This window comes from Heterodontus francisci, chromosome 6, assembly GCF_036365525.1.
Source record: "Heterodontus francisci isolate sHetFra1 chromosome 6, sHetFra1.hap1, whole genome shotgun sequence".
In the NCBI taxonomy this organism is placed as follows: Eukaryota; Metazoa; Chordata; class Chondrichthyes; order Heterodontiformes; family Heterodontidae; genus Heterodontus; species Heterodontus francisci.
This window is the reverse complement of record NC_090376.1, coordinates 76,881,327-77,025,505: the sequence shown is the minus strand read 5'-3', so window position 1 is coordinate 77,025,505 and position 144,179 is coordinate 76,881,327. Positions and strand designations below refer to the sequence as shown.

Below are 144,179 nucleotides of genomic sequence, written 5' to 3'. Positions count from 1 at the left end.
AATCCCCTCTAAACCTCCTGCCCCTTACCTTAAATCTATGTCCCCCCCCCCCCCACCCAAAGTTATTGACACCTCCACCAAAGAAAAAAGTTTCTTCCCATCTATGCCCCTCATAATTTTGTATAACTCAATCAGGTCCCCCCTCAGCCTTCTCTGCTCTAAGGAAAACAACCCTAGCCTATCCAGTCTCTCTTCAGAGCGAAAATGCTCCAGCCCAGACATCCTGGTGAATCTCCTCTGCACCCTCTCCAGTGCAATCACATCCTCCCTATAGTGTGAAATGACCTTGCCTGGGAGTGCAAGCAGCCATCTTCAACAACACAGTCCACCTTGAACGGCGACCTGAAAACATTGGAGGAATATTTCTGGAAATGGAAGCTCAGCCAAACGTCCACAAAACAACAGGCATTGCATTCCATGTTGATAACAATAACACTAAGTGAACCCGAAAATGATCTTCTCTGCCAATATTGCGTGATATGACCCCATTCAAATCTATCACAGAGTGAAGCTGGACCATATACTAACCTTCCATAACCACCTGAAGATGGGAGCATCTAAGGCAAAGTCAAGGGTCAATCTGCTCCAGAAACTGGTAAGTGCCAGCTGAGGATCATCAGCATCAGTGCTTCAGACACCAGGCCCAGTACAATCTGTAACTGAGTACTGTGCACCAGTAGGGACTAGAAGTAGCCACAGTCAATTTATTTGTGCCCAACTACAATGGTGTATCACTGAAATCCTCAAGTTGACTCCAAAACCCTGGCTACTCAAGGTGCCACACATTGCTTGCCCATCCATTTGCCGTGATGCTAAACCCTTTGAGAAGTCCAGCAACTCAAGGAAAATGAACCTCTCCACATCCACCAGAACCTCAGCAATGTTCCTGAAGACCTTTCGGACCGATAGGCTGAAGCTTCAACATCAACCTTGAAGAAATTTTGAAAGCGGAATAAAATTGTTACAACCAAGTTGGGAGGAGTGCACAGTCTTTCTCGAATTCCACTTTTGCCACAGGTCACAACATATATTTAAATGTGTACCCAGTTACTCTATCTATTTTAGAGTCAGAATTAAATCCACCAACGAGGTTTCTTTAATAAACAACAAAAGTATTCATTTATTATAAAACAAGACTTAGTCAATAAAGATGCAAAGCTTTAACACACAGTTTGAAATATGACTGTAAATATATACATTCCCTTCTGTTACAAAGAAGGCAGGAGGAGTGCATTGTTAATTCAGTCCCACTTCTCTACAGGTCACAACATAACAATACATTTTCCCACTTACCGAAACAGCCAATTAGATACTCTATTTGTCCTCAGAATAAAGCACACCAACCAGGTTTCTTTAATAAACAACAAAATTATCTGATTATAAACCAAGTCTTAACCAATAATGAGGTAAATGTATATACACAGATTGAAATATTTAAGCCATGTATTTTTATCCTAGCCTTCACTCATGCACACATACATCCAAAAAACAGTTAATTGGATAAAAAGGGATTTTTGTTTACAGCTGTTACAAAGGAATAGAAGGAATTAAAAAAAAAATTTTAGACTGCAATCATCTGGAAGGAAGTCCTTTGGTTTGGCGAGGTGTCCCAAAGTCAAATAGTTGGCTGCCACTAGGGGTTTTTCCAGGCGAGGTTGATGAACAGTCTGTTTGGGGCAGGCAAAGAAGTTTAACTGCAGAAGCCTTCACATAGGTCGTACAGAAGGTGTGCAGCAACAGAGGTGTCAGTTCTCACACACATTCGATGCAAAGTTCATTTGGAGATGCAAGGTTTTTGCAAATATTCGGGGTTTCTTAAAAATGCAGGAGGCAAGAGTACCACTTCATACAGGCCTTTGCTTTTCAATAGCAGGGATTCTTCAAAGAGAGGCAATAGCTTTCTTCTGAACTCGTGGCAGGTCCATCTCAAAATTTGCCTGCTTTAGTCCAAACCCACTGGCTTTTAACAGCTGAAAATGGAACTACTTTTCCAAGCAGGTCTCATGCTAGTCATAAATTTTCTCTTATCACAACAAAGAATAGCTCTTAAGTCAACCCCCTGTGCTGTTTACTTGAAATAACCTAGTTTCCAGAATTTGTTTACTGGTCAAAACCAGGAACCTCTTGTTGACCTTCCTTTTTAAAAAAAAAAGGATCCATCAAGTTCAGCTATCACCAGGTGTTTCAATGTCCATAGTTTTTAAAAATATAGATTCCCAAGTTTTAACACAAAAAAACAGAACTTCCGTAACACTTCCAAATACCCATCACACATAAACACACACCATGGTTAAAGGAAAAATAAAGATGCTTTGGCCAAAGTACTTGCTAATTCTTGAAGAAAAAGGATAAGATATGTTATGTGCCAGATGGCATATGATCTGGCGTCTGAGACAGGTCATTGGGATCTTTTCAGAAGCAGTTCATTCAGGAGATGTCGAGAGGAAGCTTTCCAAATGCTTCTCAGGAGAAATACGGCATCAAGCATCACAGCTATCACACACTGGATTTTTTTTGCAGGGTTTCTCAGAAAGTGGAGAAAAGATGAGCTGGGTATTTCTTTCAGCAGACTACAAACCCAACTGACTCAAAACAATATTCAAAAATGAAACCCACTCTTGAGCACCATAAATCTTGACATGTCACTTCTCTTGTAAACTCCTATAGTCAGAAGGCACCTGTTGTTTACTTAGCTGAAAACATGTGACATCCAGTAAATTTTGTTTTTAAACAGAGTCCTTCCAGTGACCCTTTTAAAAAGTCCAGCATTTATGGAATCACTTCAGTCCTCCAATGGATCCATCTCCACAATTCTAAAACAGGAGTCCTCAAAAAAAAATTTAAAAATGGAAGCACTTTCATAACAAAATTCACAAGGAAGACACAAATAAGCACCTCCTCAAAGACCAAACACACAAGATCCCTGGCTTTGATCGTCCGCGAAGCTCATGGGCAACCCAAAACTGCATCGGCACAGTCATACCAGATGCAGATACTTGATGCACAAGTGAAACAATTTGTATTCATATAGTGCTTTTAATGAAAAACATCCCAGGGTTTTCACAAGAGGATTACAAAACAAAATATGACACTGAGCCACATAGAAATATATTAGGGCAGGTTAGGGAGCGTCTTAAAAGGAAGAAAGTGAGGTAAAGAGACGGAGAGGCTTAGGGAGGGATTTCCAGACCGTAGGGTTGAGGCAGTTGAAGGCACAGCAACCAGTAAACCAATTAAAATCTAGGATGCTCAAGAGGCCAAAATTAGAGGAGCACAAGTCCCTTGGAATGCTGTGAGGCTGGAGGAGATTACAGGGATAGGGAAGGGCGAGGCAATGGAGGAATTTGAAAACACGGCTGAGAATGTTAAAAATTGAGGCATTGCTTAACCAGGAGCTAGTATAGGTCAGTGCACACATGGGTAGCAGAGATTTGGATGTCCTCTAGTTTATGGAGGGTAGAACGTTGAAGGTGTCCAGGAGTACATTGGAATAGTCAAGTCTAACGGTAATAAAGGCATGGATGAGGGTTTCAGTAACAGGTAAGCTGAAACAGGGGCAGAGTTGGGCAGTATTATGGAGGTGGAAATAGGATCTTAGTAAATGTGCAGATATGTGGTCTGAAGTTCAGCTCAGGGTCAAATATGACAACAAGGTTGTGAACAATCTGGTTGAGTCTCAAGACAATTGTCAGGAAAAGGGATGTGGTTGGTGGCTAGGGAACAGGAGGCCGAAGACAATGACTTCAGTCTTCCCAACATTTAACAGGGGGAAATGTCTGCACATCCAGTACTGGATGTTAGACAATCAATCAGAGTTTAGAGACAGTGGAGGAGTCGAGCGAGGTGGTAGTCATAGTGTCATACAGCACAAAAACAGGCCCTTCAGCCCATCGTGTCTGTGCCAGCCATCGGGCACCTAACTATTCTAGTCCCATTTTCCAGCACTTGGCTCTTAGCCTTGTATGCTATGGCGTTTCAAATGCTCATCTAAATGGTGAGGTAGAGCTGGAAAATTAAAAAAAAAACTCTTCAGTGGGCGATGATGGTCACCCAGAACAGACCAGGAAACGACGATTGCCAGATTCATAAATATCAAGAAGTCACAGCAATACACACCGCTACTCCGGATGCGATTACCTGGCTTATCTACCATAAGACAAAGTTTGTACATTTCAATACTAGTTCGCACTCACTGTGATTCTTGTACATTGCTTTGGCCTCCAGTTTTTAATACGCCTTTTTCTGTAAATCTGAAAAACCCGCCGGAAGTGGTCTCGTCCAATGAGGTTGCACTTTTGTCCGTCGCCTTTTGGGTTCCCGAAATCTGGGCCTCGGTGCCGATAGTCTGGGCGGATTCTGTTCCGGGTCTCGCCCTTTGAATTTATAAAAGTGCCGACAGGAGTCGCAGGTTGAGTTTGAAGAAATGTTTCTGGAGGGTCAGGTGATCAGTTCGTGTTAACCTTCCAAGAGCTGCTTCCAGAGGATGTTTGGATCAGGGCTGCATGGGATCTTGAAGGAAGGGCCTGGGCCGCGGTTTCTGACCTCAGCCGAGCGCCTCATTCCTGCAGCGCCCGTGAGCATTCTGAGCTCCTTGGATGAACACTTTACTGTTAATCACTTTCAAACGCTTTTGACACTGTTTACAATGGGGAGATTAAAGGTGGAAGCAGTGGATACTCGCTTCGGGGAAATGATGTGGGTGAAGTGATCGGGGATCTTTGCTGCGTCCCTGTTCATTCTCATTTACATTAGGGATTAGACTTCAAAACCTAATGCAGATTGTAAGAGGTTAGGGCGGAGTGAAAGTAGTGGCGCTAACGGTACACATTACTAGTTTGATTAAAATATGTAAATATTTCTAACTCTAGGCGATTACATTTCATCTGAATAGATTGCACAGCAGAGGAAAATAGATAACCGTGAATGATGTAGGGAAGTTGAATGAGATCCTACCACATTCGTACACTTACTGCTTAACATTAAATTACTGAGGGGTACCAATCAACAAAGTAAATTGAATTGTGAACTATACAACCAAATACCTTACGTGACCGGTGGGCACCTGAGGGACTGGAGTGCATCACCACCAGGGTGAACGATATTTTGATTTATGTTTCCTTTTATAGTTTGTGTTTTGTTACTGCTTGGCACTTGTGCCCATTCATTAAGGTTATCTAGTCCCTTTGTTTGATTTGGTACTCCAAAAGAGGTAGACAACCAAATTGCAGAAGTTGCTGGTAGTTGTGCTTAATCAGCTCACTGCTTTTCTTGGAAGACACATTACCACGACACAAGGTAGGTATTCAATCCTGGTAGCAGTATGGAGAACATGCACAAAATTGATCCCAATTAAGTAAGAGTGGTGACCTGCACAAGGGCAGATCCTCTGCTCATTTCTCCATGTCTCACAGTCCTGCACTTTCCTTCATAACATTCCTCCTTCCCTTTTTCCTCTTTTTTTTCTCTGAAAGGTAGGTGAGTTGACCTTCAGTCTCCTCACTATTATTGGTGTATCTTTGAACTGCACAGAGGGGAGGAAGCCACCCTCCCATCCCAAGGGAGGGGTGTTTTTTTCCATTCTTAGCCTTCATCTGCACAGAAGGGAACTGTCATCAGGCCTGAGACTTGGTGTGGGTGTAGCTCACAAAACCTCAATGGTGACCCCATCTTCGCTGGTGGCGAGGATTGCGAGGACCTATGCGGGAGTGGCTGCCTTTGCTGCTCCTGTAGCCCTGTCACCATTCACTGTAATCACCAAAAAACATGGGGCTGGATTTTACCCTAGGCGGACGGGAATTCGCCACCGCGCAAAAGTCGGTGGCGAATCTGCTTCCGCCTAGCCTGGGGATCCGTCCCATATTTTACGGGTCCCCAGGCTTTAATTGTCCTGAGGCGGGATTTCCACCCACTTGAGGGAGGAAGTCCCACCTCAGTGAGTGGCCAGCCAATCAGCAGGCCGGCAGTTCTTAGTCTGGGAGCGGTGGCCACTGCTAGGACTGCAGCCCAGCCGATGCCATGGACCCCAGAGAGTGGGTGTAGGGGCATGCCTCACCAGGGAGATTGGTCGTGCCCTGGTGAGGCTAGGGTGGTCATTTGGGAGGAGTGGGCGTCTTGGGTCCCGGGGATGAGTTGGGAGGCAGAGGCGGCCCTCGACTGGGCACCCTGTGCTCAACAGCCATGGCCCCCCACCCTCGGGGCGCAGAAAGGCAGGCAGCTTTTGCTGGGCGGCCTTTCACGCCCCAGCACAACCGCTTGACACGGGAAAAATACCCGTGGAGGCGGGCGAAGGCCCATGAGTGGCCACTTAAGGGCCTTGATTGGCCTTGGGTGGGTGGGCCGTTTCCTCCCCCCGCCCGACTGCCGTATAGTTCACCAGAGGAGGGAACGGGAACGGAGCCTCCCGCTCAATTTTACGTTGCCCCCACGCCATCATTAGACCTGCTGGGGTGGCGTAAAATACAGCCCATGGGTAAAGAGCTACACTCACTCCAACATGACGATTGAGGTGTGCGTTAAAGCCGTGGCTGGGGTTGTCAGCTTTTCAACCATCATAGCCGTCTTCAAAATGCATGGGAAGACTGCGTTCTTTCTGATGATTGAGCGGGTGGCGTACCTGGCCCTTGAGAGGGGGCTCAGGATGGGCGGGACCTTCCTGCCGGTGAACCCTCTTGCAGAGGATCATCTCAAATTTCTTGCCCTTAATTTCGGGTGCGATCCTCCTCCGCCACCTACTCCAACTAGAGGAGGTGAGGTCGGTGATGGCGCCGATCCTGCTTGGCTTCAGAGAGACCAGCCTCTGGCAGGTCTACCAGTGCCAAGTCTTTGTGGAGATCGCAGGGGAGGAGGACCTAGAGGATAGTATCTGAATCCAGCATCAGGGGATTGCCTACCGCATCTTCTGGACATCAGTTGGTGTGCGATGCCACACCTTTAAGGAGGTGGGGTATGGACGAAAAAACTGCCCCACCATCCAGGTCGCCAAATCAGTGGCGCAGTGGTTAGCACCACAGCCTCACAGCTCCAGTGACCTGGGTTCGATTCTGAGTACTGCCTGTGTGGAGTTTGCAAGTTCTCCCTGTGACCGCGTGGGTTTTCGCCGGGTGCTCCGGTTTCCTCCCACAGCCAAAGACTTGCAGGTTGATAGGTAAATTGGCCATTATAAATTGCTCCTAGTATAGATAGGTGGTAGGGGAATTGAGGGAAGGTTGGGATGTGAGACAGTAATGGGATTAATGTAGGATTAGTATAAATGGGTGGTTGATGGTCGGCACAGACTCGGTGGGCTGAAGGGTCTGTTTCAGTGCTGTATCTCGAAATAAATAAATAAACCCAGGCGGCTGAGCCTGGCACCTGCAACTGGACCCTTGGGCGTGCAGTCAGCGTGGGTCGGTGACCAATGTCATCACGACCGCCAGCGGGGGGTTGGGGTGTGTCTGCATGGAAGGAAGGCGAAAAAAGTTACCCAAGGCAATTTCCCCAGAGCGCAAGCCAGCCCTTGAGTGATCCCATGCCCGCCTATGTGCAAGTGATCCTGATTTTCACTGCAACCGTAACCAAGTCTGAAACTATTCCCGTTTTGGCAGAACTTGTACACATCACGGCTGGGTTCAAATGCAAGAGGGAGGGTGCCGAGCCAGAGGCCTCAGCAGTCATGGAGGTCAACCTTCCTCTGAACCCTTCCCGGAAAAGGAGGAGTAGGCACCACTCCTTGGAAGCTGGGAGAGCCCAGAGAAGGATAGTTCCTCCATAGATGAAGAGTTGGTGCCCCTCACAGATCCTGTCCCCTGTTCCATCACCACATAATAATGCGAGTCCCTCATGGAGGGAGAGTTACTGCAAACGAGAAGCAGAAGTGTAATTGGTGGTGAATCCCTGGTACATGGTGCGGACTCCACCTGTCGGTGCTGATCTGGGTTAACTGCAGCTCGGTGTCTCTTGCTCCGGGTGTCGGTGCTCATTCCCCTCTCCAGTGTCTCTCGCTGTCAGCAGGGGTTGTCCATCTCTCAGGAGGGTGAGACAGGTCCCTCAGTCTGGCCTGTACCTACTGGGAATGTGGGAAGACCCCTGCCTGAGGGAGGGTCAGAGGATCTACTTAGTTTGGTTCAGTTGCTCATCGCCAGGTGAGTCGTCCTGGAGGCTGATGCGGGTGGGGTTAAAGAGGGCGAGCTCGCCCAGCGACATGATGACAATATGTAGAGGATCCAACAAGGGAGGGTGCAGTGGTGGACCTAATTCTGGGGAATGAAGCCGAACAGGTGGTTGATGTGTTGGTGGGGGAGCATTTTGGTGATAGTGGCCATAACATGGTACAATTTAAGCTTGTTATGGGGAAAGAAATAGACAAGTTGCAAAAAAAGGTTTTGGATTGGGGGAGAGCGAATTTTAGTAAAATAAGGCAGGATCTGGCCAAGGTAGACTGGAAAGAGTTACTTGTCGGGAAATCTACAGAAGAGCAGTTGGGGAGGGCATTCAAAAAGGAAATGGGGAGGGTACAGGCCCAACATGTTCCCTCTAGGGTAATAGGTAGGAGCAACAAGCCCAGAGAACCATGGATGACCAGAAACATTCAGGGTAATATGAGAAGGAAAAGAGAGGCTTTTAGCAAATACAAGGAGAGCAAATCAATGGAAGCATTAGTGGAATACAGAAAGTGTAGGATTGAGCTTAAGAAAGCAATTAGGAAAGCAAAGAGGGGATATGAGAAAGCTCTGGCTGGTAAAAGTAGGGAAAATCCCAAGATATTCTACAAGTATATCAATGGGAAGAGGATAACCAGGGAAAGAGTAGGACCCATTAGGGACCAAGGGGGAAATTTGTGGGTGGAGCCAGAGGACATTAGTAGGGTGTTGAATGAATACTTCACATCTGTCTTCACCCAAGAGAATGAGGATATAGATATGGAACTGAGAGAGAGAGACTGTGAGGTTCTTGAGCAAATTATCATAGGGAGTGACAAGGTATTGGAGGTTTTGGAAGGCTTAAAAGTGGACAAATCTCCAAGTCCGGACGATTTGTGTCCCAGGATGCTGTGGGAGGCGAGGGTGGAGATTGCAGGGGCTCTGACCCTAATTTTTAATTCCTCTCTGGCCACGGGGGAGATGCCAGAGGGCTGGAGAACAGCTAATGTGGTCCCACTATTTAAGAAAGGTTGCAGAGATAAGCCAGGGAACGACAGACCAGTGAGTCTCACGTCAGTGGTAGGGAAACTATTGGAGAAAGTTCTGAAGGAGAGAATCTATCTCCACTGGAGAGGCAAAATTCGATTAGGAATAGTCAGCATGGCTTTGTCAGAGGGAGGTCATGCCTAACAAATTTGATTGAATTTTTTGAGCATGTGTAGATGAGGGTAGTGCAGTTGATGTAGTTTACATGGACCTTTGACAAGGTCCCACATGGGAGACTTATCAAGAAAGCAAATACACATGGGATACAAGGTAACTTGATAAGGTGGATTCAAAATTGGCTTAGCTGTAGGAGACAGAGAGTGATGACAGACGGCTGTTTTAGTGACTGGAAGCCAGTGTCCAGTGGCGTACCACAGGGATCTGTGCTGGGTCCCCTAATGTTTGTCATTTATATAGATGACATAGATGACTATGTGGGGGGTAGGATCAGTAAGTCACGGATGACACAAAGATTGGCCGAGTGGTTAACAATGAGGTGGAGTGTCTTAGGTTACAGGAAGATATAGACGGGATAGTCAAATGGGCAGAAAAGTGGCAGATGGAATTTAACGCTGAAAAGTGTGAGGTGATACACTTTGGAAGGAGTAATGTGATACGGAAGTATTCAATGAATGGCCTGACACTGGGAAGTTCCGAGGAACAAAGGGACCTTGGCGTGTTTGTCCATAGATCTCTGAAGGCAGAAGGGCAGGTTAATAGGGTGGTGAAAAAGGCATATGGGACACTTGCCTTTATCAATCGAGGCATAGATTACAAAAGCAGGGAGGTCATGTTGGAGTTGTACAGAACCTTGGTAACGCCACAGCTGGAGTACTGTGTGCAATTCTGGTCACCACATTTTAGGAAGGATGTGATTGCACTGGAGGGGGTGCAGAGGCGATTCACCAGGATGTTGCCTGGGATGGAACATTTAAGCTATGAAGAGAGGTTGGATAGGCTTGGGTTGTTTTCGCTGGAGCAGAGAAGACTGAGGGGTGACCTGATCGAGGTGTACAAGATTATGAGGGGCATGGACAGGGTGGATAGGGAGCAGCTGTTCCTCTTAGTTGAAGGGTCAGTTACGAGGGGTCACAAGTTTAAGGTGAGGGGCGGGAGGTTTAAGGGGGACTTGAGGAAGAACATTTTTACCCAGAGGGTGGTGACGGTCTGGAATGCCCTGCCTGGGAGGGTGGTGGATGCAGGTTGCCTCACATCCTTTAAAATGTACCTGGATGAGCACTTGGCACGTCATAACATTCAAGGCTATGGGCCAAGTGCTGGCAAATGGGATTAGGTAGACAGGTCAGGTGTTTTAATGCATCAGTGCAGACTCGATGGGCCGAAGGACCTCTTCTGCACTAATATTCTGTGATTCTGTGACATCCCCCAGGACCTGCATGATATGGTCTAGGATTCGATTAAAAAAGGCCCCATGCTTTGGTCACTGGGTAGTGGTGGCAGAGGGGAAGGCTTCCTTTTGCCGTCTCTGCCTTTGGTGCTAGAGACACTGGTGCTGGTGATGAAGCTTTTCCTAGTATCCCTGTATGGCCTGTTACCTGAGGCAGAGCGGGGCCCTGACCCACTGCCGCCCTCTGGCCCAGCCCCCCGGAGGAACCCAGGGAAGATCCCTCTGCTATCAATCCTGGGGGGTGGGATGGTGTCAGAGGTAGGGCCACCCACTGCACCTTGTGTGGTTTCAAGGCTCAGTTGCTAAGAGTGATGATCCAGAGGAGGCCGGGAGCTTGGTAGACGGCACCGGGTGATGATTCGGAGCCCATAGCCTGTGAGGTGGTGGATGCCCCCCTACCGAGTCTCCCCTCATCTCCTTTGCGGAACTCTGAGAATTCCAAGCCAGTAACTTGTGTTGCCGTGACAAGGTCTAGCTGGTCCTCGACCAATGGCCAGAGCTGACGCTGTTTGTCAGGTCCATTTCCTCTGCCGTGAAGACTGCGGGTATGAGCAAGGACGTAAGCTTACTCGAGCTGCCCTGGCTCAAAGCATTCCTCACTGGACTGCTGAAGGAGTGGACGATCACAAGTTACTCTGCCCCTCCCCACAGTAGGGTTTAGCTGGTGGTTACACTAGACTCTTGCCATGAAGATAACCATAGCCAGCCTCAACAGCATCAACAGCAGAGAGGCATACCGTAGATAGCTCAACTTCTCCTTAAGCAGGGGAAGTATTGGGTGTGCTTCCTGCAGGAAACCACATCTTTCCAGGAGACAAGGCTATATGGCTCCTGAATTGGCAAGGAGGTGTACATGAGCCACTTCGCCTCCAATTCCGTTGGGGTTGTCTACCTTGCTGGGTGCAAATTTTCAGCCGAAGATCATGTTGGTTAAGAAGCCTGTGCCAGTCCGCTTGCTCCATCTCACTGGCTGGGGGACGTGCTGCTTCATCTAGTCAATGTGTGCATTTCCCAGGCCAGCACACAGCAAGCATGCTTCTTTGAAGAAGTGTCTGCTCATCTTGGCTCTATTGACGTTGGCAAGTGCATCATCCTTCGAGGAGGGGACTTTCAATTGTATCCTTGGGGCAAGCTACCCCTCCGGTACCCCAGGCCACCGGGCATCGACGGGGAAGTTGAGGGACCTGATTGGGTCCCATGACTTGGTGGACATCTCCATCCCGACTGCTGCATCCTCACTTTAGTGAGGTCTGGAGGAGGAGGATCCAGAATCGACTGCCTATACATCTGTTGGGTGTATGTCTCCTGTTTTCTGGTGGCTTCCATGTGGCCTGTTGTGGGTGAAGCTCTGCGCCAGGGTGGGGTTCATGTACCAGCATTTTAACAGCCTTTTGCTGGAGGACGAGCGGTTGAAGAACTTGTTCCGTCGGTTTTGGGCTGACTGGAGAAGGAAGCAGGGGGTCTTCCCCCTCCTTGAGGCGATGGTGGCTCACGTCCATGTTTTCTGTCAGGAGTACACGAGGAGGAGTAGGTAGTATGGAGTCCACTTTGATGGACTGCATGTCTACAGAGTACTTAACTCAGGAATTTGGTGAGTGAGTGAGGGGATTCTAGTGTTTTAAGGGTTAATCATGTTCTGAAATTTATTCAAGTTTTCATTGAGCATTTAACTTTAACCTTAACATTGTATCTTTCACTGTGTGAGTCAGTGGTAAACAAGCTGCCTGCTTGTGGCAGCTGCACAGTTCGTTAATTAGGTGCCTAGTTAGAACTGGTTACCTGGTCAGTAGGGCTGACGCAGGTCTTTAGAATTCTTGCCAATAAATACAGGAGGCTTTTACGAACGCACGGAGTCTACTTTGATGGAGAACATGTCTACAGAGTACTTAACTCGGGTATTTGGTGAGTGAGGGAATTCGGTGCCGTGGAGGGAAGAGGTGCTGTCCCGCACTTTTATAAAGCAAAGAGTGGCCCAAGAGAGGGAGCGAGTCCTCGTGGCTGAGATCTAGAGGCATTATTTAAGTGAGCAGGTAGGTGATTGGTTGGTGAGTTTTACATTTTTCCCCTCTAAACTGGGGAAGTAGTTTAAACTAGGACCAGGGAGATAGAAGTACTGTATTAAATTTATAGCCTAATTAGTTAAACTACTTACTATAACTACAAATAACTGTTGATTGACATTTCAAAACTTGAAACACGAATTAGTTAAAGAAAATACAATAGAGATGGCAGAGCAAGTGATGTGTGGTAGCTGGTGGACACCAGTGTGATCCACAGCAACCACACCTGCAGTAAATATCTGCAGCTCAAGGGACTTCAGCCCAGAGTTGATGAGCTGGAGTTTGAACTTCAGACACTGTGATGCGTCAGGGAGGGCAGAAAGTTACCTGGACACTTTGTTCCAGGAGGCAGTCATGCCCCTTAGGTTAAGTACTTCAGAATTGGTTCATGGTCAGAGATACGAGGGTGTGACTATGAGTGAGGCAGGTATGGGGATCCAGAAGATAGTAATGGAGGAGCCGCAACCCTTGCAACTCTCCAACTGGTTTGAGGTTCCTGCAGCCTGTGTGGATGAGAGCAGGGACCACAGGAAGGATGATCAAACTGACCACAGCACTGTGGTGCAGGCGGCCATTCAAGTTGGGGGAGTAAAAAGGAATGTAGTAGTAACAGGACAGTATAGTTAGGGGGATAGATACTTTTCTCTGCAGTCGAGAGCATGAGTCCCGAAGACTGTGTTGCCTGCCTAGTACCAGGGTTAAGGCCATCTCATTGGGGCTGGAGAGGAACTTAGAGTGGGAAGTGAAGGATTCAGTTGTCGTAGTCCACGTAGGTACCAACGAGAGAGGTTCTGTTAAGGGAGTATGAGCAACTTGGGGCTAAATTAAAAAGTGGAACTACAAAGGTAATGTCTGGATTACTTCCTTAACCTCGAGCAAATTGGCATAGGGTAAATAAGAGTTGAATGCGTGGCTCAAAGATTGGTGTCAGAGAAATGGGTTTTGATGCATGGGGCACTAGCACCATAACTAGGGAAAGAGGGAGCTGTTCCGTTGGGAAGGGCTTCATTTGAACCGAGCTGGGACCAGTGTCCTGGTGAATTGAATAACTAGGACTGTAGAGAGGGCTTTAAACTAAATAGTAGGGGGAGGTTTCAGGTGAGGGGAAATTTAGGAAAATTAGAAAAGACAAGGCAATAGTGCAGGGTAGTGATATGGATAATGATAACCAGAGTGTGACAGGAAGGGACAGAGCAGACAAACATAAGAATGCATCAGCAAAAACGGTCAGAGGAGGGAATAATGGTAAAAAGACAGAATTAAAGGCTCTTTATCTGAATGCATGCAGCATTTGCAATAAGATGGGTGAATTGATGGCATAAATAGAAGTAAATGGGTATGATATGATAGCCATTACAGAGACTTGGTTGTAAGGTGACCAAGGCTGGGACCTGAACATTCAAGGGTATTTGACATTTCAAAAGGATAGGAAAAAAGGAAAAGGAGGTGGGGTAGCTCTGTTAGTCAAAGATGAAATCAATACTTTAGTGAGAAATTATCTTGGCTGAGAAGATGTAGAATTGGTTTGGGTGGAGTTAAGAAATAGCAAGTAAAAGAAGTTACTGGTGGGAGTAAAAAGTGTGGGAATGCAGTAGTTGTCGGGGATTCAATTGTAAGGGGAATAGATAGGCATTTCTGTGGCCACAAAAGAGACTCCAGGATGGTGTGTTGCCTCCCTGATGCTGGGGTCAAGGATGTCTCAGAGCGGTTACAGGGCATTCTGAAGGGGGAGGGTGAACAACCAATGGTCGTGGTAGACATTGGTACAAATGACGTAGGTTTAAAAAAAAAGGATGCAGTCCTAAAAGCAGAATATAGGGAGTTAGGAAGTAAGTTGAAAACTAGTACCTCAAAGGTAGTGATCTCAGGATTACTACCAGTGCCACGTGCTAGTCAGAGTAGAAATAGCAGGATATATCGGATGAATACGTGGCTGAAGAGAAAGAGATGGTGTGGGGAGAGGGTTTTAGATTCCTGGGACATTGGGGAGGTGAGACCAGTACAAACTGGACAGGCTACACCTGGGCAGGACCAGGACTGATGTCCTCGGGGGACTATTTGCTAGAGTGGTTGGGGAGTGTTTAAACTGAAATGGCAGGGGGATGGGAACCTTTGCAAGGAGTCAGAGGAGGGGGGAATTAAAGACAAGAACAAAAGACAGTAAGGGGAATAAGAAAAGGGATAGGCAGAGAAATCAAGGGCCAGAATCAAACAGGGCCACAGTGAAAAATAGTAGGAAGGGGCCAAGTAATGTTAAAAAGACAAGCCTTAAGGCTTTGTGCCTTAACGTGCGGAGCATTCGCAATAAAGTGGATGAATTAATCGCGCAAATAGATGTAAACGCGTATGACATAGTCAGGATTACAGAGACATGGCTGCAAGGTGACCAGGGATGGGAAATGAACATCCAGGGATATTCAGTATTTATGAAGGACAGACAAAAAGCAAAAGGCGATGGAGTTGCATTGCTAGTTAAAGAGGAAGTTAATGCAATAGTGAGGAAAGATATTAGCTCTGACGATGTGGAATCTGTATGGGTAGAGCTGAGAAACGCTAAGGGGCAAAAAACGTTAGTGGGGGTTGGATATAGACCCCCAAACTGTAGTGATGATGTTGGGAATGGCATTAAACAGGAAATTAGAGATGCATGCGATAAAGGAACATCTGTAATTATGGGTGACTAATCTGCATACAGATTGGGCAAACCAAATTAGTCACAATACTGTAGAGGAAGAATTCTTGGAGTGTATGTGGGATGGTTTTCTGGACCAGTACGTTGAGGAACCAACTAGAGAACAGGCCATCCTAGACTGGGTATTGTGCAATGAGAGAGGAATAATTGACAATCTAGTTGTGCAAGACCCCTTGGGGATGAGTGACCATAATGTGATAGAATTCTTCATCAAGATGGAGAGTGACATAGTTGATCCTGAGACTAGAGTCCTGAATCTTAGTAAAGGAAACTACAAAGGTATGAGGCACGAGTTGGCTATGATGGATTGGGAAATGTTACTTAAAGGGACGACGGTGGAAAGGCAATGGCAAACATTTAAAGAGCGCATGGATGGACTGCAACAATTGCTTATTCCTGTCTGCCGCAAAAGTAAAACGGGAAAGGTAGCCAAACCATGGCTTACAAGGGAAATTAGAGATAGCATTAGATCCAAGGAAGAGACATATAATTTCACCAGAAAAAACAACAGACCTGAGGATTGGGAGCAGTTTAGAATTCAGCAAAGGAGGACCAAGGGATTGATTAAGGGGAAAATAGAGTACGAGAGCAAGCTTGCGGGGAACATAAAAACTGACTGTAAAAATTTCTATAGGTATGTGAAGAGAAAAAGATTAGTGAAGACAAATGTAGGTCCCTTACAGTCAGAACAGGGGAATTGATTATGGGGAACAAAGAAATGGCTGACCAACTAAGTGCATACTTTGGTGCTGTCTTCACAAAGGAGGACACAAATATCGTCCCAGAAATGTTGGGGAACACAGGGTTTAGTGAGAGAGGAGAACTGAAGGAAATCAGTATTAGTAGAGAAATGGTGTTGGGGAAATTGATGGGATTGAAGGCTGATAAATCCCCAGGGCCTGATGGTATGCATCCCAGAGTACTTAAGGAAGTGGCCCTAGAAATAGGGGATGCATTGGTGGTCATCATCCAAGATTCTATAGACTCTGGAACAGTTCCTACAGATTGAAAGGTAGCTAATGTTACCCCACTATTTAAAAAAGGGAGAGGGAGAGAAAGCAGGGAATTATATACCAGTCAGCCTGACGTCTGTAGTGGGGAAAATTCTACAGCCCATTATCAAAGATTTTAAAGCAGAGCACTTGGAGAACAGTGGTAGAATCGGACAGAGTCAGCATGGATTTGCGAAAGGGAAATCATGCTTGACAAATTTACTAGAATTCTTCGAGGATGTAACTAGTAGAGTTGATGAGGGGGAGCCAGTGGATGTGGTTTATTTGGACTTTCAGAAGGCTTTCGACAAAGTCCCACATAAGAGATTAGCATGCAAAATGAAAGCGCATGGGATTGGGGGTAGGGTATTGCGATGGATAAAAAATTGGTTGGCAGACAGGAAACAAAGAGTAGGGATAACTGGGTCCTTTTCCAAATGGCAGGCAGTGACTAGTGGGGTAGCGATCGGTTCTTGGACCCCAACTATTCACAATATACATTAATGATTTCGATGAGGGAACTAAATGTAATATCTCCAAATTTGCAGATGACACAAAACTGGGTGGGAGGGTGAGTTGTGAGGAGGATGCAAAGAGGCTTCAGGGTGGTTTGAACAAGTTGAGTGAGTGGGCAAATGCATGGCAGATGCAGTGTAATGTGGATAAATGTGAGGTTATCCACTTTGGTAGCAAAAACAGGAAGGCAGATTATTATCTGAACGGCTATAAACTGAGAGGGGAATATGCAGCGAGACCTGGGTGTTCTCATACACCAGTCGCTGAAGGTAAGCATGCAGGTCCAACAGGCGGTAAAAAAGACAAATGGTATTTTGGCCTTCACAGCGAGTGGATTCGAGTACAGGAGCCCGGATGTCTTGCTGCAATTATACAGGGCCTTGGTGAGGCCACACCTGGAATATTGTGTGCAGTTTTTATTTTATTTTATTTTTATATCGAGATACAGCACTGAAACAGGCCCTTCGGCCCACCGGGTCTGTGCCGACCAACAACCACCCATTTATACTGTAAACCGTGGCGCGGAGTCAACTCCTCCTTGTCCCCTTTATTCCCTGCACCCACTTGATCCTGGCCGTCACATGGGACTGAGGTCCTCTTAATTCAGGCTCAGGCTGAGTGTTTGGGATATCGGATTTCAAGAGAGCCACCCTCCAGCTTAATCCACAGCTACAGTTAATGGCTTAGTACAAAGAGGAGGAACTCAGTCCTTTCTTTAACTATAAATTTACTTTATTCACGTTGTTGTACAATGTAAGAATAAGGCTTATACACTTAGTTAGACAAAAGCATGCAACTCCAACTGAGTTATACAGTTAATAACAAAACTAGATAGAATTCATAAGCACACCCACGAGGTTCCTCTGACCTTTCCCTGACCTAGTCACAGAATACTTAAGGATATTACCCGAAAAAGGGAGAGTTAACGCTGGCCAGGCGTTCCGTTCTCTCTCTCTCTCTCTCTTCTACGTCGTCGCCGCGTCGCTCACGCAGTGTCTTCCGCTTCCACGATGGTTGATCTCTGGAGTTTTCGCTGGCTCTATGCCCAAAAAGCTCTATTCTTATCCTCCCTCTTATCTCTCCAAATCTGAGCTGTCTCTTTCTGGTTGGCTTAAGCTTGCTCACCTCGTTCACATCTTCTCTTAATTGGCCCAGGCCCAAAGACCCCGGTATCACACCGTGTCCAAATAAGGCCCTGTTCCTGTAATCGATCCTTTGTCTTGTCTCATAAAGTAATTAGTTCAAACTGGTTTTTACCAGCATAGGCCAGTGTCCGAGCTCCAGGTTACTACAGGTCAAACAATCCCAGCAGTTTGTAACTGATTCTGCATTTCTTACAGCCCCTGGCCAACATCTCCCCCCTCATGATCCAAAGATACTTATCTTAGGATCATCAAGTTTCCCTTCTCCGTGAACCATTCCCGAGAACGTCATTGTCCCCCAATGAGTGTGCAATACTGTTACATATAAAAAGATACGTTATAACACTTAGTATATACAGTTGTGTTTTTTAGTTTTTGTTTATATTGATATCCCTTCCTTCTGTTTCATTATAGTCCCATCATCCAGTCTTTGCAAAATTTCATTTTTCCACCTTCTAAGCTGATATCCATTGAATATAACAATTATTAGCGCACATAGAATCACTGTGACAGCAATATGTGATACAATTCTGACCAACGTTCGATCCCCAATTCCAAAACTTACTCCAAAACCCTGGGTCACGCAACAGTTCATTTGCCTTGTCGGCATGAGTTCTAATTGTTTTAGTGTGTTTATTCCATTGATGAATTATCCTTTTGCCTCTTCTGCTATTTGTGCCCAATCCGCTGTCAGGTGTGGGATGGGTGGTAATTCGGTGGCAATATATTCCCGTACCTCTTGATCTGTATCAGTACGCTGAACCGTAAGATTTTCCTTTATCACTATCCTCTTTATTGGCTTAGGCAGTACTTGTCCACCAACAACCAAGTCCGAGGTTACATTGTGAATGGCTACATTGTGTCCCTCCAGAGGGCACTGTTTCCATCCCTTGTTGTAATTCATAGCAGCCGTGGCCATGTAATACGTTTGCCCCACAAGGGCATATTGTAAAAAGGTCTGGTTATTAACAGGCAAAATGGACAAAGAACAATTTTCATAGGTGCTGAGCCCGCAATTTGTAAGTTTCTGTCTCGTTGTCTCTTCCGGACAGGGCCAGTGATTCCCCCCGTGATGACATTTTGACAAATCTACCCCTTTCTCAACACCATCCATTACAATGGCATGAGATGGTGGGTTACTTAAAGATATCCAAATACCCTCTTGGTACTTGCCCACATTATGGACTCTCTTTCAAGGGTAGGTCAAATTACTCCCGTGTCAGGGAATATGAAACACTGCCCCAACATAATATCTTCCTCTATCCTCTTCACAGGTACCTAACACTGTTAGTTAAGGTCAAACTTTTGTTCCCTCTAGAATACCCAGTGTTTTTCCCGTGCACGCCAACCCATCCACTCCCGCATAATACAAATTTAAATCTTCTCGCTGTCCTTTGTTGGTTCAAACTATCTTGATCTGCCGAGCAAAGTTGTTTCTGGCCATGGGGTAGTCTTCCCACGTCGCCACTGCTTCCGGCGCGTTCATTCGTCGCGATAGCTTCGATGCGGGTTCACCTATAGTCCCAAATATGGTCAATCTAATTGCAATGCAATGTATCACCCTCTTCATTGTGGGCTGGACTTGTAATATACAAGTGTAATTTCTGCTCTTATTTACAGTTTCTTTCTTATCCTATTTTAAGTCCAGTCTCTCCATACACTGAGCCAGACTGTCTATATCTTGTTCCCAATTTGTTACTGATTCTAACCGTCCATTTCTCCTAGTCCACTTACTTTCCCTGTTTTCTTTATTTTTCTTTTGTTTTTTCCCTCGATTTCCCTCTGTATCTGGATGTACAACATCAGGTTGTCTTTCAAACACTTCCGCTTGGATCCGCAGTTGATCCTGCTCTTGATCTCCCTGACCTTTGGTCGAAACATCGGTAGCATAAAGCATCACATGCCAACTGTGATTATCTTGTTTTTCTCCGACTAACTTTAACTGATTAATGTGATACCAGCCACTCTTATCTGGCGCCGTCAATACTTTGTATACAGATGGACTAGCTTTATCTACTATCTCATAGGGACCGGTGAACTTTGGACTTAAAAATGAGGTGGCTGGTATATTCTGATCATTACCCTTTGTCCGGGGCTCAACTCTATTGGGCTGGCTTTCGCATCGAAATAAGCCTTACTTTGCTGTCTCTTCTTTCCCTGTTTGTGAGCTGCCATGTAATTTGCTTCCCTCACTGTTTCTACTAATTGTTGTACCCATTTTTCTGATATAATACTGTCCACCTCGGGTTCGGACAAGTCCAAACCTACCAACCCCTCCGTTCCTCTCATGTCCCTTCCTGTCATGAGTTTATAGGGAGTATAACCTGTTGATGAAGCTACGGTATTCCTGATTACCATCAACACATAGGGCAAAGCGATCTGCCAGGTCGCCTTGTGCTGCTGTACCATTTTAGCTCTCATGTTTTTCAATGTCCGATTCATCCTTTCCACAATTCCACTAGACTGTGGTCTATAGGGTATGTGGAATTTCTGTTTAACCCCAAAGAGGGTCATTACATTTTGCATTACTTGGGCTGTAAAATGTGTTCCCTGATCTGATTCTATGCTTCGGGGTAAACCCCATCGAGTGAACACCCTTTCTAACAGAATTTTCACAGTGATTTTGGCTGTATTTGTTCTGGTTGGGAAAGCTTCACCCATTTGGTAAACGTATCTACTATTACTAGAATGTATTTAAACCCTCCTGGAGTGGGGGGTAAGGGTCCTACATAGTCTATCTGTAAATTAGTCCAAGGCCCTTCTACTGGTCTAGTATGTCGGAGGGCCCCTTTCTTGACATTCCTATAGGGGTTGTGTTGTGCACAGATCAAACAATTCTTGACGGAGTGTTCCACGTCACCTTTCATTCCAGGCCACCAGCACACCTCCTTTATCCTTTCCAGGGTACTCCCTGTCCCTTTATGTCCCCATAAGTCATGGTACCAGTGGATTATTTGGTTTCGTCCCCCCTCTGGCACTACAAATTTTCCTTCACATAAAACCACTCCGTCCTGAATATATATCCCCTTGTACTCTTTGTATGTATCTGACTCTACTCCTTCTATCAGTTTTTTCAATTCTCCATCTTTCTTCTGCTCCTCTGTTAAATCCATTACCTTAACCTGTTTTCCTTTCTGTTCCCCAATGTCCTCAATCGGTGGCTGCCATTCCTGCCCACTAACAGCACCTTGTTTGGCTAGCTCATCTGCTTTCCTGTTCCCTCCCGGAGTAAGTTTTGAATGAGCTTTTACCTTCGTGATCCCATATCCTTTCCCCTGTGCTCCTACAAAGATGTATCTTAATAATGGAGCCAATGGAAGGGGCTTCCCATCCGCTGAGACAAAACCTCTCGCCTCCCATAAGGGCAAATGTTCCGTGAGGCTATTACAGACATACATGCTATCAGAATATATAACTGATCCGGGCAGGAAGTATTCTGGGTGGCCAACCACATATGCGACGGCTGCTAATTCTGCTGCCTGCGCGCTCATGGTTTTAGGCAATTTTAAGACCCCTTTCCTATCCTGAGTGGCGTGAAACAGGGCTGTGTTCTCGCACCCACACTGGCGGAGGATCCTCGGGTAGAGGGTCTCCGTCATCATGGCCGTATCTAGCCGCTTCGTCTGCTAACTCATTCCAATCTATGCCCCCTTCACCATTCTCCTCACTTCCTTTGGGTGCAAAAGCACAGATTATACCTCTCTGCGTGGTTAACTGCTCTTGCAGTCTCGCTGTGTATTTTTGACACTTTGTGTGATCACCTGAATTACTTCTCTTTTCCTGAGCTGCTCTCTGAATCACATTTATGGCAGTTTTAAAATCATTACATCCTTCCACCTCAGCATTAGCTGCTTGGGCTTCTCCCTCTCGCCTACTTTTTTCCATAACGAGTTATTGTGACCGGCATATTCTCCGTATTGTGGCCACTTCGCTATTACGTATTTTTGGAGGAATCCCTTCCAATCAAAACAATCCGAGTCTGCAAGGTTTGGAGATTCCCGTTGTTTCGTCATCTTATGTTAGTAGCTACAAATTAACCCCTAAGTTCCTGTTCTCTCTGTACTTAGCCAATTCGGTTCGGCTCGAGTCTCCCGCTGATTCAACTGAGAGATTTATCCTCGAGCCAACCCAGGGACGCCAATTATGTAAACCGTGGCGCGGAGTCAACTCCCCCTTGTCCCCTTTATTCCCTGCGCCCACTTGATCCTGGCCGTCACGTGGGACTGAAGTCTTCTTAATTCAGGCTCAGGCTGAGTATTTGGGATATCCGATTTCAAGAGAGCCACCCTCCAGCTTAATCCACAGCTACAGTTAATGGCTTAGTACAAAGAGGAGGAACTCAGTCCTTTCTTTAACTATAAATTTACTTTATTCACGTTGTTGTACAATGTAAGAATAAGGCTTATACACTTAGTTAGACAAAAGCATGCAACTCCAACTGAGTTATACAGTTAATAACAAAACTAGATAGAATTCATAAGCACACCCACTAGGTTCCTCTGACCTTTCCCTGACCTAGTCACAGAATACTTAAGGATATTACCCGAAAAAGGGAGAGTTAGCGCTGGCCAGGCGTTCCGTTCTCTCTCTCTCTCTCTTCTATGTTGTCGCCGCGTCGCTCATGCAGGGTCTTCCGCTTCCACGATGGTTGATCTCTGGAGTTTTCGCTGGCTCTATGCCCAAAAAGCTCTATTCTTATCCTCCCTCTTACTCTCCAAATCTGAGCTGTCTCTTTCTGGTTGGCTTAAGCTTGCTCACCTCGTTCACATCTCTTAATTGGCCCAGGCCCAAAGACCACCGGTATCACACCGTGTCCAAGTAAGGCCCTGTTCCTGTAATCGATCCTTTGTCTTGTCTCATAAAGTAATTAGTTCAAACTGGTTTTTACCAGCACAGGCCAGTGTCTGAGCTCCAGGTTACTACAGGTCAAACAATCCCAGCAGTTTGTAACTGATTCTGCATTTCTTACAGCCCCTGGCCAACAATACTAACCCTGCACTAATCCCATATTCCCTACCACCTACCTACACTAGGGGCAATTTACAATGGCCAATTTACCGATCAACCTGCAAGTGTTTGGCTGTGGGAGGAAACAGGAGCACCCGGTGAAAATTCACGCAGTCACAGGGAGAACTTGCAAACTCCGCACAGGCAGTACCCGGAATTGAACCCGGGTCCCTGGAGCTGTGAGGCTGCGGTGCTAACCACTGCACCGCCCCTTATCCGAGGAAGGATGTTCTTGCTATAGAGGGAGTGCAGCGAAGGTTTACCAGACTGATTCCTGGGATGGCGGGACTGACGCATGAGGAGACATTGAGTTGGTTAGGATTATATTTGCTGGAGTTCAGAAGAGTGAGGGGGAACCTCATAGAAACCTATAAAATTCTAACAGAACTTGACATGGTAGATGCAGGAAGGATGTTCCGGATGGTGGGGGAGTCCAGAACCAGGGGTCATAGTCTCAGGATACGGGGTAAACCATTCAGGATTGAGATGAGGAGAAATTGTGAACCTGTGAAAGCAGAAACTACCACAGAAAGCAGTTGAGGCCAAAACATTGTATGTCTTCAAGAAGGAGTTAGGTATAGCTCTTGGGTTTAAATGGATCAAAGGATATGGGACGAAAGCGGGAACAGGTTACTGAGTTGGATGATCATAATGAATGGCAGAGCAGGCTCGAAGGGCCGAATGGCCTACTCCTGCTCCTATTTTCTATGTTTCTATGTGTCATTTATAGGTCATCTAAGAGTAGCTACATTGTAGGAAAGAGTACACATCAAAAAATAATGGGGGACTTGTAAGAAAGGTACTTTAATAAAAGTGAGCGATTTTAATCTTCATAGCGATTGGACAAATCAAATTTGCAAAGGTAGCCTTGAGGATGAGTTCAGAGAGTGTATTTGGGCCAATTTCTTAGAACAATACATTGTAGATTCAACCAGGGAACAGGCATGGTATTGTGTGATGAGAGAGGATTAATTAATTATCTCATAGTAAGGGATCTGTTTGGGAAGAGCCATCATAACATGATAGAATTTCACATTTAGTTTGAAGCTGAAAAACTTGGGTCTGAAACTAGTGCCTTATACTTAAATAAAGGTAATTACAAAGATATAAGGACAGAGTTGACTAAAGTGGACTGGGAAAACAGGTTAAAAGACAAGATGGTAGAGAGCAGTGGCAGTCATTTAAGGAGATACTTCATAACTGTCAACAGAGATATGTTCTGTTGCGAAAGAAAGACTCTACAAGAAGCATGGACAATCCGTGCCTGGCTAAGGAAGTTAAGGATGGCATCAAATTGAAAGAAAAGGCATAGAATTCTACAAAGATCAGTGGTAGGCCAGGAGATTTGGAAAATTTTAGAAACCAGCAGATAACAAAAAAAAGGGAGAAATTAGAATGAGAGAAAACTAGCAAGAGCTATAAAAAGAGTAAGAGCTTCTACAAATATATAAAAAGGAAAAGAATAGCTAAAGTAAATGTTGGTCCCTTAGAGGATGAAACTGGGGAATTAATAAGGGGAAACAAAGAAATGGCAGAGACTTTGAACATATATTTTCTACCTGTCTTCACAGTTGACGACACTAAAAGCATCCCAGTATTAGTAGAAAATCAGGGGGCAAAAGGGAGGAACTTAAAACAATCACTATCACCAGAGAAAAAGTGCTAGGAAAACTAATGGAACTAAAGGCCGACAAGTCCCCTGGACCTGATGGTCTGAAAAAAGAAATGGCTGCAGAGATAGTGGAGGCATTGGTTGTAATCTTTCAAAATTCCCTAGATTCTGGAAAGATCCCAGCAATTGGAAAACTGCAAATGTAATGCCCCTATTGAAGAAAGGAGAGAGAGAGAAAGCAGGAAACTAGGCCAGTTAGTCTAACTTCTGTCATTGGGGAAAATGCTTGAATCCATTATTAAAGAAGTAGTAGCAGGACATTTAGAAAATCATAATGCGATCAGGCAGAGTCAGCATGGTTTATGGAAGAGAAATCATGTTTGACAAATTTATTAGAGTTCCTTGAGAATTTAATGAAAAGACATTTGATTTCCAAAAGGCATTCGATAAGGTGTTCTATAAAAGGTTACCACACAAGATCAGAGCGCATGGTGTTGGGGGGATAATATGTTAGCATTGAGATAGAGGATTGGCTAACAGGAAACAGAGTCAGGATAAATGGGGCTTTTTAGGTTGGCAAACAGTAACTAGTAGAGTGCCACAGGGATCAATGCTAGGGCCTCCACTATTTCCAATCTATAATAATTACTTGGATGAAGGGACAGTGGATACTGTAGCCACATTTGCTGACGATGCACAGATAGGTGGGAAAGCAAGTTGTGAGGACACCGAATCTGTATCCCTTTGCAGACAGGTTAAGTGAGTGGCCTAACATTTGGCAGATGGAGTATAATGTGGGAAAATGTGAGGTTGTCCATTTTGGCAGGAAGAATAGAAAATCAGAATATTATTTACCTGGAGAGAGACTACAGAATGTTGCAGTACAGATGAATCTAGGTGCCTTTGTATATGTAACAAAAAGTTAGTATGCAGGTACAGCAAGCAATTAAGGCAATTGGAATGTTGGCCTTTATTGCAAGGGGGAGGGAGTATAAAAGTAGGGAAGTCTTGCTGCAGCTGTACAGGGCATTGGTAAGACCAGACCTAGAGTACTGCATACAGTTTTGGTCTCCTTATTTAAGTATTGGAGGCAGCTCAGAGAAGGTTTACTAGGTTGATTCCTGGGATGAAGGGGTTGTCTTATGAGGAAAGGTTGAGCAGGTTGGGCCTATACTCATTGGAGCTTAGAAGAATGAGAGGTGATCTTATTGAAATATTTTGGATTCTGAGGGGGCTTGACAGGGTAGATGCTGACAGAATGTTTCTCCTTGAGGGGGAAATCTAGAACTAGGAGGCACAGTTTCAGAATAAGGAGTCTCCAATTTAAGGTGGAGATGAGGAATTTCTTCTCTGAGGATCAATAATCTTTGGAATTCTCTTCCCCAGAGGACAGTGGAGGCTGGGTCATTGATGAGTTAGGCAGAGTTTTGATCTACAAGGGAGTTGAGGGTTATGGGGGGGGCAGGCAGGAAAGTGGAGTTAAAGCAATAATCAGATCAGCTGTGATCTTATTGAATGGCGCAGCGGGCTCGAGGGGCCAAATGGCCCACTCCTCCTCCTATTTCTTATGTTCTTTTGACCAGGAGTCAGAAGGCCAGAGTTGGGTGGTTGGAACAGGAGGTGCTCGACCTGAAGTCCCATCTCAGTCAGGTTGTCGAAGAGCTGGCCCTGCGCTAGACGTACAAAGAGAAGAAAGGCGCACTGATGGACGTGCAGCTTGTCAGGTCCCAAGCTCTGTTTGTGAGGTCGTGGATCCAGTTCCTCCAGGACCAGGTCTGTGGCTCCCCCTTCTACTCACTGGAAAAAAGGCAATGGGTCCGTAAGTAGCTGTTGGGGCAACTGGCCAATGACGAATTCCTGGACTCGAATCCAGAGGGCATCATTGTCCAGGCTTGACCCTATTATGGTGCTCTGCCCTCTTCTGATCTGACAAGTGAGTCGCTCACAGAGTTTTGTGGGAGGACCTGCTGAAGGTTGGCCTAGAGGGTGCCAAGTGGCTCGATACTCCGCTCAGCCTGGCGGAGCTGATGGTGGCCTCAGCCGGCTCTCCGGCTCTCGAGGGGAAAGTCCTCAGGGCTGAATGGGCTGACCGTGGAGTTCCACAGGGCATTGTGGAATGTCTGGGGGTGGGTGACTATGTGCAGGTCCTAGGGGAAAGTCTAGCGACTGAGGAGATGCCCTTCCCTTGGCACAGGGCTGTCATTGTCCTGCTGTCCAAGGGGGTGATCTCCATCTGCTTAAGAACTGGTGCCTGGCCTCCCTCCTTAGCACGGACTAAAAGATTTTTGCCCAGTTCATGTCTGCTCACCTTGGTGCTGTGCTGGCCCACATGATCCACCCTGACCAGTCCTACACAGTCCCAGGCCGGACAATCCACAACAACATCCATTTTTCTGGGACCTGGTCCACCATTCCCAGAGGGCTGGTTTGTCAGTCACCTTCCTTTCCCTGGATCAGGAGGAGACATTTGATAGGGTGGATCACAAATATTTAGTCGTGCCTCTGTGAGCATTTGGATTCAGGTTGCAGTTCATCGCCCGGATCCGACTTCTGTACTCTGCCATGGAGTGTCCGATTAAGGTTAACAGGTTCTCGATGTCGCCTCTTTGCTTTGGGAGAGCAGTGCATCAGGGCTGCCCCATGTCTAGCCAGTTATATGCTATCTACGTGGAGTCCTTCCTGCACCTCTTGTGAAGGAGGTTGACAGGACTGGCTCTGCGGGGGCTGGGCATGAGGTCGTCCTCTTGGCTTATGCTGTGATCTGCTTCTCATAGTCATGGATCCCATTGATCTGCGAGATATGCGTAAGTGCCAGCAGGTCTGCTCGGGAGCGTCCTCTACCAGGATCAACTGGAAGAAATGTTCTGGACTCCTGGTGGATCAGTGGTGGCTGGAATCCCTGCCGGAGGAAATCAGGCCTTTTGCCTGCAGCACCACCCACCTCCTCTACCTGGGAGTCCATCTTAGCCCTGCCGAGGATAACTGGTCAGTGAACTGGCAAGAGCTGGAGGCCAATGTCACCACTCGACTAGGGCATTGGACAGGACTGCTCTGTCCTATAGGGGTCGAGTGCTGGTCATAAACCAACAGGTGGCCGCTATACTGTGGTACTGGTTGGCCACTTTGATCTTTCCCTCTGAGTTTGTCACCAAGAAACAGAAGAAACAAGTTGATTTTTGGGACAAAAGGGCGCATTGGGTCTCTGCCTCAGTGCCAAATCTTCCACTTACAGAGGGCGGTCAGGCGCTTTCACACCCGGGCAGTGGCTTTTGGCCTTCAGACTCAGAGATACGTACATCGAGCCTCCTCCTAGATGTTTTGCGCTGGAAAAATATTTCTCAATTGCGACATGCAGCTCCTGTTTTTATAAACCTGGAGGGTTCTCCGTGCTAGCTTGCAGGAACTGCTAGTCTTCTGCAAGGAACTGATCAGGATCTGGAACTTGGTCAACTCCAGCTGAAGCGCTCTCTCTTCAGGAGTAGTGACTATCCTCCGGGATCCGCTGCTCAGGAATCCGCACTTTGATCAGTACGGGTTCATGTGGCTGGCGGATGAATGGGCTTTGGCTGCTGAGGTAACCGGAGTCTGGGATGCACTGGTTGGTGCGGAAGCAGGCTTGATGTCACTGGAAGAGCTGGCACAACATGCATCCTTGAGTAGTGTACAGCTCACGGCCAAAGCCATCAAGAATCTTAAAAACAATTTTGCTTGGCCCCAACTGCATGCGAGGTGTCAAGGTGGTTCGAGCATGTGGAGCACTCCTGACCGAGCTGACCCCCGTTTGGACGGATCTTCTTGTCAATTCCCTGAAAACCCCCTCGGCTGCTTCAGCCCCACAACCTGAGTGTCTCTCGGAAATCCCCTCTGTGTCATTCCACTCTGCACAGAGGAGTTTCCTGTAGAGGCTGCTCTTACATACCCTCTACTTGCTTGCCCTCGTTGGTCATCCGGACATGCCGTGGTGTTCTGTCCTGCCATCCGAAGCAGGCTGGGACCCCTAGTGGGCAGCTCTCTCCGGTTGCACTTCAGTCCCATACTCCTGATCTTTGGCGATCTGGTGCAGAGGGGAGTGGGCAGATCAGATGCCCTTGACTTGCGACTGCTCCTGGGCCTGGCGAAGGTGGACATCAACACATCCAGGTAATGTGTGGTCAAGGGGTTCGTTTAGAACAAAGAACAATGAAAATTACAGCACAGGAGCAGGCCCTTCGGCCCTCCAAGCCTGCGCCGATCCAGATCCTCTATCTAAACATGTCGCCTATTTTCTAAGGGTCTGTATCTCTTTGCTTCCTGCCCATTCATGTATCTGTCCAGATACATCTTAAAAGACGCTATCGTGCCCGCGTCTACCACCTCCGCTGGCAACGCGTTCCAGGCACCCACCACCCTCTGCCTAAAGAACTTTCCACGCATATCCCCCCTAAACTTTTCCCCTCTCACTTTGAACTCGTGACCCCTAGTAATTGAATCCCCCACTCTGGGAAAAAGCTTCTTGCTATCCACCCTGTCTATACCTCTCATGATCTTGTACACCTCAATCAGGTCCCCCCTCAACCTCCGCCTTTCTAATGAAAATAATCCTAATCTACTCAACCTCTCTTCATAGCTAGCGCCCTCCATACCAGGCAACATCCTGGTGAACCTCCTCTGCACCCTCTCCAAAGCATCCACATCCTTTTGGTAATGTGGCCTGACTATCTGCCTCTCTTTCGTGCCTGTGTGTCCCTAGAGAGGGAGCATGCAGTGTTTGCTGGTACGTTTCAGGCTTTTTGTGACCAGTGGGCACCATTAGTGGTGCCATTTTCAGAAGGGGTACTTCGTTCCTCTTTACTAACAACCGCCCAGTTGATCCAAAAGAGGGAAAATACACAGAGACTTAAAATGTGGTTGGGTTTGGAGGTGCACGTTTGAATTCTGTACCTGCGTGGATGAAAGCTTATTAAAACTGTGTAAAGATTAGGCTTCAGTTATAAATTTAACCATCTGGCTTTCTGGAGTGGAAAACCATTGTTGGGTGGTGAAGACAGGTATTGCTGCTGCTGCTGCCTGGAGTCTGGGGCCGAGAGGGAAGAGAGAGTGAAGGAACCTGGAGGGGAGGAGCTTTCAAATAACTTTGATTCTGACTCTCATATTGGAACGGGGGGTGGGGAGAGAGGAGGAGACAACAGCCAGCATTACCATCACATGGTTTGGAGGAGGGAGAGAGAGACACCAATTTTTACAGTGAGGTGGGTGCTTGGTGCACTTTTTATTAAAGACCGTTGCTTGTAAAGGTGGGGGGAAAGAAAGAAGACGGAGACTAGAAGATCACGAGGGTGTGTGCGTTTACTCATGAAAGTTGTCTGGGCCGTGCACACTAATAAACCCCTCTCCTTCATTGCCTAGCCTGGGATAGCTGGAGCTGCCTGTGTGAAGTTTTCTTCAATCCCATCAGTAAGACCTGGTGGAGGACTCTGCCAGGGCAGTTCTGGCTGTTCTGGGTGAAGACATCTCCTCCCGCTACCAGGAAGGTCACTAGCTTTGATAATTCCCAGAAGGTGTACCCCTGCAGCACCCACTCATTCACCGAACCTGACTTTTAAGTGGCGACCTTGTTGTATAACCATCATCCTTCACTCCCTTTTTCCTCTCTGTCTGTCTATCTTTCTCTGAGAGGTAAACGACATGATCTTCTGTTTCCTCACTATTGTATCTTTGAACTGCACAGAGGGGAGAAAGCCACCCTCCCATCCCAAGGGAAGGGTATTTTTTCCATTCTCCGCCTCCATCTGCACAGAAGGGAACTGTCATCAGACCTGAGATTTGGAGCTGGATTTTGAGGTGGGGTTCCTGGTACGGGGCTGAAAAGGTGGGGGGAACCCTGCCTCTGCCTTTTCTTTTCCCCCCACCCCCTCCCCGCCAAACGGAATGATCTTCCAGTCTTTTTTTGTATCAAAGTTTTAGGAGGCGGATCCTTTAAAGGGGCAGGGATCCTGCATCCAAGAGCTGCTGGCCAATTAGAGGGCCAGCAGCTTACACAGTATCAGCAGTGCCACTGGGAGCAGTGGCTACTGCCAGTACTGCAGAGGCCTTAGACCCAGCCCCAGTGCTGGAACCCCGGACCAGAGGTAGGTGAGGTGGTGTCACCGGGGCCAGTCCGGAAGGTCCCGGCGAGAGGAGATGTGGGGTGGTCATTCAATCCGGTGGGGTGGGGGTGGTGGTCCCAGGGGGTTAAAGTTGCTCCTTGTGGGGGGTCCTCTGTTGATAGAAAATAGCCCACAGAGGGGGGACCGCCTGCCTCCCCCAAAGCCTGCAGGGAGGGCCCCTCATTTTACAAGGCATCCTCCCCACATAGCGGAGGTTCCTACCCCGCCCCCACCGCTAGTAAGATCCCAAAGATCCCAGCGGCGGCAGCAAGATGCCCTTAATTGGTTGTTAATCGGCCACTTAACGACCTCAATTGGCCTTTGGGTGGGAAGTCCATCGTCGGTCCCTCACCACCCGTCGCCAATCTCCGTGCCCCCGCCTCTGTTCCCGACTCGTGGGGGGGATCTGTAAAATCCCGGCCTTGGTGTGGGTGTAAATCACAAAGCCTCAATGGTAACTCCATCTTTGCTGGTGGCGGGGACCGTGAGAACCTACACAGGAGTGGCTGTCTCTGCTGCTCCCACTGTTCCTGTCACTATTCACTAATCACCAAAAAGACATTGGGTAAAGAGCTACACTCACCCCAACATGACAATTGAAGCGTACGTTAAAGTCATGGCTGGGGTTGTCAGTCCTTCAGCCATCGTAGCTGCCTGGAAAATGTACGGAAAGGATGTGTTCTTTCTGAAAACTGAGTGTGTGGTACACCTGGCCCTTGAGAGGGAGGCTCAGAGTGGGCGGGACCTTCCTGCCAGTGGAATCTTGCAGCCATCTTGCAGCAGGTTGTCATCTCAAACGTGTTGCCCTTGATTTCGGGTGAGCTCCTCCTCCATCATCCTCACCAACTGGGGGAGGTCTGGTTGGGGATAGCGCTGATCCCACTCGGCTTCAGAGGGACAGTATGGCTGTATGGTCTGGTGCCTGAGATGGAGCGGGGCCCTGAATTGCCACCTTGGCCCAGAGCCCAGGGAGGACCCCTCTGCCTTCACCCCTTGGGATGGAAAAGGTAGGGCCAGCTGATGAGGATGGGTTACCTGCTACACCTGGTGTGGTGGGAGGATCAGTCGCTAACGGTGATGACCAGAAGGAGGATGGGGGCTCGATGGACAGCACGAGGGCTGATTTGGAATCCATTGCCAGTGAGGTGGTGGATGCCTTCGTGCCCCCTACCGAGTCTCCCCTCATCCCCTTTGCAGAACTGTGGGAATTCCTAGCCGGTAGCTTGCGTTGCCGTGGTAAGGTCCAGCTGGTCCTCGACAGGTGGTCGGAGCTGGCGCTGCTTTGAGGTCTGTCCTCTCTGTTGTAAAGACTACGGGTATGAGAAAGGACATGAGCCAACTCAAGTTGTGCCAGCTCAAGCTGTTGCTCACTGGAGTGCTGAGAGAGAGGAGGATCATGATTGTCTCTGCCCCTCTCCATAGTAGGAGGTAGGTGGTGGATACACTAGACTCTTGCCATGAAGCCAACCATAGCGAGCCTCAACATCAATGGCAGCAGAGAGGCATACTGTAGATTTTTCAACTTCTTGCTCCTTGAGGGGGTGATATGTGGTGTGCTTCCTGCAGGAAACCCACACCGTTCCGGGAGACAAGGCTATGTGGCTCCTGGTGTGGCAAGGAGTGACCGACTCAGAACAATGTCCAAAACAAAACCAACTCTTGAGCATAAATCTTGAAATGTCACTTCCCTGTAAACTACTCCCCTAGTCACCAAGGCTCTTGCTGTTTACTTAGCTGAAGACATGTGACTTCCAGTAAGTGTTTTTAAACCAAGTTCCAAAGACCTTCCAGTGACCTTTTTTAAAAAAAAAAATCCAACATCTATGGAATCTCTTCAGTCCTCCAAATGAATCCATTTTCACAATTCTAAAACAAGAGTCTTCAAAAAATATTAAAAATGGAAGCACTTTCATAACACCTCTATCCTTGGCGGAATGAAAAGCCATTTTAAATGTGTTTCATTACAAAGATTGGGGAAAAAAAGATGGAAAAAATATTAAAATATTTATAGACTCATTCTCATTCACTCTTTATCTGTAAATAATACATAGAGTCATAGAATTATACAGCACAGAAACAGGCCCTTCGGCCCATCGTGTCTGTGCCGGCCATCAAGGGCCTATCTATTCTAATCCCATTTTCCAGCACTTGGCCCGTAGTCTTGTATGCTATGGCGTTTCAAGTGCTCATCTAAATACTAATACAGTTCTGCTTTGTACCATCTTTGTACTCGGATAACTCAAAGCAAAGTTAAATTCGAGACAAAGCATCAGCAATTACATTATTTTTCCGTGCAATTTGGATAATCAAAGAACAAAGAACAAAGATAATTACATCACAGGAACAGGCCCTTCGGCCCTCCAAGCCTGCGCCGATCCAGATCCTCTCTCTAAATATGTCGCCTATTTTCTAAGGTTCTGTATCTCTTTTCTTCCTGCCCATTCATGTATCTGTCTAGATACATCTTAAAAGAATCCATCGTGCCCGCATCTACCACCTCCGCTGGCAATGCGTTCCAGGTGCCCACCACCCTCTGCGTAAAGAACTTTCCACGCATATCCCCCCTAAACTTTTCCCCTTTCACTTTGAACTCGTGTCCTCTAGTAATTGAAACCCCCACTCTGGGAAAAAGCCTCTTGCAATCCACCCTGTCTATACCTCTCATGATTTTGTACACCTCAATCAGGTCCCCCCTCAACCTCCGTCTTTCTAATGAAAATAATCCTAATCTGCTCAACCTCTCTTCATAGCTAGCGCCCTCCATACCAGGCAACATCCTTGTGAACCTCCTCTGCACCCTCTCCAAAGCATCCACATCCTTTTGATAATGTGGCGACCAGAACTGTACGCAGTATTCCAAATGTGGCCGAACCAAAGTCCTATACAACTGTAACATGACCTGCCAACTCTTGTACTCAATGCCCCGTCCGATGAAGGAAAGCATGCCGTATGCCTTCTTGACCACTCTATTTACCTGCGTTGCCACCTTCAGGGAACAGTGGACCTGAACACCCAAATCTCTCTGGACATCAATTTTCCCCAGGACTTTTCCATTTACTGTATAGTTCACTCTTGAATTGGATCTTCCAAAATGCATCACCTCGCATTTGCCCTGATTGAACTCCATCTGCCATTTCTCTGCCCAACTCTCCAATCTATCTATATTCTGCTGTATTCTCTGACAGTCCCCTTCACTATCTGCTACTCCACCAATCTTAGTGTCGTCTGCAAATTTGCTAATCAGTCCACCTATACTTTCCTCCAAATCATTAATGTATATCACAAACAACAGTGGTCCCAGCACGGATCCCTGTGGAACACCACTGGTCACACGTCTCCATTTTGAGAAACTCCCTTCTACTGCTACTCTCTGTCTCCTGTTGCCCAGCCAGTTCTTTATCCATCGAGCTAGTACACCTTGGACCCCAAGCGCCTTCACTTTCTCCATCAGCCTGCCATGGGGAACCTTATCAAACGCCTTACTGAAGTCCATGTATATGACATCGACAGCCCTTCCCTCATCAATCAACTTTGTCACTTCCTCAAAGAATTCTATTAAGTTGGTAAGACATGACCTTCCCTGCACAAAACCATGTTGCCTATCACTGATGAGCCCATTTTCTTCCAAATGGGAATAGATCCTATCCCTCAGTATCTTCTCCAGCAGCTTCCCTACCACTGACGTCAGGCTCACCGGTCTATAATTACCTGGATTATCCCTGCTACCCTTCTTAAACAAGGGGACAACATTAGCAATTCTCCAGTCCTCCGGGACCTCACCCGTGTTTAAGGATGCTGCAAAGATATCTGTTAAGGCCCCAGCTATTTCCTCTCTCGCTTCCCTCAGTAACCTGGGATAGATCCCATCCGGACCTGGGGACTTGTCCACCTTAATGCCCTTTAGAATACCCAACACTTCCTCCCTCCTTATGCCGACTTGACCTAGAGTAATCAAACATCTGTTCCTAACCTCAACATCCGTCATGTCCCTCTCCTCGGTGAATACCGATGCAAAGTACTCGTTTAGAATCTCACCCATTTTCTCTGAGTCCAAGCATAACATTCCTCCTTTGTCCTTTAGTGGGCCAATCCTTTCTCTAGTTACCCTCTTTCTCCTTATATATGAATAAAAGGCTTTAAGTGATCTTTAAGTGATAGGGCTGCAATAGTAAACTCCATCGAAATAGTCTGGCGTTCTGATTTTTGAATTTTTCCACAAAGGCTCGAGGGTTATGATCAGTAAATACTAGTGTCTCTCTGTAGTTGTGACAGACATATACTTCAAAATGCTTGAAAACTAGCAGTAAGCCCAGGTTTCCTTTTCCACTGTTGAGTATCTCTTTTGGTGTCAATTTAGCTTTTTGGAAAAGTATCCCACTGGCCTTTCTATGCCCGATTCATCATCTTGTAATAGGACTGCACCGACCCCCAGGTCACTAGCATCAATTGCTACCTGAAGGGCTTAGTGAAATTTGGGGCAGCCAACACGGATTCATTAATCAAAATGGCTTTCAGTCTCTCAAAAATGCTTGGCATTCTCCTGACCACACTAGCTTTGCTTTTTTTTTGTAGCAAATCCGTTAAGTGGGGCAGCTATTGTGCTAAAATTTGGTACAAACTTGCAGTAGAAACCACGCATCCCTAAAACATCATGATTGCTTGTTTAGTCTTATGGTCAGGGAACTCAATCAATGCTTGTTTTTTTGCTGTTCTTGGCAACACGTCCTTGCCCTATTATATGCCTTAGGTAGGTTACCCGCACTTTTGCAAATTCACTTTTGGCAAGGTTTACCACCAAATCAGCCAACTGTAATTTTCTAAATAGAGCTTCTAGTTGTTCCAAGCGGTCCTTCCAAGTGTCACTGTGTACACGCACATCATCAAGGTAAATGACGGTGTTAAGAACACTAGCGGTCACTTGGTTCATTAATCTCTGAAAAGTTGCAGGGGCATATTTTAGCCCGAATGGCATCACTCAGCATTGGAAAAGACTGTCAGGTGTGATAAAGGCTGATATTTCTTTAGCTCAGGGTGCGAAAAGAACTTGCCAGTGTCCCTTTAACAAATCTGTTTTTGTAAGAAATGCACTGCCAGCTCTGTCAATACAGTCTTACAAGTGAGGAATTGGGTAGGCGTCTGCCTTTATTACTGCATTAACCTTTCTGTAGTCCATGCAAAATATAGTTGAACTGTCGGGCTTGGGCACTAACATGACTGGGGAACTCCAGCTGGTTTGTTTGGGTTCAATTAGGCGGTTTTCCAACCTGATTTCTGCTTTCACCTGTGCCTGTTTCTCTGGACCTAAGCGGTAAGGATGCGGCTTTCTAGGAGAGGATTCTCCTACATCCACATGTATGGCTAAGGTTGTACATCTAGGTAAGACCCAACACACTCCTTTAAATGCTGTGAGTAGACGTCTTAGTTCTTCTGCATCTAAATACAAAAGCATAGTGTCTAATCTCCCTAACAATTCAGTATTAGCTAGCTGGATAGTAGGAGGTTCGATTTGAGAATGCCTCGGCCTCCTGCCTCATCCTCGCTATCCCTTTCATCATTCACTGTCCCTACTACTTGACGTGCCTGTGCTTGTTTATCTTCCTCCTGATGGTGATATTGTTCCAACATATTGATGTGACATAGCCGATCCTTTTTCCAGTGTTCTTGGGCGGGTGGGGGTGTCAATCAAATAATTCACTTCACCAATCATTTTGACTACTCTATATGATCCACTGAACCGTGCTTTCAGTGGTTCACCCTGTAAAGGCAGTATTACTAACATCTCATCCCCTGGTTGAAATGTTTGGGTCTTGGCATGCTTATCTGCCCATTTCTTGATGGTTGTTTGGGAAGCTTTCAGGTGTTACTGAGCCACTTTGCAGGCTCTTGTGAGCTGTTCCCAGAACATGGATACATAATCCAACATGGAAGATTCCTCCCTCTGTTCTAAAAAACTTTGATTAGTTTTGGAGGACCTCTTGCCTCTTGTCCAAAAACTGATTCAAAACGACTAAAATCGGTAGACTCATTAGGTGAATCCCAAGCAGCAAACAAAAGAACTTCCAGCCCTTTATCCCAATCATGGGGATATTCAGGACAATATGCCTGATCATCGCTTTGAGGGTCTGATGGTACCGTTCTAAGGCCCCTTGTGTCTGTGGGTGGTATGCTGAAGACTTTAACTGTATTATCCCCAGATTACTTATAACTTCCTGGAAAATTTTAGACATAAAATTGGAACCTTGATCCGGCTGAATCTCAATCGGTAATCCATATCAAGTGAAGATCTGGGTTAACTTCTCTACCACTGCCTTAGCAGAAATTGTTCTTAAGGGAATGGTCCATGGGAACGGAGTAGTTATATCCTTGATGATGAATATATATTGATGTTCCGCTTCTGTTTTTGGTAAAGGTGCCACACAGTCTATGAACACCCTCCTAAATGGTTCCCCAAAAACTGATATGGGAATTAGAGGTGCCGTTTTTAAGGCAGGTTGTGGTTTTCCTGCAATCTGGCACATATGGCACATTTTACAAATCTACACCACATCCTGGTAAAGACCATGCCAGTAAAAATGTTGACTTATATGTGATTGGGTCTTCTGGATTGCTACATGTCCCGCCATAGGAATTTCATGGGCTATCCTTAACATTTCCCGGCGTTACCACTATCTGGTGAACTACTGTCCATGTCTCGTCTGCAAGTCTGTGAGACATCTCCACTTCCTAATTAGAATCCCATTTTTAATATAGTAGCCTTCTGGAACTCCCTTTGCTTCAGTTACAGCTGATTGTGCCACTTTTCTTAACTCTGGATCGGCTTGCTGAGCCTTGATCAGAGAAGACTTACTGAACAGTTCCTTCGGATTATCCAAATCCCCAAAGAAAGTTTCAGATATTAGGCTATGTGTGGTGCCAATTTGACCTCCGGCAATGGAACTTGTTTAGCCATTGCTCGGTTCATTACACATGTAGGAAAAATTCCTGGAACCTTTCCCTGCAACTGCTCTGTCTCTTTGACTTCACTTGGTCTTTCCGTGATTACTGGAGAAGCTTGTACCTTTGCTCCGGCCAAATCATTCCGCAGGAGTAGGTCAGCTCCATCTCCAGTGTTACGACTAAAGTGGGAGTATTAATTCAGTCCCACTACTCCACAGGTTTTAGCATATCAAATAAAGTTTCCCACCTACTGAAGAATAGCCAAATTAAACACGATCAACCACACCCCCCCCAAAAAAAAACACAACAAACCAAGTCTCTTTAAACAAGAACATTAACTATTTAATAGAAAATAAATAACAGATTTTAACTACTAATGAGATAAATCTATATATATAAAAACTCCTTAATTTCTTAACCCTCATGCATGCACACACCTTCAAAAAATAAATCAGTTAACCGGGGAAAAGGATTTTTGGTTTACAGCTGTTTCTTAGGAATAGAAGGAATAATAAAAATAACTGAGGTTCACGTTCTGGTAGGATGTTTTCGGTACGTGGAGGTGTCCCAGAGTCGACTAGTTGGATGCCACACGAAGTCTCGCCACGCGAGGTTGATGAACAGTCTGTGATGGGTAGGTGTTCAAGGCAATTTAACTGCAGCAGGCGTCACATAGATCTTCCATCGGGGTGTAGCAACAGGTCTGCTTTGGTTTTAAAGCAGCAGTCTAACAGTAGAAGAATTCTTCAGGATTTCTTGATACACAGGAGGCAGCAGGAATCTCACTGGATGCAGGAATTCTTCAGAGACCGGAGACAACAGGAATCTACCACCTTTCAAATGCAGGATTCCTTTTCAAGGGATGCATGTCTCCTTTACAGAGAGAGGTAACACTTTCTGGGTCATTTCTCTCTTGCTCCAGGCAGGTCAAAACAAAGATTTCACTACTTGCCCTTTGTCCCATTCACTTGCTTTTTAAAGGGCCCAAGTTGAGAAAACCCTCCTGAACATGGTCACATGTCCAGACACAGTGTCTTTTGTCCTTCAAAAAAAAGCTGCTCTGAAGAAAAGTCAAACCCGTGTGGTTTTCTTGAAAATGCTGGCCTTCTTGCCCTTGTACAAGTTCAACTTCCTTTCAAACACCCATAAAGTTTAACTCTGGTTATGACCTTCCTTTCAAAACTTTGCAGGAATTCCAACTATTTACAGGTATCTTTCACTGAGTAAAAAAAATCCTTTTCTCAGCTTTTAAAACACAGGCTGTTTCTGGAGGTTCAGAAATTTCTGCCTCTAAGCTTCAGGGACTAATTCATAAGCAGTGAGAATAACCTTTATTGCCATCTTATAATCTGCAGAAGCCTCATCAGAAAGCATAGCAAAAACTTCATGAGCTCTGCCAATCAAGCTGCTTTGCATGAGCAATGTCCAGTTTTCTTTCGGCCACCTCATCTGTTTAGCTAGCTTTGCAAAAGAAATAAATCAAATGCTCTATATCCTTTTCCTCAAACTTCAGCAGGGCTTGCACAAATTTAAATGGCTCCCCAATGGGTCCTAGGTTGAAGTCAGAATCTTCCTTCTCAGAAGTTTCACTGGGGTCAATGCCACCCTTTTGTTTTAGTTCCAGCTTTTAAAATTCAAATTCTCTTTCCTGCTCCCTTTCTCTCTCCTGCCTCTCTTCCCTTTCCTTTTGAAATGCTGTTTTTCCATTTCCATCCATTCTTCCTTTCCCCTTTTTCTCTTTCAAGTTCAAGCTGCTTCCTCTGCAACTGACTTCTAGCTAATTCAACTGAACTACCATCTGGGTTGTCTTTTCCTCCTTCCAATTTCAAATGCTGTGCTATTACCTCAGTTATGTCTGCTTTTTTGGCTCCTGGTATTAACTCTAACTCCAACTTTTCTACCAGTTCTTTTAGCTTGGTTAAGATTTTCAAAGGACCCCGGGATAAGTCCTCTCTCTCCAGAAAGAACGTAGTAACTGACAAAGCCATTCCGGTGGTGTAAACTTTACTCTAATGCACAAGAAACCTGGTGTTTTACTTTTCCCCTTTTCAATTATTATTACCCCACTTACAATTGCACGTTGTCGGCTTTGGGTTATCCTACACAGAGCCCCTAATTACATATTATGACCGAGTCTGGAGGAGTGCACTGTCTTTCTCTAGTTCCACTTCTCCATGGGTCACAACATATATTTAAATGTTTACCCACTTACCAATTAGATACATTTTTATTTCAGAATAACATCCAACCTGGTTTCTTTAAAATAAATTATTACCTTATTATAAAATAAGACTTATTCAAAGATGCAAAGCATTAACACAGATTGAAATATAAAAGTTCCCTTCTAAAATTAGCCCAACACACACAAACACCAGTGAATGGAAAAATAGAGGTTTTCTGTGCTGAGATCTCTTTACAAAAAAAGACAAAAAAAATACTTTGGTCAAATACTTATTAATTCTTGAAGGAAAAGGAGAAGATATGGAATGATATCAGTTGTCCATTTATTCTGGTATCCCAAACATGCATAGATGACTGTCACTGGGATCTTTTGGGAGCAGATTTCTTCAGGCGATGTTGAGGTTAAGTCTGACAGGCTTTCCAGGAGAAATACGGCATCAGGGGTTTCTGCTGTCACTCTGGATTATTGGTGTTTCTCAGAGAGGTGGAGAAAGGCTGAACTGGTGTCATCTTAGCACTTAGAGAACAGTGGTAGAATCGGGCAGAGTCAGCATGGATTTACGAAAGGGAAATCATGCTTGACAAATCTATAGAATTCTTCGAGGATGTAACTAGTAGAGTTGATGAGGGGGAGCCAGTGGATGGGTCTTTTTCCAAATGGCAGGCAGTGACTAGTGGGGTACCACAGGGATCGGTGCTAGGACTCCAGCTATTCACAATATACATTAATGATTTAGATGAGGGAGCTAAATGTAATATCTCCAAATTTGCAGATGACACAAAACTGGGTGAGAGGGTGAGTTGTGAGGAGGATGCAGAGAGGCTTCAGGGTGATTTGGACAAGTTGAGTGAGTGGGCAAATGCATGGCAGATGCAGAATAATGTGGATAAATGTGAGGTTATCCACTATGGTAGCAAAAACAGGAAGGCAGATTATATGAACGGCTATAAACTGAGAGAGGGGAATATGCAGCGAGACCTGGGTGTTCTTGTACACCAGTCGCTGAAGGTAAGCATGCAGGTGCAACAGGCGGTAAAAAAGGCAAATGGTACGCTGGCCTTCATAGCGAGCGGATTCGAGTACAGGAGCAGGGATGTCTTGCTGCAATTATACACGGCCCTGGTGAGGCCACACCTGGAACATTGTGAGCAGTTTTGGTCTCCTTATCTGAGGAAGGATGTTCTTGCTCTAGACGGAGTGCAGCGAAGGTTTACCAGACTGATTTCTGGGATGGCGGGACTGACGTATGAGGAGAGATTGAGTCGGTTAGGATTATATTCACTGGAGTTCAGAAGAGTGAGGGGGGAATCTCATAGAAACCTATAAAATTCTAACAGGACTTGACAGGGTAGATGTAGGAAGGATGTTCCCGATGGTGGGAGAGTCCAGAACCAGGGGTCCAAGGATATGGGGTAAACCTTTCAGGACTGAGATGAGGAGAAATTTCTTCACCCAGAGAGTGGTGAGCCTGTGAAATTCGCTACCACAGAAAGCAGTTGAGGCCTAAACATTGTATGTTTTCAAGAAGGAGTTAGATATAGCTCTTGGGACGAAAGGGATCAAAAGGTGTGGGGCAAAAGCTGGAACAGACTACTGAGTTGGATGATCAGCCATGATCATACTGAATGGCGGAGCAGGCTCGAAGGGCTGAATGGCCTACTCCTGCTCCTATTTTCTATGTTTCTCTCTTAGCAGGTTGATCCCCAACTGACTCAAAACAATATCCAAAACAAAACCAACCCTTTACCACCATAAATCTTGACGTCATTTCTCTGTAAACAACTCCCCCTTCATCACCAAGGTTCTTGCTGTTTACTTGGCTGAAATTATGTGACTTGCAGTATGTGTATTTTTAAACCAAGTCCCAAAGTCCTTCCGGTGATCTTTTGTTTTGAAGGTACTTTTGGTTTTGTTAAAAATATTTTTAAAGTAATTTTTAGTTAAACTGAATAAATGTTGGACCAGGTTTTTTAAAAAAAAACAAAGCCATCAAGGGGGTGCTGAAGGAACTGGATTGGCAACAATGTTACTAGTTGTCACATGGCTCAGGTTAAAGATAGAACAGAAACCCTGATAACAGGGGCAGAGAAATGACAAGTGCCCCTTTGATTGGACAAGGCCAGTAGCAGCAGAGCATCGTGTTTTACCTTTTGGAGTGAGCGGAGATAAAGTCAAGTCTGTTGAACAAGAGTAAAAAGGAGAGAAGGCCACAACCCAGCTTTATTTTCCAGCAATTCCATAAAAGACCCTTTGAAGTCCACTGTGTTGATTCATCTCATCTCCTGTCTCTGAAGAAAGCCTGCTAAAATTAATTTTCAACACTGCCTGAAAAGAACTGTTCTGGAAACTCCTAGTGACCTGTTTATGTTTACTCAGAAGTTAAGACTGTATGCCAGTTTTGGAACAACATATCTGATCTGTTTTCTTCACAAACAAGCAAGTAATCAACCCAAGTGCTTTTTGACTGTAACAAAGCTCTGATCGAAAAATCCCATTTTTATTTTTTCAGTTAAACGGTGTATATATGTGTGTTTGTGAGTGAGTGTGAGATGCTAAGGTAAAAAAAGGGGACTTTTAAAAATTTAATGTTGGAACTTCAAAAATTTTAATCTGTGTGTTCATGTTTTACATCATTACTAGTTAAGACTTGTTTTTATAATAAACTGATAATTTTGTTGTTCGTTAAAGAGACCTGGTTAGTGTGTTCTATTCTGGGAAAATAGAGTATATGATTGGCCTTATCGATAAGTGGGAAAATGTAAAATAATACGTTGTGACCTGTGGACAAGTGGGACTAGAATGAACAGTGTACTCCTCCTGCCTTGGTTGTAACATCTTTTTTTTAAAAAAAAGTCCGACATTTATGGAATCTCTTCAGTCCTCCAAATGAATCCATTTCCACAATTCTAAAACATGAGCCCTCAAAAAAAAAATGTAAAAATGGAAGCACTTGCAAAACACAGTGTTCCTCCAGGAGCTGTTGCTCAGGAAACCGCACCTGCAGCAGATTGGGCTCATGTGGCTGGTGGAAGAGAGGGCTCTGGCTGCCAAGGTGACCAGAGTCGGGATGCACTGGATAGTGGAGGAGCAGGCTGGATGTCACTGGAGGAGCTGACATGATGCAGTACTTTGGGTGGCATCCAGCATGCGACCAAAGCTGTCGAGAATCTTAGTGGTGCTCAACCCTAACTGCATTTGAGGTAATGGGGAAAAAAGAACCCAACCGAACTGCCGCAGACCCGAGCCCGACCCGGCCCAAGTTCCTCCAATTTTGTCCCGAGCCCGGCTCGACCCGACCCGACCCGAACTTGACCCCACTTTACCCGACCCGAGCCCGACCTGACCATCCCTTTACTTACCTTCCGACTGGGAAGCTCCACGAAGCTGCAGCGCATGCGCAATGATGTCATAGTGACGTCGTTGCTCACAGCGCAGACTCAGTTTTGTTGTGGACTTCCAGCTCAGGTAAATTTTTTAAAATTTTAATACTTACCAGCAGAGCACTTACCATGTGCATCCGGCCTGACTCAACCTGACCCAAGCCCGAACGCCGTACCCTGAAGTTGGGCCCGACCCGACCCGACCCATACCTAAATCCGACACATGTCGTCGGGTTCGGGTCGGGTAGCAGGCCTCTAATTTGAGGTGTCCAGGTGGCTTAGGCGTGTGGAGCTGACCCCTGTTCGGATGGAATTTCTCATCAGGGCTAGCCACTGAAACCTCCCTCAGGAGCCTCAGCCCCACAACTTGAGCTGTCTCTTGCGAATCCCCTCTGTGCCATTCCACTCTGCAGGGAGGGGTTTCCTTAATGGGCTGCTGAGGGCAAAGAGATCAGAGTGGGAGTGGGGCAAAGAATTAAAATGACAGAGTTGTTGAAGCTTGTGATCCTTGACACCGGAAAGGAAGAAAAGTTAATTTTCTATCTCCGTCCCACTCTGACTTTGGTCTCCTAAACTATTCCAATGAAGTTCAACATAAGCTAGAGGAATAGTTACTAATTTTTCAATTGTAGGCATTTTACAGACTTCCAGACTCAACATTGAGTTCAACAATTTCAGATCATAATCTCAGCCCTCCCCCCACCCCCCACCCTTTTTTTATTTTTCTTGTGGCTTTTTTGTTTTTGGACGGCAGCTGTTGGTGATGGTTCTGCTTTTCCCATTTTCACCTCGTCTAGACACATCCTTTGTTTCTTTACTTGTCGCGTTACCGTATTCTGTGCCTTGCACCATCATCCCTTTTGTCATTTTACCCCTCCTGCCCTCCACCCTATCACAGAACTTCCCTTTGGTTCTCTTTGCCCTCCCCCCACCCTTTCCCCTGCCTCTGAACTTGCTTAAAACCTATCACAGCTCTAACTTGTTTCCAGTTCCGACAAAAGGTCATGGACCTGAAAAGTTAACTCTTTCTCTCTCCACAGGTGCTGTCATGAACTGTTGAGTATTTCCAGAATTTTCTGTTTTTACTTCTAATTCCTTGACTCAGTTCTGTCGCATTTGCCTTTGATTAGAAAGACATGTGTTCGAGCTGCACTCCAGGACTTGAGCACATAAAATAGGTGACACTTTAAGTAGCACTTGGAGAACTGAAGGAGTACTACATAGTTGGAGGTACACTGTTTTGACTGAGATATTGAACTAACGCCTTGATTGCCTCCTCGGGTGCACATCAAAAAACAGTGGCATTATTAAAAGAAGAACAGGGAAGTTTTCCTGGTGACCTGGCGAACATTCATCCCTCAAACACTATCAAAAGAGATTAATTGATTCTTGATCTCAGTGCTGTTTGTGGAAGGTTCCTGTGCAAAATTGGCTGCTGCATTTGCTTACGACAGTGAGCAAATTATGATTTATGACAGTGACTAAACTTCAAAGTACTTCATTGTGTGAAGTGCTTTGAGATGTCCTGTGGATATTGAAGGTATTGTATTAATACAAGTTCTTCCTTTCTTCTTTATTCCAAATTTAAAAGAGGATGATATTGTTAGTTTTCTCTGGGCATTTGAATTGTGAGATGTGGGACAAGTGAGACAAATATGAATAGACAGCTGACTGACAGTCACTGAGCGGAAAAATGCTTATGTTGATTTCTCATCAATTTTGCATAGTTTGGACTGTTACTGTAAAGTGTGCTATTTCTGAAGAGAATGATTGAATGCCTGAGGTGTATGGGACAAATTGAAGAAACTGAGAGAATCAAGAGGTCCTTACACCTCCAAGTCACCTGGCAGATGATGTTTCTAAACAGACTATGAAGATCTATCTTTATCATTGAGAGACAGATTTTTGGACATCATTCCAGATGATTTAAAGATATGGTTACTTGATCAGCAGCAATGAGACATACATCGTAATCATTTCATGGCCTCATGCGTACAGGCTATCACATTAATGAGAGGCCAGACATGGTCTGATGGAGGAACCACTCAGTAAGCCAGTGTGCCCTGGTTGAGGCAGTCAAGCATGCGTCAGAAATTTCAGGATGAGATCAGTTGTTTTAGATGTGGCGAGTTAGGCCACAAAACAAACCACTGCTCATCTCTTAGAAATCTTGTGATGCAAATAGGGCTGCTGCGGGAGTTTGCACAGTACAAGATGGCCAATTCTGCAATGACTGGGATATGTGTAAGGGAGTTGTGATCATTTGCGATGGTGCCTGGTGAATAACTGTATTATGTAAAACGCAACACTGTTTACGTTTAGTGGTCGTGGATGATCATAGAAGTGCCTGAGCTTGGCCAAAATATTTTGTTCACATGGGGTCATAGAAGTGGGAGTTTACTTGTCTGCACCATCCAATGATTTAATAGGAAATGACATAGATACCAAGGGGATTATCGACCAGCAGCTCAAAGAAGAGGTTATCAGGGCATTTCAGTGCAGCACCAGACTTTGTTAGTCTGGTGCAGGCGGCTGTAGAAGTTTTTGACCAAGTTGCACCATGTCTGGCACTCCTCCCCGGGTCAATGTGACTTCTCCCCTGGTTAGGATCTTCCCCCTGTTAGTCGCATTCCTTCCCCTGTCAGTAGGACATCTCCCCAGGTCATGTGGGACTTCTCCCCCCGGTCAGACACCTACCCCTGTCAGTTGGACCCCTCCCCCTGGTCAGTCGCCTCTCCCTGTCAGACTCCTCTCCAGGTCGGACACCTCTCCCTGTCAGTCGGGCTCCTCCCCCTGTCAGTTTCCTTTTGCTGTCAGACTCCTCCCCCCCGTCAGTTTCCTCCCCCTGTCAGTGGGACTTCGCTGTCAGACTCCTCCCCTTGTCAGTGGGACTCCCACCCCCCACCACCCAAGTCGTCCCCCCCCCCCCAGTAGTTTTCTCCCCTGTCAGAGGGACTCTCTATTACTTTCAGGGCTGCAGATGGCGGTCGAGCTGAAGCTGCCGTTTGTGGTGGTCACCATAGTGACTGCGGCCTTGTCCCTGGCGACCGCGGGCTCGGCGCTTGTCTGCCGCCCTCACCCCGGAGCCCTGGCCGCCCAGTCAGCGGCCACGAAGCAATTCGATTATGAAACTCGGTATTTCGAGCAGAAGGTGAGTGGGTGAATAGGGGTTTAAGCCATGGCTCGCGGATTTGTCATGAGTAAAATCTTGAATGTTCAGATTGCCGGAGCGGCAATTTAATTAGAAATATCTGCACCGAGCTTGCGTCGGAGAAACATTAGCCGGCCGGTCAGCATCTTCAATTGTCATTTTGAAAGTTGTACATCCTCCTGGTTTCGCAGTACAAGATTCATCTCTGGGTTCGCCCTTTACCACAGAAAGCTTTGGTGTAGAAATTAACCGTGTCTGCTGTAGAGTCGGAGCTGCCTTCCTGCTTTCGTCTTTATTGATTTCAAATTCATAATTGCCTTTGGGTCTTTGACGGAGTCTAATTCTCTTTTTTCTGCATAATTTCCTTCCTCAGTTTATATTTAATCTACAAATAAGTAGCAACCTATTTCAACGTTTAACATTTAAATGAGTGAACTTGCTTCAATCACGCTGATTAAAAAGGCTGCATTCAATAATCAACAAATTGATTTTTTTTCTGACTTCAGCCTTATTGAAATCTCAACTTCAAAAAGCCAGTATTTAGGTTAAAACGTTTGCCAGATCATGCTCTTGTAGTCATAAGGAAACACAGAAGAGATATGATGATGATGTATACTTCCTCTTTCCTCTCCTGAGGGGGGTCCTGACTACTTCCCTCCTCTACAATAGCCAAACTTAGATTTGTCAACTCAGGAGAGATGAAACCTTGACTCTTTGCCCTGTGGCATTGTATGTTAACAACCCAGTATGCTAAATTGTGATTTAAGTCTGTTGACCTAAAGAGGGTAGCAGCATGTCTGACTTTGAATGACATTGGAATAGCAGGATGTGGGTTTCATCTTGTGACTTCTCCACCTAATGAGTTTCAGATTTAGGATTCATTCCTCGGATGTGATTTCATTTTCCACTTTGTGCTTATGGATTTTTTAAAGCATCACACCGCTGCAGTATTTACTCATCAATGTCTCAGAGATATCCCGCTTCAAGACTCCACTGTTTTGCCTAAGATTTGTTTTCTCTTCGAGAGATAGCTTCTGTGATGCTCTGAAAGAGTCTGTGGGGAAGGCAGGGGCGAATTACAAATTAACAAATGAAACTAATATTTTCTATTCAAAAGGCTGGTTCAAGAGGCAATTGGATTTTTTTTGTAGAGTATGTGAGCTGGGATAAATAAACAAAAAATACAGGCTTGTATGCCTCAGGTCCTTGTGTGTTTATTTATTTATTTAGACTGCGCCACTACCTTGGTAGCTTACTTCCTGCAGCCTCATCAATAAACCTGTGTACCTCCTTTCACAATCTGGATATGGGCAGCTGGCAGTGGGTTTTCATTGTGGCCTTCTAGATTGCCCTTTAATTCAGAAGCCTTACTCTGACCAGCCACAACAAATAGTGCACAGCGGTCACCAGACTGGCACCCAACACTGATATGGCGAAGTGGCTCCTCATCGCCTGTTCAGCCTCAGCCAGCACAAAGCAGATCTGAGTATCTTTGTACATGAGTCACAAAAATTTAGCTTGCAAATAAAGCAGGTAATTAGGCAAATGAAATGTTGGCATTTATTGCAAAGGGAATGGAGTCTAAAAGTAGGGAGGTCTTGCTACAACTGTACAGGGCATTGGTGAGACCACACCCAGAGTACTGCATATGGTTTTGGTCTCCTTTATTTTAGGAGAGATAATCTTGCATTGGAGGCAGTTCAGAGAAGGTTCAGTAGGTTGATTCCTGGGAAGAAGGGGTTGTCTTATGAGGAAAGGTTGAGCAGGTTGGGCCTTTACTCATTGGAGTTTAGAAGATTGAGAGGTGATTTTATTGAAACGTAAGATTCTTAGTTTTTAATTTTAGAGATACAGCACTGAAACAGGCCCTTCGGCCCACCGAGTCCGTGCCGACCATCAGCTACCCATTTATACTAATCCTACACTAATTCCATATTCCTACCACATCCCCACCTGTCCCTATATTCTCCTACCATCTACCTATACTAGGGGCAATTTATAATGACCAATTAACCTATCAACCTGCAAGTCTTTTGGCATGTGGGAGGAAACCGGAGCACCCGGAGGAAGCCCACGCAGACACAGGGAGAACTTGCAAACTCCACACAGGCAGTACCCAGAATTGAACCCGGGTCGCTGGAGCTGTGAGGCTGCGGTGCTAACCACTGCGCCACTGTGCCTTGACAGGGTAGATGCTGAGAGGATGTTTCCCCTCATGGGGAGAATCTAGAACTAGGGGGCACAGTTTCAGAATAAGGGGTCTCCCATTTAAGATGCAGCTGTGGAGGAATCTGAGGGTCATTAATCTTTGGAATTCTCTACCCTCGAGAGCAGTGGAGGCTGGGCCATTGAATATATTCAAGGTTGCGTTAGACAGATTTTTGAACTACAAGCAAGTCGAGGGTTATGGGGGCAGGCAGGAAAGTGGAGTTAAGGCCACGATCAGACCTTCCATGATATTATTGAATAGCGGAGCATGCTTGAAGGGCTGTCTACTCCTGCTACTATTTTTTATGTTCTTGTATTCCTGGGCCAAGGGAAAGACATTGAAATCCCAATCCCTGGTCTCAAATAGAAAGTAAACTTGCCTGGATTTTATGAGGCTTATGCTGGAAGACCTGATTTAAAAACCTGAAGTGAATCTCTGTGAAATTACTCTTGGTTTGCTGTGTAATGCATCAGGTGTGGGTGCCACTATCAGGAAAAGTGTGTCATGCAGTATAAAAGTAGGTTTATGTTTAAATTTGAGTCTTTTTGTTCCCATTTCAAAGGAGCAGCCTCCATGCACCTTTTAAGGATCCTTCCTCAGTATCATCACGCATTTCTCTTAGTGTTGATTTGGAGACACAATGTTCCAACCGGGGAGGAGCACGACTTAGGAAAGGCATATTTTTGAACATCTATAAAAAATCCTGAGATTTTAGAGCCCTCTGGCAAGATTGCAAGTCATGCTTAATTTTAGCATGGAATTGTGCATCTCAGGATAAAGACGTGAGAGTTGGCATGTCTGATAGAGATGTGAACTGGAGAAATTAAAGCTGATGGTGACTTTTATTTAAATTAGTTGTCTTTGTAGCCTTAACAGTAATCACTGGATCTAAACGACATATCTTGGCAGGACAATGAATGCCATTAAAGCCCAATGACTCCCGAGGCTACCTTGACTACATTTCCTCACACCCTGTATCTTGTTAGGACTCCATCCCATTCTCCCAGTTTCTCTGTCTCTGACGCATTTGTTATGATGAAGTAACCTTCCACAACAGCAGCTCTGACATGTCTTCCTTTTTTGTCAGCCGAGGACTAACCCCCACCACCCCCCCTCCCCCGCAACCATCTATGGTTGACAGGGCCCTCAAACCTGTCTGACCTATTTCCCACACTCTGCTCTCACTCCTTCCCCTCCCTCCCAGAACCGCAACAGGATTCCCCTTGTCCTCGCTTTCCACCCCATCAGCTTCCATATCCAACAGATCATCCTATGCCATTTCTGTCACCTTTAATGTGATGCCACCACCAAACACCTCTTCCCTTCTCCTTTCATTTCAGCATTCTGAACAGATCGTTCCCTCTGCAACACCACATGGTCCACTCCTCCACCCGCGACACCTTGTCCCCTTCCACAGCACCTTCCAATGCTTTCGCAGGAGGTGTAATACCTACCCTTTTACTTCCTCTCTCCTCATCATCCAAGGCCCCAAACCTTCCTTCCTGGTGAAGCAGCGATTTACTTGTACTTCGTTCAATTTAGTATACTGTATTCGTGCTCACAATGCGGTCACCTCTAGGCTGGGGAGACCAAATGCAGATTGGGTGACTGCTTTGCGGAACACCTCCACTCGGTCCGAAAGCAAGACCCCAAGCTTCCGGTTGCTTTCCATTTTGACACTTCCTCCCCCCACTCCCCCTCCCCCTCGTCCTCCTCCTCCCCCCTCCCTGCTCTCATGCCCACATTTCTGTCCTTGGCCTGCTGCAGTGTTCCAGTGAACATCAAGGCAAGCTCGAGGAGCAGCACCTGTTCTTTTCAATTAGGCATTCTACAGCTTTCCGGATTCAACCTTGAGTTCAACAATTTCAGAGCATGACTGGCCTTTTATATTTTTCTATTTTTTATTATTTTTTTTTAACCATATGCTTGTTTTTTCCTTTGTCCGATGACAGCTTCGTTATTTAATCTCTCCTCACATTAAATTTTATTTAGTTTTCCTAAAACACATCAGTGGGACAAAAATAGTGATAGTTTCAACTAATTACCCAATTGCTAAGTTACAAATCAAATATCTGTGTCTAATTATGAGTTAATTCAAGTAACAAATATACCAATGTTAGAATTTGGGGGTCTGTTAATTAACCCTTTAACCCCTTCGCTCTCATGTTCCAAAATGATTTGTGGTGATATCCTTATTAGCGATGGTGGTTATATTTTATTCAGTGGAAGGAAGATTTGCTAAATAAAAGCAAAATACTGCGGATGCTGGAAATCTGAAACAAAAACAAGAAATGCTGGATTCACTCAGCAGGTCTGGCAGCATCTGTGGAAAGAGAAGCAGAGTTAACGTTTCGGGTCAGTGACCCTTCTTCGGAACTGACAAATATTAGAAAAGTCACAGATTATAAACAAGTGAGGTGGGGGTTGGGCAAGAGATAACAAAGGAGAAGGTGCAGATTGGACCAGGCCACATAGCTGACCAAAAGGTCACAGAGCAAAGGCAAACAATATGTTAATGGTGTGTTGAAAGACAAAGCATTAGTACAGATTAGGTGTGAATATACTGAATATTGAACAGCAGCAAGTGCAAACCTGAAGAAAAACAACCTGAAAAAAACAGTGGGTAAGCAAACTGAACAAACTAAGATGAAATGAAATAAATGCAAAAAAAGATTGTAAAAAATGTAAAAAGGAATGTAAAAAAAAAGGAAGAAAAAATAACTAAAAATGCCTAAAAATGAAAGTAAAGTGGGGGGCTGTCATGCTCTGAAATTATTGAACTCAATGTTCAGTCCGGCAGGCTGTAGTGTGCCTAATCGGTAGATGAGATGCTGTTCCTCGAGCTTGCGTTGATGTTCACTGGAACACTGCAGCAATCCCAGGACAGAGATGTGAGCATGAGAGCAGGGGGGAGTGTTGAAATGGCAAGCAACCGGAAGCTCAGTGTCCTGCTTGCGCACTGAGCGGAGATGTTCCGCAAAGCGGTCACCCAGTCTGCGCTTGGTCTCCCCAATGTAGAGGAGACCACACTGTGAGCAGCGAATACAGTATACTACATTGAAAGAAGTACAAGTAAATCGCTGCTTCACCTGAAAGGAGTGTTTGGGGCCTGGGATAGTGAGGAGAGAGGAGGTAAATGGGCAGGTATTACACCTCCTGCGATTGCAAGGGAAGGTGCCCTGGGACGGGGATGAGGTGGTGGGGGTAATGGAGGAGTGGACCAGGGTGTCGCGGAGGGAACGATCCCTTCGGAATGCTGACAGGGGAAGGGAGGGGGAGATGCGACTGGTAGTGGCATCACGCTGGAGGTGGCGAAAATGGCGGAGGATGATCCTTTGGATATGGAGGCTGGTGGGATGAAAAGTGAGGACAAGGGGAACCCTGTCACGGTTCTGGGAGGGAGCGGAAGGGGTGAGGGTAGAGGTGCGGGGAATGGGTCGGACACGGTTGAGGGCCCTGTCAACCACAGTGGGGGGAAATCCTCGGTTGAGGAAAAAGGAGGTCATATCAGAAGTGCTGTCACGGAAGGTAGCATCATCAGAGCAGATGCGTCGGAGACGGAGAAACTGGGAGAATGGAATGGAGTCCTTACAGGAGGTAGGGTGTGAAGAAGTGTAGTCGAGGTAGCTGTGGGAGTCAGTGGGCTTATAATGGATATTGGTAGACAACCTATCCCCAGAGATGGAGACAGAGAAGTCGAGGAAGGGAAGGGAAGTGTCAGAGATGGACCATGTAAAGGTGAGAGAAGGGTGGAAATTGGAAGCAAAGTTGATAAAATTTTCTAGTTCGGGGCGGGAGCAGGAAACGGCACCGATACAGTCATCAATATACCGGAAAAAGAGTTGGGGGAGGGGGCCTGAGTAGGACTGGAACAAAGAATGCTCGACATATCCCACAAAAAGACAGGCATAACTAGGACCCATGCGGGTACCCGTAGCGACACCTTTTACTTGAAGGAAATGCATGGAGTTGAAGGAGAAGTTGTTCAATGTGAGAACAAGTTCAGCCAGGCGGAGGAGGGTGTTGGTGGATGGGGACTGGTTGGGCCTCTGTTCCAGGAAGAAGCGGAGAGCCCTCAAACCATCCTGGTGGGGGATGGAGGTGTAGAGCGATTGGACGTCCATAGTGAAGAGGAGGCGGTTGGGACCAGGAAACTGGAAATTGTCAAAATGACGTAGGGCGTCAGAAGAGTCACGGATGTAGGTGGGAAGAGACTGGACCAGCGGAGAAAAGATAGAGTCTAGATAGGAAGAAATAAGTTCAGTGGGGCAGGAGCAGGCTGACACAATGGGTCTGCCGGGACAGTCCCGTTTGTGGATTTTGGGAAGGAGGTAGAAGCGTGCTGTCTGGGGTTGCGGGACTATGAGGTTGGAAGCTGTAGAGGGAAGATCTCCAGAGGAGATGAGGTCAGTGACAGTCCTTTGGACGGTGGCTTGATGTTCGGTGGTGGGGTCGTGGTCCAGAGGGAGGTAGGAAGAGGTGTCTGTGAGTTGGCGTTGAGCTTCTGCAAGGTAGAGGTCGGTACGCCATACGACAACAGCACCACCCTTGTCTGCAGGTTTGATGACCATGTCGGGGTTAGACCTGAGAGAACGGAGTGCCTCAAGTTCAGAGGGGGACAGGTTAGAGTGAGTGAGGGGGGCAGAGAAATTGAGACGACCAATGTCTCGCCGACAGTTTTCAATGAAGAGATCAAGAGCGGGTAAGAGGCCAGGGGGAGGGGTCCAGGTAGAGGGAGAATGCTGGAGGCGGGTGAATGGGTCTGCTGGTCGGGGGGAGGACTCCTGGTCGAAGAAGTGAGCCCGGAGGCGGAGGCGACGGAAGAAGAGCTCATCGTCATGCCGAGCGCGAAATTCATTGAGGTGGGGGCGTAAGATTTCCTAAATGTCTGACCACTAGTATCAAAGCGCAACAGCATCACTGTTATGTTCTGGGTAGAAGTTTGATCTTCACACGACTACTCCCAATGGTTGTGTCCTAGGCACCATCACGTCATTCAATGCCACACGTCCATATGTGGTCTTTCCAGCAGCCATCCTTTCACAAGGTTTCATCTGCAGGATGGTCCCAAACCTCTGGCCAAATACCTCTACACTTTAAGTGCTTAGGGCACACTTTCTTATACTCTTGCTACACAGCAAAGCCTGTGGAGAGTGATTTAACCCAATCATTGCCTTGCTTTGATTTTAGCTGCCCGATTGCAATTGATGTCGTGTGCCCACCTGCCTTCCCATGCCAGTGTCTCATGATCCCTAACGTCAACTGTTTTTCTCACTTGGACCCTTATCAGCATGTTACTGTTTCAATGCCAGTGCCTGGCCAAAACAAGTTAAATATGGTAGCCTTGGTATCCAGCTATCTTGTATAGGATTCAAGGCAATATTGTTTTCTCTGCCCTCTATCTGGGTCTCTGGAATTCTACCAAGGTGTTATCTTTTGGTTCTGACACACATACTCTGCTTGAATTTTTGCTAAAGTTTACCTTTTTACTATTTAGGGTCAGTAAAACATTTGGTCAATGAAACCCCCAGGCCCCAGCTTCCCACCAAGTCACTTCTCAACCACTTCTAACCAGGGCATAACACAAGCACGGTTAAGTATATAGTTCAATGTAAGCATTATCCTATCACAGGGCGACACAGTGGCGCAAAGGTTAGCACCGCAGCCTCACAGCTCCAGTGACCCGGGTTCAGTTCTGGGTACTGCCTGTGCGGAGTTTGCAAGTTCTCCCTGTGACCGCGTGGGTTTCTGCCGGGTGCTCCGGTTTCCTCCCACAGCCAAAGACTTGCAAGTTGATATGTAAATTGGCCATTGTAAATTGCCCCTAGTATAGGTAGGTGGTAGGAGAATTGAGGGAAGGTGGGGATGTGGTAGGGAATATGGGATTAATATAGGATTAGTTTAAATGGGTGGCTGATGGTCGGCACAGACTCGGTGGGCCGAAGGGCCTGTTTCAGTGCTGTATCTCTCTATGACAACTTGTGAAAAAATCTAATTTACAATCCATCAGTTATAGTATCTAAGTTAGATATTGTTAACCAGCAAGAAAATCCGAATTAAGGATTTCCCAGGATTCCACAAAAAGTACCAAGTTAATAATGTGATACCAAGCTATTAAATCCTTCAATCATTTTACTGAGCTGCTCTTCATAACTCAAAGTACTACAACACCAACCAACCAGCCAATCAATTAAATAATTGCTTCACTTTTTTCAAAGACATTTTCCTCTACTCTGCTGATTTATATTCAACTAGTAGTAGCATTTACAACATAAAACACACACACACATTATGCAATTCTGAAAAAGACCTCACTACAATATTGATGTAAAATTGGTCATTTAATATTTGAAATGTCTGCAGGAAGTTTCCCCAACAAGGCCTGTGTTTCTGTCTGGGCCCTAAGCCTGACTTGGAAATTTCATGTGGGCATTCGAACGCTGGGGATTTCCAGCTGCTGTGAAGCATTTAGTTTAGTTTAGAGATACAGCACTGAAACAGGCCCTTCGGCCCACCGAGTCTGTGCCGACCATCAACCACCCATATATACTAATCCTACACTAATCCCATATTCCTACCACATCCCCACCTATCTCTATATTTCCCTACCACCTACCTATACTAGGGGCAATTTATAATGGCCAATTTACCTACCAACCTGCAAGTCTTTTGGTTTGTGGGAGGAAACCGGAGCACCCGGAGAAAACCCACGCAGACACAGGGAGAACTTGCAAACTCCACACAGGCAGTACCCAGAATTGAACCCGGGTCGCTGGAGCCGTGAGGCTGCGGTGCTAACCACTGCGCCACTGTGTGTATGTGAATGTATGTGTGAGGGAGTTCGGGTAATTTTAATTTTGGGTGACTGTGTACAACAACCTGATTTTAAAGCAGAGGAAAATTGGGTGAGGTGTATAATGGGTGGTCAATTTGGTGTAAAATGGATCATAAAGTTAAAAGTACACCTGAGAGGGAGGGAGAATGCAGTATGGGAGTTGTAGTTTGCTGAGAGTGTAATGAAAACTACAATATTCAGAATGTCCGTGACAGCTTGTATCATGTCACCAAAGTAATGATACCGTGGACAACTTTGGGGATGTGGGAGTTCAGAGGATCATAATTATAATAGCACAGAAAGAGACCATTTGGCCCACAAAGCAAAACTGATACAAATTGTTCAACTGGAACAAGTTAATCTTTATCTCTGCATCTTTTATATTTATCCTTTTTCAGTAGTTCTCCAGTTCTCTACTGAATTATTTTGTCCTGCTTCCCTCAACAGCCGCTTGTAGTAAAGTGTTCCATGTCCTAATAATGATTTGAGAAACATTTTGCTAACTTCCCCCTTCATTCTGATGGTGATAATCCTGAGCTTGTGTTATAGTTTTAATTTTACTCCTGTAGACAATCGTATGTAATGTGTTTTTTTTACTTTGTGTCAGCCATGTGATTTTTTTTTTTTTAGTAAATTTGCTATAATACAATGATGGATGAATTGCTGTTGCATTTAGGCTACAAGAGGACCAAAGTAACCTTCAGAATCTGCACACAAGGTTCCAAACTTCCCATGAGCAACACCATGGGAAATCTATTAGACCTAACAAATGTTTGATGCTATTATTCTACTGCATTAGTGTCAGACAAACAAATCAATTAAATGTTCATGTATAGCTAGCCAAATTATATCTGAAACTAAACGTGAAAATTGTATTTACCACAGATTGATCACTTTGGATTTGTTGAAGATGCTACGTTCGAACAAAGGTACCTGATAGCAGACAGATACTGGAATCAGAATGGAGGTCCCATTCTTTTCTATACAGGAAATGAGGGAGACATCACATGGTTCTGTAACAATACGGTAAGAGCATTTACTTTGTAAGTTTTCTTTCCTTTTCTCTTCCTCTTCTGAAATTTAACTTCTGTTGCCATTTTTTTTGTGTGATGTTTCCCTTCCCCTGCCCTGAAATGGGCATTCTTTAGGTGTGAGCTTAGAGAGTGTTAGCCTGAGGGGAGGGGTTGGGTGGGAATCTCAGTTTAGCCCAATCCTGTCTTCACCAGAGATTCATTTGCATACTTCCCAGGAGAGATTACTGCATAGCAATCAGGAAACGGGGCAAATTTTTGTCACCCCAGCAGTTTTAACTTACTATAGATTTGATTCTATTGTATAATGAAAATGGAACTATTAAAGTGCTAAAGTATTGTTGGCAGTGCTGAGTTTATTGCATATTTTTTCCAGCGTAAAATAAGTAGACAATTTTATGCATTATTTAAAAGCAAAATACTGCAGATGTTGGAAATCTGAAATAAAAACAAGAAATGCTGGAAATTCTCAGCAGGTCTGGCAGCATCTGTGGAGAGAGAAGCAGAGTTAACGTTTCAGGTCAGTGACCCTTCATCAGAACTGGTGAAGGGTCACTGAGCTGAAACATTAACTCTGCTTCTCTCTCCACAGATGCTGCCAGACATGCTGAGTATTTCCAGCATTTCTTGTTTTTATTTATGCATTAGTTGCTTATTTTATGAGCTAGAAGGGGTGTTATGTCTGGGCCGGCATCCAGCTGCACTAATTGCATGGACACAGTGAGTATTGGAAAATCGAGTAGTTTCTTTGACAGGCGTGCATACCGTTCCAATATTCACTGAGCTCAGGTGATTCAGTTTTCATGGGTGCAGACCCAGGAAAGTCACCCCTATAACTACTTTCTTGTATGCAGTGATGATGCTGTAAATTGATTTTACTACTTTCCTGATTTTACCACTTTATAATTCTGCTAAAGAATTTTCAAGTCATAGAATGTCAATCTTTTGAATATAACAGCATACTGGGAAGATTACAGCAGTTTCCAAACTATTTTAAGTTTAGATATATATGTTTACAGAGTTGCTAATTTACTATTGAGCTGTGTTAACAAAAACACTCGATTTTGTACAGTTGAATCTGCTAAACTTAACATAGAAACATAGAAAATAGGAGCAGGAGTAGGCCATTCGGCCTTTCGAGCCTGCTCTGCCATTCATTATGATCATGGCTGATCATCCAACTCGGCTGTTCCCACTTTCGCCCCATACCCTTTGATCCCTTTCGACCCAAGAGGGGTCTCTTCTTGAAAACATACAATGTTTTGACCTCAACTGCTTTCTGTGGTAGCGAATTCCACAGGCTCACCACTCTCTGGGTGAAGAAATTTCTCCTCATCTCAGTCCTGAAAGGTTTACCCCGTATCCTTAGACTATGACCCCTGGTTCTGGACTCCCCCCACCATCGGGAACATCCTTCCTGCATCTACCCTGTCAAGTCCTGTTAGAATTTTATAGTTTCCTATGAGATCCCCGCTCGCTGAACTCCAGCGAATATAATCCTAACCAACTCAATCTCTCCTCAGATGTCAGTCCCACCATCCCAGGAATCAGTCTGGTAAACCTTCGCTGCACTCTCTCTATAGCAAGAGCATCCTTCCTCAGATAAGGAGACCAAAACTGCACACAATATTCCAGGTGTGGCCTCACCTAGGCCCTGTATAATTGCAGCAAGACATCCCTGCTCCTGTACTCGAATCCTCTCGCTATGAAGGCCAACGTACCATTTTCTTTTTTTACAGCCTGTTGCACCTGCATGCTTACCTTCAGCGACTGGTGTACAAAACCACCCAGGTTTCGTTGCATATTACCCTCTCAGTTTATAGCCATTCAGATGATAATCTGCCTTCCTGTTTTTGCTACCACAGTGGATAACCTCACATTTATCCACATTATACTGCATCTGCCATGCATTAGCCCACTCACTCAACTTGTCCAAATCACCCTGGAGCCTCTCTGCATCCTCCTCACAACTCACCCTCCCATCCAGTTTTGTGTCATCTGCAAATTTGGAGATATTACATTTAGTTCCCTCATCTAAATCATTAATGTATATTGTGAATAGTTGGGGTCCTAGCACCAATCCCTGCGCTACCCCACTAGTCACTGCCTGCCATTTGGAGAAAGACCCATTTATCCCTACTCTTTGTTTCCTGTCCGCCAACCAATTTTCTATCCATCGCAATACACTACCCCCCAATCCCATGCGCTTTAATTTTACACGCTAATCTCTTATGTGGGACTTTGTCGAACGCCTTCTGAAAGTCCAAATAAACCACATCCACTGGCTCCCCCTCATCAACTCTACTAGTTACATCCTCGAAGAATTCTAGTAGATTTGTCAAGCATGATTTCCTTTTTGTAAACCATGCTGACTCTGTTAGATTCTACCACTGTTCTCCAAGTGCTCTGCTACAATAATGATCATTTGATAATTTGATAATGGACTGTAGAATTTTCCCCACTACAGACTGGTCTATAATTCCCTGCTTTCTCTCTCCCTCCCTTTTTAAATAGTGGGGTTACATTAGCTACCCTCCAATCTGTAGGAACTGTTCGAGTCTATGGAATCTTGGAAGATGACCACCAAATGCATCCACTATTTCTAGGGCCACTTCCTTAAGTACTCTGGGATGCATACCATCAGGCCCTGGGGATTTATCAGCCTTCTAACCCATCAATTTCCCCAACACCATTTCTCTACTAATACTGATTTCTTTCAGTTCCTCTCTCACTAAGCCCTGTGTTCCCCAACATTTCTGGTATGATATTTGTAACATCCTTTGTGAAGAAAGAACCAAAGTATGCATTCAGTTGGTCAGCCATTTCTTTATTCCCCATAATAAATTGCCCTGTTTCTGACTGTAAGGGACCTACATTTGTCTTCACCAATCTTTTTCTCTTCACGTACCTAGAGAAACTTTTACAGTCAGTTTTTATGTTCCCCACAAGCTTGCTCTCATACTCTATTTTCCCCTTCTTAATCAATCCCTTGGTCCTCCTTTGCTGAATTCTAAACTGCTCCCAATCCTCAGGTCTGTTGTTTTTCCTGGCAAATTTATATGCTTGTTCCTTGGATCTAATGCTATCTTTAATTTCCCTTGTAAGCCATGGGTTGGCTACCTTTCCCATTTTACTTTTGCACCAGACAGAGATAAACAATCGTTGCAGTTCATCCATGCGCTCTTTAAATGTTTGCCGTTGCCTATCCACCGTCATGCCTTTAAGTAACGTTTCCCAATCCATCTTGGCCAATTCGCGCCTCATACCTTCGTAGTTTTCTTTACTAAGATTCAGGACCCTAGTCTCAGAATCAACTACTCACTCTCCATCATGATGAAGAATTCTATCATATTTATGGTCGTTCGTCCCCAAGGGATCTCGCACCACTAGATTGTCAATTATTCTTTCTCATTACACAACTTAATTCTTTCAATAAGGTGAAAATGTTTTCAACAAGTAATGTTGAAACAAGTTTACAACTACTAAATTGCTTGTGTGCAGGAATCTTAGAATGTTATAACATTAAAGGTGTATTTATCAGTACATGGGATGCATATTTGTTTTTAAAATTGCTCAACTAAGCTGTGATTTTTCATTTCATCCTTTTAGTTTTTAGTTTCCTGCAATTGTTCTCCTCAGCTTCCTCCTGTGCTTTTACTTCCTTATCTGGATTATGATCTTCCTTGCTATGCTAGTCATCTTGTTTTATGATTACTCTGTTTTGTGCTTTCACTGTTACTTTTGTTACATTTTATCAATTTTTCACTTGCTAATTTCTCAGTGATCAGAGATATGGCAGATGCATAATGACACACATGGAGGACTATGCAGAGTCAAGGCTGAGCAGAAAAAGGATCAGGCTTTGCTCAAAAGCTATAAATATTTCCCCTTTCCCAGTACATCAATCTATTCCAGCAACAGCAGTAAGATGATGTACTGTGTTTCCAAAGTGTAATTTGGCAATAATGACAAGTTATTGTAATTGTACAACACTAACTAGAAACCTCACAGATTTAGGTGTAGGGGGTATAAACTCATTTGCTGAATTGGATTCAGACAAAAAAGTTTTAACCATTTCAACTCAAAATCAACCAACATAGCCTTTTTTTACAATGATAGATCATATAGTTATAAATAACAAAGTAATAATTTCAGGTAGGAGCAGAACAGTCTATTTAGCCTACCCATCTAAATTCCCACAGGACTTGCCTGAAATTGTGAGGGTTCAAGTGTTGGGAAGAGAAAGATTGGGGAATGGGGTCTCTGGGGAGAGATGGAGGCTGGAGGCTTTTTGACTGTATACCCCTCCTTGCCTGCTCATCGGTACCCTCCTAGTTCTTGGAACTTCTCACACAACAGCTGCTGGTGCAAAACCACAAGTAAAGATTCTCAACTACAGGGGATGCAACTTACATAAAGTAAATCCAGTAAGATGAGTAAAAGTCATAAGATCTGAAGTCGGGTGATCTGATGCCACATGATCCAATATCATATGGCCAGACATCATGTAATCAGAACATCAGGAGATCAAACCTCTAAGAATGCCTCCAACCAGAGTTTGGAACCCTACATCTGGTACTGATGAACTGCTGACAGCCCTCTACCCACCCCCAGCACTTCAAACATTAGCAGCTGCAGCACATGGAAGAAGTGGGTCCTGGGCAGGAGTCTGGAGGACATTAACCTCCCCTCAATTTGGCTGAGATCTGCCAGGATCCATCCCTACAGCAGCCACCTCCCCATTTGCAGGCTGCCAATGTAACAGATCCCAGGGTCAGAACGTCCGTCTCTCAATGGAAAAGGACCCTGGGATGGCAATGAACTGGGAAACCCATTTACCAGAAAATGAACTGAAATTACATCCCCCTGGCAGGGCTCCAGAATCAGGCACAATCTCGGGTGAGAGTATAAAACAAAATGCTGCAGGAAATACAGCCAATCCTGGTCAATCCTGGGACATTTGGCTGGTTTACAATTATCATTTTGAAATTGAGAACACCTGCAAATGAAGAACAGCGAATGCAAGTTCCTTCAGTACTGAATTTACAGTTTCCACTGTACTTCATTCTGGCTGGAATGTAAATGGCTTTCCGCTCTTATCAATAGAAGATAAGGTAACTTTGCCTGATTATTGCCATTCATCCTTGCTCAGAATATCAGTAATTTAACCCAGACATTATTAGGTCACAATTCTTTACACAGATATTTTCATAAATTCTGCCATTTAAATTGCCCTAAACGCTGCATGACCACATCCTGCCTTGTTTGGTTTGCAGAATTCTAATGACCTAATCTCAACAATGTTAGCCTCTATTAGATAGAATAAGTTTTCATAATACACAGATATTCATACTGATTTCTATATTAAGCTTTTTTTTCCACTAGATGTTTTTCATACTAGATGTTCTGAGTGTTCTGAATTGTGGCCTCTGTACCCTTGCAGTTTCTACACTTCCTCCTTTACTGTAGTTCACTGTGCTAATAATCCCACAATGCTCCTTGCCTATGCCCGGCTGTTAACCTATTGTATTTTACATTATCCTATGAAACCTATTTGTCCTGAGAAGGTAGTGGTGGTGCTGCCATGGTGATGTTAAGTAGGAAGTTTCTACCAGTCAATTCCCAATCCGGTCTAATATATTGTCTTCTAATCCATGTCAGAATTTATTCAGTAGTCTATAATGTAGGACAGTGTCAAATGCCGTTTTAAAATCCAGCAAGACTATATTCACTGTTTCCCTTCAACCCATTAGGTCCATAATCTCAAATAAATCCAATAAATTAAGCAAGACCTACCATTCCTAAAGCCATGCTGGCTATTTCTAATTTAGCTCTGTCACTCAAGGTGATTACTTATACTTGCTCACATTATGGTTTTGAATAATCTTCCCATCATCAAAGCAAGGGTTGTAGGTCTGTAGTTTATTGTTTGGCTTTAGTCCCTTATTTAAAATGGAAGCGACTTGCTATTTTTAAAAATTTATTCATGGGATGTGGGCATTGCTGGCTAGGCCAGCATTTATTGCCCATCTCTAATTGCCCTGTAGAAGGTGGTGCTGAGCTGCCTTCTTGAACCGTTGCAGTCCATGTGAGTAGGTACATGCACAGTGCTGTTAGGTAGGGAGTTCCAGGATTTTGACCCAGCGACAGTGACTTATTTGGGATATGACCTGAGCCCGGTGAGCTCTGGAAAATGTTGGTGAGAGGATTAAAAATCTCCTGAGTTAATTCCTTCGGAACCTTGAGGTAGACTTTGTCAAAGCCCTGGGCTTTATCTACTTGAGTTTCTGTAACTCCCCAACATCTTGTCCCTTGCAAATTTAAAGATTTCTAGTCACATCACCCTTAGTTTCTGAGCATTTCTTTCCCTCTTTCCTTGTGAATATTGTTGCGTAGTGGTTTAGTATTTCAGTAACTTCTCTGTTCTCAGACAACACATCCCCATTGTTACTTTTTTGTAATCCAAGATTTCTCTGCAATCTGCTCACGTCTGCCATATTTGAAAAAGGCTTTGTCATTCACATTTTATATTTTGCTTATGTTCTGTCATAAATTTTTGACATTTCTCAGTTTGTCTTTACAGATCTGCCTCTCTTGAATGTTTTATCATTTTGTATCATCTACTCCTCATCCCCTGTGCCTTCCATAACTTTCTTGGTTATCAGTACTATTGCTGGAATGTTGTCAGGCCCCACAGTCTTTGCAGTAACCAGTGCCTTCAACCGTTTTTTGATATCACATGGAGTGAATTCGATTGGCTGAAGACTGACATCTGTAATGCTGGGGACCTCTGGAGGAGGCTCATATGGATTATCCACTCCGTACTTCTGGCTGAAGGATGCAAATACCTCAAGCTTGTCTTTTGCACTGATGGGCTGGGCTCCCCCCATCGTTGAGGATGGGGATAGAAACATAGAAAATAGGAGCAGAAGTAGGCCATTTGGCCCTTCGAGCCTGCTCTGCCATTCATTATGATCATGTCTGATCATCCAACTCAGTAGCCTGTTCCGACATTCGCCCCATACCCTTTGATCCCTTTAGACCCAAGAGCTATATCTAACTCCTTTTTGAAAACACACAATATTTTGGCCTCAACTGCTTTCTGTGGTAGCGAATTCCACAGGCTCCCCACTCTCTGGGTGAAGAAATTTCTCCTCATCTCAGTCCTGAAAGGTTTATCCCATATCCTTATACTATGACCCCTGGTTCTGGACTCCCCCACCATCGGGAACATTCTTCCTGCATCTACCCTGTCAAGTCCCTGTCAAGGGCGGCACAGTGGCGTAGTGGTTAGCACCGCAGCCTCACAGCTCCAGCGACTCGGGTTCAATTCTGGGTACTGCCTGTGTGGAGTTTGCAAGTTCTCCCTGTGTCTGCGTGGGTTTCCTCCGGCTGCTGCGGTTTCCTCCCACAGCCAAAAGACTTGCAGGTTGATATGTTAATTGGCCATTATAAATTGCCCCTAGTATAGGTAGGTGGCAGGGGAATATAGGGACAGGTGGGGATGTGGTAGGAATATGGGATTAGTGTAGGATTAGTTTAAATGGGTGGTTAATGGTCGGCACAGACTCGGTGGGCCGAAGGGCCTGTTTCAGTGCTGTATCTCTAAATCTAAAATCTAAAAAAATCCTGTTAGAATTTTATAGGTTTCTATGAGATCCCCCCTCACTCTTCTGAACGCCAGCGAATATGATCCTAACCGACTCAATCTCCCCTCATACGTCAGTCCCGCCATCCCTGGAATCAGTCTGGTAAACCTTCGCTGCACTCCCTTGATAGCAAGAACATCCTTCCTCAGATAAGGAGACCAAAACTGCACACAGTATTCCAGGTGTGGCTTCAGCAAGGGAACTGTATAATTGCAGCAAGACATCCCTGCTCCTGTACTCGAATCCTCTCGCTATGAAGGCCAACATATCATTTGGCTTATTTACCAGCTGTTGCACCTGCATGCTTACCATCAGCGATCGGTGTACGAGAACACCCAGGTCTCGTTGCATATTCCCCTCTCTCAGTTTAAAGTCATTCAGATAATCTGCCTTCCTGTTTTTGCTACCAAAGTGGATAACCTCACATTTATCCATATTATACTGCATCTGCCATGCATTAGCCCACTCACTCAACTTGTCCAAATCACCCTGAAGCCTCTCTGCATCCTCCTTACAACTCACCCTCCCACCCAGTTTTGTGTCATCTGCAAATTTGGAGATATTACATTTAGCTCCCTCATCTAAATCATTAATGTATATTGTGAATAGCTGGGGTCCAAGCACCGATCCCTGCGCTACCCCACTAGTCACTGCCTGCCATTCGGAAAAGGACCCATTTATCCCTACTCTTTGTTTCCTGTCCGCCAACCAATTTTCTGTCCATCGCAATACACTACCCCCAATCCTATGTGCTTTAATTTTACATGCTAATCTCTTATGTGGGACTTTGTCGAAAGCCTTCTGAAAGTCCAAATAAACCACATCCACTGGCTTCCCCCTCATCAACTCTACTAGCTACATCCTCGAAGAATTCTAGTAGATTTGTCAAGCATAATTTCCCTTTTGTAAATCCATGCTGACTCTGTTTGATTCTACCACTGTTCTCCAAGTGCTTTGCTATAAAATCTCTGATAATGGACTCTGGAATTTTCCCCACTTCCGACGTCAGGCTGACTGGTCTATAATTTCCTGCTTTCTCTCTCCCTCCCTTTTTAAATAGTGGGGTTACATTAGCTACCCTTCAATGTGTAGGAACTGTTCGAGTCTATGGAATCTTGGACGATGACCACCAAATGCATCCACTATTTCTAGGGCCACTTCCTTAAGTACTCTGGGATGCGTACCATCAGGCCCTGGGGATTTATCGGCCTTCAATCCCATCAATTTCCCCAACTCCATTTCTCTACTAATACTGATTTTTAAGTTCGTCTCTCTCACTAAGCCTTGTGTTCCCCAACATTTCTGGTATGATATTTGTGTCCTTTGTGAGGAAAGAACCAAAGTCTGCATTTAGTTGGTCAGCCATTTCTTTATTCCCCATAATAAATTCCCCTGTTTCTGATTGTAAGGGACCTATATTTGTCTTCACCAATCTTTTTCACTTCACATACCTATAGAAACTTTTACAGTCAGTTTTTATGTTCCCCGCAAGCTTGCTCTCGTACTCTATTTTTCCCTTAATCAATCCCTTGGTCCTCCTTTGCTGAATTCTAAACTGCTCCCAATCCTCAGGTCTGTTGTTTTTCCTGGCAAATTTATATGCTTGTTCCTTGGATCTAATGCTATCTTTAATTTCCCTTGTAAACCATGGTTGGCTACCTTTCCCATTTTACTTTTGCACCAGACAGGGATAAACAATCGTTGCAGTTCATCCATGCACTCTTTAAATGTTTGCCATTGCCTATCCACCATCATCCCTTTAAGTAACGTTTCCCAATCCGTCATAGCCAACTCGCGCCTCATAACTTCATAGTTTCCTTTACTAAGATTCAGGACCCTAGTCTAAGAATCAACTATGTCACACTCTATCTTGATGAAGAATTCTATCATATTATGGTCGCTCGTCCCCAAGGGGTCTCGCATCACTAGATTGTCAATTATTCCTCTCTCATTACACAATACCCAGTCTAGGATGGCCTGTTCTGTAGTTGGTTCCTGAACGTACTGGTCCGGAAAACCATCCCGTATACACTCCAAGAATTCCTCCTCTAAGGTGTTGTGACTAATTCGATTTGCCCAATCTATATGCAGATTAAGATCACCCATAATTACAGATGGTCCTTTATCGCATGCATCTCTAATTTTCTGCTTAATGCCATTCCCAACATCACCACTACAGTTCGGGGGTCTATTTACAACCCCTACTAACGTTTTTTGCCCCTTAACGTTTCTCCGCTCTACCCGTACAGATTCCACATCGTCCGAGCTAATATCTTTCCTCACTATTGCATTAATTTCCTCTTTAACCAGCGATGCAACTCCACCGCCTTTTGCTTTTTGTCTGTCCTTCCTAAATACTGAATATCCTGGGATGTTCATTTCCCATCCCTGGTCACCTTGCAGCCATGTCTCCGTAATTTCGACTATGTCATACCCGTTTACATCTATTTGCGCGATTAATTCATCCACTTTATTGCGAATGCTCCTAGTGTTAAGGCACAAAGCCTTAAGGCTTGTCTTTTTAACATTACTTGTCCTCTTCCCATTATTTTTCACTGTCTCTGTTTGATTCTGGCCCTTGATTTCTCTGCCTATCACTTTTCTTATTCCCCTTACTGTCTTTTGTTCTTGTCTTTGATTCCCCCCTCCTCTGACTCCTTGAAAAGGTTCCCATCCCCCTGCCATTTCAGTTTAAATCCTCCCCAACCACTCTAGCAAATACTCCTCTTAGGACATCAGTCCCAGTCCTGCCCAGGTGTAACCCGTCCAGTTTGTACTGGTCTTACCTCCCCCAGAACCGGTCCCAATGCCCCAGGAATCTAAAACCCTCCCCCTCACACCATCTCTTCAGCCACATATTCATCCGATATATCCTGTTATTTCTACTCTGACTAGCACGTGGCACTGGTAGTAATCCTGAGATCACTACCTTTGAGGTCCTACTTTTCAACTTATTTCCTAGCTCCCTTTATTCTGCTTTTAGGACCTCAACCTTTTTTTTTTTACCTATGTCGTTTGTATCAATGTGTACCACCACCACTGGCTGTTCACCCTCCCCCTTCAGAATGTCCTATAACCGCTCTGAGACATCCTTGACCCTAGCACCAGGGAGGCAACATACCATCCTGGAGTCTATTTTGCGGCCACAGAAACGCCTGTCTATCCCCCTTACAATTGAATCCCCTACAACTATTGCCTTCCCACACTTTTTACTCCTCCCCTGTGCAGCATAGCCAACCGTGATGCAACAAATTGGGCTGTTGCTGCTTTCCCCTGAGAGGCCATTTCCCCCCAACAGTATCCAAAGCAGTATATCTGTTTTGCAGGGGAATAGCCACAGGAGATTCCTGCACTGCCTGCCTAGTCCTCTTGCTCTGCCTAGTGGTCACCCATTCCCCTCCTGCCTGTGGGGTCTGAGTCTGCGGTGTGACCACCTCTCTGTACATGCTGTCCACGATACTCTGCACCTTGTGGATGCTCCACAGTGTCCCCAGCTGCTGCTCCAGCTCCGAAACCCGGGCTTCCAGGAACTGCAACTGGAGACACTTCCTGCGCACATGCTTGTCCCAGGTACTGGAATTGTTCACGGCTTCCAATGTGGTGCGCGAGGAGCACACCATGGCTTTGATCTCTCCTGCCATGACTTAACCCTTTAAATTAAATTAAACCTTCTGGACGATCTTAATGTACAATACTATCAGTTACTGTAGGGCCTTTCTTCCCTGGTCCTCGTTACTACAGAACTCCCTGGAAAAAAAAACACTACTTACTATATTTGAAATAATTACTATATTTGTGGAGCCTCTTTCTCTTGTCAATGCTTCAACTGTCCAGCACCATTCACAACTGGATGTCCTCGCACTCTTCATTGACCAAGGTTGGTCCCCTAGCTTGATGATTATGTTAAGAGTGGGGGATATGCTGGGCCAAGAGGCTACAGATTGTGGTTGAATACAATTCTGTTGCTGCTGATGGCCCACAGCGCCTCATGGATGCACAGTTTTGAGTTGTTAGATCTGTTCGAAATCAATCCCATTTAGCATGGTGATAGTGCCACACAACACGATGGAGGGTATCCTCAATGTAAGGACGGAACTTTATCCTACACTCCCACCAATACTGTCATGGACAGATGCATCTGCGACGGGTAGGTTGATGAGGATGAGGTTAAGTAGGTTTTCCCCTCTTGTTGGTTCCCTCACCACCTGCCGCATACCCAGTCTAGCAGCTATGTGCTTTAGGACTCGGCCAGCTTGGTCACTAGTGGTGTGATCGAGCCACTCTTGGTGATGGACATTGAAGTCCCCCACCCAGAGTACATTTTGTGCCCTTGCTACCTTCAGTGCTTCTTCCAATTGGTGTTCAACATGGAGAAGCACTGATTCATCAGCCAAGGAGGGGCGGTAGGTGGTAATCAGCAGGGGGTTTCCTTGCCCAGGATTGACCTGATGCCATGAGACTTCGTAAAGTCCAGAGTCAATGTTGAGGACTCCCAGAGCAGCTCCCTTGTGACTGTATACCATTGTGCCGCCACCTCTGGTGGATCTGCCCTGGACAGGACATACCCAGGATGGTGATAGTGGTGTCTGGGTCGTTGTCTGCAAGGTATGATTCCGTGAATATGACTGTCAGGCTGTTGCTTGACTAGTCTGTGGGACAGCTGTCCCAATTTTGGCACAAGCCCCCAGATGTTAGTAAGGAGGACTTTGCAGTGTTGACAGAGTTGGGTTTGCCGTTGTTGTTTCCAGTGCCTAGGTCGATGCCAGATGGTTCGTTCGGTTTCATTCCTTTTCTTAGACTTTGTAGCGGTTTGATACAACTGAGTGGCTTGCTAGGCCATTTCAGAGGGCATTTAAGAGTCAGCCACATTGCTGTGGGTCTGGAGTCACATGTAGGCCCGACCAGGTAAGGACGGCAGACTTCCTTCCCTAAAGTATATGAGTGAACCAGATGGATTTTTACAACAATGGACAGTTGTTTCATGGTCACCATTAGACTAGATTTTTAATCCCAGATTTATTAATTGAATTCAAATTTCACCATCTGCCGTGGTGGGATTTGAACCCATGTCCCCAGAAGTTTTGATTTTGAAATTTTGTATGCAGTGGAGTGGTAATGAACTAAGTGCGGGAAGAACATGATACAAGTGCACTGTGGGTACGGGCAGCCATGGGTGTTCCTTATCCTTTTTCACTCATCTTGGAGGATGAATGGGACATTTTTATGTAACAGTCAGTGGTAAATGGAGAGCCTGAGTTAGAACTCTGGGCACAGTGGCGCAGTGGTTAGCACCGCAGCCTCACAGCTCCAGCGACCCGGGTTCAATTCTGGGTACTGCCTGTGTGGAGTTTGCAAGTTCTTCCTGTGTTTGCGTGGGTTTCCTCCGGGTGCTCCAGTTTCCTCCCACATGTCAAAGACTTGCAGGTTGATAGGTTAATTGGCCATTATAAATTGCCCCTAGTATAGGTAGGTGGTAGGGAAATATAGGGACAGGTGGGGATGTGGTAGGAATATGGGATTAGTGTAGGATTAGTATAAAATGGGTGGTTGATGGTCGGCACAGACTTGGTGGGCCGAAGGGCCTGTTTCAGTGCTGTATCTCTAAACTTAAACTAAAACTGAAGTACATGACTAAGGAACATACGAACAAACGAATTTGGAGCAGGAGTAGGCCATGTCCTACTGCATGAATCACAAAAGGTTAGTATGCAGGTACAGCACGTAATTAGGAAAGCTAATAGAATGTTATCGTTTATTGCGAGGGGAATTGAATACAAAAGTAGGGAGGTTACGCTTCAGCTGTACAGGGCATTGGTGAGACCACATCTGGAGTACTGTGTACAGTACTGGTCTCCTTATTTAAGGAAGGATGTAAATGCGTTGGAAGCAGTACAGAGAAGTTTTACTAGACTAATACCTGAAATGGCGGGCTGTCTTACGAGGAAAGAGTGGGCAGGCTAGGCTTGTATCCGCTGGAATTTAGAAGTAAATCCATAAGTCACATGGGAATAATTTGTAAAGTAGTCTGGAAGAAGCAGAAAACGATCAAGTCAGGATTCACATGTAGTTAAAAGTAATTTTTCTATTCCAGTTTGTTTAATCAGACAAATGCTACTTCTATCACCCTCATGTTGTGAACCTTGTGACCTTAAGTAATAAGTATTTGGTTATATTATGTTTTCAAAGAATGAGCTTGTATTCAAAGCCATAATCAAAGGATTACAGTAAAATTGTTTCACTGGAAACCGTTTAAATGCCCAATATGTGGGATGTAAAGTAATGCTGCACACATTGAACTGTTAGAACCAGTGTTTTTAACTCTTTCACCACAGAAGGATTTGGCATTTTTAGTGTAGATTTTGAGCATTTTGAAACGGCTATCAGTAGCACATTAGAACTACACAGTGATCCTATACTGTTGACAATATTCTTATGTTATCTTTATGCTATACCTTTGCTGCTGGTGCTTGTACTGCCTTGGGCCTTGGATAAATGCCATTGGTATAGCATAAAGAGGACAAAGTCACAGTGGTCATCCAATCCATTGGCAAGAGATTGTCCTGCACTGATATTGCTGCATTTCAGCCATCTTCCCTAAGTAGTCTGGGGCTCTGGGTTATTAGTCTAGTGACATTACCACTACGCCACCATCACCTTATCATTAGTGGAAACCAAACCCAGTATTGCACTCTTCCCTACACATTCCTTCACATGCTGTTTAAGAAATGAGTACAATAACGTCAATAAATTTCCACTCATGCCGACTGTCCACATAGTACATCCAAATGAAAGTTAGGAAGATTGAAATCCCCATAATCACAACTGAGGATGTGACACGCATTTCTTGCATTTAAAAAAACAGCAAAGATTCCTCCTTTAGTTGTTTGTTTTCTAAATCTAACCAAAGGGATTCAATATCATTTCCAACATTCATTTTTTTAGTTATACATAACCCCTCCCTGACAAGTATTGCCACTTACTGTCCTTACTTTGCTTCTTCATAAAGCAGACGCAAACTTTGTAACCTTATTCTCCACTCCTCACTCCCATTCGTTCCTGGCATTCATATAAATAAGTTAGGTCAACCTTTAGTAATCTTTATTTTATCTTCCTTAGTTTTCTTTAGTTGGTGATCGCTCTGCTTCCTTCTTTTCCACCTTACTATTTAGTGTAAGTATGATTGGGATTTACTGTGAAACACGAGGATACTGTCTCTTCAAGACTTTGGGATTTTATGCGGCCATTTTGATTGAATGATCTATCCCCACTCCATTTTATGTAATGTTTTGTCAAACAACTTTTTCCTTCAGCTATTGCTAGGTGTCTTAACTGGTAGATATTAAAAAAGACAAAGTTTCTTTTACAGTTTTGCATATTTATTTTACACTGTAAAAAAATATCATAGTAGTATACAGCTTTCTTAGAGGCCCTGTAAAAAAAATAATAAAAACAGGAAATGCTGGAAATACTCAGCAAGTCTGGCAGCATCTGCGGAGAGGGAAGCAGAGTTAATGTTTCAGGTCAGTGATCCTTCATCAGAACTCTGCTTAACTTTGCTTCTCTCTCCACAGATGCTGCCAGACCTGCTGAGTATTTCCAGCATTTCTTGTTTTTATTTCAGATTTACAGCATCTGCAGTATTTTGCTTTTATTTTACTGTTTTAAAAAAAAAAGTTTGTTTTGAAAGCTTTATGTAGTTTCGAGCTAAGTTGGTTTCAAAAGTTGCCAATTCCACATTTTTGGATGATGAGCATATTTCATGTTTCAATATTGACCCATTGTTATGTTGTTTTTACATTAATGCTACATTTCTATCCCTCCATGGCCTTGCCCCGTCTTCTTTCTATTGCCTGATTCAGCCTATGATTCCCACCACCTCCATCACACTTTCACATTCTCTGTTTCTCTGGCTCCAGCCTTGTGCATTTCCACTCTGTCACCCCCCCTCCCCCCCCGATCTTGCCCCGACAATTGGTAGCCATGCTTACAGTCACCGAAGTCCCACACTCTAGTATTCTTTCCCTAAACCTTTTCACCCTTCCATCTTCCGTTCTTCTTTTAAGACTGCACTATAAACCCACTTATCTGGCTAATTTATTTTGGTCACGCCTCCTAACCTCTCCTGCTTTGGCTGGTGTCTGTTTTCCTATGCCTCGGTGAACTGCTGTGGGATGTTTTTCTATGTTAAATGTGCCTTATAATGCAAGTAGTTATTCTTGCATTGAATCGGAGTATCACCATGTAGATGTGTGCAGAGCTTTACCCTATTTGTACAGAACCAATGGTATTTATCAAATTAGACAGCTATGGGAACAAAGCATTGGCAAACCCATCACTAAATAGAGGTCGTGGAAATCGAGTCAAAGAATGTGTTGCTTTGTGTTTTCCTTGTCAAGACTGGAAATATTGGAGAAAGCTAGAAATAAAAATGGATAATGCTGGAAATACGTAGCATCTGTAAAGAACAAAAAAAATGTTAATGTTTCAGTTATAGGCCCTTCATCAGAATTTAAAACTAAAAATACAAAAAAAAGTTTGGTAAGTTTCAGACCAAGAAAAGGGAAAAAAGGAGGGAGGAGAAACAACAGATATTCCTATCATGGGTTCAATATCCCACTAACTACTTAATTGAAAACTATTAAATGATATAAAAGTTCAGTAAGACAATGGAAAGGCATGAAGAGAACAAAAGGGTGTTCAGTTAGTTAAAAGGTTGAAAAACAAGTTAACTGCACATTGATTTCCTTGCTGTGCGTAAATTAGCTTCTGCATTTACCAAATAAGTTTTCAAAACTATTTTGGTATTTGAAATGCCAAGGAAGAGCTTTCCTTCCTTCCTTTCCTTTCTCTTTCATATTTTGCTTTTATTCTTTCCTCCTTTTCCTTATTTCTTTCTCTCATTTTGTGCACTCTTGCTGTTTTTCTTAAATTTTTTTAATGCATTTTCTTATCTTTCTCCCTTTCTTGCTTTTCCTTTCTTCCTTCTAATTTACTTCTCTGTTCTTCTGACCTGGAGCTGGTTAAGTTAAATGTGTTGTCTTTGCTGCCTTCCCTGATTAAAGAACTAATGGTAGTTTACATCAAGTAAAGTGACATTACCTGGATAAGTTCCAGTGCAAGCACATGGAGTTCTTGAAAGGGTCAGTGCCTTAGGTGGTGATCTTTCCTTCCTCCTTTCACCACCCTTCCCCCCTCAAAAAAAATGAATGATAGCAAATCCTAGTTCCAGATGAACGTTGAAATACTGAAGTCAATAAGGTAGGTTATTTAATATTTTTCCTCCAAGTTATTTTCTTTAACTTTGCCCTACTTGATCACAATCCTTTTTGTACTTCTTGCTTCCTTTCTATTATAATCAGTACTAAAATCACAGGTTTTTATGTATAATTTTTTTTTTAGGGTTTTATGTGGGATATGGCTAAGGAACTGGGAGCCATGTTGGTGTTTGCTGAACACAGGTATTATGGAGAGTCTTTGCCTTTTGGGAAAAAATCATTCAGTGTAAGTTTGGAAAAACACGCTTTACAAACTGAACTTTTTGTGTGGTATATTTCAGAAACAAATGTTTTGCTGTCTTCAATACTGTGCTACAGATGTCTTCTGTTTCTGCTACAAACCTTACTACAGAAAAATCATGCTGTGTAAATGCAATAGAAATTTAGTGGCATTTACTGAGTGCTATAGCACTACAGTTGTAGGGCTCAATTCATGTCATTAAATCTATACAATGTAGTGCATTATCTTCAGATAAGGAAATTTAAGCCTAGATTCTACAATTGGTCTTATTTTAATATGGGGTGGGGAATCCATTTACAATAAATATTATAAATAGGATACCACTGGTGTTAAAAATAACACCGATCAGGTGATCTATGGTTTAGATTTTAGAAGATGGGGATCTTAAATAGTTAACATTGCTCATTAGAAAAATATTCTGTGGATTAACTAGTTAGTGCTTATAAGCTATTTCATAGAGTCTCATCCACATATTCATTTTGACAAAGTTCCTGAGCACAACACGGCGAGGGAGTCATCACCTACTTGTCATAGAGTCATAGTTATACAGCACAGAAACAGGCCCTTTGACCCATCGTGTCTGTGCCGGCCATCAAGCACCTAACTATTCTAATCCCATATGCCAGTACTTGGCCCATAGTCTTGTATGCTATGGCGTTTCAAGTGCTCATCTAAATACTTCTTAAGTGTTGTGAGGGTTCCTGCCTCTACCACCTCTTCAGGCAGTGCGTTCCAGATTCCAACTGCCCTCTGGGTGAAAAAAATTTTCCTCAAATCCACTCTAAACTTCCTGCACCTTACCTTAAATCTATGCCCTCTGTGAAGTCCTTTGAGATCTTTCTTTACATTAATGGTGCTATATAAGTTCATGTTGTAGTTGGTATTGAGTTTGCTGCTGAAGTTAGGCATCTCAATTTTGTAGTTCTAATTCAGATGGCTCTCTGCCAGGCTCATCACTCCAAGTTAGTTCTTTCATCAGCACCTGTTTTTGTTTTAATTTTTAAAAAAATAGATGGGTTATGGAATAAGAGAATATTTAATATTAATCAGATGGGGAAAGGGCAAGATGTTGGTTTTGATGACTGGTAATATGAAATGCAAAAGTATATAAAATTCAGAAAGAGTGCTTGTTCAGTTTCTAAATGTGATTATAATGTAAATTTTTAGCAGTGCTTTATGCCTTTTACATTTGACTCGGCCATCAATTTTTGTGTACTGGTGAGGAAGGATGCAGGAATTCTAAAATAGTTTGTTAGGAAGAATTGAAAGCTAAATTAGGCAGGTGAAAAGGAGCAGCGGAGGCACTTCTGTGCAGTTGATGGCTGGTTTATGGTATGGTGACAAATGTGAGTGTACAGGAAACACAACTCCTACTATCGCTATAAACCTCCTGAATTGACCATGTTTGAATTGATTCGGTGAAACCCACCAGAAGAGGCATGTGGAGCCAGGCAGGTTTCACTGCCAAATTCCCACAGCCTCAAAAAGATTTTCTGACTGCTTCTGCTCTACTCTCCAGGCAGTAAATTTTAAAATAACACAGAAGTGAATGAAATGAGGGGGGGAGTGAAAGAGAGCAGGCATGTTTGGGAGAAGGGAATCTGTGCAGGCATGCAGTCACACAAATATAAATGTTTATTCTTTTGGTTTTGATTTTGAAACTTTGTATGCAGTGGAGAAGTAGTGAACTAATTGGGGAAAGAACATGATACAAGTGCACTGTGGCATACGGGCAGCCATGGGTGTTCCTTATCCTTTTTAACTAATCTTGAGTATGAATAGGACAATTTTATGTAACAGTAGGTGGTAATTGGAGAGTCTGGGTTAGAACTCTGGGCCCCAGTGTAACTAAAGTACATAACTAAGGAAGTAAATCCAAAAGTCACAGACCATGGGAACAATTTGTAAGGTAGTCTGGAAGAAGCAGAAAATGATTGTCAGAATTCACATGCATTTAACAGTAATTTTTCCATCCCAGTTAGCATAATCAGACAAATGCTGCTTCTATCACCCTCATGTTGTGAACCTTGTGACCTTAAGTAATAAGCATTTGGTTATATTTCTTATGTTTTCAAAGAATGAGCCTGGATTCAAAGCCATATTCAAAGGATTACAGTAAAATTGTTTCACTGGAAACAGTTCAAATGCCCAATAAGTGGGATATAAAATAATGCTGCAAACATTGAACTGATAGAACCAGTGTTTTAAACTCTTTCACCACGAAAGGATTTGGCATTTTAGGTGTAAATTATGAGCATTTTGAAATGGCCATCAGTAGCACATTAGAACTACACAGTGATCCTACTCTGTTGATGTCTCATCTTTGGCCTCCTTGTCTCAAGAGACAATGGGTAAGCGCCTGGAGGTGGTCAGTGGTTTGTGAAGCAACGCCTGGAGTGGCTATAAAGGCCAATTCTAGAACGGTAGACTCTTCCACAGGTGCTGCAGATAAAATTGGTTGACAGGGCTGTTATGCAGTTGGTTCTCTCCTTGCGCTTCTCTCTTTTTTCCTGCCAACTGCTAAGTCTCTTCGACTTGCCACACTTTAGCCCCACCTTTATGGCTGCCCGCCACCTCTGGCGATCGCTGGCAACTGACTCCCACGACTTGTGATCAATGTCACAGGACTTCATGTCGCGTTTGCAGACGTCTTTAAAGCGGAGACGAGGATGGCCGATGGGTCTGATGCCAGTGATGAGCTCGCTGTACAATGTGTCCTTCTTATGTTATCTTTATGCTATGCCTTTGCTGCTGGTGCTTGTGCTGCCTTGGGCCTCGGACATATGCCATTGGTATAGCATAAAGAGGACGAAGTCACAATGGTCTTCCAATCCATTGGCAAGTGGTTTGTCCTGCACTGATATTGCTGCATTTCAGCCGTATTCCCAAATTGTCTGATGCTATGTGTGTGATGAGTGTGCCCAAACATATGTGTGAGCTCGTTTATGTTGATTCCCTAATTGTACTCTTTATACTGTTTAGCTATTTATAATAACAACTTTGTTCACATGGACATATTTTGAAATATCTGGAGGTTATTAGATGTCATATTCCCTTTCAGTTTGGTTGTAATTACATTTTACAAATGCTTCTCTTTTAGAATCTTAAGCACTTGAATTACTTCACCTCTGAGCAGGCATTGGCTGATTTTGCAGTTCTTATTAGGAGTCTCAAACACACCACCCCGGGAGCTCAGAACAGTCCTGTTATTGCTATCGGAGGCTCCTATGGAGGAATGTTAGCAGCCTGGTTTAGGATGAAGTATCCAAACATTGTTGTTGGGTGAGTATTAGTTTGGGAGGGGAAGGGAAAGAAATCACAATCACTTACAGCAGTCAAATCATAGTCTTTGCGTTTAACACTTGAGTATAACTTAAAATGCCACAGAATTTTGAACTGTTCTTGAATGTACAGTTTTTGAAGTTAAATAAATGCCTTCCATTTTGTACTGTTTGACTTTTTTTTCTTTTGGTTCAAATGTTCAATTTTTACAGTAATGAATCTATGAAATAAAGTATGATCCTGTGGTAGATCACCGAGGTAAAGATATTACAAATTGAGTTTATATGTATACACAAAAGAATATCATAGCTCTATTAAAGTATAAGGTACACTTGGAAAAAAATCCAGTTTGTATTCTACTTAAGATTGTATAGTTTATTTGGTTGTGTTAGTTGACCAAATGATGAAATTCTTAACCTATTATGTGGCATTGGGTTGTCAAGCCAAATGATGTTTCACAGAATTGTTACAGTGCAGAAGGAGGCCATTCGACCCATCATGTCTGCATTGGCTCTCTGAAAGAGCAACTCCCTCAGTTCCATTCCCCTGCCTTCTCTCCATAACCCTGCACATTCTTCCTTTTCGTATAACTGTCTAATTCCCTTTTGAATGCTTCAATTGAACCTGCCTCCACCACATTCTCAGGCAGCGCATTCCAGACCTTAACCACTCGCTGCGTGAAAAAGTTTTTCCTCATGTCACTTTTGCTTCTCTTACCAAGTACTTTAAATCTGTGCCTTCTCGTTCTCTATCCTTTCACGAGTGGGAACAATTTCTCTCTATCCACTCTGTCCAGATCCCTTGTGATTTTGAATACCTCTATCAAATCACCTCTCAGCCTTCTCTTCTCCAAGGAAATCAGTCCTAACTGCTTCAATTTATCTTCATAACTGAAATTCCTCATCCCTGGAACCATTCTCGTGAATCTTTTCTGTACTCGCTTAAATGCCCTCACGTCTTTCCTCAAGGGCGGCGTCCAGAGTTGGACGCAATTCTCCAGCTGAGGCTGAACTAGTGTCTTCTACAAGTTCAACATAACCTCCTTGCTCTTGTACTCTATTCCCCTATTAATGAAGCCCAGGATACTGTATGCTTTATTAACCGCTCTCTCCACCTGTCCTGCCACCTTCAATGACTTGTGCACATATACACCTAGTTCCCTCTGCTCCTGCACCCCCTTTAGAATTGTACCCTTTATTCTATATTGTCTCCACATTCTCCCTACCAAAATGAATCACTTCACATCTCTCTGCATTGGACTTTATCTGCCACCTGTCTGCCCATTCCAGCATCTTGTTTATGTCCTTTTGAAGTTCTACACTCCTCACAGTTCACAATGCTTCCAAGTTTCGTATCATCTGCCAACCTTGAAATTGAGCCCTGTACACCAAGGTCTAGGTCATTAATATACATCAGCAAAAGCAAGGGTCCCAACACTGATCCCTGGGGAACTCCACTACAAACCTTCCTCCAGCCTGAAAAACATCCATTAACCATTGGTCTTTGTTTCCTGTCACTCAGCCAATTTCATATCCATATTGCTACTGTCCCTTTTATGACATGAGCTACAAATTTGCTCACAAGTCTGTTGTGGGGCACTGTATCAAACGCCTTTTGAAAATCCATGTACACCACATCAAAAGCATTGGCCTCGATATGAAATGCCTAAAGTAAAAGTATCCTTAAAAAAAAAGAGGTGATGCTACCATAATTGCTAAACATTGGCATTGGTCTAGTGGTATTATGTCTTGTTTTGGTAACTGCTTGTAAAAACACATGGAAGTGTTGGCAATGATTCAAAGGAAGAGACTGACAACATTACAAGATATAAAATCACATGATTAGAAGTTAATAAAAGGAGCTGGAGAAAGATATGATCCAAGTATTAATCACTAATATGGAGTCAATTGTAGATCTATATCAGAGAACCTACTTGAATCCAATTTATTCTCTTCCATACTTTAAAAAAAAAAATTTTTTTCTTTTTTTATTTAATTCCCTTTTTTAAGTGTCAAAATTAACTTAACTTCTATATCTGCTTGTCATAATTTTCTGACTACTTATTCTAAGATATAAATAAAACTTTGTATCACAATGGCTGCTATATAAGTATTGTGCAGTGTGTGATCTAACTCGAATTTTTAATGAAAGTGTATTGTGTATATGGGTACTTGCAAATATAATCTGAATTTAAAAAATATGAAAACTTATTGCTTCTACAGAAATCCTGTGCCATCCAAACGTTTGATGTTAGCAAATTTTAAATCTGGGTGGAAATAGTGTTTTTGTGGACCTTTTTGTAATTTTTTTCCAATATTTTTTTATAATGTTGAAATCTAAAAAGAAAAGTGATTCTGTGTAACTAGTTGGCATTAAAATTGTGCTGTATGAATATTACTGTTGGTAAACATGTTCATATGAAATTCCTGCTGTTTTAATGGCAGCATTAAAATAAATTCCCTACAATCTTTGTTAAAATAGTGAACAATTTTTATGCAATCACATGAAACATTATTATCCACTGATATTTGCACAACAGAATTTCAAGCCATTTGTGTTTGTGTTGTAGAGCTCTTGCTGCTTCTGCTCCAATATGGCTGTTTGAAAATTTGACTCCGTGTGGAGCTTTCTACACTATTGTAACCAATGACTTCTTGAAGAGTGGCAAAGGCTGTGCTGAAAGCATCAAGAATTCTTGGGACGCAATAAATAACCTGTCATCGAGAGGTAACCTAGCCCTTTCTGGGATTTGACAACTGTTGCAGTTTATATTTATTTTTTAGTTTGAAGGTTTCCCATGAGATTAAAATCTTAAATAATTCTACTTCAGTTTGAACACACTTTGATCTAGTTCTGAGAAAGTAAATTGTGGAGCAGAACTATTGGCCTACATAATGCCACTGCTCTTCCATATAACTCGCTGATTAAAAAAAAAGGTGGAAAAGAGAAATTCTGTATGTGTTGCACAATACATGCCACTGGTATTAGAGAAAAGTAATTGTTCCCCTGTGCAAATAAGCAAATTTGATATGAAGGTGCCTTTGTTTCTTGGCATGCCATTGTTTTTGAGTATTCTTTTAAGAACCTTGATGACCCCAATTCCTGACCAAATAGCATTACAAGTAGAATAAGTATATTCACCTTCTGGATGATGCAAGTTTGTTGACTTTTTACTGAGTCATTTGCCAGTCTGTACTATTTTCATGTAGTTAAAGCTATCAACTGTCCCAAAAAGACTTGTGGAGTGATGTGTACTAAACAATAACAGTTAATAAAAACAGCAACAGTGTATTACATTCATAGAACAGTTTCAACAAAGAAAACATTCCAAAGTGTTTCACAGAACGTTAAGGGAAGTGTTGCTGAGCACTGGAGTTGGCGATTAGGTGGGGTAAATACATTGATTTTGAGAAGATTTTATCAATCCGAGGAGCAGGGGAGAGGTGAAAGTAGGCAGTGCTGCAGAAGTGAAAATAAATGATCTTGGTGACAGATATGAAACTCAGCTTAGGTTGTATTAGCGTAAAATCAATGACGTGTAAGGGAATTGTGGCAGGCTGAAAATGACTGTTTTGTTCCTTCCACTGTTCAATTAGAGGAAGTTTGGTTGCAACAATGATTGGTATTGGACAGGCAGTTTTTCAGCATAGGCATGGTTGTAGGATTGAGCTTGGTGATGCAGAGGTGTTGTGAAAGCTGACCGCATGCCTATGAATGATGTCATCATCGTCTTTTTAAGTTCTGTATGGTGTTAGAATCATGGGATCTTCGAGGCAGAAAAAATTATAAGAGTGATAAGGAAATGACAGATGTATACAAATAGGTTGAAGACAAAAAAAAGTGGAAATAGTGGAGAACCAAGCATCTAATAAGAGTGAGGGACTTAAAAGTAATTAATATTTTAGTAAAGAAAAAGTACTCTAGAAATTAGTTGTACTGAAAGTGACAAATATCCCTGGACCTGATGGCCTATATTCTGGGATTTTAAGAGGTAACTGTAAAGATTGTTTTGATCTTCCAGAATTCCCTAGACTTGAGAATGATCCTTAAGAATGCTTGCCATTTCAACACTCCCCCCTGCTTGCATGCTAACATTTCCTGGGATTGCTGCAGTGTTCCAGTGAACATCAACGCAAGCTCGAGGAACAGCATCTCATTTACCGATTAGGCACACTACAGCCTGCTGAATGTCAGGTTAACTGGCCTATAATTCAGTTTTCTCACTCTCCCTTTTCTTGAACCATGTGATTACATTTGCTATCTTCCAAACCAGAAGGACCGGACTGAACACTGAGTTCAATAATTTCAGAGCATGACGGGGCCCCCCATTTTACTTTTATTTTTAGTTATTTTTTTCTTTTTCCTTTTTTAATATATTTTTTTGTGTTTGTTTTATTTTATTTCATAGTTTGTTCAGTTTGCTTACCCACTTTTTTTCATGTTTGTACTTGCGGCTGTTCAATTTTCAGTCCATTAACACCCTATCTGTACTAATGCTTTGTCTTTCAACACACCGTTAACATATTATTTGCCTTTGGTCCACGACCTTCTGGTCAGCTATTCTGTGACCCTGTCCTATCTACACCTTCTCCTTTGTTATCTCTTGCCCCACCCCCGCTTTAATTGCTTATAACCTTTTACATTTCTAATATTTGCTAGTTCTGAAGAAGGGTCACTGACCTGAAACGTTAACTCTGCTTCTCTCTCCACAGATGCTGCAAGACCTGCTATGTATTTCCAGCATTTCTTGTTTTTATTTAAGAACGGTCCTTCTGGTTTGGAAGATAGCAAATGTAATCACACTGTTCAAGAAAAGGGAGAGTGAGAAAACTGAATTATAGGCCAGTTAACCTGACATCAGTAGGATATATCTCTTTGTCAGTACAAATATACTGTTAAGGCCATTATAGAGCTAAACCAACTTGTGTTTAGATCTTCACAGCCATGATCTTAATGCTTCAAGAAACTGAACACCATCCCAAAAGTACGTTTTCTATAGTCTACAAAAACAAGGCGCAAAATAGAATCATACATTATGAATCCATTAAGTAAATTGATAGCTTTCTATGGTCCTTCCTACAATGCAATATTTATCTAGGCAGATTATTAGGGGTGTGGTAACGGGGCACTTGGAAAATCATAATATGATTGGCTGGAGTTAACATGGTTTTATGAAAGGAAAATTTGTGTTTGACAAATGTATTAGAATTTTTTGGGGTGCAACCAGCAGGGTAAATACAGGGTAACTGGTGAATGTAGTACATTTGGATTTCAAAAGGCATTTGATAAGGTGCTACAGAAGATTAGTGCTCATGGGGTCATGGATAATATATTACCTTGTACTGAGGATTGGTCAACGGACAAAATAACAGAGAGGAATAAGGTCATTTTTGTGTTCAGATTTGTGTTGAGATCAGTGCTCGGGCCTCAGCTATTTACAGGCAATATTAATGTCCTGGATGAGGGAATCAAGTGTACTGTATCCAAAATTGCTGATGATACAAAGCTAGGTTGGAAAGTAAGCTGTGAGGACGTTGGAAAGAGGCAGCAAAGGGATATTGCCAGTTTAAGTGGGTGGGTAAGAAGGTGGCAGATAACTTGGGACAATGTGAAGTTATCCACTTTTGTAGGAATCATTGAATTGAATCATAGAATGGTCACAGCACAGAAGGAGGCCATTCAGCTCATTGAACCCATGCCAGCTCTTTGCAAGAGCAATTTAGCTTTTTTCACTCCCTGGCCCTTTCCCAATAGCCCTGCATTTTTTTTTGTTCAGGTGCTTATCCAGTTCCCTTTTAAAAGCCACAATTGAATCTGCCTCCACCCCCCTTTCAGGCAGCGCATTCTAGATCATAACCACGTGTTGCGTAAAAGAAAAATAATTTCCTCATGTCCCCTTTGGTTCTTTGCTGAACCAGTGTTTTATAAAGGTTCATCATAACTTCCTTGCTTTTGTACTCTTTGTCTCTATTTATAAAGTCCAGGATCCTGTGCACCTTTGTAATAATTGTCTAAATCTGCCCTGCCATCTTCAATGATTTGTGCATATATGTCCCCAGGTCTTTATGTTCCTGCAACCCTTTAGAATTTTATCCTCTAGTTTAAATTGCCTCTTCTTGATCTTCCTACCAAAATGTATCACTTCATGCTTCTCTGCATGAAATTGTATCTGCTACATGACCGCCCATTCAACCAGCCTAAGTCCTCTTAAAGTCTATCACTATCTTCCTCACGGTTTACTATACTTCCAAGTTTTGTGTCATCTGTAGATTTTGAAATTGTGCCCAGTACACCTAAATCTAGCTCATTAATATATGTCAAGAAAAGCAATGATCTTCATACTGACCCCTGGGGAACACCACTATATACCTCCCCCCAGTCTGAAAAACAACCTTTCACTATGCCACTCTGTTTCCTGTCATTCAGCCAACTTCACATCTAGGCTGCCATTGCCTCTTTTATTCAATTGGCTTCAACACTTTGCTGAGAAGCCAATTATGTGGCACTTTATCAAACACTTTTTGAAAGTCCACATACACCACATCAACTGCATTACCCTCATCAACGCTCTGTTACCTCATTAAAAAAACTCAATCAGGTTAGTTGAACACAATTTGCCTTTTACAAATCTGTGCTGGCTTTCCTTAATTAATTCACACTTGTCCAAGTGACTGTTAATTTTGTACTGGATTATTATTTCTAAAAACTTTCCCATCGCTGAGGTTAAACTAACTCCAGTCGATGCTGGGTTTATCCTTTCACCCTTTTTTGAGCAATTATTTAGCTCTTCTCATATTTCTCCAGCCCTCTGGAACCATGCTGTATCTAAGGGGGATTGGAAAAATATGGCCTCAGCATCCTGTGGTCTGATGACTTCTAGTACGTTCTCTTTATCAATATTTAGCTCTTCTCATATTTCAAATACCTCCTCTTTCACTATGACTTTGGCAGCATTTTCTTCCTTGCAAAAGACAGATACAAAGTACTCATTTAATACCTCAACATGCCCTTTGCCACCATGTGTAAATCTCTTTCCCTAATCAACCCCACCCCTCTCTTACTACCCTTTTACCATTTGTACGCCTATAGAAGACTTTTGGATTCCCTTTTATGTTAGCTGCCATCCCTTCTCATACGCTCTCTTTGCCCCTCTTATTTCCTTTTTTACTTCCCCTCTGAACTTTCTGTATTCAGCCTGGTTCTCATTTATGTTATCAAACTGACATTTGTCATCCGTCCTCATTTTCTGCTTCATCTTACTCTCTATCTCTTTCGTTACCCAGGGAGCTCAGGCTTTGGTTGCCTTTACTTGCCCTGTCATGAGAATGTACTTTGACTGTACCCGAACAGTCTTCTCTCTAAAGGTAGCCCATTGTTCGAATACAGTTTTTCCTGCCAGTTTTTGATTCCAGTTTACCTGCAACAGATCCATTCTTAACCTATTGAAATTCTCCCTCCTCCAATAAGTATTTTTTACTCTAAATTGCTCCTAGTCCTTTTCTATAGCTAATCTAAACCTTATGATACTATGACCACTGTTCCCTAAGTGTACCCCTACTGACTGCTTGACATAGCTCATTCCCCAGGACCAGATCTTGCCTCCTTCCTCATTGGGCTGGAAATGTACTGATTAAGAAAATTTTCTTGAATATACTTAAGAAACTCTTCCTCCTCTCTGCTCTTTGCACTATGACTATCCCAGTCTATATTAAGATAATTGAAGTCCTCCATTATAACTATTCTATAGTTCTTGCACCCATCTGTAATTTCCCTGCAAATTTGCTTCTCTATATATTTCCCACTAGTAGTTGGCCTAGAAAATACACCCAGTAGTGCAATGAGAATTCCATTGTTTCTTAACTCTAACCAAATAGATTCTGTCCTTGACCTCTCCAGGTCATTCCCTCTCTCCAGCACTGAAATATTTCCCTTGATCAATACAACCACCCTCCATTTTTTCCCTTCCCAGTCTTTGCTGAACACTTTGTATGCAGGAATGGTTGGTGCCCAGTCCTGCCCTTATCTGAGCCATATCTCTGTTATCACCATGACATATTTCCATGTGGCCATTTGCACCTGCAGTTCACTAACCTTTTTTTTACCATGCTTAAAATAGAAAAGCAGAATTTTTTTTTTTAAAAGATAAGGGACCAGTAAATGTTGGTGTACAGAAGGATTTGAGAGGCCTTGTACATGACTCAGAAAATTAATATGTGCGTACAACAAGCAATCAGGAAGGAAAATGGTATGTTATCATTTATTGCAAGGGGTTGGACTGTAAGAGTAGGGAAATTTTTCTTGCTGTAATTATATAGGACTTTGGTGCGACTACACCTAGAGTACTGTACACAGTTTTTGTCTCATTACTTAAACAAAGGATAAACTTATCTTAGAGCAGGTGCAACAAAGGTTCACTTGGGTGAGGGGTCGTCCTATGAGGAGGGATTGAGTAGAAAGGGCCTATATTTTCTGGAGCTTAGAAGAATGAGAGGAATTCTCATTGAAACATATAATGCGCTTAAAAGGCTTGACAGGATAGATGTTGAGAGGCTGTTTTGCTTGGCTGGAGATTCTAGAATTAGGGGTGATAGTTTCAGGATAAGAGGTCATAAGCTTAGGACAGAGATGAGATATTTTCATTCAGAGATTGTGAATATTTGGAATTTTCTTCCCCAGATAACTGTGGATGCTCAGGTGCTGCAGGCAAAAGGTCCCAGCTCCTCAGGCAGGGAATCGAGCCACTTACCCACAGGCGTCCAGAACATTTCTCCCAGTTGATCATGCCGCCGAGTTGACCGGCTGACACTCTTGCATCCTCTGCAGGGCGATGAGATCAATAGCCACTAAGAGTACAGCATTGGTGTAAGCCGAGAGGACGACATCGATGCCTGGCCCGCGCTGAGCCAGTCCTGTCAATCTCCTCCGCGAGAGATACAGGAAAAGCTCCATGCAGATGGCATAAAACTGGCCAGACATGGGGAACTCCTGACACACCTCTCTCCCAAAGCGAAGGGGTACCGTCAAGGACCTGTTAACCTTAATCAGACACTCGGTGGCAGCGTATAGAAGTCGGGTCCGGGCGACAAAATGCCTCCTGTACTCAAATGTCTGCAGTGTCCTGAATAGGTATTAGTAATCCACACTGTCAAACCCCTTCTCCTGATTTAGGGAAAGGAAAGTGACGGACGCAACAGTTCTCTGGGAATGGTGGACCAGGTCCCAGGTCAAATGGATGTTGTCGTGGATTGTCCAGCCTGGGGACCATGTAGGACTGGTCACGGTAGCTCATGTGGGCCAGCATGTGCCAAGGCGAGCAGACATGGCCCTGGATGGAGACTGGGTACCAGTTCTTAAGCAGGCAGAGATTGCCCCTATTGGGCACCAGAACAATGATGGCATTGTGCCAAAAGAGGGGCATCTCCCCAGTTACCAGACTTTCCTCCTGGGACCCATGTGTACCCCTGTGGAGCTCCATGGTCAGCCTATCCACCACCGGAGATTTGCCCCTTGACAGCCAGATAAAGACACTGGTCAGCTCCACCAGGCTAAGCATAGCATCGAGCCATTGGCGGCCTCCGGGCTGTTCTTAAGCAGATCCTCCAACAAAACGCTGCGAGCATCCTCTTTGGATGGATCCAGAGAGAGCGGAGCACCATAATAGACTTGGGCCTGGGCACTGATGCCCTCCAGTCTGAGCCCCAAGAACTACTTACGGACCCCCTGCCTTTTTTCCAGCAAGTAGAAGGGGGGGGGCGCAGTCCAGGTCCTGGAGGAATCAGATCCACGACCTCATAAACGCACCTTGGAACTGAACAAGCTGTAGGTCCTTCATCGCATCTTTCTCTTTGTACACCTTCAGCAGTGCCAGGTGTTCAGCCTGACCGAGACGGGACTTCAGATCGAACACCTCCCGTTCCAACTGTTTGACCCTGGCCTTCTGCCTCTTGGTCGATCCCATCATGTACCCCTGACAGAAAACACAGGCGTAAGCCTTGCCCATGTCCCACCATAGCCTTGAGAAAGGGAAACTCTTCTGCTTTGTTCTCCATTCAGCCCAGAATCGACAGAACGAGCCCCAGAACTGCTCGTCCTGCAGCATCGGGTTGTTAGAATGCCGGTACCCAGTCCACCCACACCAGGTGGTGGTCCGAGCACAGCACTGGCTGCATGGAAGCCGCCAGAACACAGGTGATGTGTGCCCAAGAAATGTATAGGCAGTTGATTCTGGACACTTCTCCAGACCTCACGAAAGTGATAGTTCTGAGGTTAGGATTCAGATTTTGCCAGCTGTTCACCAAGTCCTAGGACCCAACCAGGTCCCTCAACTTCTCCATTGCCGCCCGATGGTGTGGGGTACAGGAGCAGCCCCTCATCTTGAGGGTACAGTTGAAATCCACCCCCCCGGCGTCAATGGAGCCAAGATGAGTGGATACTTCTTCAAAGAAACATGCCTGCTGCCTGCCAGCCTGGGGAGCATAACACATTCACTGGGTGAAGCGGCATGTTCCCCAACCAAACGCAGGGATAGGTACCAACATGTTGCACCATAGATTAGATTAGATTAGAGATACAGCACTGAAACAGGCCCTTCGGCCCACCGAGCCTGTGCCGAACATCAACCACCCATTTATACTAATCCTACACTAATCCCATATTCCTACCAAACATCCCCACCTGTCCCTATATTTCCCTACCACCTACCTATACTAGTGACAATTTATAATGGCCAATTTACCTATCAACCTGCAAGTCTTTGGCTTGTGGGAGGAAACCGGAGCACCCGGAGAAAACCCACGCAGACACAGGGAGAACTTGCAAACTCCACACAGGCAGTACCCGGAATCGAACCCGGCTCCCTGGAGCTGTGAGGCTGCGGTGCTAACCACTGCGCCACTGTGCCGCCAAAATTATTGACTCAGCGGGGGCAATTAATCTGTATATAAAGTGTATAGCCAATCTAATGCCATCAAAACACATTTCTCCCTATAAAGTGGCTAAGCATACAAATATCAATGGAGAGCAGCACAACTGAATTAGCTAGCTAGCAAACAAAATAGTATGTAATGCCAATGCGAATTACTTTTGTTGACAGAATGGAGCTAGCTACATCATGTCACAGGGTGGTAGATGGACCTTATTGGATGACCTCTGTGGATTCACACTGTGTTAGGAGTTCATCCAATAAACCATGCAACTCAAAGAGAGGATTGTTATTGTGGTCATTGAGGAGACGAGTAGAAAAATCGGCAGTAGGAAGACATACCATTTCTCACAACGCTGTTTTCAAAAGACAATTTAACTCATGATGGTCTCTGATTGTACAACTTCTCCACCTGCTTGTAATATGTGTCTGGAGACAGGTCAGCCAACAAAAGGGCAGTGATCTCCAATTCAGGAGAATTTTATAGGGTGAAGCAGATAGTACTTCAGAAGAGTCATGAAAAGCAGAGTGGGACAGGGAGATTAACGGTATGGAGCCAAGACTAGTTTATTCCTCTTGACAGGCTGTGAAACCAGGTTCTGGATTCTAAAATACAGAAACAACAGAATCTCTCATGGACAAAATGTCATTTGCTCACCAAAGCTAGTGACAAAATTAGATAAACACAACTACAAACAAAGAGCGCCCTTCAATTCTTCCAATAAAGCAATTCTCTTAAATTCACTTATGTCTGTATCTCAGTATATCTCTGACAATTCGGATTCGGTTCTGACATGATAATTATCAACAAAAAGCTTTTCTACAAAAAGTTGAGTGGTTGTTACTGCATGTATTATTCAGTTACAAAATGTTTAGTCACTATCTGTAAGATTGTACTCCAGACTAACCAATTTATGTCCAAGCCAAATCTATTACCTGTTAGCAAAGGTGCACTTTTAAGATAATGTAATTATATGATACAGACAACTTTCAAATGACATTGGCCACTCAGGTTATCTGCCCTCAAACTGGATAGTAAATGATGCACATTGCAGTTACTGATCTTTGACATACCTAGCTGCTAGGTAGCTGCTACATAGCTGCTAGGTTACTTTAAAACACATGGTTCAAGGCTCGAAGCGGGGGTGTCCAACCTTTTCGCGTGGGGGCCACATTATAATTTTTGTCTTACATAGGGGGCTGGTGAGACAATTTCAGAAAGATAAAGGCATTAAAAATTTATCTTACTAGTAATCAAAACAATAACAAATGTGCATTTTTGTCAAGGAGCTTTAAATGAGAGACTAACTTATTGACTTACTTTTTCTACACTATATTGGACACTGGTTTATTGAAATACCTGGCATTTTTCTGCCTACACAAGTAGTCAATATTTGCCTGCACACTTCTTGTAGCAATGCAGAGTATTCCAAATAGATGTCCATTTGTCAAGAGTGATCTTGATTGTGCTCTCTGTCTCTCGCTCTCTGTCTCTCGCTCTCTGTCTCTCTCTCTCTGTCTCTCTCTCTCTCTCTCTCTCTCTCTCTGTCTCTCTCCCCTCTTCTCTGTTCCCCCTCTCTGTGGTTCCACCCCACCGTGTCATCTCCCCTGCTCTCTTCCCCTTTCTCACTCTCCCTCTCTGCCTCTCCTTCTGCCCCTCTTTTTCTCTGCCTCTCCCTCTGCACCTCTCCCTCTGCACCTCTCTCTCTGCCCCCTCTCTCTCTGCCCCCCATTTTATTTCTCTCTGCCCCCCACTCTCTCTCTTTGCCCCCCCACTCTCTCTCTTTGGCCCCCCCCTCTCTCTCTTTGCCCCCCCCCCCTCTCCCTGTTGTGACTAAGGCGGGAGGTGGGGGATGGTTTAAACTAGTTTGGCAGGGGGATGGGAGTCTGAGGGCAGTTTCAGATAGGACGATTTCAGGGCAGGGAACAGGAGGCAGTAAATTAGCGAGTGACCTTGAAAGACAGAAGAAGCAAAGGTTAAAAAGTGTGCAGCACAGGAATTTGGCAGTGTTAAAAGGTATTTATTTAAATGCAAGGAGGAGAGAAAATGAAGCCGATGAGGTGAAGGCACAGATCGACACACGGCAACAAGATATCATTGGCTAAAAGAGGGACAAGCATGGCAGCTCAACATCCCTGGATATTGAGTTTTCAGGCAGGATATATAGGGAGATAAAGAAGGAGGGGGTGTAGCATTATTGGTTAAGCAATCAGTAACATCTGTGAGGAGGGATGATATGCTAAATGAATCATCCAATGAGGCCATATGGGTTGAGCTCAGAAATAAAAAAGGGGCAGCCACACTACTAGGAGTGTACTATAGACCCCCAAATAGTGAGAGGGAGATAGAAGAGCAAATATGTAGGCAAATTTCTGAGTGCAAAAACTATAAGTCAGTAATAGTTGGTGATTTCAACTACCATAATATCAACTGGGATACAAACCGTGTGAAGGGCACAGAGGGGACAAAATTCTTGAACTGCATTCAACAGAACTTTTTTAGCCAGCACGTAAGAAGCCCAATGACAGGGGGCGCAATTCTAGATTTAGTCTTCGGTAATGAAGCTGGGCAAGTGGATGAAGTAGCAGTGGGTGACCATTTTGGAGATAGTGATCATAATACAGTTAGTTTTAACATAATCATGGAAAAGGACAACGATAAAATAGGGGTAAAAGTTCTAAACTGGGGGAAGGCAAATTTTACCAAGCTGAGAGGTGATCTGGTGAAAGTAGACTGGATACAGTTATTTGAAGGACAATCAGTGACAAACCAGTGGGAGGCATTCAAAAGTGAGATTCTGCACCCCACAAAGATAAACAGTGGTATGCCAAATTTAGAGCCCCCTGATTATCTAGAAGCATATAGGGTAAGATTAAGCAGAAAAAGAAAGCTTATGAACGCCACAAAAAACTTAATACTGTAGAAAGCCTAGAGGAGTATAGAAAGTGCAGGGGTGAAGTAAAAAAGGAAATTCGGAAAGCAAAGGAAAGCACACGAAAAATCATTAGCAGGTAAAATCAAGGAAAATCCAAAGATGTTTTATCAGTCCATTAAGAGCAAGAAGATAACTAAGGAATGGGTAGGGCCTATCCGAGATATACAAGGGAACTTGTGTGTGGATGCAGAAGATGTGGGCAGGGTTCTTAATGAGTTTTTTGTCTGTGTCTTCACATAGGAGAGGGATGATGCAGACATTGCAGTAAAAGAGGAGTGTGAAATATTAGATATGATAAGCATAATGAGAGAGGAAGTACTAGAGCGTCTGGCATCCTTGAAAGTGGATAAATCGCCAGAGCTGGATGGATTTTATCCCAAGCTGTTAAAGGAAGCCAGGAAGGAAATAACGGATCCTCTGAGGGTTATCTTCAAATCCTCACTAGATACAGGCGAGGTACCAGAAGATTGGAGGTCTGCGAACATTGTACCGTTGTTTAAAAAGGGTGCGAGGGATAGACCAAATAATTATAGGGCAGTCAGTCTGACCTCGGTGGTGGGTAAATTATTAGAATCAATTCTGAGAGACAGGATAAACTGCCACTTAGAAAGGCATGGATTAATCAGGAATAGTCAGCATGAGTTTGTTAAGAGAAGGTCGAGTCTTATGAACTTGATTGAATTTTTCGAGGAAGTAACAAGGAGGATTGATGAGGGTAGTGCAGTGGATGTGGTCTACATGGATTTTAGTAAACCATTTGACAAGGTCCCACATGGCAGACTGGTCAGAAAAATAAAAGCCCATGGAATACAGGTGAATGTGGCGAGTTGGATCCAAAGTTGGCTCAGTGACAGGAAACAAAGGGTAGTGGTCGACAGATGTTTTTGTGAATGGGAAGCGGTTTCCAGTGGCGTTCCACAGGGCTCAGTGTTGGGTCCCTTGCTGTTTGTGATATATATTAAAGATTTGGACTTAAATATGGGAGGCATGATTGGGAAATTTGCAGATGACACAAAAAATAGCTGTGTAGTTGATAGTGAAGAAGATAGCTGTAGACTCAAGAATGGTATCAATGGTTTGGTTGAGTCGCGGAAAAGTGGCAAATGGAATTCAATCCGGAGAAGTGTGAAGTAATGCATTTGGGGAGGGCAAGCAAAGCAAGGAAATACACAATAAACGGGAGGATATTGAGAGGGGTAGAAGAAGTGAGAGACCTTGGAGTGCATATCCAGAGGTCCCTGAAGGTGGCAGGACAGGTAGATAGAGTGGTGAAGAAGGCATATGGAATGCTTTCCTTTATTGGCGAGGTATAGAATACAAAAACAGGGATGTAATGCTGGAACTGTATAAAGCACTGGTTAGGCCACAGCTGGAGAATTGTGTACAGTTCTGGTCACCACATTTCAGGAAGGACAAAATTGCTCTGGAGAGAGTACAGAGGAGATTTACACAAATGTTGCCAAGGCTTGAAAATTGCATCTATGAGGAAAGATTGGATTTGCTAGGGTTGTTTTCCTTAGAACAGAGGAGGTTAAGGGGTGACTTAATTGAGGTGTACAAAATTATGAGGGACCGAGACAGGAAGGACCTGTTTCTCCTAGTGGAGTAGTCATTTACTAGGGGGCCCAGATTTAAGGTGATTGGTCGAAAGATTAGAGGGGACATGAAGGAAAACTTCACCCAGATGTGGTGGGTGTCTGGAATTCACAGCGCGGATCGGTGGTGGAAGCAGAAACCCTCAACTCTTAAAAGGTACCTGGACATGCGCCTGAAGTGCTGTAACCTGCAAGGCTACGGACCAGGTGCTGGAAGATGGGATTAGATTGGGTGGCTAGTTTTTTCAGCCGACACAGACACGATAGGCTGAATGGCCTCCTGTGCCGTAACTTTTCTATGGTTCTCTGAGTGCACTGTATATTTTAGTCCCGCTTCTCCACAGGTCACAACGTATCTTTTTAAATTTTCCCACTTACCTATATGGTCAATCATATACTCTATTTTTCCTTGAATAGAACACACAAACCAGGTTTCTTTAATGAAGAACAAAATTATCAGTTTATTATAAACAAGTAACACTTTAATGAAGTAAAGCATAAACACACACATTGAAATTTTAATGTACCCTTTTTACCTTAGCCACACACACACACACACACACACTTACACACACACTTGTTGGTTCAGCGCTGTGTTGCAGACAAAAGAACACTTGGGCCGCTCACTTGCTCATTTTTGAAGAACACAGCAGATGAAAGGTGTTGTTCCAAAACTGGCATACAGTCTAGCTTCCAAGTACACACAGACAGGCCACTGGGATCTTTGAGAACAGTTCTTTTCAGGCGGCATGAAGAATAATTTAGCAGGCTTTTTCAAAGACAGGAGCCGAGATGAATTGACACAGTGGACTTCTCACGGTCTTTTAGAGATGCCGGAAAGTGAAGTTGGGTTGTGGCCTACTCTGCTCCCTTGACACTTATTCAGCAGCAGGAGCTAATTTTATCTGCCGCTCACTCCAGAAGGTAAAGCACATTGACACGATAACCAAAAGCTTGTGAGCTTGCTGCTCCCTGGCTTGTCCCATCAAGGGCCGCCGACTGACTTCTCTGCCCACATCTTCCCCGTTGCCAGGGTTTATGTTCTACTTTTAAGTAGTCATGTGACAACCAGTATACATTGTTGCAAACTAGATCTTTAAGAGCCATCTTGAATACCCAATTGAAAAAAAAAACTGGTCCAACATTTATTCAGTTTGGCGATGAATTCCTCAAAAAATATTTTCACAAAAAAACGAATTACTTCCATAATACTGTCCCCCTCTGTCTCTTGCTGTCCACCCTCTGCATCCCTCCCTGTCCCCCCTCTCTCCCTGATCCCTTTCTCTCTCTCTCCCCCTGTCCCCTCTCTCACCCTGACCCACCCCCCCCGGTCCCCCTCTCTCCCCTTCCCCCCCCCCTCTCTCTCTCCCCCCCCCCCCCCCCCGTCCCCCCTCTCTCCCCCCCCTCCCCCCTCTCTCTCTCTCTTTCTCTCCCCCCCCGTCCCCCCCGTCCCCCCTCTCTCCCTCCCCTCTCTGTCTATCTGACAGTTGCAGAGCACGGGAGTTCTGAGTACACTAGTTTTGTGTTTGCTCAGTTTAAAAAAAAAAAAAAAATTGCAGTCATCACAAAGTGCTTGAGCAGAATCAGCGCTTCCAATTTGGACAAGTTCAGGCTTTTCGGCGGGTTTTAAAAAAAAATTCGGAACCCACCACTAAAGCTCGAACTTGTCTGAATTGGAAGCGCTGTCTGCTCAAGCACCTGTCAGTGTGAAAGTGATGGCTGCAGTTTTTAAAAAATTGGACTGGTTTGGAAAATGTCAACAGGAAATTTCTCATCCCTGACATTACCAGTAACGGACGCCAAAATCTTTTACCCACGGACACCGTTGTCTGTGTACAGACATGTTGCCGACTCCTGGCTGAACAGTGAGATGAAACAAGCAGCTTGGCACAGGCTTCTTGTTCCCCAAGATCTCTGGCTGAAAATGCTGGGCCAGCAAGGTAGCCACCCTGTGGAGAGAGAAGCAGAGTTAACATTTCAGGTCAATGACCTTTCGTCAGAACTGTTCTGATGCTGCCAGACCTGCTGAGTATTTACAGCATTTCATGTTTTTATTCAGATTTCCAGCCTCTGCAGTATTTTGCTTTTATATTATTATTGTGTTAAGGTAGCCACCCTGCCTGAATTGAAGGCGAGGTGGCTCATGTAGACACCTCCTTACCACTCCAGGAATCACTTAGCCTTGCCTGACTTTATCAACTTTAAGTACAAGCTGCATGAACCCCTGCTGAGTGCTCAAGCAGCCAGCAGTGTGAGCCCCGCTCGGAGCAGTGCTATAATCTGGTAAATGAGAAGGCAGCACCAAATTTGCATGCTCCCGACCTCCATGGTAATGGGCACAGGTTGCAAAGCACAATTTCTACACTCCAAAAAAAAAACGAGGACCAATTTCTAGCCTGGTATTCCACTGTAATTACAGAAGTCCCGAAGACAGGTGTGTCCAAACTTTTGTCTTTTTGGTTACTTGTTTACAGTGGCCCCATCAAAGAATACACTTTGACGTACTGCTGTCCCAAGTTGAGCGACAGACTCAAAAAATGATTAAATGTAATTAAAAACACAAATGTTTCCTTTCCACAATAAGCTAAGCTACAAATTAACTGTTTGAATTTGCTGCCATGATTTTTGGAGTGGACTGCAGGATTGCAAGTCACTCTGCTTCATTGGTCAGATGTCCAGGGCTCACAGCTACATATGGCTGACATACAATAGTTTGGGGCAGATCTGCCCTAAATCCTGTTAGCTGACCATTATTATTTTTTGGTTTAAGTTTTGCCAAATCAAGCATTAAAATTAATTTTGCCTTCTCTCAAATGAGAGAACATTACATTATCTTCTTTGTTTATAGTATCCTAGTGTCCTTGCAATGTTATGAATGTCAACAGTTTAATAAGTCCTTTGGTTTAAGATGGTCAATATCACAGCTGTGCTGAAGGAGGGCACGATGGAGGACTCGAGCAGTGAGGCAATATGGGCAGAACTCAGAAATAGGAAGGGTGCGGTAACAATGTTGGGGCTGTACTACAGGCCTCCCAACAGCGAGCGTGAGATATAGGTACAAATATGTAAACAGATTATGGAAAGATGTAGGAGCAACAGGGTGGTGGTGATAGGAGATTTTAATTTTCCCAACATTGACTGGGATTCACTTAGTGTTACAGGTCTAGTTGGAGCAGAATTTGTAAGGAGCATCCAGGAGGGTTTTCTAGAGCAGTATGTAAATAGTCCAACTCGGGAAGGGGCCATACTGGACCTGGTGTTGGGGAATGAGCCCGACTTGGTGGTTGAAGTTTCAGTAGGGGACTACGTTGGGAATAGTGATCACAATTCCGTAAGTTTTAGAATACTCATGGACAAAGACGAAAGTGGTCCCAAAGGAAGAGTGCTAAATTGGGGGAAGGCCAACTATACCAAAATTCGGCAGGAGCTGGGGAATGTAGATTGGGAGCAGCTGTTTGAAGGTAAATCCACATTTGATATGTGGGAGGCTTTTAAAGAGAGGTTGATTAGCGTGCAGGAGAGACATGTTCCTGTGAAAATGAGGGATAGAAATGGCAAGATTAGGGAACCATGGATGACAGGTGAAATTGTGAGACTAGCTAAGAGGAAAAAGGAAGCATACATAAGGTCTAGGAGGCTGAAGAAAGACGAAGCTTTGAAAGAATATCGGGAATGTAGGACCAATCTGAAACGAGGAATTAAGAGGGCTAAAAGGGGTCATGAAATATCTTTAGCAAACAGGGTTAAGGAAAATCCCAAAGCCTTTTATTCATATATAAGGAGCAAGAGGGTAACTAGAGAAAGGATTGGCCCACTCAAGGACAAAGGAGGAAAGTTATGCGTGGAGTCAGAGAAAATGGGTGAGATTCTAAACGAGTACTTTGCATCGGTATTCACCGAGGAGAGGGACATGACGGATGTTGAGGTTAGGGACAGATGTTTGATTACTCGAGGTCAAGTCGGCATAAGGAGGGAGGAAGTGTTGGGTATTCTAAAAGGCATTAAGGTGGACAAGTCCCCAGGTCCGGATGGGATCTATCCCAGGTTACTGAGGGAAGCGAGAGAGGAAATAGCTGGGGCCTTAACAGATATCTTTGCAGCATCCTTAAACACGGGTGAGGTCCCGGAGGACTGGAGAATTGCTAATGTTGTCCCCTTGTTTAAGAAGGGTAGCAGGGAAAATCCAGGTAATCATAGACCGGTGAGTCTGACGTCAGTGGTACGGAAGCTGCTGGAGAAGATACTGAGGGATAGGATCTATTCCCATTTGGAAGAAAATGGGCTTATCAGTGATAGGCAACATGGTTTTGTGCAGGGAAGGTCATGTCTTACCAACTTAATAGAATTCTGTGAGGAAGTGACAAAGTTGATTGATGAGGGAAGGGCTGTAGATGTCATATACATGGACTTCAGTAAGGCGTTTGATAAGGTTCCCCATGGTAGGCTGATGGAGAAAGTGAAGTCGCATGGGGTCCAGGGTGTACTAGCTAGATGGATAAAGAACTGGCTGGGCAACAGGAGACAGAAAGTAGCAGTGGAAGGGAGTTTCTCAAAATGGAGACGTGTGACCAGTGGTGTTCCACAGGGATCCGTGCTGGGACCACTGTTGTTTGTGATATACATAAATGATTTGGAGGAAAGTATAGGTGGTCTGATTAGCAAGTTTGCAGACGACACTAAGATTGGTGGAGTAGCAGATAGTGAAGGGGACTGTCAGAGAATACAGCAGAATATAAATAGATTGGAGAGTTGGGCAGAGAAATGGCAGATGGAGTTCAATCAGGGCAAATGCGAGGTGATGCATTTTGGAAGATCCAATTCAAGAGTGAACTATACAGTAAATGGAAAAGTCCTGGGGAAAATTGATGTACAGAGAGATTTGGGTGTTCAGGTCCATTGTTCCCTGAAGGTGGCAACGCAGGTCAATAGAGTGGTCAAGAAGGCATACGGCATGCTTTCCTTCATCGGACGGGGTATTGAGTACAAGGGTTGGCAGGTCATGTTAAAGTTGTATAAGACTTTGGTTCGGCCACATTTGGAATACTGCGTGCAGTTCTGGTCGCCACATTACCAAAAGGATGTAGATGCTTTGGAGAGGGTGCAGAGGAGGTTCACCAGGATGTTGCCTGGTATGGAGGGCGCCAGCTATGAAGAGAGGTTGAGCAGATTAGGATTATTTTCATTAGAAAGACGGAGGTTGAGGGGGGACCTGATTGAGGTGTACAAAATCATGAGAGGTATAGACAGGGTGGATAGCAAGAAGCTTTTTCCCAGAGTGGGGGATTCAATTACCAGGGGTCACGAGTTCAAAGTGAGAGGGGAAAAGTTTAGGGGGGATATGCGTGGAAAGTTCTTTACGCAGAGGGTGGTGGGTGTCTGGAACGCGTTGCCAGCGGAGGTGGTAGACACGGGCACGATAGCGTCTTTTAAGATGTATCTAGACAGATACATGAATGGGCAGGAAGCAAAGAGATACAGACCCTTAGAAAATAGGCGACATGTTTAGATAGAGGATCTGGATCGGCGCAGGCTTGGAGGGCCGAAGGGCCTGTTCCTCTGCTGTAATTTTCTTTGTTCTTTGTTCTATTTATTGGTCATGGGCTCTGCTTTTGGTCCATTTTATCTACTAGCCTTGTACACATGAAGTAGTACAGTTTCCTTACAATGTGAAGATATTGTAGCGGGCAAAATGGCACTGTTGAATGGTGTTGCAGGCTCACAGGAAATTATATCTGTTGATTTGGAAACCATTTGTGTTATGTCTTAAGTCTAACTTTACAATATCCCCAGTCATAATGCAACAGCAGACTGCAATACATGCCGCCAATCCCTCTCAGCACCCAAGAAAACATATTTATCCCACTGTTAAGCTCTCTTTCTGTCTAAACTTGTTCCAGTGTTGATGCCCATTTTCACTCACTACAAAAAATGCTAAACTGTCGTCAGGTTGGTTTCAAACAAGTCTGTTTGGGTTAGTTTATGATTTGTAAATTGTAACTATTGATATCTCTAATGTAACATTTAAATACTTTTTGACATTTGATCTCTTTTTTTTTTCTTTTTTGGTTCCTATTTTTAGCAGAAGGCTTGATGTTTCTTTCCCATACTTTCCATCTCTGTTCACCATTACAAGCATCTGATGTAGCATCCTTCAAATCATGGCTTAGAGACACTTGGGTTAATCTGGCTATGGTGGACTACCCTTATAAGGCCAACTTTTTACAACCTCTTCCTGCTTGGCCTATTAAGGTAATTAATGTATACATCAGTTTTAAACCCATTTCGTTTGCAAATGAGTGGGTAAGAGGAAGAAGAAGAAAGATTCCAGTACAGCACTAGCTGATGAAAATCTTAAACTCTGACATCTGAGCATTCCATTTGTACCCTGCTCTGATTGGTGAAGTGATGTTACAATGCCTTGGCCAGAATGAGCTCTGCAATCCAAGCACGAACAAGGCCTGGCCTGACTTGGCTTCTGCGAACAGATGAGATTAGGAATATCAAGGTGTTGTAACTCTAGCTGACTAGGATGGTTTCCAAACTATTTGTCCTGCACAGTACCTGTGAATGTGTTATAAATTTTTTTTTGTACAAAAGGTTATTTGAATATACCATTTTGACAAATGGTTTTGACATTTGATACCTTACAGTAGAGGGCTAATAAGTGATGCTGTTATGTCCATTTTTAAAGAAAATTAAGCTGCCATTCCAGAGCGCATGAATTTAGGATAGGTATTAGACATACAAATCGCAAAGTTAGAATGAATATTTTCACACGGGGGTTATTTGAATATGTTGGGTAATTTTGACAAGTGGTTATTAAAGCGGAGGCAATCAAAACATTTAAGAAAGAATTTGGTGAGTACTTGAAGACAATGAAGGTGAAGAAAAATGTTATGGGTAAAGAGCAGGGGAATGGAAGTAGAATAAATAACACTTATGTGGAGTTAGCACCAACATGTCACATTGAACTAAATGATCACCTGAGCTGAAATTTCTTTGACTCTATGCACTCTATATTCCCTGGTTAACATTTCTTGTTTTGTCTTTATATGTCTGAAGTTTTTGTAAACTCATAGTATTATCTTGAAGATTAATAAAGTGCTATTTGGGCTTGTTGAGGGTATGCTATAAACTATTTTTATGCTGATTAATAACCTGTATAATAGAGACAGTGAAAGCAATTGTTGAAGTAATATTCACTAAATATCAACTTTAACACTAATATGATTGGTTTAATACAAAAATGATAACTTGTGCATTTATTTATCATCCTAAAATAAAATGTATACATATAGGGCTGGCAATGAATACAAAGTGTATTTTATTTATGTGGTGAATGGAGTTATGATCAGTGTTGTGATTCAAAATAGTCCAAGTAATAGAACAAGCTAAGTGATGCTGTACATTCTTTGTGCAGTTGGGGTTGCTGTGACCTGTCAAGATCTTTTGAAGCTTTATGTGCAAACTACAGAGGAGTGCATAAAATCCTAGGTATTGGGGAATTAAAATAATCCAGCATCTTACACCTCAGTGGAGTTACTGGTGGGGGTATGAAGGAGACATATTTTAAAGTTTATTTGTGTATTTGCCTGTATTTCATGGATCTTATCAATGATGAACCTGCCAGTTTTTCTGAATAATCTATCTTCGAAGACATGTTAGATAATCAATTTTTATAATGATTTCTTCTCAGGTTGTTTGCACCTTTCTTAACGATCCCTCACTACCAGCAGAGTCACTGCTGCAAAACATCTTCCAGGCTGTGAATGTATATTATAACTACACAGGCAATGCAGGGTGCCTGAATATATCCCAGAGTTCAACTTCCAATCTTGATGATCGAGGCTGGTATTACCAGGTGAACGCTGTTACATGTAGAGCATTATTGTGTAATGGTGGTGTGACATGATAAACATGTTAATAACTGTAATCGAATAAGGACGATTTTCTGTGCAGTGACATAAGGTAATGGAGCTAGGAACAGTGACCTGACCTTTCTGTTGACTATTAAGTTCTCACAGTTAGGCCTTCCTGAGTCCCCCTACATAAAGTATCCAAACAAAATTTCATTATATGCTAGAAATGTGTAAATTATTCTTCCAGTTTGATTCTGATGGGAAAATTTAGTAGTTGAAGAAAATAAATTAACTTAGCAGGACATCTCATATGTTTGTCTATCTTGCTCTCTATCCTCCTCACTCTGCCAGACCTGACTTCCCAAATAATTTGTAGTGTGCAGACATGGGCTCAGCATCATATACATCACCTTCTTCTCTAATGTCTTCTGAGGTAGTTGGGTCTGGCAAAGTTGAAGGTGCAATATGCTACGGGGGTGGGGGACGGTGCTGGTTGGAGGAATAATTTAAAGAGTTAAATGCACTTTGAAGACATGTTAACCAAAAGGACTCCAGCAGTTCAAGGCCAACCACAACCATCTCAGGGCAAAGAGGGCTGGGCAGTAAATTACCATTATTCACACCCTGAAAATAAATTTCCAATCTTTAAGGTTGTCAGGTTCTTCCACAATTTTCAAATATTCACTGTAGTAATCTCCTTGAAGTCATTCTGTTTTTGAAAATGCTTCTTAGATTCATTCCATGGGTTAGCCTAAGAAGTTCTTCTTCTTCTTTGGCCTCCTTGTCTCGAGAGACAATGGGTAAGCGCCTGGAGGTGGTCAGTGGTTTGTGGAGCAGCGCCTGGAGTAAGCATAAGAAGTAGGAGCAGGAATAGGCCATGTGGGCTCTAAAGCTGCTCTGCCATTCAGTAAGATCATGGCTGATCTTCATCAATTCCACTTTCCCACCCTATCCCCTTATCCCTTGATTCCCTTAGCACCCATCGATCTCAGCCTTGAATATATTCAATGACTGACTGTCCTCTGGGATGGAGAATTCCAAAGATTCACAACCCTCTGAGAGAAAATATTTCTCCTCATTTTACTCCGAAAAGATCAACCCCTTATGCTGATACTATGACCTCCCCCCCCCCCCCCCCCCTGGGAAATAGCATCTAAATTGATCACATTTGTTCTGATGAGAGACCTTCTAACATGTACTAGGAATAAGAAAATAAAGGCACAGCTAGAAATTTCTCATTTCAGTCTTGCACATCAACAATATTTCAAACTATTTTCTTATCCATATATTTGTGTTGGATTATCTTCCATAACCAGAGGGTAGGCGGTGGCGTAGTGGTATTATCACTGGACTAGTAACCGAGAGACCCAGGGTATTTCTCTGGGGACATGGGTTCAAATCCCACCACAGCAGAGAAGGTAGATTTTGAATTTAATTAATAAATCTGGAATTTAAAGCTAGTCTAATGATGGCCATGAAATCATTGTCGATTGTTGTAAAAAAAAACCATCTGGTTCACTAATGTTCTTTAGGGAAGGAAATCTGCTGTCCTTACCTGGTCTGGCCTACATGTGACTCCAGACCCACAGCAATGTGGTTAACTCTTATATGCCTTCTGAAATGGCCTAGCAAGCCACTCAGTAGAACCTAACCGCTACGAAGTCCATAAAAAGGAATGAAACTGGACGGACCACCCGGCATCGACCTAGGCACCGGAGACGACAATGGCAAACCCAGCCCTGTCGACCCTGCAAAGTCCTCCTTACTAACATCTGGGGGCTTGTGCCAAAGTTTGGAGAGCTGTCCCACAGACTAGTCAAGTAACAGCCTGACATAGTCATACTCACGGAATCATACCTTACAAACAATGTCCCACACGCTGCCATCACCATCCCTGGGTCTGTCCTGCCGGTGGGACAGTGGTATACAGTAGGGAGGGAGTCGCCCTGGGAGTCCTCAACATCGACTCCGGAACCCATGAAGTCTCATGGCATCAGGTCAAACATGGGCAAGGTAACCTCCTACTGATTACCACCTACCGCCCTCCCTCAGCTGATGACTCCGTACTCCTCCATGTTGAACACTACTTGGAGGAAGCACTGAGGGTGGCAAGGGCACAAAATGTACTCTGGGTGGGGGACTTCAATGTCCATCACCAAGAGTGGCTCGGTAGCACCACTACTGACCGAGCTGGCCGAGTCTTAAAGGACATAGCTGCTAGACTGGGTATGCGGCAGGTGGTGGGGAACCAACACGAGGGAAAAACATACTTGACCTCGTCCTCACCAATCTGCCTGCTGCAGATGCTTCTTTCCATGACAGTATTGGTAGGAGTGACCACCGCACAGTACTTGTGGAGACGAAGTCCCGCCTTCACGTTGAGGATACCGTCCATCGTGTTGTGTGGCACTATCACCATGCTAAATGGGATAGATTTCAAACAGATCCAGCAATGCAGAACTGGGCATCCATGAGGCGCTGTGGTCCATCAGCAGCAGCAGCAGAATTGTACTCAACCACAATCGGTAACCTCATGGCCTGGCATATCCCCCACTCGACCATTACCATCATGCCAGGAGACCAACCCTGATTCAATGAAGAGTGCAGGAGGGCATGCCAGGAGCAGCACCAGGCATACCTCAAAATGAGGTGTCAACTGGTGAAGCTACAACCCAGGACTACTTGCATGCCAAACTGCGTAAGCAGCATGCGATAGACAGAGCTAAGCGATCCCATAACCAACGGATCAGATCTAAGCTCTGCAGTCCTGCCACATCCAGCCGTGAATGGTGGTGAACACTTAAACAACTAACTGGAGGAGGTGGCTCCACAAATATCCCCATCATCAATGATGGGGGCGGCCAGCACATCAGTGTGAAAGATAAGGCTGAAGCATTTGCAACAATCTTCAGCCAGAAGTGCCGAGTTGATGATCCATCTCGGCCTCCTCCTGATGTCCCCAGCATCACAGATGCCAGACTTCAGCCAATTCGATTGACTCCGCGTGATATCAGGAAACAACTGAAGGCACTGGATACTGCAAAAGCTATGGGCCCTGACACTATTCCGGCAATAGTACTGAAGACCTGTGCTCCACAACTTGCCGCGCCCGTAGCCAAGCTGTTCCAGTACAGCTACAACACTGGCATCTACCCTGCAATGTGGAAAATTGCCCAGGTATGTCCTGTACACAAAAAGCAGGACAAGTCCAACACGGTCAATTACTGCCCCATCAGCCTACTCTCAATCATCAGTAAAGTGATGGAAAGTGTCATCAACAGTGCCATCAAAGCAGCACTTGCTTAGCAATAACCTACTCAGTGACACTCAGTTTGGGTTCCGCCAGGGCCGCTCAGCTCCTGACCTCATTACAGCCTTGGTTCAAACATGGACAAAAGAGCTGAACTCGAGGTGAGGTGAGAGTGACTGCCCTTGACTTCAAGGCAGCATTTGACAGAGTATGGCATCAAGGAGCCCCAGCAAAACTGAGGTCAATGGGAATCGGGGAAAACCCTCCACTGGCTGGGGTCATACCTAACGCAAAGGAAGATGGTTGTGGTTGTTGGAGGCCAATCATCTGAGCTGCAGGACATCACTGCAGGAGTTCCTTAGGGTAGTGTCCTGGGCCCAACCATCTTGCTTCATCAGTGACCTTCCTTCAATCAAAAGGTCAGAAGTGGGGATGTTCGCTGATGATTGCACAATGTTCAGCACCAAACGTGACTCCTCAGATACTGAAGCAGTCCGTGTAGAAATGCAGCAAGACCTGGATAATATCCAGGCTTGGGCTGATAAGTGGCAAGTAACATTCGCGCCACACAAGTGTCAGGCAATGACCATCTCCAACAAGAGAGAATCTAACCATCTCCCCTTGACATTCAACGGCATTACCATCACTGAATCCCCCACTATCAACATCCTAGGGGCTACCATTGACCAGAAACTGAACTGGAGTAGCCATATAAATACCGTGGCTACAAGAGCAGGTCAGAGGCTAGGAATTCTGAGGTGAGTAACTCAGCTCCTGACTCCCCAAAGCCTGTCCACCATCTACAAGGCACAAGTCAGGAGTGTGATGGAATACTCTCCACTTGCCTGGATGGGTGCAGCTCCAAGAACACTCAAAAGCTCGACACCATCCAGGACAAAGCAGCCCGCTTGATTGGCACACCATCTACAAACATTTACTCCTTCCACCACCGATGCACCATGGCAGCAGTGTGTACCATCTACAAGATGCACTGCAGCAATGCACCAAGGCTCCTTAGCCGGCACTTTCCAAACCCGCGAGCTCTACCAACTAGAAGGACAAGGGCAGCAAATACATGGGAACACCACCACCTGCAAGTTCCCCTCCAAGTCACACACTATCCTGACTTGGAACTATATCGCCGTTCCTTCACTGTCGTTGGGTCAAAATCCTGGAACTTCCTTCCTAACAGCACTGTGGGTATACCTACCCCAAATGGACTGCAGCGGTTCAAGAAGGCAGCTCACCACCACCTTCTCAAGGGCAATTAGGGATGGGCAATAAATACTGGCCTGGCCAGTGACGCCTACATCCCATGAATGAATAAAAAAAAAGTAAGTATAACTTTCTTGAATGAAACACAATAGTATTTTCTATTTTCAGATTTGCACTACCTGCTGATGAGTTAAAAACACTGCATTTCACAAATGTAGTACTGCTTCTTTAAATTAGCCCATGTAAAAGTTATTATAGTTTTGACTGTCTTGAAAAACATTAGTGAGTGACATTTTAGCAAGTATCGTTGTTGGTTCAGTGAGTAAGGTTGTGGGTTCAAGTAGCATTCCAGAGATTTGAGCACTTATCTAAACTGACACTCCAGTGCTGACACTGAGAGAGTGCTGCACTGTTGGGGGTGTTGCCTTTTGGATAAGATGTAAATCCAAGTTCCTGTCTGCCCTTTCAGGTGGATGCAAAAGGTCCCATGGCACTATTTCAAGAAGAGGGGAATTTTCCATGGTATCCTGGCCAATATTTATCCCTCGACTAAATCACTAGAACAAATTAAAAGGGGAGGTAGTTCAGACACTGGATGGGCTAAAAATTGATAGAGGTATTAGAAAGGCCGACTGTACTTCAAATTGATATGTCACTAGGACCGGGTGGGTTGCATCCAAGGATAATGAGGGAAGTAAAGGTGGAAATTGTGGTGGCACTGACCATAACCTTCTAATCCTCCTTAGATATGGGGTGATGTCAGAGGACTAGAGAATTGCAAATGTTGCACCCTTATTTGAGAAAGGGTGTTAAGATAAATGCAGCAACTACAGGCCAGTCAGTTTAACCTCTGGTGGGAAAGTTTATAGAAATGATATTCCCGGACAAAATTAATAGTAACTTGGACAAATGTGGATTAATTAAGGAAAGCCAGCAAGGATTTGTTAAAGGCAAATCGTGTTTAACTAACTTGCTTCAGTTTTTTGATGTGGTAACAGAGAGGGTTGAGGAGGGTAATGCAGTTGATGTGGTGTACATGGACTTCAAATGTTTGCCAACAAAGTTGAAGCCCATGGAATGAAAGGGACCGTGGCAGCATGGATACAAAGTTGGCCTGTTTGGATGGATATGAAGTTGGTTGAGTAACCGGAAACAGGGACAGTGGCAGCATGGATACGAAGTTGACTGACAAGAAATAGTAATGAATGGTTGTTCTTCAGACTGAAGGTACTAAGACTACTGCTTTTCTTAATATATGTATTAATGACCTAAATTTGGGTGTACAGGGCACAATTTCAAAATTTGCAGATGACATAAAACTTGGAAGTATTGTGAACTGTGAGGGGGATAGTGATCGACTTCAAGAGGACATATGGAGGTTGATGGAATGGATGGACACATAACAGATGAAATTTAATGCAGAGAAGTGTGAAGTGAGTCATTTTGGTAAGAAGAGCAAGGAGAGGCAATATAAAATAAAGGATACAATTGTACAGGGGCAGAAACAGAGAATCTTGGGGTTATATGTGCATAAATCGTTGAAGGTGGCAGGGCAGGTTGAGAAAGTGGTTAAAAAGACATATGCGATCCTGAGCTTTATAAATAGAGGCATAGAGTACAAAAGCAAGGAAGTTATGATGAACATTTATGAAGCACTAGTTCACCCTCAACTGGAGTATTGTGTTCAATTCTGGGCACCATGCTTTAGAAAGGATGTGAAGACTTTAGAGAGGGTGCAGAAAAGATTTACAAAAATTGTTCCAGTGATAAAGACTTCAGTTACATGGATAGATTGGAGAAGCTGGGGTTGTTCTCCTTAGAGAAGAGGAGATTTGATAGGAGATTCAAAATCATGAGGGGTCTAGACAGAGTAGATAGAAATTGTTTCCATTTGTGGAAGGGACAAGAACCAGAGGACACCGATTTAGGGTGAATGGCAAAGGAACCAACGACAACATGTGGAAAAAAATTATGCAGCAAGTGGTTAGGATTTGGAGTGCACTGCCTGAGAGTGCCTTTGAAAAGGGAATTGGATAAGCACTTGAAGAGGAAAAAGTTGCAGGGCTACAGAGGAAGGGCGACTAAGTTGCTCTTACAGCGAACTGGCATGGACATGGCAGAGTGAATGGCCTCCTTCCATGCTGTAACCATTCTATGATTGTAGCCATTTATCTCATTGCTGTTTGTGGGGCCTTGCTGTGCACAAATTAGCTGTCAGGTTGCCTTACATTAGAACAGTGATCTTATTGTGCAGTTGGTGACACAAGCTAAACAAAATAGCAAAAGGTCTTCAAGTTCTGTAGTGGCTGACTAAACTCAAGTTATTTTGTTAAATACTTGAAGACTAAGTTCAAGGTAGGACGAGGTATAAAGGAAGAAATAATGGGAGCTTGTCAGAAAGGTACGCCGATAATCATGGGGGATTTTATTCTACATATAGACTGGACAAATCAGATGGGCAAAAGTAGACTAGATGAGAACTTCATAGAATGTTTTCAGAATAGTTTCTTAGAACTGCGTGTTCTGGAGCCAACCAGTGAGTAGGCTATACTAGACCTGGTATTGTGCAATGAGATAGGATTAATTAATGACCTCATAGGGAAGGCGCCCCTAGGCAGCAGTGATCATAATATGATTAAATTTCACATTCAGTTTGAGGGAGAGAAGAGTGGGTTTAAGTCTAGTATTCTAAACTTAAATAAGGGCAATTATGCGGGCATGAAAGCAGAGCTAGCTAATGTGAACTGGCAAATTAGGTTAAGGAATAGCTCAATAGCGATGCAGTGGCAGACATTTAAGGGTTTTTTTCAGAATACACAGAATAACTGCATTACAACGAGTAAGAAAAACTAGTGGTTAGCTAAAAAAGTTAAATAGTATCAAATTTAAAGAAAAAGCATATCATTACGCAAAAGTGGGTGGCAGTTCAGAAGATTGGACAGAATATAAAACATCGGCAAAGAATGGCTAAAAGATTAGTAAAGAGGGAAAAATTAGAGTAAGAGAGAAAGCTAGATAGAAATATAAAAACAGATAGTAAGAGTTTCTATTGATATTTTAAAAGTTGATAAAGGGAGTGTTGAGCTAATAGAAAATGAGTCTGGGGAATTAATAATGGAACATAAGGCGATGGCAGATGAATTGAACAGGTATTTTGCATCGGTCTTCACCATAGGGGATACAAGTAACATACCAGAAATAGCTGTAAATCAGGAAATGGAAGGGAGGGAGGAGCTTAAGAAAATTACAATCACCAGGGAAGTGGTACTGAGCAAATTGTTGGAGCTGTGGGCTGACAAACCCCCAAGTCCTAATGGACTTCATCCTTGTCACGAGAAAGAAGTGGCTAGTGAGATAGTTAATGCATCGATTTTAATTTTCCAAAATTCCGTAGATTTGGGTAAGGTTCCATCAATTGGAAAATTGTGAATGTAACTCCTTTATTCAAAAAGGGAGGGAGACAGAAAGCAGGAAACTACAGGCCAGTTAGCTTAACATTTGTCATAGGGAAAATGTTAGAAGCTATTAATAAAGACGTTATAGCAGGGCACTTAGAAAAATTCAAGGTAATTAGGCAGAACCAACATGGTTTTGTGAAAGGGAAATCATGTTTAACCATTTTTTGGAGTTCTTTGAAAAAATAACATGTGCTGTGGATAAAGGGGAACAGGTGGATGTACTGTACTTAGATTTCCAGAAGGCATTTATAAGGCGCCACATCAAAGGTTATTGCAGAAAATAAAAGCTCATAGTGTAGGGGGTAACATATTGGTATGGATAGAAGATTAGCCAGTGAATGGGAAATGAGAGTAGGCATAAATGGGTCATTTTTTGGTTGGCAAGATGTAACACGTGGTGTGCCACAGGGATCGGTGCTTGGGCCTCAACCTTTTACAATTTATATGAACGACTTGGATGAAGGGACTGAAGGCATGGTTACTAAATTTGCTGATGACACGAAGATAGATAGGAAAGCAAATTGTGAAGAGGACATAAGGAGGCTACAGAGGGATATAGATAGGTTAAGTGAGTAGGCAAAGGTCTGGCTAATAGAGCATAATGTGGGAAAATGTGAAATTGTCCATTTTGGGAGGAAGAATAAAAAAGCCTATCATCTAACTGGTGAGAGATTGTCGAGCTCTGAGATGCAGAGGGATCTGAGTGTCCTAGTGCATGAATCGCAAAAGGTTAGTATGCAGGTACAGCGAGTAATTTGGAAAGTGAGTAGAATGTTATCATTTATTGTGAGGGGAATTGAGTACAAAAATAGGGAGGTTGTGCTTCAGTTATACAGGCCATTGGTGAGACCACATCTGGAGTACTGTGCACAGGATTGGTCTTCTTACTTAAGGAAGGATGTAAATGCATTGGAAGCAGTTCAGAGAAGGTTTACTAGATTAATACCTGGAATGGGCGATTGTCTTATGAGGAAAGGTTGGACAGACTGGGCTTGTATCTGCTGGAGTTTAGAAGAGTGAGAGGCAACTTGATTGAAACACATAAGATCCTGAGGAGCCTTGACAGGTTGGATGTGAAAAGGATGTTTCTTCTTGTGGGAGAATCTAGAACTAGGGGTCACTGGTTAAAAATGAGGGGTCACCCATTTAAGACAGAGATGAGGAGAAATTTTTTACTCTGAGGGTCATGAGTCTTTGGAACTCTCTCAAAATGTGGTGGAAGCAGAGTGTTTGAATATTTTTAAGGCAGAGGTAGATAGATTCTTGATAAGCAAGGGGGTGAAAGATTATTGGAGGTTGGTGGGAATGTGAAGTTGAGGTTATAATCAGATCAGCCAAGATCTTGTTGAATGGCAGAGCAGGCTTGAGGGGCCGAATGGCCTATTCCTGCACCTAATTCATATGTACATATAGAGGAAAAATAATCTCTGCTTCTGTAAAATTTTGTATTTTACCTTTTGAAGCAGTATGCTGCATTTTTAAACATGGGGTGACAAGCCTGGTTAGCCCATGTAATAAAACCTACAACATTAATAAAATCTGCACAAACTGTAGGATATTAAGTTTTTTTCCAATACACCATGTAAGCATATATTTATGATTAAGTGAAAGATTTCTATGGGTGTACCATATTCCTAAGTTCATGGTAACGCTGGGAACTACAGGGTTTTGTTTTTCATCGCAACAAGTTAACTTGTTCCCAATAGGAAAAACCTTTTTTTGTTTCAACAAGGTTTCAACATCACTTTTGTTATGTCTGAGTTCCTAATGTACATACAATTTAAGCCAAGCTGTCTAAAGAAACTATTGGTCACAGATTTACATTTTTGTCACTTTTTTTTATCAGACTTGTACAGAAATGGTAATGCCTTCATGTTCAGATGGCGTCAATGACATGTTTGAACCGGTTCCATGGGACTTCCAATTATTTTCTGATAACTGCAAGAAAGACTGGGGATTGCGTCCTAGACCTGACTGGATCACTACAGTCTATGGTGGGAAAAATATCAGTTCACACAGCAATATTGTCTTCAGGTGGGTTTTCATAAAACTAAAAGACTTTTTCAGCATCACCTGGAAACCAAAACTGTATTTTTTAAATAAGAGTGCACTAGGTTTAGAAGAAAGAATCTTATTACAGCCAATTTGGAGGTGCTGATGCATGGAAACAACCTCGAGTTGTAAATAATGTATAGTGGTTAGGCTGAAGATATCTGGACACTACATTTTTTTTAAAAGGGTAAGGGAAAGGTTTGGATGAATGGGTAGTGAAAAGATCTGCACGAATTCTCTGATTACTAACCAAATATACGGTTTAGAATCTTTTAATGGGGCATTCACAATTGAATTAAAAGCAGATGCCTTGCCAAGTAAGTTATTAGGTAGTATTCATTTTGGAGGCTGTGCAGGAGTCTCTCTTTCTTGCCCACTGTCCCAGGATTAAGCAACTATAAATGAACAATGGATTTCCAAATAGTTTGGAAGCCCAGTTTGAGGATTTGATGAGCTTTGAGATTAGTTTTCCTGTAGACAGTTGTTAGGACCAGTTGAGAAATATGTCTAGGGGTCTTTTGCTGTCTTTACCTGGTATTACTGTAACAGGGTTTTATTTTTAAACACACTGTGTTTTGAGCTCCCCTTTTGTGAATGCTTGTTCACAGCTTTCCAATTATAAGGCAAAGAAATGAGCATAAACAGGCTTTCTTCGGTTTAAAGAAGGAAAGTGGAATTTTATTAAAACCTAAACCATAATACGGTTCACGCCTACAGATATACGACACGCCCATGCTAGTATGTACACGCGATACACATGCAAATAGGGACAAAAAAGAGGAGAGGAAAATATAGTAGAGAGGGGTTTGAGGCAATTTCAGAAGTGTTTCTTGTTTGCTGTGCTTTGAGCTCACTTGTTTGTAGGTAGTCTTGCTTTTCGTTGGGGTGCAGTATTCTTAAACCTTGTTCACGTAGGAGACTTTTCTCTCTTTGAGGTTCATGTGTTTTCACAAGATTCAGTTCCCTAAGAGATGAGCAGGCAGGAGAGAGAGGTCTTCTCAAACTAGGAGCCATGAGCTTTCTGAGTTCAAATCCCTTGTCAGAAGTTCAAATCTCAACAGCCAGCTAGTCATGTGACTAAAACTGATCTGGCCACTACTTCTGTGTTTGTGGATTCTGCTATCTTAATAGTCAACCTAGAATGCTAGCTGTCCCCACCTTCAATGTCAGGTAATCAAAAGTCCATTGTTGGTTGAATGGGTCAGGGCATGGTCCTTTGTGCCTTGTTCCAACTCTGCTAGCTACTATGCAAATGTCTTTCCAATCGGGGGCTTGCAATTTTAAGTTTTAATGTTCATGTGGCGAAATCATGTGTGCCTCAGTCTTGGCAGGTGAGGGGTTTTCCCTGACAGAGTAGTGGCAGAAGTTTGTACCATATACAAGATGCACTGCAGCAACTCACCACGCCTCCTTTGACAGCACCTTCCAAACCTGCAATCTCTTCCATCTAGAAGGACAAGGGCAGCAGATGTGGGGGAATGCCACCATCTGTAAGTTCCTCTCCAAGCCACACACCATCCTGTTTGAAATATATCATCATTCCTTCACTATCGCTGGATCAAAATCCTGGAACTCCCTCCATAACAGCACTGTGGGTGTACCTGCACCAGATGGACTGCAGTGGTTCAAGAAGGCAGTTCACCACCACCTTTTCGAGCAATTAGGGATGGGCAACAAATGCTGATCTTGCCAAAAATGCCCACGTCACATGAAACAAATAATAAAAAAAGCTTGAGCTTTGTAAAGCCATTAAGCTGTGGGAATCTTTTTCTCTGCCTCCTTAAGTTAGTAATGGCAAAATATTATATTATGTCAACACAGTAGAAACCAAATATTACTTTGATTTGTAGGAAAATTGAATAAACCAATATGTTCAATGCAACAGCAACATGTTGTATTTATAATAGCGTCTTTAATATAAAGAAATGTCCCAAGGGGCTTCACAGGTGGGCGTAAGGAAAAGAACACCAAGCTGGGAAGGGGAGATAGGAGGGGTGATTTGAAGATTAGTTGAAGAGAAGAGTTTGAGGGGATTTTTAAAGGTGGAGACAGCAATAAAGAGTTTTAGGGAGGTAATTCCAGAAAGCAAGACCAAAGTATCTAGAGAAGGATTAGGAACCTGCTTCAGTTTAAAGGGTTAATAATGTCGCTGGATGAATCAAGTAACTTGTGGGAACAGCCAGATAAAAGAAACAAGTGGCAAACTTCAGGTAGCTGCCCTCTCAATGGATGTACGGAGATGGAGGTTTGTTTGGGCAGGCTCTGTAAATAAGTGAAGAATATCGTGAACACTTGATAGAGGGACCTAACACTGACAAGGGAAGTGGCTGGGGCAACGAGTGTTACCTCCATGACCCTTTGGACTCCTTTACCATGCAGGAAGAGATTTAATGACCTCAGCAGAGCAATCAATAACAACTATTTGCATTAATGTAGCACCTTTAATATAGTAATTGACCCAAAGCACTTCACAGGAGCAGAATCGGACAGAATTTCTAGTTAAAGATATTGGTTTTAAGGAGCATCTTTAAGGAGGAGAGAGGCAGAAAGGTTTGAGGAGACAATTCTAGAGCTTAGAGCCGAGATACTTGAAGATATACCTGCAAATGGAGGAGCGAAGGAAATTGCTAGTGCTTCCCTGACCATTCTTTGAGCCTCTTTATATGTGTTTCACTCCATCATTCATTGCTTCTACTGTCAAAGATCAAAGGGGAGGAGTGCAGGCTGTGCAGAAGTCACCCCCCCAAGCCTATGTGTCTCATCCCTGGGGCTGTGCTCTTTTTTAAAACAAAAAGGACGCTGGAAGAGCATCATACTCATGTGGAGTCACTGAGGAGCATCTCAGATGACCTGAGATAAATGTCAGGACTGTACCCAAGTCAAATGTCATCAACAATGCTGATATCCAGTGGTATCTGGATTATTACCCAAGCCATGTGCATATTGGTGTGGGGATATGAAGAAAGGTGAACACATGGCTGAAAGAATGCAGTGGGAAAGAGGGCTTCCATTTCATTAGATACTGGCATCGGTAATGGGATAGGAAAGAACTGTACTATTGGAACGGGCTCCCCTGAACTGGGCTGGGATCAGGGTAGGTCATGCCTTATGAACCTGATTTTTATTTTGACAGGATGAATAGAGTAGTGGACCAGGGAATGCCTGTGGATGTTACTTATATGGACTTCCAGATTGGATTTGATAAAGTTTCTCAAGAGCCTGTTATCTGAAGTTGAAGCTCATGGAATTGTAGGCAAATTATTGACCATGTTAGGAAATTGGCTGAATGGCAGGAGACAGAGAGTCAGGATAATGGGCAGATACTTTTAATTGGCAGGATGTAACTTGTGGTGTCCTGCCAGGATTTCTGTTGGGCTCTCAACTATTCACTGTATTTATTAATGACTTAGATGATGGGATAGAAAGCCACATATCCAAGTTTACTCATGATACCAAGATGAGCAGCATTGTAAACAATATAAATGGAAGCATAAATTTACAAAAAAGATATTAGTAGATTAAGCAAATGGGAAAAACTGTGGCAAATTGATTTCAGTGTAGGCAACTGTGAGGTCATCCACTTTGGACCTAAGAATAGAACGAAGTAGTTTCTAAGTGGTGAAGAGCTTCGAACAGTGGTAGTTCAGAGAAACCTGGGGATCCAAATGCATAGATCATTAAAATATCATGGATGGGTAGTAAAATAATCAGAAAGGTTAATGGAATGCAACCAAATAGACCCCAGACATATAGGCTTTTGTCTTTCTTTTGTCCTGGCAGGACACCAGCCTATGAGGTCAAGAGGGGGTTGCAGATACTAGGCAGGTCTGCACCTCCTAAAACCATGTCTAGGCTGCACAGCAAACAAAGTAAGGTGACCTTTCAGCTTGGAAGCTGGAATGTGAGGACTGTGTGCTCACGACCCACACTCCACAGCAAGTGTATGCAAGACAGCCCTGATTGACTGTGAGCTACACAAGGTTGGTATCGACATTGCTGCTCTACAAGAAACCAGATTAACCAACATTTGAAAGGCTAATTATACCTGCTGGAATGGAAAGTGTGTTGAAGTTCGCCATGAGCGTGGTGTAGGCTTCGCAATGAGCAACTGGTTGACATAGTCAATTGAGCCATGAGTAGCAACCTTGGAGTGCCTCATCTCCCTGCAGTTATCATCCGATGGAGGCAGAGTCAACATCACCTGCATCTACGCACCAACTCTGAATGACAGCATCTCAAATGGCAAGAGACTGTTCATCCTGGGTGACTTCAGCGCACGTGTTGAGGCAGACAGGGATTCATAGCCAACCTGTCTCGGTTGTCATGGGGTGGGCAAGATCAATGATGATGGATAACGCCTTGAGCTTTGTGCCCTGAATGAACTCTGCATAACCAACATCATCTTCCAGGGCAGATATCGTCACAAGAAATCATGGCGTCACCCATGGTCTGGACATTCGCACCAACTGGGCCTAGTCATCATGAGGAGGCGTGATCTGCCCAGTATCTGTCACACCCGCACCTACCACAATGCAGATTGCAACACCAGCCACACTCTTATCAACAACAGAGTGAAGGTGCTTGCCCAAAAGTTCCACAGCTCCAAACACAACAGTCTACCACGCATCAACCTCCCTTGCATAAGCAATGATGCCAAATACCAGCACTTAGCACTGTAGCTAGAATGCTTGCTACCACTAAAGCCTTAACTGGAAGCATCGATGAAGTTTGGAAGTCACTAAGCTGAATCATCTCTGAATCAGCAGAAGCATCATTTGGTAAAGATGGAACCTGCAACAGGGACTGGTTTGAGACCTATTCAGCTGAGATGATCTCTGTCACTGATGTGAAAAAACAAAGCCTACATGATGCACAGCATAAATCAACAGCTAAAGACACTGCATGACCTGAAAGTAGTCAAAGCAGCCATGCAAAGGGCAAGGAGATACTCCATCTATTGCCACACCTTTATGAGCTTCTCCTTCTCTGCTGAAAAATAGGCTCTGTTCCTCAAAAGATGCGTGACGCCAAAAACATCACACTATACAAAAACAAAGGCGACAGAGGAGACTGAAATGACTACAGGGGCACCTCACTCCTTAGCGCCATGGGAAGGCCTTTGCTAGGGTCATACTTAAAATACTCCATTTATTTGCAGACCCAGTGTACCCTGAAGCACAGTGCGGTTTCCATGCCGGCAGTTCTACTGTGGATATGTTCTTCTCCATACGCCAGCTACAAGAGAATTATAGGGAGCAGTGTTTACCCCTTTACCTTACTTTTGTAGATCTCACCAAGGCATTTGACATAGTCAGCAGAGCAGGGCAGTACAAGATTTTGGGGAAAATTGGCTGTCCACTGACGCTCCTCAGTCTCATCTGCTCCTTCCATGACAACATGCACTGCACTGTACTGTTTGGCTCCATTTTGGACAGTTTCGGAGTGAAGAATGGAGTAAAGCAGGGTTCTGTCCTAGCCCCCAATCTGTTTGGCATCGTCTCCATGCTCCTAACTTTTGCCTTCCTTGCAGATATGGCACACTAGGTCAGAGGGCAAGCTGCACAATCTATCAAGGCTGAAAGCAAAGACAAAAACACATTGTGTCCTGATCAGAGAACTCCTCTACGCTGATGATGCTATGCTAATCGCTCACATGGAAACTCAGCTACAAAGACTCATTGACTGTCTCTCCCATACCTGTAAGCATCAAGAAAACTGTGGTCGGGGACAAGGTGTTACATCTCCACCCCTGATCACACTAAATAACACCCCACTGGAAATGGTTAGCAAATTCTGCTACCTTGGGTCCATGGTGACAGACAGTCTGTCCCTTGAAGCAGAGCTCAATACATGCATAGGGAAAGCAGCTACCACCTTTGGTCAACTTGCAAAATGCACATGGGATAGGACCAAGCTAATGGTTTATAAGGCCTGTGTTCTCAGCACCAACTGTATAGCTGTGAAACATGGGCAACTTACAGCTAGCAGGAAATGAAGCTCAATAATTTCCATCTTTTCTGTCTGCTGTACATTATGGGTATATCCTGGCAGAACAAAATCACAAATGCGGCAGTCCTCTCGAAGGCAGAGCTCCCAAGTGTGTTGGCACTAATCGAACAGAGGCGGTTTCGGTGGATTGGACACGCCCGCAGGATGGAAGATGGTCGCATACTAAAGATCGTCTGTATGGTGAGGTAGCCGGGGCCAGACAAGCAGTGAGGCGCCCAAAGCTCTGCTTCAAGAGCGACACATCCTGTGGACTGGCATGCACTACCATGATGATCAGTGGCTACAGCAGCTTGGCTACAGACGCCAACGCCGAAAACTAAAACACACAGCATCACGAGGCAGCTTCATGTGCGGCACTTATGGCAGAACCTGCTTCTCGAGGCTTAGCCTTCACAGCCATCAGCAAAGGTGCACCAAGAGAAGATACCACAGCTTAATGGATTGTTTGCTGCGTGTCCATCATCTCTCGTAGATGGAAGGATGCCAACCAAAGGGATTTGGGGAAAAGGGTACATGGAGTTAGGTCATAGATTAGCCATGATTTCATTGAATAGCAGAACAGGATAAATGACCTACTCCTGTTCCTGTGTTCCTATCACCTTGGCAAAGCACCGAGGTAGGTTTAAGAACATGACAGGCAGGACGAGGGATTGGCATGGTAGTAACAACGTATATGTACACTGTGATACCACCTTGTGATATGGCATTCAATGTTCTGAAGTACATCTTCCTTCTATGTAGAGAGAATATTAGATGGTCAGTTTGCAAAAGGAGACAGAGTTGCTTTTGTGCTTCTTTACTGAACCATTGCCTCATAAAACAGACCTTTTCAGAGACATAAGCACAATACTGTGGATGCAGGGAATCTGAAATAAAGACAGAAAATACTGGAAACGTTCAGTAGGCCAGGCCACATCTGTTGACAGAAGAAGAAATTTATTATTTCAGGTTGATGTCCTTTTGTCAGAACTAATGAAATCTGTGGGGAATGGTCTTTATGGATGAGTGGAAGTTCTATTTAGTGGCTAGTTTCTTCAGTGAATGAGCTAAAGCCTCTCCAAAACAGAACAGAAGCATGCTTCCTCTTAAAGTCATTATAGTTTCTGAATTGCAGTAATATCTGTAACACATTCCATCAGTTTTGGATCAATAATTTTATACATCACCTGCCATTAGTATTTGAATTTGTACATATTTCCACGTTGAAGAGGCAAAAACTGAACCAGTGCAGTTAACATATGAAACATACACTTCTCTTAATCATTAAGCTATATTCTGTGTGGGATATAGTTCCTGGATGTTCCTGTCGATAAACCACTTCATTCATGGAATATTCCTTCCATCCTTCAACTTCTGAAGTATTTTGTCTGGACAGCAGTATACTGCAAAAATTATGCATCCACAGGGCAATTGGTCAGTAAATGGAATTTATTAACAGTCTGAGTTTTGGTGGTATGCTAGGATCTGAGGTAGTTTGTGTAACAGATCACTTGGTATCTGCCTTGATTGCAGCAAAGTTATGATTAAAAGGAGTCAGAACAAATTAACAGTTGTATTTAATATGTTTCTCACCGTAAGAGAAGCTTAGTTTATTGATTTATTCTGTACGATGGTATTTGAGCTTTGTTAACTCTAGGTACTGTTTACTTTTCACAGCAATGGTGGTCTGGATCCCTGGGCAAGTGGAGGGGTGACTAAATCAATCTCTGATACATTGGTTGCCATTATAATTCCCGAGGGAGCTCATCATTTAGATCTGCGCTCCAGAAATGATAAGGATCCAGTCTCTGTCCGGAAAGCACGAGCACTAGAAGTTGAACATATTAAAAAGTGGATTGAAGAGGCAAAAACTGAACCAGTGCAGTTAACAGATGAAACATACACTTTTAATCATTAAGCTGTATTCTGTATGGGATATTGTTACTGGATGTTACTGATTTCCACTTGATTTGTTATGTATTCCTTTCAAAGCACAGCTTGCTTTGACTAATTTACAACAACTGATGTCCTCATGTTGCCCAGAAGAGAAATTTTACATTTTGTATTTAAGGAAGTCTATGCTTGGTGATGCTGGTCAGACTATCTAATAACCAATGAAAAGTGTATTTTTTTTAACCAAATGAATCTTGTTTTGTAATCCAAATCACGCCCTGTTAATTTGATACCTATATGTGCTAATATGATCCATGGCTTTGATTAGATATTAACTCATGGCATCTAGTGTTAAATTACATCTCTGAATTGTGGTTTGCTGGTCAGATCTTCTTATTCAAATATAAGTTGTGTTTCACTGGATTTGTGAATAATTCCATTCCATTGCAACAGCAAGTTCAATTTCTCCATGTTTGCCCATTTGAGGATGTACTGACTTGTAACTGAAAACTTGCTCATGTTTTTGTTATTACCTTCCTCTTCCATTCTACATTTATGCCTTTTGATACATTTATCCATTGTTTAAAAGGTCTTAAAGATTAAATTTCTCATGCCTGTTATATTTTCTTTAAATAAATTGAATGCATAAGGCCAGAAAGTCAGTTAGTCTTGTGTGCTGCATTCATATCGTTCACTTATAAATTTAGAAAATTTTCTCTGTTACCTTGCTCAAGTGGCCATTCGTTGTGTGTTGGCCTGGATGGTGAATGCTGGCAGACAATTGACTCACAACAATCCCTTCTCATTTTTTAAGATTCTATCCAGCCAAACTTTGTTTGTGTGCCATCATCATAAAAATTTCTTTCCTATGGCTAAAATTGTCTCTCTCATAAGTCCATTCATATTTTTTCATTTTCTATGTTTCCTAAAAATATTATAGTTGGACATGATTTGATCCCAGTCTCGCCCTGGCTGAAGCCAAATTTCTGTCCAATTTACAATATCATGATGCTCTATTCTAATTAGTGCCATTAGTTCCCTGACTTGTAATCACTCCAACCCCAATCCATTTATATTTCCCCAAACAAAAACAAGAAATGCTGGAATCACTCAGCAGGTCTGGCAGCATCTGTGGAAAGAGAAGCAGAGTTAACGTTTCGGGTCAGTGACCCTTCTTCGGAACTGACAAATATTAGAAAAGTCACAGAATATAAGCAAGTGAGGTGGGGGTGGGGAAAGAGATAACAAAGAAGGTGCAGATTGGACCAGGCCACATAGCTGACCAAAAGGTCACGGAGCCAAGGCAAACAATATGTTAATGGTGTGTTGAAAGACACACTTTGTCTTTCAACACACCATTAACATATTGTTTGCCTTGGCTCCGTGACCTTTTGGTCAGCTATGTGGCCTGGTCCAATCTGCACCTTCTCCTTTGTTATCTCTTCCCCCACCCCCACCTCACTTGCTTATAATCTGTGACTTTTCTAATATTTGTCAGTTCCGAAGAAGGGTCACTGACCCGAAACGTTAACTCTGCTTCTCTTTCCACAGATGCTGCCAGACCTGCTGAGTGATTCCAGCATTTCTTGTTTTTGTTTCAGATTTCCAGCATCCGCAGTATTTTGCTTTTATATTTCCCCAAAGCCTGTCCACCATCTACAAGACACAAGTCAGGAGTGTGATGGAATACTCTCCGCTTGCCTGGATGAGTACGGTTCCAACAATGCTCAGGTAACTCAACATCATCCAGGACAAAGCACCCCACTTGATTGACACCCCATCCACCACCTTGAACAGTCACTCCCTCCACTACCGACAGAGTGGCAGCAATGAGTACCATCTACAAGATGCACTGCAGCAACTTACCACACCTCCTTCGACAACACCTTCCAAACCCGCAACCTCTTCCACCTAGAACAACAGACAGGACATGCATGGAAACACCATCACCAGCAAGTTCCCCTCCAAGCCACACACCATACTGAATTGGAACTATGTTGCTGTTCCTTCACTGTCACTGCATCAAAATCCAGGAGCTCCCTCCCTAACAGCACTGTGGTTGTACCCGCACCAGAAGGATTGCAGCGGTTCAAGAAGGCAGCTCACCACCACCTTCTCAAGGGCAATTAGGAATGGGCAAGAAATGCTGACCTTGCCAGTGACACCCACATCCCATGAAAGAATAAAAAAATGTCAGTCTCCTTTTCCTGTCTTGTTTTTCTTATCCTCTCCTACCTGTCATAGCCCCTCCTCCCCACTTGAGCTCACTATTTAGACTGCTTTATCCATCAGTATGGTTATTCTTAGCTCCTCCCATATACTGCAAGATTTACCTCCCCCACTATCCTACTATTCTAAATCCTCCCCCACAACATTATTTACCCCTCTTTGGCACTGATACAATTTAGGTAAAGCGTGTCATTGCAAAAGCTTCCTGTTGTGCCAAAACTCACACAAAGCCCTAAAAACCTGAAACCCTATCTCCTATCCTATCTATACATACTTTGATGTGTCTAATTTGCCTCTGCCTAACCACTCCGCATGTGTCACAGGAGTGAGATTAACGATTTAACATCTTACTCCTCAAATTTCTTTTGTAAGATGCCCATCCAATTATTCTCTGTCACTAGCTTCAAAATGAACCAGAACTTCACTCCACTTTCTCGATCTTCTCCTCATGCTCCATAACATCCCTTTGCTTACGAGACCTGGGAGGAAACGGACTATTTGGAAATTATAGTCACAGCCACAGAAAAGACAATTTCTGCAATGGTAGAATGCCCTAAAATTATAATTTCTCTTCAGCAATGCCACTTCTTCCCTAGGTGAATATTTGTTTTAATCTATCATAATGCTGCTTGTGGTTTTCTTTTGAGTTGTCATCTTCAACTGTCACTAGTAATCATCACCCATTTGATAACTTCTAAGCCCCTGGAGATTCCTGCACCCATCTACCTGATTCCTCCTCCGCATCACCCCCCAGTGGGGGTCAGTCACATCCTTGCCCATGTCACTTTCCATCTCCAGGATGACCACCTCTTACGATGTGTGCTCTTGGTAGCCTTCCCTCTGGTAAAATGCAGAGCGTCCTCAACTGTTCCTCAAACTGAATAACATTAAGTTTGAGTAAGCCTACTGAAAGGTACTTCTTCCACTTGTGGTTGTCTTGGGCACTCATACACCAGAGCTTTTAACTTCTTCAGGGAGCACAACAGGTAGAAGCAGATTGGTCACTTGTTGTACACTCCAACCAATTTCTTTCCATTGAAGTCAGTGAGTAAGAAAATTGGGCAGAGTGTATCAGGTGGTCTATCCATTACTGTCTGTTTTATGCCCCAACCAAAGTTGACAGTTTGAGCACTGGTTTCCACTGTCTTGCCATGATTAGCGGACATAAAGGAATCAGACACTCGAATAACAACATAGTTTTAAGCCAACTACACTATATAGTGCCAATTTCAGTTGTGGCCAGACTATTCCTTCAGCTGCCTTGTTCTGCTGGTCTCTCAGAACTTGATTGTCAAAGGTACAAAAAATGCGATAGATACTCTCAAAGTGAGTGTTACTGGGTCTTGAACTGAAAAATATAGTGATTGTACTCAAAGTGCTTTTGCTATAATTAGGAAGATTCACGTATGGAATATACAAATCAGTGCAGCACAGTGATATAATCCCAGATCCAATGCAGTGGCCATCTATAAGAGAAGCAGGTTATTTGATCTTTCTATAACTTATCTCAGATCATGTGCCATTTTCATCGGAGAAGCAAAGGTGCCTGCTCCAAGGCCTTTACCCATGTCATTCAATAAGTGGTCAGTAGGAGCAAGTAGCATATCTTCCAATTTCTTTCTATTAAATATCCCGGATGAGATAAGGGTACTAAACGTAAGGAATTATGGCAATATCCCATGTCATCCTATCACTGAGGTTCTTTGAATGTGTTAGTTTATTACAGCACTAGCTTTTTTTTTATTTATTCGTCCATGGGATGTGGCCATTGCTGACAAGGCCAGCATTTATTGCCCTTGAGAAGGTGGTGGTGAGCCGCAGTGCTGTTAGGAAGGGAGTTCCAGGATTTTGAACCAATGACAGTGAAGGAATGGCAATTTAAGTCAGGATGGTGAGTAACTTGGAGGCAAACTTGCAGTTGGTGGTGTTCCCATTCACCTGCTACCCTTACTCTTCTAGGTGGTCGAGGCCGGGGGTTTGGAAGGCGCTGTTGAAGAAGCCTTAGCAAGTTGCTTCAGCGCATCTTGTAGGTGATAAACTAGCCACGGCACCAGTGATGGAGGGAGTGAATGTTTAAGATGGTTGTTGGGGTGCTAATAGTGGCTGCTTTGCCTTGGATGGTGTTGAGCTTCTTGCGTATTGTTGGAGTTGCAGTCAAACAGGCAAGTGGAGACTATTCCATTATGCTCCTAACTTGTGTCTTGTAGATGGTGGAAAGGCTTTGGGGTATCAGGAGGTGAGTTACTTGCCACAGAACGCCCAGCCTCTGACCTGCTTTTGTAGCCACAGTGTTTCTATATGGCTGATCCAGTTAAATTTCTGGTCAATGTTGATGGTGGGGGATTCAGCGATGATAATGCAATTGAATGTCAAGGGGATGTGTTTAGACTCTCTCTTGTTGGAGGTGGTGGTCTGAATGTTACTTGCCAGTTATCAACTCAAGCCTGAATGTTGTCCAGGTCTTGCTGCAGGTAGGCAAGGAATGCTTCAGTATCTGAGGAATTACTCCTACAGCAAAGTCCTAGGGCTGAGATGGTTGCCCTCTAACTACCACAACCATCTTCCTTTGTGCTAGGTAGAAATCCAGCCAGTAGAGAGTTTTCCCCTGATTTTTATTGACTTCAATTTTACTAGGGCTACTTGGACTGAATTTTGAGGGACCATTGGAGACGGGAAAGGAGGCACAGGGACATAAAATTGGGATGAAAGACGTTAGACTGGAAGTCTGACATCTTGATGTTGGTTCCGCATTTTATTGTCGGCGGCCGACATAAAGGGTGAACTTTGCACATCTACAAGGAAGGGAAGGCAAGTAAGGTACTTAAGAGTCCAATAGACAGCAATTTTATTCATTGGTTCTGATTTGATAGTGCTTGGGAACCACAGGGCTTCAAAGCCTCACTTGGTTAAAGAAGGCAATACGTAGGCAGGAGCTCAGTGATGGCATCACTGGGAAGCCATTGGGTGAGGCAACATCACAGGGCAAGGAGGATGGAGGAAGAAGGGCATCAGGAATCACTGTCAGGAATTGGGGCAATGGTGCCAGCACTGTGGGGGAGCCATACCGGTGTGCCATTGGAGCAGTGCCACTTCATCAGAAGGGACAAGTAAGGGAAAGTGGTGGGTGGGGTGGGGTGGGGTGGGGCAGCATTAGCTGTGAAGGCCTTGCATTCAGGGAAAGGCAACCTGTCATGGGCCTCATTCACTGGCTTCGGGGACCCCATTGAGGCGGTCGAGCAGAATAGAGAGAGGGAGGTCCATGCACAGGCAGGGGTACACCAGCAATTTGGAGGTCCACAGGAGGGCCAGCCTTTGGGCTGGAATGCCTGAGAAGGACACAGGGGCACGCCAACAGCCTCCGCATGAAGAAGTTACCCTCCAAAGAGGATTCACCAGCTGAGGCTCAACTACCTGCAGATGTCTGCGTGGCAATGTCTCTGAAGACTCCTCCTCTCCAGGGAGGCCATCACCACATAAGAACATAAGAAATAGGAGCAGGAGTAGACCATTCGGCCCCTCGATCCTTCTCCGCCATTCAATAGAATCATGGATGATCTAATTATGGCCTTAACTCTGCTTTCCTGTCTGCCCCCCATAACTCTTGGCTTCCTTGTAGTTCAAAAATCTGTCTAACTCAGCCTTGAATACATTCGATGACCCAGCCGCCACAGCACTCTGGGGAAGCGAATCCCAAACACTAATGACCCTCTGAGAGAAGAAATTCCTCCTCATCTCAGTCTTATTTGGGAGACCCCTTATTTTGAAACTGTGCCCCCAGTTCTAGATTCCCCACAAGGGGAAACATCCTCTCAGCATCTACCCTGTCAAGCTTCCTCAGAATCTTATATGTTTCAATAAGATCACCTCTCATTTATCTAAACTCCAATGAGTATAGCCCTACCTGCTCAACCTCTCCTCATAAGACAAAACCCTCATCCCATGAATCAGTCTAGTGAACCTTCTCTGAACTGCTTCCAATGCAAGTGATCAGGTGAGGAGGAGTCGAAAGGCTCCCTTTTGTCCCTCTCCTTGTTTGACCGCAACAGGGTTTATTTCTTTTAAAAAGCGGTTATGCCTACCAATCACATGAGTGTTTTACCATTTCCATGCTATGATCATAAAAGAACCAATCGGACAGGTTTTCTTGAGTTTAAACAAGAAAGAGGTTAGCTTTATTGTACTTAAAAACTTATCTAAGTAAAACAATAAACTACACTTCAACTTTCACACACACACGTGTGAGATAAACACACACAAATAGGTTACAGAGTGGGGAAGAATAGATTGGTTGGATTAGAGTCCGGAGCAATAAAAAACAGTATACAGTTTGTGGAGTTTGGTAACTCAGTTCTCTTCCAGCTGAGCTCAGTGGTCCTGAGGTTTCTGGCTTGTAGATGTGGCCAACTGGTTCAAAGTTTTCTTGGGGACAGTGATGCAGATGGTTTTCTTCACAGGATCTCTGTCTGCAGCAATGATAGGCTTAGATGGTTACAACCTGCAGGCAAGGTTCCAACTTGCAAGGTGGTCTGGAGAAATAGAGATAGAGAGAGGGAAGGACCCCACTTGGGTCCTTACTGGTCACTCTCCATTGCTTGTCTGCCTGCAGAGAGAAAGAGTGGCTAGTTTAAAACACACAGATTGTGGGTCTGTCACATGATGGCCCAGTGTGTATTCTCTCTCTTACAACTTAATTGGTTCATGTCTGAGAATTCCAATCTCTCTCAGGGTCCCATTGTTTCAGTGATTACCTTTTGAATGGTCCGTCTCCACCAGTGTTAATGTTCAAAGATTTCCTTTAATGTCTTGTTAATGAGAACAGGACAGGTAGTCCATTCCAAATTCCCAGGCCATTGTTCTGCTGGGGACTGACCAGACCTTATGTCTCCACTTCGATACATTGGAATGTAGGGTATTTTGATGCAAATTGCAGTGGCCATTTTAGCTGCTAGCAGTCACCTTTTATCAGTTCTTTTTTCTCTTTTTTTAAAGTTTGATTCAGGTTTCCAACCAATGGATTAAAAAAATCATCATTTGGCATAGCATGTGTTCATGACACCTGCACACCATGTGGAATGAAATGTGACGACAGGAGCATTTCATTATGAAGTCATGGATTATAAAAAAGGAAACTGTACGCGCACATTCATCCTCAAAAAGTCACTTCTTAATCTCACGCTTCCATAGCTATGCTCTGGTTTAGTTTTCATCTGTGATAATTCTGTGTTGAGTTAGACTCAGAATAAAGCATCAGCTATCACATCGTTTTTTTCTGTAATATAGGTAAGTTTTAAGTGGTAGGGTTGTAAAGGCAGGCTCCATCAAAATAGCCTTGGATTCTGGATTTTGAACTTCTCCTCAAAGGTTCCAGTAAAGGTACAACACTGGCATCTACACAGCAATGTGGGAGATTGCCCAGGTATGTCATGTACACAAAAAGCAGGACAAGTCCAACCTGGCCAATTACTGTCCCATCAGTCTACTCTCAATCATCAATAAAGTGATGGAAGGTGTCATTGACAGTGCGATCAAGCGGCAATTGCTTAGCAATAACCTGCCCAGTGGCGCTCAGTTTGGGTTCCGACAGGGCCACTCAGCTCCTGACCTCATTACAGCCTTGGTTCAAACATGGACAAAAGAGCTGAACTCGAGAGGTGAGGTGAGAGTGACTGCCCTTGACATCAAGGGAGCATTTGATCGAGTATGGCATCAAGGAACCCTAGTAAAACTGGAGTCAACGGGAATCAGGGGAAAACTCTCCGCTGGTTGGAGTCATACCTAGTACAAAGGAAGATGATTGTGGTTGTTGGAGGTCAATCATCGGAGCTCCAGGACATCACTGCAGGAGTTCCTCAGGGTAGTGTCCGAGGCCCAACCATCTTCAGCTGCTTCATCAATGACCTTCCTTTAATTATAAGGTCAGAAGTGGGGATGTTCACTAATGATTGCACAATGTTCAGCACCATTCATAACTCCTCAGATACTGAAGCAGACTGTGTAGAAATGCAGCAAAACCTGGACAATATCCAGGCTTGGGCTGCTAAGTGGCAAGTATCATTCGTGCCACACAAGTGTCAGGCAATGATCATCTCCAACAAGAGAGAATCTAACCATCTCCCCCTGACATTCAATGGCATTACAACCACTCAATCCCCCACTATCATCATTCTGGGGGTTACCAGTGACCAGAAACTGAACTGGAGTAATCATATAAATACCGTGGCTACAAGAGCAGGCCAGAGGCTAAGAATCCTGCAGCTAGTAACTCACCTCCTGACTCCCCAAAGCCGGTCCACCATCTACAAGGCATAAGTCAGGAGTGTGTTGGAATACGTTCCACTTGGCTGGATGGGTGCAGCTCCAATGAACACTCAAGAAGTTCGACACCATCCAGGACAAAGCAGCCCACTTGATTGGAACCCCTTCCACAAACATCCACTCCCTTCACCACTGATGCACAGTGGCAGCAGTGTGCACCATCTATAAGATGGACTGCCGCAATGCACCAAGGCTCCTTAGACAGCACCTTCCAAACCTGCGACTTCTACCAACTAGAAGGACAAGGGTCACAAATGCATGGGAACACCACCACCTGCAAGTTCCCCTCCAAGTCACACACCATCCTGACTTGGAACTGTATCGTCGTTCCTTCATTGTCGCTGGGTCAAAATCCTGGAACTCCCTTCCTAACAGCACCGTGGGTGTACCTACTCCACATGGACTGCAGCGGTTCAAAAAGGCAGCTTGCCACCACCTACTCAAGGGAAATTAGGGATGGGCAATAAATGCTGGCCTAGCCAGCGATGCCCACATCTCATGAATGAATTAAAAAAAAAACACACATAGACTACAGAGTGATGAGGAAGAGAGTTTGGGTTGGATTAGAGTCCAGAACAAATAAAAATAATGCACAGTCTGTGGTGTCTGGTAGTTTTCCTGCTCTTTCAGTTGAATTTGTGGTCCTGAAGTTTTGCGTTGATAGTTGTCCTTGGGGATAGTTAAGCAGAGGGCTTCCTTCTTGGGGTCTTTGTCTTGGATCGAGCAGTCAGCAGCTCGGCTTTGCATACCCCACACCAGGTCTTCTGGAGAGAGAGAGAGAGAGAGTGAGTGAGAGACAGCCCTTCTGGCTTCTACACAGATTGAGTCTCTGGCTTGTCTGCCTTGTCCAAGGGAAACTCCCAGCTTTCACAGAGTTGGACAGACAATTGCATATCTGTCTCAGTGTATTCTCTGGTACCTTCTAATGAGATTCAAGTTTAGGAATTTCAGAACTCAAGCCTCATGGTGTCAATGTTTACCCCTGGAGGGGTTCGCCCTTTCAATGTTAATGTCCAAGATGTCCAGGATGGCTTTGAATGTCTTGCTAATGAAAGCAATCTCAGGTAGTTCAATCAATAGGGCAAGCCATTATTTTGGGTACAGGCTAATGAGACATGTGTCTTCACTTTGATGCCTTGGACTGTGAAAGGTTTTCAAATGCAAATGGTGGTGGTCATTTTTTAGCTGTGGCAAAGTCTTTGTAAAAGTTGTCTGTAATATTGCATCTTTCCTTTTTTTAAGTTTGATGTAGGTTTCCAACCGATGACTTAAAAACTCCTCATTTGGCATAGCATATATTCGTTACACCAGTTTAATACATCCTCTGGGTCCTGTAACTTCCCAAAGACTGTTTCGGATAACCAGACAGTAGGGTCATCTGTCTGCAGTGCCAGTTCAGCCTCCTCTGATGGAGCTTGTTTGGCCATGGACTAGGTCACCACACAGTCAGGAAAAATATCAGAGACCTTTTCCTGTAACATCTCTGTCTCCCCGACCTCCTTCAGTCTCTCTAAGAGCACTGGGATAGCTGCTACCTTCGCCCCCGCCAGATCATTACCAAGGAGCAGTTATGGGCATATACCTTCCTCCGATACCATTTACTAACACTCTAGCATTTAATGCACTCTCTGGGGAAAAGGTCATGCCTTTTCCCAGCAGAGGGAATTGAGTGGCCCCTGTATCCCTAATTATGACTATGGGTTTGCTTGCCTCACTTGAGGGGTATGGGGTCACCTTTCTTTGGGGCACAAAATCCTGGTAACTCTCAGGGATTTTGTTACATTTTCCCGCACTCACATTGGTATGTTTACTGGGTCTTAATGGCATAGTTAAAGCCACAGTCTGGTCTGCTGTGCTTTCCATCAGGGTCCCTTCTCCTGCACTGGTCTGGTGTACCCTGATTAATCCTACAGGTTTACCTGATAACTTACAGCTTTCAGCTTGAAGGTGACCTGCCTTGTTACAATGGAAACACAAGGGCTCTCGGGCATCACTCCTGTTCTCAGCACCGTCTTTTTTGGCCTGAGAAGGGCCCCCTGTGTGTCCAGCTTTCCTTTCTCAACCATGCTGTTCATCCTCCTATCACCCTCCCACCTTCTATCCTTTTTGGGTTTTTGGAGGTGACTGGGGAAGGGTTTCCCTTGGGGCAAGGGCTTTTGAACAAGCGTATATTTGTCTTCCATGGTTGTAGCCTGCCTGGCTCTTGGAAACTTTTGTTCCTCCATGCGGGTTTTTATGGAAAGGGGAAGTGAATTTTTGAACTCCTCGAGAATGATCTGAGGTTTTCATAGGTGGCCTCTATCTTAACTGCCTGTATCCATTGGTCAAAAGTGAATTGTTTAACTCTTTCAAACTTGAGGTAAGTTTGTTCAGGCTGCTTTCAGAGGGTTTGGAAATTTTGGCCAACTCACATGTGTTCAGGATAGCACTTTTTGTCATCTCATAGTCTGATGATCTCTCATCAGACAACACTGAATAAACCTAATACGCTTTTCCCTTTTAGTTTGCACTGCATTATCAGGGTCCAAACTTCTGTTGACCACTTCAGCTGTTTTGAAAGCTTTTCAAAAGAGATGAAAAATGTTTCCACATGCTCCCCCCCATTGAGCTTTGGTATTATCTGGGAGAACTTTAAGAGCTCAGCACTTGGCCCTGAGCTAGGGATAGTTCCCTCACTCGTGGTGCCTTCACTGGGTACATTGAGCCTTCTCCTAGTTTGTTCAAGCTGCCTTAATTCCCTTTCCTCCTTCTCCTTCTGGAAAGCTCTTTCTTTTTCCCTTTCCTTAACCTCTCTGTCCTCTTTCTCCTTCTGGAATTCTAGTCTCCTCTGTTCTAGCTGTGTCTGAGCTAATGTTACTTTGTCTATTTCTGACTTTTCAGTTTCAATCTCAAAATGGGTTTTAGGATTTTGAGTTTCCTACCTTTTGGACGGATAGTAATCTCTAACTGCCTAGCTACAATCCTTAACTCTTCAATGGATAGGGCTTTTAAACTGTCCTAAGTTACTTCACTCTGTTGTAGGAAGATACTAGCCTTGAATGTAGACATTTTAGTACTCTAGCACTGAAAACCACAAGAAGTTTTAAAATTTTTGCTAGGGATCAATTTGGTTTCTTGCTTCCAATTTCTCATTTGTCTTTGGGTTTTGATCCCAGACACGAGACCCCAAATTTCTGTTATGATCTGGTGAGGAGGGATCACAAGTCTCCCCTCTTGTCCCTCTCTTTGCTTGACCACAACATAGTTTTTTTCCAATTCAGTGAGTGTTCACCCATTTACGAGCTATGATCATAAAACAACCAATCGGACAGATTTTCTTAAGTTTAAACAAGAAAGAGGTTAGCTTTTATGTACTGAAAAACCAATCTAAATAAAGTAATAAACTATGCTCCAACTTTCACACACACATGTTCGAGATTCACACACACAAATAGGTTATAGAATGGGAGAAAAATGAATTGGTTGGATTAGAGTCAGGAACAATAAAAAAAGTATACAGTCTGTGGAGTTTGGTAACTCAGTTGGCTTGCAGCTGAGCTTAGTAGTCCTGAGGTTTCTGGCTTGGAGATGTAGCCAACTGGTTCAGAGTTTTCTTTGGAGACAGTGACGCAGATGGTTTTCTTCATGGGGTCTCTGCAGCAACGATAGACTTGGATGGTTACAGCCAGCAGGCAAAGTTTGAACTTGCAAGGTGGCCTGGAGAGAGAGAGAGGAGGACCCCACATGGGTCCTTACTGGTCACTCTCAGTTGCTTGTCTGCCTGCAGAGAGAGAGACAGAGAGAGCAGCTAGCTTAAAATACACAGATGTGGGTCTGTTACATGATGGCCCAGTGTGTATTCTCTCACAACTTAATTGGTTCATGTCTAAGGATTCCAATCTCTCTCAGCGTCCTATTGTTCCAATGATTACCTTTTGAGTGGTCCACTTCCACCAGTGTTTATGTTCCAAGATTGCCTTTAATGTCTTGTTAATGAGGACAGGGCAGGTAGTCCATTCAAAATCCCCAGGCCATTGATCCGGATGGGGACTGACTAGACTTTATGTCTCCACTTCGATACATTGGAATGTAGGGTATTTTGATGCAAATTGTGGTGGCTATTTTAGCGGCTAGCAGTCACCTTTTACCAGTTCTTTTTTTCCTGTTTTTAAAAAAAGTTTGATTTAGGTTTCCAACCAATGGATTAAAAAATCATCATTTGGCATAGCATGTGTTCATGACACCCTCCTTAAATAAGGTGACCAAAACTGCACACATTACGCTAGGTGCGGTCTCACCACTGCCTGGTACAGTTATCGCAAGACTTCTCTACCTTTATACTCCATCCCCCTTGCAATAATGGCCAACATTCCATTTGCCTTCCTAATTACTTGCTGTACCTGCATGCTGACTTTTTGTGATTCAAGTACAAGGACGCCCAGATCCCTCTGTACTACAGCATTCTGTAGTCTCTCTCCATTTACATAATATTCCACTTTTCTATTCTTTCTTCCAAAGTGGGCAATCTCACATTTTCACACATTATACTCTATCTGCCAAATTTTTGCCCATTCACTTAACCTATTTATATCCTTTTGCAGTCTCTTTGTATCCTCCTCACAAATTGCTTTCCTACCTATCTTTGTATTGTCAGCAAATTTGACTATAATACACTCGGTCCCTTCATCCAAGATACGAATATAGATTGTAAATAATTGAGGCCCCAGCACTGATCCATGTGGCACTCCACTAGTTACAGTTTGCCATCCTGAAAATGACCCCTTTAGCCCGACTCTCTGTTTCCTGTTCGTTAGTTAGCTAGTTCTTTATCCATGCTAATATATCTCCCCCAGCAAAATGGGTTCTTATCGTGTGCAGTAACCTTTTATGTGGCAGCTTATCAAATACCTTTCGGAAATCCCCTTTATACACCCTGTTTGATATATCTTCAAAAAAGTCTAATAAATTAGTCATACACCATTTCCCTTTCACAAAAAACCATGTTGACTCTGCCTGAATGTATTGCGATTTCCTAGATGTCCTGTTACTACCTCTTTAATAATGGATTCTAGCATTTTCCCAATGACAGACGTTAGGCTAACTGGCCTATAGTTTGCTGCTTTCTGTCTCCCTCCTTTCTTGAACAGAGGTATTACATTTGTGGTTTTCCAATCCACTGGGACCTTTCCAGAATCAAGGGAATTTTGGAAGATTACAACCAATGCAGCCACTATCTTTGCCACCACTTATTTTTACATCCTAGGATGCAGGCCATCAGGACCAGGGGACTTGTTAGCCTTTAGCCCCATTGGTTTTCCTAGTACTTTCTCTCTAGTGATAGTGATTTTCTATTCTCTACAATTTTTGAGATGTTTTTTGTGTCTTCTACTGTGAAGACAGATACAAAATACTTGTTCAAAGCCTCTGCCATTTCCTCGTTTCCCATTATTAATTCTGCAGTCTCACCCTCTAAGGGACCAATGCTTCGCTGCCTCTGCTCCCACCTCTGTCCTCTCACTGAACGGCCACCATGCGTCCCAACTCTTAATTGGCCGGTCGCCGCTTGACCGCATGCGGCTGGTCACTTATTGCCCTAATGGAGACTGCACCCGCTTCTGGTCCCGATGTCAGGACCAATGGCCTATGAACAACATCCAGCCCCTTGATGTCATACTCAGTCAAATGCTGCCTTCGATCACTTTGCTGACAATTGAGAGTTGACTAATAGGGTGATAATTGACCAGATTGGTTTGTCCTGCTTTTTGTGCACAGGACGTATCTGGACAATTTTCCTTATTGTTATTTAGATGCCAGTGTTGTGGCTGTACTGGAGTAGCTTTACTCGAGGTGTTGCTAGCTGTGGCGCACAAGTCTTCAGCACTACAGCCTAGATGTTATCAGGATCCATAGCCTTTGCTGTATCTACTGCACTTAGCCATTTCTTGACATCGCATGAAGTGAATCGAATTGGTTGAAGACTGGCATCTGTGAGGAGGTCAAGATGGATCATCCACTCAACACTTTTGGATGAAGAAGATTGTAAATGCTTAGCCTTGTCTTTTGCACTCGTGCTGGGCTCCAGCATCATTGAGGATAAGGACGTTCATGAAGCCTCCTCCTCCCGTTAGTTGTTTAATTGTCCCCGACCATTCGCAACAGAATGTGGCAGAGCTTTGATCCAATCTTGTTTGTGGGATCACTTAGCTCTGTCTATCACATGCTGCTTCTGCTGTTTAGCATGCACGTAGTCCTGTGTTGTGGCTTTATCAGATCGGCGCCTCATTTTTAGGTATGCCTGGTGATGCTCCATATACGCACGCTCTTCTACACTCCTCATTGAACCGTGTTGATCCCCTGGCTTGATGGTAATGGTAGAGTTAGGTTTATGCTGGCATGAGGTTATAGATTGTGGTGAAATACAATTATGCTGCTGGTGATGGTCCACAACACTTTATGGATATCCAGTTTTGAGCTGCTAGATCTGTTCTGACTCTATCCCATTTAGCATAGTGGTACTGTCATACAACACGATGGAAGGTATCCTCACTGTGAAGACAGGATTTTGTCTCCACAAGGACTGTGGTGGTCCTACCAATACTGTCATGGATAAATTAATTTGCAACAGGTAGATTGTGAGGATAAGGTCAAGTATGTTTTTCCCTCTTGTTGGTTCCCCCACCACCTGCCACAGATACTATGTCCTTCAGGACTCGGCCAGCTCAGTCAGTAGTAGTGCCACCGAGCCACTCTTGGTGATGGGCATTGAAGTCCCCCATCCAGAGTACATTCTGTGTCCTTGCTACCCTCAAGTGATGTTCAACATGGAGGAGTACTGATTCATCAGCAAGGGAGGGCACTAGTTGTTAATCAGACGGGGATTTCCTTGCCCAGGTTTGATTTAATGCTATGAAATTTCTTGGGTCTGGGATTAATGTTGAGGATTCTCAGGGTCACTCTCTTTTGACTCTATACAACTATGCCGTCACCTCTGGAGTGGAACAGGATATACCCAGGGATGGTGATGGAGGAGTCCAGGATGTTGGGTGAAAGGTATGATTCTGTGAGTATGACTATCTAAGGCTGTTGCTCGACTAATCTGTGGGACATCTCTTCTAATTTGGGCACAAGACCCAAGACATTAGTGAGGAGGACTTTGCTGGGTCAACTGGCAGGGTTCTTTTGTGCCCAGTGCCTATGCTGATACTGAGTGGTCTGTCTGGGTTTATTTTTATTCGACTTTTTCATAGCAGTTTGATACAACCGAGTGGCTTGCTGGGCCATTTCAGAAGATCGTTAAGAGTCAACAAAATTGTTTTGGGTCTGGTGTCATATATCGGCCAGACTGGGCAAGAACAGCAGATGTCCTTCCCTCAAGGGCATTAGTGAACCAGATGGGTTTTTAATGACAATCTGCTAGTTTCGTGGTCACTGTTATATATTCCTATGTTATGAGCATGCCCAGTGTATGATGACATCATTCAACATGTGATCTGGCCATGTGGGTGTCTGTCTTTCTATACAAGTTCCTCCCAATATATAACAGTTTTTGGTGATGAAATGGGATTACAGTTCAGTAGAGACTGTGATGAACAAAATAAATTAGCTCCCAGTGACCTACCAGCTAGGATGGTGAAGATTTTCGACTAGGTTGTGTTGCGCCTCATCGTTTCTGAAAACATGTGGCTGCACTCAGTTAATTGGACTCTGCCGACCCCTAATATATTTGTACACTGGCTTTGGTGAGTTTGTTTTGATCCAGCTGACTTATCTTCTGCACCACTGTTACAGACAATGACAGCAAATTGTTTACTGGGTCACTGTTACATTTGAAAATGGGACAAAATGGAATACATTGGAAGGCTAGATATGATAGAGCTTGAGAATCATTTAGTTCATACATTGAAAGAATGGACACATTCTTCAGAGCTAATAATATATTAGAACTCGAAGGTGAAAGGGAAGAGGGCCAGACTCAGAATAAGGCAATTCTTGAGCACAAGAAAGCAATTTTGTTAACGGAGATTGGCACGCTAACAAATCTTCTTGCTCCCAACAAGACAAAAGATGTGCCATTCTAAACAATTATCACCAAGTCGGAGGAACATTTAAATCGTAAGCCACTAGAGATAGCAGAAAGCTACAAATTTGGAACCAGAAACTAGAGAAGTAGTGAAACAGTTGGTGAGTACATTATGGCACTGAAGAACTTATCATTACATTGCAACTTTGGTACATTCTTAGACAGATTCATCTGTGGATTAGGGAATGAAAGAATCCAGTCGAAGTTACTAAACACACAAAATCTTACATTGGAGCTAATGTGTAAGATTGCTTCTACCATGGAGATGGCATCAAAGAATGCTTGGGAATTATGTCCTATGCAAGTGATGAGTACAGCTTCTGTCCACAGTCAGAAGGCTTCTGCCAAGTCTAAAGCCAGGAAACTGGATCAGAAGAGTGCTGTTGATAGAAGTTTAGTGACTTGTTATCACCGTAACACACGGCTGTAACACTTGGCATGTCAGTACAGAAATGTCAAGTGCTTTAATTGCCAAAAGATAGGCTATTTTGCAATTGCTTGCTGAGCAAAGGCCATAGCAGGAAAGAGAACCAGTAATAATGGAAAGCAGTGGCGTAACAAGGGTGAAGTTCACAATCCTGAAGTGAATCCAGTGTGTCTAAGCAAAGAGGAGCTAGGACAATACAGCATTTATGCCATTAGCAATCACTCAAATGACAGAGACTTTTGTACAAAGGTGTTAGAAAATCAACAGCATATCGACACGCATCGATATGGTTGCAGATTGCTCCATTATGAGTAGAGGCACATATGAAAATAAATTCAGTGACATATCTCTAACTGACAGCACAATTCAGTTGAAAATATACTCTGGTGAGGTATTAGAAACATGTGGACAAATGGAGTGCAATGTCCAATATAAGGGCAAATCTCTCAAGTTACTCATTGTTGTAGCAAGTTATATCAACAAACTGACATCAATAGGTAAAAACTGGCTTTGCAAGCTGAAGTTAGACTGTAAGCATGTTTTTCCAGTTGAGACAATCAAGAAGCTTGATTAACTATTGAATAGTTACAGGAACATTTTTGACGATAGCTATGAAGGTATAATTGGTGTGAAAGTACACATCTGAATTAGGCCTGATGCAAAACCAGTAATATTGCAAGGCCAGACCAGTTCCTTATGCTCTCAAAATGCAGGTTGAAGATGAAGTAAAGAAGCTAGAGAGGAATGGTGTGCTAGTGAAAACTGACCACAGTGACTGAGCAACCCCAATTGTAGTAGTACCCAAGTCAGACAAACTGTAAGACTAAAATTAAAGCAAAATACTGCGGATGCTGGAAATCTGAAATAAAAACAAGAAATGCTGGAAATACTCAGCAGGTCTGGCAGCATCTGTGGAGAGAGAAGCAGAGTTAATGTTTCAGGTCAGTGACCCTTCTTCAGAACTAGCAAACATTAGAAATGTAAACGGTTATAAGCAAGTAAAGTGGGGGTGGGACAAGAGATAACAAAGGAGAAGGTGTAAATAGGACAAGGTCACAGAATAGCTGACCAGAAGGTCATGGAGCAAAGGCAAATAATATGTTAATGGTGTGTTGAAAGACAAAGCATTAGTACAGATAAGGTGTTAACAGACTGAAAATTGAACAGTCGAAAGTACAAACATGAAAAAAAAACTGGGTAAGCAAACTGAACAAACTAAGATGAAATAAAATAAAATAAACACAAAAAAAAATTTTTAAAAAGGAAAAAGAAAAAAAATCTGAAAATAAAAGTAAAATGGAGCCCGTCATGCTCTGAAATTGTTGAACTCAGTGTTCAGTCTGGCAGGCAGTAGTGTGCCTAATCGGTAAATGAGATGCTGTTCCTTGAGCTTGCGTTGATGTAAGACTATGCGGGGACTACAAATTCACAATCAACCAGGCAGTGGATGACGAGCAGTATCCACTACCGACTTCTCAAGATTTGTATGCGTAGTTAGCGGGATCCAAGCTATTCACAAAGTTGGATTTGTCCCATGGCTTTTGCACAGCTCAATGTGGACCCAGAGAGTCAGCATTATCTCACAATAAACACACACATGGGGTTATAACCCTACATGAAGCTGCCCTATGGTGTGAAGTTTTCTCCAAAAATCTTCCAAGCTACACTGGATAGGGTTTTGCAAGGAGTGCCACATTGCTTGTGTAATCGGGATGAAATGTTGATTGTGACCACAACAGAGGAAGAGAATCTTCAAGTATTGGATGAGGCTCACTGATCACAATGTAAAGTTGAAAAAGAGAATGTGTGCTTTCATGCAATCTGAGGTAGTGTACCTTGGCTTGAAGATCAATGAAAAAGAACTACAGCCAGTGAAAAAGAAGATAGAGGCTATAGTCAATGCCCCAAAGCGAAAAGATGTGTCTGAGCTTAGATCTTTTCTAGGCATGGTTCAATACTACTCATGGTTTCTGCCTGAGCTTGCAACAGTGTTAGCTCCACTAAATGAATTGTGAAATGGGAATGGTCTAAAGCACAACAAGTTGCTTATGATGCATGTAAGAGAAGCTTGACCAGAGATGTATGATTCATTCATTACGACATAAATCATCACCTGAAGCCAGCATGTGATGCTTCAAACCATGGAGTCGGAGCAGTGATCAGTCATGTCATGGATGATGGTCAAGAGAAGCCCATAGCATTTTTGCCATGTACTCTGACCAAGGCTGAATGTAACTGTGCAGATAGAAAAGGAAGCACTTGGAATAATCTTCTGAAACAAAAAGTTTCACTACTTTTTGTTGGATAGCAATTTCACATTAGTAGCAGATCATAAACCCCTGGTAACTATTCTGGGCCCAAAGTCTGCAATACCAACAATGGCACGGTTGATGATGCAGCAGTGGACTGTACTTCCCTCACAGTGCAACTATAACATTGAATGCCGTAGTTCAAAGGAGAATGCTATCCCTGCCACACTGCTGTGTCTGCCACATGAAGACTCAAAAGTAGGCTGAGAAGGTGCAATCTTCGCAACAAGGGATGCTCCAAAACTTGAGCATGACCTACTTGAGAGTAAGCTTTTGCCAGAGTGTTCAGACTTTGATGTCTGAAGTACCAGTTTTGGAAAAAGATACAAGATCTTCTGTAAGTCCTGAACTGAAACCAGACAATCCAAAACCTGACTGTACAGCAAAATCTGTGAGAAAATCAGGAAAATTTCATAAACCAGTTGTTAAACTTGGTTTAAAGATATTGTTTCGAGAAAAAGAGTCGGTTGTTATTTTGCCATGTGTGCATTTTCTCAATTATTTGTTTGTTTTTAACATTGTATAGTTAGCATACCTGTAAATATTTTATTTTTTTAAAGGCTGGAAGTGGTGTAATGTGTTGCTATGTTTTGAGCATGCACAGTGCATAATGATGTCATTAAATATTGGTGTTTATCTTTCTTTACAAGTTCCTTTAAATATATAACAGTCAGCATTACTAATATCTGCTTTTTGATTCCAGATTTATTCAATTAACTGAATTGAAATTCCCCAGCTGCCATGATAGTATTTAAACTCATGTTTCCAGATCAGTGATCTAGACTTCCGTATTATTAGTCCAGTAACATAACTAGTATGCCACCATACCCACTAGAGTCATAGGGCTGGATTTTACCTTAGGCGGATGTAAACGTCGGTGGTGAACCCGCTTCCGCCTAGCCCGGGTATCTGTCCCGCATTTTATGGGTCCCCGGGCTTTATTTGTCCCGAGGCGGGACATCCACCCAATTGAGGGATGAAGTCTTGCCTCAGTGAGCTGCCGGCCAATCAGCGGGAGTGATGGCCACTGCTGGGACTGCAGCCCAGCCGACCAGACGGAGCCGGGAGACGAGGTAAGTTGGGCATGCCTCACCAGGGAGGTTGTTTGGGGGGGAAGGGGGCACCTTGGGTCCCGGGGCTGGGTTTGGAGGTGGGGGCGGCTCTCAATCGGGCACCCTGTGCCCGACAGCCATGCCCCACGCCAGCGCGCAGAAAGGCTGGCAGCTATCGCTGGGCGGCTTTTCACGTCCCCAGCATGCCTGCTTGCCATGGGTGAAATACCCATGGAGGCGGGTGAGGGCCCTTAAGTGACCATTAAGTGGCCACTTAAGGGCCTTGATTGGTCTCGGGCGGGCGGGCCGTTTCCCTCTGCCTGACCGCCGTAACGTTGACCAGAGGTGGGAGCGGGTAGGCCTCCCGGAGCCTCCCGCTCAATTTTACGCCGGCCCCACGCCACCATCTGACCCACTGGGGTGGCGTAAAATTCAGCCCATAAAGTCATAGAGTTATACAGCACAGAAACAGGCCCTTCAGCCCACCATGTCCATGTCTTACATCAAGCCTATCTATTCTAATCCCATTTTCCAGCACTTGGCCCGTAGCCTTGTATGCTATGGTGTTTCAAGTGCTCATCTGAATACTTCTTAAATGTTGTGAGGGTTCCTGCCTCTACCACCCCTTCAGGCAGTGTGTTCCAGATTCCAACCACCCTCCGGGTGAAATTTTTTTGCCTCAAATCCCCTCTAAACCTCCTGCCCCTTACTTTAAATCTATGCCTTTTGGTATTTGACACCTCCGCTAAGGGAAAAAGTTTCTTCCTATCTACCCTATCTATGCCCCTCATAATTTTGTATACCTCAATCAGGTCCCCCCTCAGCCTTCTCTGCTCTAAGGAAAACAACCCTGAGCCTATCCAGTCTCTCTTCATAGCTGAAATGCTCCAGCCCAGGCAACATCCTGGTGAATCTCCTCTGCATCCTCTTCAGTGCAATCACATCCTTCCTACAGTGTGACGACCAGAGCTGTACACAGTACTCCAGTGTGGCCTAACTAGCGTTTTGTACAGCTCCATCATAACCTCCCTGCTCTTATATTCTATGCCTTGGCTAATAAAGTCAAGTATCCCATATGCCTTCCTAACCACCTTATCTACCTGTGCTGCTGCCTTCAGTGATCTATGGACAAGTACACCAAGGTCCCTCTGACCCTCTGTACTTCCTAGGGTACTACCATCCATTGTATATTCCCTTGCCTTGTTAGTCCTCCCAAAATGCATCACCTCACGTTTCTCAGGATTAAATTCCATTTGCTATGGCTCTGCCCATCTTACCAGCCCATCTATATCGTCCTGTAATCTAAGGCTTTCCTCCTCACTATTTACGACACCACCAATCTTCATGTCATCTGCGAACTTACTGATTTTACCTCCTATAGTCACGTCTAAATCATTAATGTACACTACGAACAGCAAGGGTCCCAGCACCGATTCTTGCGGTACACCACTGGTCACAGGCTTCCAATCGCAAAAACAACCCTCGACCATCACCCTCTGCCTCCTGCCACTGAGCCAATTTTGGATCCAATTTGCCAAATTGCCCTGGATCCCATGGGCTCTTACCTTCTTGACCAATCTCCCATGTAGGACCTTATCAAAAGCCTTACTGAAGTCCATGTAGACCACATCAACTGCTTTACCCTCATCTACACACCTAGTCACCTCCTCGAAAAATTCAATCAAGTTTGTTAGATACGATCTCCCTCTGACAAAGCCATGCTGACCATCCTTGATTAATCCCTGCCTCTCCAAGTGGAGATTAATCCTGTCCCTCAGAATTTTTTCCAATAGTTTCCCTACCACTGATGTTAGACGCACTGGCCTGTAATTCCTTGGTTTATCCCTGCTACACTTCTTGAATAATGGTACCACATTCGCTGTCCTCCAATCCTCTGGCACTTCTCCTGTGGCCAGAGAGGATTTGAAAATTTGTGTCAGAGCCCCTGCTATCTCCTCCCTTGCCTCACATAGCAGTCTGGGATACGTCTCATCTCATTGTCCTCTTGATTCTTTTCCTTGAATCTTCTACCCACATTCTCCATTAGTAATTAGTTTAAAATGCTGTGTTATTCTTTGTTTCTTAATATACCTTTTATAAGCTTTTTGGATATTTCCTGTGAATGGGCACCATAGTACACTTTACCTACTTGCATTGTACCCTCAGAATGTTACCAAAATATTTCTGCTTGTTTACCATGCGGCTGAGTTAGGTACATCCCGATTTTCAGATTATCTAAATCTTTCAAGTTTTACTAAAGATTTCTGGTGAGTTTAGCAGTGAGAAATGATGTGTGTTTCACTTTTCAGTGGAACCTCACATTGGTGCTTCAGTGTGTTTCACTGCTATGTTGTCCCCAGCAACTTGGCACAAATGTTTAATTAGCACAATGCCTTTAAATATTCTGTAAAGAATTGCATTTTTTTTAAACTACTTTTATTTAAAATAAAACTGTATTCCTCTGTGATTTACTTTAGCCAGAAGAATTACCTCATGAATTCTGATGCTATTTATTATTCTGTGGCATGGTTTGGAGAGGACACATTAGGCACTGTTCTGGTCACCAACAATACCAATTGCACCTTAATTTAACTAAATCTGTTACCCATCTGTGGTTTCCAGAATGATTCAAGGTGGAGGCTGGAAATCCACCCTGCCACATGGTGTACTGCTTCTTAGTCAATCCACTAGGTGGCATGTTACACCTCAGAGTGAAGAAGGAATATATAAGAGTGAATGCTTAAAGCATATGTAATGTAAACTATATTGGTTTAACTTTGCATAACTAATTACCACATTGAAAAAAAATTGTTATAAACCTGAAAACCTGAAAGTTAAATTATAGCTCTTGGCTATGAATTAGAAACAAGTGGATAAAATCAAGATTATTAATTTCACTTATATTTTTTATAATTGAGCCATCCACATTTTTCTAGATACCCTCCTTTTTGTATTTCTTTTTATCCTAAACATTGTAATTTCTTCTGATTCTTGCTGCAACGTGTCTTATCTTTTAAATTATTTCAGTTTTTCATTGGAGAAACATTTGAGTGAAAAGTAAAACAAAACTAATGTGAGCCAATAATTGGCACATAACGTTTACTCTGCTTGAAAAAAGGTTCAAAATAATCAAAGAAATTACAAATCTACAAAAGATATTGAAAATCATGCTACAAATTTACTAACAGTCAATTAATTTATTCAGCACTATTGCCAAGCTGAAGTGCAACCAGCCATGTCAATGGGAAGAGTAATTGCTTCAAACTTTTCAGTCAGATCTGTAACCTTTCAAAAAGTATAATATTTATTGATGGAAAGCAATATCAACATGGAACTCCAACATGGATAGATAAAAGTTAATTTTATTTTATTTTAAATACAGGAAATTAAGGGATAGGTTTTGCGTTTGGCAAAGATTGGATATGCGTCATTAACATGCTCACACGACATTTTTATGCATTTTTTTTGACAGGCGTGAACACATTAAATGAGATTTTAAAAATTTACAGTGAAATGTATGTTAAATATTGGAAAATATATCCCAGGAACCACATGGACATCTGCCTACATTATAGTCACTGTATTCAAAAAGTATTTTATTACTTGAAGTACTTTGGCACATTTTTAATGGTTTGATAGGTATTCTATATGTACAGTTTTTTCTTTAGACTGCATCAATAAGAAAATAACATGGCTCTAACTCCCTTTGATTCATATTATTTTTAAAAAAACAAGCTGATTTTTGCTTCAGTAATGTCAATCTACAGTATTTACATTATGCTGCTAAATGTTAATGCATCTGAAAATTCAGTATTTCAGGATTTCCCATTTTTTTTGCAATTATTACATTAGTGATTTTAAATAAATGTTCACTTTTTCAGAATCTTTACATATGAAATAGATCCAAATATAATGTCATTAAATATGTCGGCCTAGTGATGCTAAATCCTGACATAGTATGTTGAAGAAAATTCTCCACACACCCATAAGTATATTGGTCCTGCCCTACTGCTCCAGTTGCTGCAGTATGCACTAATGTCAGGAGTGAGGTGAGTGAGGAACAACAGTTGTACCATTTGCTTATATCATTGCTTGGCACTGGGGAAGGCTCAGAATGCTCAGAATATATGCACTCAAAACATATACATAAGATTGTTGCTCAGTGGCCTTTAACCACTGGTATTTTTTTTGACAATTGAGTAGAACTGATACTTGGATAGTGAACTACTTTGAACTATTTAAGGTGAATGTTAGTACAAAGGGCTATCAGAGTTTATTTAATAATAAAAGAATTTTTAGTGGATTTCATACAAAATGCGCTATATAGCATGCAGTTATATAATGCGTGCAGTTATAAATGGGACCCAGTTATACATTGCATGTAGTTATAATTCTTGTGCAGTTTTACATTGTGTACAGCTCCTCATTCCATGCTTATACGTGGTTTCATTTATTCATACATTATGTCCAGCTATACCTAGCCTCTTGTACATCCTTCCTCCCTTTGCCCCACCATTGGCAACTGTGTCTTCTGTTGTTTAAGCCCTATTTTCTTTCCTACTCAAATCCCTCTGCCTCTCCACCTCATTCGGTTGCTTTAAGACCCACCTTAAAATCTATTTATTTGACTAAGCTTTTGGTTACCCCTCCTAATAAACTCCTTTTTTGCCTCTGTATCCATTATTTTCTGATTATTCCTCTGTAAACCATCTTGGGACCATTTTTCTACGTTAAAGCTGCTATATGTTTGCAAGTTGTTCTTTGTATGTTTATAATCATTGTGGGAGAGGAACTTGTATATTCCGAGGATGAGTGATGAGGCACTCAAGTAAATTATAGTGCAAAACATTCCCAAATGGCAGAATTGCATTTTGCACATGAAAGAATCACAGGACTGAACTTTACGGCCCCTATCCGCCCGACTTTGGGGGTCATTGGGGGAAGGCCTGGCCCGATATTGCCAACGACGGAATAAAAATTTACATAAGTAAATAAATTTAAATAAATTAATTAATTGCCTTCTCACCTCCGCCTTCCATCCAGCTGCTATATTGGTGCTTGTGGCCGGCATTCCTGTGCCTTCGGATCCCCGGACGGGGATCTGAGGCGGAACGCTGGTGGGGAGGGGGGAGCAGGTAAGTTTCTTTGTGCGGGAGGTGGGGAGCGGAGTCAAACTAATCTCATTGGTTTAGAGCAGGGTTGTACAACCTTTTCAGGCGGAGGGCCGCATTATGATTTTTGCTTGGCCCAGGGGGGCGATGAGCAAATTTCGAAAGATAAAGGCATTAAAAATGTATCTTACTAATATAAAAAACAACAAATGTGCATTTTTGTGAAGAAGCTTTAAATAAAAGGACTAATTTATTGACTTACTTTCTCATCACTGTATTGAAAACGGAGTTAGTGACCTCCCTGGCATTGTTTTTTGCTTGTATAAGTAGTTAGTCTCTGTCTGCACACTTGATGTAGCGATACAGAGTATTCTGGATAGATGTCCACTTTTCAGGAGCGACCTTGATCTCTCTTTCCCCTCTCCCCATGCTCTGTGTGTGTGTCTCGTTCTCTCTTCCCTCCCCCCTCCCCTCTAGGACTAGGGGACACAGATTGAAAGTTTTGTGCAAAAGATGCAGGGGGAATATGAGGAAACACTTTTTACACAGAGGGTGGTAATGACCTGGAACCCGCTGCCCACAAGGGTGGTGGAAGTGGAGATGATCAATGACTTCAAGAGG

The 144,179-nt window shown here is 43.7% G+C and overlaps 2 protein-coding genes across 6 annotated transcripts in view; one reads left to right on the top strand and one right to left on the bottom strand.

The window, feature by feature from the left end:
* LOC137370981 (DNA damage-induced apoptosis suppressor protein-like) overlaps window positions 1-4,736 on the bottom strand; it is a 20,404-nt gene extending 15,668 nt beyond the window's left edge. For 2 of the 4 annotated variants that reach the window (XM_068032881.1, XM_068032879.1), the window contains exons 1-2: window positions 4,194-4,736; window positions 529-929 (exon numbers count right to left, since the gene is read on the bottom strand). Coding sequence is in view for 2 of the 4 variants with exons in the window: in XM_068032879.1 (XP_067888980.1) it covers window positions 529-535 (7 nt within the window). In the remaining 2 variants the exon portion in view is untranslated. The remainder of the gene's footprint in view (window positions 1-528; window positions 930-4,193) is intronic. The other 2 variants (XM_068032880.1, XM_068032878.1) reach the window with 1 other exon arrangement.
* A 41,400-nt stretch (window positions 4,737-46,136) lies between these two features.
* On the top strand, window positions 46,137-118,718 carry prcp (prolylcarboxypeptidase (angiotensinase C)). Of its 2 annotated transcripts, none has more exons than XM_068033917.1 (9): window positions 46,137-46,367; window positions 56,297-56,437; window positions 73,491-73,592; window positions 76,708-76,889; window positions 79,459-79,616; window positions 98,424-98,590; window positions 100,038-100,202; window positions 109,970-110,157; window positions 117,841-118,718. In XM_068033917.1, the coding sequence occupies exons 1-9, from the start codon at window positions 46,197-46,199 to the stop codon at window positions 118,079-118,081; spliced, it is 1,515 nt and encodes a 504-aa protein (XP_067890018.1). In that variant the 5' UTR covers window positions 46,137-46,196; the 3' UTR covers window positions 118,082-118,718. The 2 variants fall into 2 exon arrangements, with proteins under 2 accessions (XP_067890018.1, XP_067890019.1); XM_068033918.1 differs by having other exon boundaries at window positions 46,138-46,367; window positions 98,421-98,590.
* The last annotated feature ends 25,461 nt before the right edge of the window (window positions 118,719-144,179 follow it).

Excerpts from the sequence above, each read along its gene's own strand:
- prcp (XM_068033918.1), top strand. The coding sequence starts at position 46,197 with ATGGCGGTCGAGCTGAAGCTGCCGTTTGTGGTGGTCACCATAGTGACT. Across the intron at positions 56,438-73,490 it reads CATGGTTCTGTAACAATACG|GGTTTTATGTGGGATATGGC; the intron begins GTAAGAGCATTT and ends TTTTTTTTTTAG. Across the intron at positions 98,591-100,037 it reads TTCCTGCTTGGCCTATTAAG|GTTGTTTGCACCTTTCTTAA; the intron begins GTAATTAATGTA and ends ATTTCTTCTCAG.